Here is a 144,179-nt window from a genome sequence, read left to right on the forward strand (position 1 = left end):
TTTGAAATAAAGAGGCGTTTGTTAAGGCCTTCGCAGTCATCTGATGTCGCGTTAGCAAAAATCGTGTTTCTGTTACTGATAATGGCAGTAATAGCCTACATTTAGGCATCTTAGCTTGTACAATATTTAACCCCATATCATATTAATTTGTTGTAATAATACGTGCATATTCGAATTAATTTTTATTTCATTAATTATGGTTCATAAATCGTGAGGCTAAAATTTATTTAACACTTCTTTAATCAAATCTTTAAATTAATTATATGTTGCCTAACAGTGAAACATTTTTATTCTACATCAGCATACTCAAATGTCGCCAACACTTATAAAATAGGCTTCCAATTTGACTACAGGATTAGAAGTTTATTGCACTGTTTATTCAATTACAAAACTACGTGTTTATCAAGATAAACAATGATTTGACAGTAGGCCTGCTAATTAGTTAAAACTGTTTATTCAATTCCCATTCAAATAGATCAATATTATTTGTTATGTCTTTAAAAACATTAATTCGGTATCAGTACAATCAAACGTTTCAAGTATAGGCCTACTTGATATTTTCATGTCTCACTATGGATACGATTGCGTCATGAAATATGATATTGCTGTATAACTATTTTCAGTTAATGGTAAAACAACTAACGTTTTTTAGTAGCCTATTCATAGTTTTTGATAAACAAGTCAACAGTTTGCCAATAAGTTAAAACGCAAATTTTGTCATAATTATAAGATTACTTCGTCACAAAAACCTTTTGTTCTGGTAACATGGTATTTTGCCCGGCGATTTTTGTAGAAGGAAGCCTGGAAGTGGCGAGCAACAAGTCTGACTTATTTCGTGACTCTGCCTATAATTTTGAAACAATTAAGATACTTTTTGCCAAAGTATTATTAATACACTTAAAGCTGTTTGAATTCTTAATACCCTCTAAACATTAAATCCACCTAATATAGGGTGGACCAAAAAAATAGGGACAATTTTAAAATGTTATTACTCAGCTGTTATAAAGGCTGGAGAGTTCATTGGTGCGACAAAAGAAAGTTTATTTGATGCCATTTAGTGTATCGTTACTATGGATCATCAATGGTTACCGCAACATCGTGCCTTTGTCATAGAGACTTTTTGAAGAATAATTTGACTTTCATTTCTACTCAACCTCAATTTCGTTTTCACTTCAACATTGGCCGTAATGGTGCAACCCCAAAGCGAAAAACTATTTAAAGTTGGGTAAGTAATTTCCAGAACACGTCTTCTGCACTCAAAGTCAAACCTAGTAAGATACCTTGCACTATTCGAACGCCGGAAAACATTGAAATGGTTTGCGCGAGTGTCCTGCGTCGAGCGTCCAAAGCCAACCGTTTGCAAAACATTGCATTGAAATTTAAATTTGCATAGGTTTAATTTTGAGTATAAAAGCCATGTTTAGGACATTGTTTACCCATCTTTGAGTAGTTAATTCGGTTTGGGGCTGCACCATTACAGCCAAAGTTGAAGTGAACACGAAATTGACTTTGAGTAGAAATGAAAGTCAAATTATTCTTCAAAAAAGGTCTCTATGACAAAGGCACGATGTTGTGGTAACCATTGATGATCCATAGTAACTATACACTAAATGGCATCAAATAAACTTTCTTTTGCCGCATCAATGAACTCTCCAGCCTTTATAACAGCTGAGTAATAACATTTTAAAATTGTCCCTGTTTTTTTGGTCCACCCTTTATATTGTACAGTTACAGTACTGTGTTGGAGTAGAGTAATTCACCGAGTATAGGCCTATTGTTGAACGTGTTGAAGACGTTGTCTATAGCAATACTGAGCACATGTTGGCTGACAATACTAATTCGGAATTTTGTAAATTGAAAAACTTCTAATTCAACCATTACTTAGATATGTATTGTTAAATGACGTTTCCTATTAAACATTTAATTTTGATTCTCAATCAGCAAGTTTGTTTTTTGTACCTCAAGTTTACTAAATACTTTAAATACTCGTTTTATGAGGTAAAGGGAAATTGTCAGATAAATTGGTGGGGGGAGGGTAGGTTTAAATAGACGACAACATAAATTGGGGGGACTACTCCTTTGGCTTGGGGGGGGGATTGCGCCTCTGGGTTTAGGGGGGATGGGCACCTCTGATCTTTATAACATGTTTAGTCCCTTTAAGAGGTAATATGATGAGTTTGATGTGTTAATGTAATACGTCACAGACTGCTTAAGTAGTAGTTACCAGATTTAGAGATGCACTGTACCACACGTTAAAAATTCCAAAAACACACTTGCTATGAGTGTGCTGATTGGTTGGAGTTGGTCTTACAACTCGAGCAATCAAGATCTTATTGGGAGGGAACATGAGCCGAGTCAGCAGCTACAAGGGCAGAATTTAAATGGTTAAAGAATTAGTTCAACTGAGAAACCAAACTAGACAATTTGATTTGATTATATAGAATACGGTAACATTGGAATAAAAGTGGTGTAACATTGTTTACCGAAACTATTTTACTAAATAGCCCATTTGATACCTATATGCGCATAAGTACGACCACTTGTAAAGATCAATTATTGAGTTGTATTTGATATCTGTTGAATGTCCAGTTTAAATAGAAATAACTTTACAACTAACTTACTATACAACATGCAGTAAATTATCAATACCTCCGCCGCAGCAAACCTGCCGACTATGCGAATTTTCATTTGTCTGAATTGATTTTCGATTAAATTTAAACCAACTGTTTGGACCGCTCTTCGCTTGGGCAATGTTTTGTAAAATAAATTAGAGAAGCTGTAAAAACTTTGATTGATCTGTTGAATGGCGTACTTGATACAATCATTGAGATACCTTCCATAGATGAAATATTCGATTGCATATGAGGCATGAAACTTTTTCCATATGAAGAGGCGTCCAAATGTCACCAAAAAGGGGTAGGTATACTTTATTCATAAAGTAAAAATCCAAGATACATATTCCTAAAAGAAAGAAAATAGAAAATTACAAAATTTACATACATAAATAAGCTGTGTAGTGTCAAATAGTAGTAAAAACCATAGTAGCCAAGCACAAATCCCTTTAGAAGTTTATGGTTTTCCAAAACAGCTTAACCTAGAAAAATTTTAATCTTAAAAAAACCATTTTGAGACAGATGTTTTAAATAAAAATGTTCTGACAGATGGTATAGGTATGGTATTGATAAACCATAAATAATAACAAATAAATATCTCCTCCATTTTATGAATAACATGGGAACTTGGAAGACCCATGGTCAGAGCCCTGAGGTCTAAATCAAAATGCTGCCTCCTTCCCGACCTTCTACACAAAATGAGCTTCAAATAAAAAAAACTCATCAAAATCTGTCAAGCGGTTGTCTTGCAATCTGCGTGAACTAAATGACCAATATTTTTTTAATATATAGGATAACATTAGGTTTAACAAGTACCTAGGTTTGCTGCTACCAGGAAACTAATAAAGCGTGTTTTTGAGTAAAATATTAATAGCCCAATGTAAGATAAATAAATTTGCCAAGTTTTATAAAAATATATCCATAAACAAGCAAACTACAAAATTTGACAATATTCTTCATCAGAATAACATGGGAATTTTAAATTAAAAATTTTTAATTTTTCTCCGTTACTAATAACCGTACAAAAACACTTAGATAATACAACATTATTTGTTTTTTGATCTCTTTAAAAAGGTCTAGAGATAAATTGGAAAATTTTTTGGGTCAAAAATAAGAAAAAGAAATTTTGCACATTTATTCTCTAAATTTATATTAGACATTGGTAAGAGATTATGAACACATTTTTAAGTACAGCAGAATGACTGTTGTATAAATAATCGGGGTTGATGTTCACTGTATGTTGTATGTATAGTCATGCAGTTGTTTTGTCATGTAACACTCCAGGGTGCGCCTAAATAAATTATCCTGGTGTATCAGTTTTTATCAGATAGAGAAATGCCACTTAGTGAATTAAAAGTTCAGTAATCTGTGGGCCGTGACTTTGCCTAAGGTCTAGGGATAAGGAAAGACTGCGTCAGCTTACCCCAGTGAATAGTGTTTTATCTTTCTCAGTGTCTTCCGTAACTAAGAGAATGAAAACTATTCCATCTTTTAAGAACTCTCAACCGAGCTAACAGTTAACAATAAATTCTTTTAAAATGTCCCATCATTAATTATTACGTATTTAGAAATTAGAATTATTGTTTTTTTTATTTTATTTAAAAACCAAACTATGAAAGAAGTCTATTATAATTGGTTACACTGATGTACAGATTAGTATACTGTATTGTAGTAAAAATATGTTTTTCAATAACATTGCTAAAAACTAGTAGTTGCAGTGTATCTTCATACGTGTATCAGCGCAACTTGCATATCAGTCAAGTAACTTAAGTTTTCACCTTTAAGTTTTAAATAAACTTCCAACGAGAAAACAGACATTAAAGTCACACACAATCCTTGCCTACATAGGCCCTAGGTATTTTAAAAAAATATTTGTTTTGGATATATTGTATAGCAATATTCTTAGGGGTAATTTTTAGGGATGGACGAGATTGGATTTTTAATTCAAGACAAGACGAGAAGGGATTTTTAATTTCTCATAAAATTTTGAGACGAGATCAAGATATAATTTCCCTTCTCATACATAACGGGAAATGCACGTTCCACATTTTAAGCAGATTTTTTAAAATTTTAAAATACCTACTGATTTATGGCACACTGGTTGAATACAAAATTAATAATAAATGAAAAAATTATTTAAAATCTTTTATTAAAAAACATCAGTATTAAAAAAATATTAATAAGGCCTAACTTATTAAAAATAACACTTCGGCATAGGAAACATGGAGACATCAGTTATTATATAGTTCAACTTTGAAAAATATAAAATTTATAAGTCTTAAACAACAGTATTACTAGTTAAGTATCAAGCAACAATTTTTAAGCCTTTTGTTATTTTTAGAATGCTTTTGGAGTGACTTATTTTGGCTATGTTTACAGTAATAAAACATGCCTCAAAATGCTTACATTAACAAAACATCATTTGCTATGTCAAAAAGAAATATAAAATAATTGAAGCAATATTTCCATGTAAAGAATTAATAATTAAATAAAAAGCCTTCACAATGAAAACGCAACATCAACACGCTCGTGTATTGCGGGTATTGCATTGACTTTCTGCAACCATTTTTTTATTTAAATTTTTTTGTTTATTTATTTTTTTTTTTTTTATCTTGTCTAGAAACAATCTTGACCAAAATAGAATCTTGTTTCGTAGAACGAGATTTAAAATTTCCCCAAATTTCAAAATTTTACTCATAATGAAGTAGTTGCCAAAAATAGTTTTATGAAATAATATGTTGAGTTGAAGTACTAAGTTGTACGTTATCTTGTCTAACCAGCTACTTTGAGGTCACAAATTGCGGATATTAATAGGCATGATCTGTGATGCGATACTCCCTGGTGTGGATTAACGTCCGCACTAGTGAGGCTTACGACTATCCTGATAATTAGACCAATTTGTATATTAAAAAGCAAAAATGTGGTTCGGATTCCACTATAGGCCTAAACTGAAGGTCCCTTAGTTGCCATTGGCTGTATGGGCTATTAATTAACAGTCCTGTCTAAGCTAGTCGGCCTTAGTCCGTATCCACATACACAACTAACAAGAATACAAGATCGCACCTTTCATCCTATAGGCTACTCATCTCCAATCATACTTGGCTACCATTGTATGGTTGCCATTTCAATTAAAACATTAAAAGTATTACAAGTACACGTAAAACAATATTAAATGGCAAAATTACGTTTTGGGATCATTGTTAGGTGGTAATCAAAAAAATATATAAAAACATGAATATTTATTTCACTTCATTCAATTTCTTCAACAATATTTTTGATCCCGTTGTTTCTTGTTTTTGAAGGTATTTTTTCATCGGTTCTGTGATTTTCTTCTTGAGAACATTGTTGATTTCTTTGCATTTCAGCTCAAACATTCTGTAACAAGCACACAGAAGTATGATAAGTCATAAGATAGAATGAGGTGGTAAATACCCATTTTTACTTTCTCCCCCTATGCCCTAGTATATGGAGAAAGTATTGTTTATTTGTCAAAGTTTTCTAGTTTGAGTTGTCAATGGATATATCCCCCTGGATTTGAAAATTTATAATTTACTTGTTTCTATTGTTTAGGTGCAGTGGTAACATTATGGCTTCCTCCCCCACTGCAAACGCAGAGCTCAGGTATATAACTGCAATAAGCATTTATAATTAGATGCCAACCCCGTAAGAAGGACGGGTACTCTGTTAGTTTATATATATCTAAATGCAATCTGCCGCACTAAAAAATCAGAAAAATCCTGGCTTAAGCTGTTTAACTCTTGACAGCATTTTCGTAACCTACTAATCTCATAGAATACGGCAGCCAAAAGACATTGTATGCATGATGTATCATCAGATGACAAAACTATACAATACAGTAGTAAGGATAGCCAGGAAGCAGTGGCGGTTCCAGGAAAAATAAATTTAAACATACAATTTGTCTTTAAAACATGCAATGTTATAAAAATAAGCTAAATAAGCTATTGCAGGATTAGTAGTTAGTAGTCCTAATTAGTAGTAGGAAAAGTTCCACATGGATAAACTTTGTGGGGCAATAGCACAACGAATAAAACAATATTACACACTAGCCTATGGAAAGTTGTACGCATCATCCAATTTTTACAGCAGTCAGCTGTTTACACGCTAGGCCACTAGGGCAAAGGCGAGTGCCGAGCGCAACAGCTAGGACAGAGAAACAGCTTATTTCATGTTCCTAGTTGTCAAACTGTCTGCTAACTACTAACATACACAGGCATCAGCAATCAGCGGTAGCACCAGTTAAACTATTACTGAATTTGATACTGTACAGGTTTGCGACAGATCTATGCAATGGAGAAAAACGTAAGGTTAAAAAACAAGTCTACTTGCTTGCTTGACATTTAACAGGTGAAATGGGTGGTTTTTGGACTATTGGGCACAGTTCTATACTTAAAAATGGCTTTATTAAGTCACCAAACAGCTTTTAGGAGATATGGCAGCATAGTCTACAGTATGTTTTGAAATTCATGAATGCAAGTTCCTAATGGGGTTTAAATTTTTTTATGTCTACTTGCTCACGAATAACACATGAAATGGGAGGTTTTTGGACATTTTGACACAGTAGCCTACAGTATGTTTTGAGATTTATGAATGCAATCGTCATAGTTAGTTTTAAAAATTTCTACTTGTTCATGACAAATAAAAGTACCCAAACGGCTTTTAGGAGGATATGGCCGATTGGCCGTAGTCTACAGTACGTTTTGAAATTCATGAATGCAGTCGTCATGTTTAATTTTAATTTCAAAATGTCTACTTGCTCATGACAATTTCAATTGACATTCAACAGGTGAAACATGGGAGTTTTTTGACAAATGGGCATAGGTTTAGGCATTAAAAATAGCTTTAGAAAGTCACCAATTTTGGCTTTGAAAATTCAAAATGACCTTGACAAGGTCCTAGAACCGCCACTGCCAGGAAGCTATGACTCAGAGAGTATTTACAGCATTGGCATGAAATAGTGCCGCTCTAAAAGCAACTAAGATACTTGAAAGCCTAAAAATGAATTTGAGTAGGCTTTCAGTGGTGCTTTGGCACATTGAATTATCTGTTATGTAGGCTTAAGTTATCAAATGTATTGTTTTCACTTACAGAACCAAAAGAAAGCATCCTCGATTGAACTGCATCATGAAGTTTAGCTCTTTTCCGGTCAGCCTCGACACTAGAACTTTTGGAAACGTCCCTGAAAATTGTTTTTATGTATAAAAGAATTCTCAATGTTTATATATAAATACAACACTATTTACAACAGATACAAAATTGTAAATTTTTAACAAAGCACTGCCTTTGATAAAAACGGTGCAGATATGAAGTCCAGCACCAACTATGAGTGCCTGATTATAGTCCATCCGTTTGGCTATGATACCCAGCGGATTAGGAACCTTCTCGGAACTCAACTCACCCTCCTGACCCGCTCGCCGGGCTGGCTGTTAATAAACAGTTCCTCACCTACTGTCACAGTCCCATAGATCTGTAACTTTTTTATTTTAAGATAAAATAAATTGTTCTTTATATATTTGAGTGCTAAAATTCTAAAAATAATGAGTCCAAAGACGACGTGGATACTTAATATTTACGATCTGAAAATCAGATAAAGCTGATGTCGGTATACTGTAACTTACCTGTGTGGATATTAAGTATCCAAGTATCCACATTGTGGTTGTGCTCATTATTTTTGGAATTTCATGTAGAACTCAAATATATAAAGAACAATGTATTTTAACTTACATTTTCTTTAATTGCATATCTGTGAGAATGTGACAGTAAATTGAACTGTTTGACACCAGGGAGGGTGAGTTTCCAAGAAGGCTCCTAATCCCCTGGGTATCATAGCCAAACGGATGGACTAGAGTAGTTTGTTGCAGATCAATGATGCTTTAACCAGGAGCATTACCCTTTTAAAAAAGCGATGGTCATTGAAGCTTAGGTATAGTTTTGAACCATTTAAAAATAGTTACAGAAATTCCTCTGTATTGAACCAGGGGCCTTTGTGTGAGTTAGCGCACAGTAACAACTCAGCTACCAAACATTTCTATCTAATTATCAACACACACATATTCTTTAGTGTTTATTTTTCTGTAAAAAATAATTCTGATGAAAATAAACCTTGGAATGATTTACCTTGAGTTTTGTCAGCTTCCATCTGTTGTGAATGTTGCTGAATGAGCTTCTTGAACACTAAATGCAAGGCGCTGTCCTCTATAACATGGATCTTCCTGTCATTGACCTCTACAGAACTGTCAGGGTCCATTATGTAGTCAACCAGCCTCTCAAACACTTCTTTACTTGCATTATCACCTGATCATAACAGATAACAGCAATGTTCAGCAGTGTTGCTAGATTCTAAAACACTAATCTCATGTATTTCCTCATGCATTCCCAACACAGAATATAGACCTAACCCAGAACAGAACTCTCACTGAGCCAAAAAAAGTAGTGTATGAATTATGAAATGAATCTGCTGGTGTCACTATGATTTGATTAGCATACATTTAATTTGTATATAAGAGCTACTGATAGCAACGGTGTAGTGAAGTCAGTTCTCTCTATTACTGCCCACGTCTGACATAGCCCGCCATCCAGCTACAGCAGCGTTCTGATATTCTGGTGTAGACACAAGAGATTCAAACACAATATTTTAGTTTTGCTCATTGATAGTTCTGGGTTAGTGTTTATTCTGTGGATACCAACAAAGTTATCAGTAGAGAGTGCCAGTGAATGACCAACCTCCAGTGAATAACTGTTTTGTATTTTAAAAAATCCAAAAATAAAAAACAAAAAATTGCTTCTGTAAAAGGTCTTAAAAGGAACCAGAAAAATTCTACCTTGTCACTGGTTCAAAAAGAAAGTGTCAATCATCCTTATGCAGCACAAACACAAAATTAAGTTTCCAACCAGTTCATTATCAAGCTTCCCACTATAGTGTCTCACACAAACAAGGTTAGTTGTAATTTGTTGTGTTTTTGTTTTAAATATTGATAACTGCAATTTATTTTATTAGTGATATGTCAATACCAAAATGTATCGATTCTTGATACCCATACATGAAAAAATCAATTCTCAATACAAATACAACTTTTTTTAAGGTTTTACAATTTTTTTTTATGGATTGGTTATACTAAAGAACCCCTATCTAAATGTTGTTCCATAAAGTATTTTTTTTTTTTAAGTAAAGGGGTGTTTATAATGTTAAGATAAATTTAATGCAGCAATGAATTCGGACTATCCAATTTAAGTTTAAAGGTTTAAACCCTTCTAAACACATGAAATAACTATCATACTAAAGGTAAATGAGGATCTAATCAAACAGAAAATGTTATCATAACTGGAGGCGTGCCAGCCTGATATTTTCAGTCAAGCCAAACTCATGGTAATATCATGATCATCTCCCACGGTCATGGAGACGTTATCGTCGTCTTCCGAGACAGGGATCATTGTAAAATCCCCTAAATACCTCTTCCTAAGTCACAGAAACATCATCGCTGTCTTTCCCGATCGAGGCAAAATTCTAAAAATCAATATGTGATAATGGAAGTACCATCCTCGTCTACCACGATCGCGACTAAATTCCAATCATCTCCCGCACCCGTGTAGACATCATTATCCTCTTCACAATCGTGTATACATTATCATCGTTCGCAGTCACAGCAAATTCTGATTATTTCCCGCGGTCGTGTGGACATCATCGTCATGTCTCGTTTTAGGACAAAATCCTGACTACAGTGTGTCTCGTTTATTTCCATTTTAAAATTCAAGACTAATTCCAGACTTTTCAAAACTAAATCCAGATTTTCCAAGACTAGTTTTTTCAACAATTAGTGAATGTATCGATTCTCAATTCTTGATACGGTAACGGTACTAATTTTTATAGTTAGCCTATACCAAATGTTCTAAATAATTTTGTTATACTACACTGACCCCTGTCTTTATGTCATAAAGGATTATTAAGATAATAGCACGATTACTAGAAAAATACCGGTATGGATCATAAACATAAACAAATGACGTTGTTGGCCCGAATCCTATACTAATATCATTGAACATAAGTTTTGGCAGTTCCATTTAAGCAATGTTAATGTTTATTTTCGGGCCAAAAATGTTATTTGTTTATGTTTATGGTCCATACCGGTATTTTTCTAGTAATCGTGGATAATAGGGTGTTTTATTGAGTAAATAAAATGCAGCAATGAAAAATTCTAAGTAGTCAATTATGGATTTTTCACGATTTGACTGCCGCAGTCACAGAAATGTCATCGCTGTCGTCCGTGATCGTGGCAAAAAATTATCATCTTCCGCGGCCTTGTATACATCATCATTGACTGCCGCGGTCACAGAATTGTCATCGTCATACCCGTGGTCACGGAAATGTCATCTTCGTCTCCCGCAGTACCGGTAACGTCATCGTCGTCGTTGTGACCGCAGCAAAAAAATGATCATCTTCCGCATGTTATTCAAATAAATTGTATAAATTATTTATTTTATACAATCATACAATCTCTTTTTAAAATCTACATAAACAAGCAGAGACTTTATTCTGTTTTTCTCATTTTTATGTTTTGGTTTCCCATGAGGTAGGTAACAAAATTAGACCAAGGACACAATTTGTAACTTAATACTGCAAAAATAATGGAAACCAAACTTTCAAAATTCCCAGAATGGTTTTTTGGTTGAACAAACCAGTTTTGGATTTAGGGTGGATAAATCAACCTTTATTTTTCCCCAGCAGAGGCAGTAAATTTGAGCGGTGGGGCAGTAGTGAATACAGGTTAGTAGAGACAGAGTGTATTGGTTACCTTTAGCTGACTTGATGATTGCCAGAGTCACCATGGCTATGGAGCTCTCCCCCAGCCATGTAGCTGGGTCTGCAGCTATCTGGGACAACAGAGGACTACTGACAGCTTCCAGCATCTCCTGCTCTCTCACTTTGGGATCCTTCTTCCTAGAAACAACCAGTAGCAACTCAAACAAATATTTGTGTCCAATAAAGTTGTTCAATCGAAGCTGAGATTAGTTTTCTCTTTTCAATCCTTTATTAAGCTTATTTAATTTGAAAAATTTCGATAACAAGATAACAATATTTCATTTACTTGTCTGATACCCATTGTGTTTGTTTGAATTATACTAAGTTCCACTTCATTTCACTTTTTTTAGTATTTTCATTTTTCAACTATAAGCCATTCTTTCTCTCTTTAGATCATCAATTCTTGACAAATATAGGCCTAGTAGACAATTTCAAGGGTTCTTACTTTCTACAAAATATTTTATCCCTATTCCATAGAACTAGGGGTGCTTGAATACGGATTATACAATTTTCTTTTATAAAATTATTATTTTTAAATAAATCTAAATTTTATAAAATTATTATTTTTAAATAACCTAAATTATTATTTTTATCCTTTTTTATAGAACATAATGTATCATTGGCATTAGCTCCAGAGGTGCCCATCCCCCCTAAACCCAGAGGCGCAATCCCCCCCCCAAGCCTAATGAATAGTTCCCCTCCCCAATTTATGTTGTCGTTTATTTAAACCTACCCTCCCCCACCAATTTATCTGACAATTTTCCCTTTACCTCATAAAACGAGTATTTAAAGTATTTAGTAAACTCGAGGTACAGTACAAAAAACAAACTTGCTGATTGAGAATCAAAATTAAATGTTTAATAGGAAACGTAATTTAACAATACATATCTAACTAATCGTTGAATTAGAAGTTTTTCAATTTACAAAATTCCGAATTTGTATCGTCAGCCAACATGTGCTTAGTATTGCTATAGACAACGTCTTCAACACGTTCAACAATATACTCGGTGAATTACTCTACTCCAAACCAGTACTGTAACTCTACAATATATTAGGTGGCGTTAATTTTTAGAGGGCTTAAGAAATCAAACAGCTTTAAGTGTATTAATAATACTTTGGCATAAAGTATCTTAATTGTTTAAAAATTATAGGCAGAGTCACGAAATAAGTCAGACTTGTTGCTCGCCACATCCAGGCTGCCTTCTACAAAAATCGCCGGGCAAAATACCATGCCACCAGAACAAAAGGTTTTTGTGACGAAGTAATCTTATAATTCATTTTTATAGCCCCAGGATTGCCTTTAATGACTAAAATGGTAGGAACGCATCTTGTCAGATAATCCGTTTGTACACAAAACACGAAACGATTACAGATAGGCCTATCAATTCACGCGTGTATATTACCGTCAGCAGGACTAAACTGAAGTAAACTGAATCAGGTTATGACGGAAAGACGTGGTCTCTCTCTCTGGATTGTCGTCTGTGTTATCAAAAGCTGATATTGGACTAATTGTAGTGACGGAGGAAAGTATGTTGAAAGTATAATGGGATTCATAATTGAGTTTTCCATTCAAAACCATTGACAATAATAACCAATTTATATGCTGGATATAAATGATGGTCTAGAAATTCTACAGTACTGCACGAAAGGAAATTTATTAAATACTTTGAGGAGTTTGAAATATATGAATACACAAAATTGGGGAGAGCACAAGATTTTTGAGTGAAAACACTCAATTAATTATGAAACCCATTATATTTTCAATACTCTTCTCAGTCACTACAATAGTCAAAACACATGTGCAAAACATATGTAGCATGTGAAATTCGACACTGGCATGTTAAGGATTGTCTGACAAGGTGCTTTACCATTCTTAGAAGCAATCTTAATTACGAACGGCAAAATGTTGTTGGTGTTGATAGTGAGCTACTTTTAGTGAGAAACACTTTTTTCGGACTGCTTGTACAAAATTATACAGCCATTATGACAGCTAGCAAAAATTAAAAATCCCCCCCAAAATCTCTTAAAAAAAGTCCCCCCCAAAAATTCCTGTGGCGCAAACGCGCCACAGTACCCCCCCTCTGGGCACCCCTGATTAGCTCTGATTTCAGTAGGCCCAAAGCTGATCATCAAACTAGCTCCAAAATTCAGTAGGTCCAAAAGTATAAATAATTGCACCTCTTAGATTGAAGGTGTTTAAATGCACGCTAAGACTAGCCACATTCCTTCATATTTCCTTCTGTGATGTACGGTAACTATTATTTCTGATTAATCTCTTTGCATATATATACAGGGTGAATTTTAAATGAGTTCCCCCCCTACTTTTTTCTACATTTCTTAAGATATCATCTCCGGACCACGTCAGATCATTGTTGAGTAGTAAGTACTTCATTTTGACTGGGTAAACATTTTTGGCCGCCATCTTGGATCCGCCATATTAGATACAAAGTTTTTTTTTCAAATGTAAAAGTAGGGTTGTGACCCAATATTTCAAACTAAAATTTTACGCTGATTACAATGCCGTAATTAGTTTAAAAAAATCTTGATCCGTTCTAAAGTTATGAGGACTTTTTATAACTTTATTTTTAGCGCATTTTAACATTGTGCATTTACAAACTAAGACCATAATCTCAAAATAGTGCTAGATAAAGATAAGTATACACCACCATCCATTGCCGACATATTTTCACTTGGTTATGACGGATGTAGTTTTTTCAGCCGCCATCTTGGATCCGCAATTTTGAAATGTGATCAATTAATTTAAATATGAAGGTGGTGTTGTGACCCATCATTTTGAGCTACCTTTTTATGCTGAACTCAATGCCGCAATCCGTTTTTCATTTGCATCTTTGGTTTTTGAAATATTGAAATTTTAAATAAGACTATTTTAATATTTCATCAAGATAGCTTGATAACCAAAAACGGATTGCAGCATTGAGTCCAGTATAAAAAAGTAGTTCAAAATGATGGGTCACAACACCACCTTCATATTTAAATTAATTGATCACATTTCAAAATGGCGGATCCAAGATGGCGGCTGAAAAAACTACATCCGTCATAACCAAGTGAAAATATGTCGGCAATGAATGGTGGTGTATACTTATCTTTATCTAGCACTATTTTGAGATTATGGTCTTAGTTTGTAAATGCACAATGTTAAAATGCGCTAAAAATAAAGTTATAAAAAGTCCTCATAACTTTAGAACGGATCAATATTTTAAAAAAATAATTGCGGCATTGTAATCAGCGTAAAATTCTGGTTTGAAATAATGGGTCACAACCCTACCTTTACATTTGAAAAAAAAAACTTTGTATCCAATATAGCGGATCCAAGATGGCGGCCAAAATTGTATACCCAACCAAAATGAAGTACTTACTACTCAACAATGATCTAACGTGGTCCGGAGATGATATCTTAAGAAATGCAGAAAAAAGTAGGGGGGGAACTCATTTAAAATTCACCCTGTATATATATATATACTCGTATACAGGGTGATTGATATAAGTGTGCCAGCCGTTTTATTCGAAAACTATAAGAGATATCAAAAAAAGTTAAATGGTAAGTACCTTGGATTTTTTATTTTAAAAACAAAAAAAAATATTTTAGCCGCCATTTTTCCAATATGGCCGCCAACTTTGGTTTTTCTTACGAAACACCCTGCATTTTATGATGTATTCTGGTAGAAAAAGTAATTTTAAGACGATTTTATTCATGTGATTTTTTTCATAAACCTTACCGTTTTAAAGATAATAATGGTTAAAGTTTTGAAATTTCTGCATGAGAAAGAGTTTCGATAAAGGCCGAAGCAAGCATGCCAGCTGTTTTGCTCGAAAACCATTCAAAATTTCACAACTTAAACCATTATTATCTTTGAAACGGTTATGTTTATGAAAAAAATCACAAGGATAAAATCGTCTTAAAATTACTTTATCTACCAGAATACATCATAAAATACAGGGTGTTCCATAAGAAAAATCAAAGTTGGCGGCCATATTGGAAAAATGGTGGCTAAAATAATTTTTTTGACTCGACTATAATTTTTTTAATAAAAAATCCAAGGCACTTACCATTTAACTTTTTTTTATATCTCTTATAGTTTTCGAATAAAACGGCTGGCACACTTATATCAATCACCCTGTATATATATACAGGGTGTTTCAGTAAAGCGTAGCGGGCTATGCAGATTCAGATTCCTCATGCAAAAATAAGTCGAAAATGTAGAATAACTTTTTTTTTATTTCGGCTTAGTTTGGCCATAATCCGCCATTTTGTATTTTTTGGAAAATAAATTAATAACTCAAAAACCCTTGGAGATATTTTTATGAAACTTGGTACAAACTTTATTTCTACAGGTATAAAGATTCTCCGAAAATATCTTTGATCAGACTCAACAAATTTCAAAATGGCGGCCATTTAAAATTTTTTAAGTAAATACAATGAAAACTGGCCATTAAAACAAAAATTTTAAATGGTCGCCATTTTGAAATTTGATGAGCCTGATCAAAGATATTTTCGGAGAATGTTTATACCTGTAGAATTAAAGTTTGTACCAAGTTTCATAAAAGTATCTCCAAGGGTTTTTGAGTTATTAATTATTTTCAAAAAAATACAAAATGGCGGATTACGGCCAAACTAAGCCGAAATCGAAAAAAAGTTATTCTACATTTTCGACTTATTTTTGCATGTAGATTCTGAATCTGCATAGCCCGCTACGCTTTACTGAAACACCCTGTATAGGCTATATACACCAGCTGCCCTGCCCAAGCTTTGCAACAAGAGAACGCTATTTTGATCAAATCCTTTTCAAACATGTGGTTTACATCAATTTTGAATTGTTAATATTAAGTGTATTCATAAGAATAAAATAGAAACTTTACAAGCTGTCAAGGCAGAGCCCTAGGAGTTTATTAAAATAAAAAATGACTACCTATCTCCATTAAACCTGTGGTACATTGGTTATCATAGCCTTCTTTAATACAAGGCAGCGGCGAGACAAAAGTGGCAACACAGCTGTCTGTCAAACCGAAACAGCTGTTGCACTAATTTATAATCGACGGTATAGAAAATGTTTATTTTTACACTTTTGTTGTTTCTGTTGATACCATAGCAATATGCATGACGTTGCGACAATGCCACACACTAATGCCGCGGCCTTGTGTTAGAGGAAGCTATGGCTCCATTCATAGATAAATCAGATCAATTGGTCAAGTAGGTAGTTTTCACATTATTGACATTCTCCAAACTTTCACATCTATAATACAGCCTAGTTCCTTCCACCCAAGTCATTGAATTAATGTAATTCACTAAAAGTATTATCACGCTACTCCGATTCCCAAACAATATTTTTGGGGAAAACAAACATTCAAACACAATAAATTACCATAAATATTTTGAAAAAAAGACAGTCAATAAGTTGATGAATTATGCACTTGAAAAAAAAACACCACATTCACAAACTATCAAAAAATAATTATGAAACTAAAAACAAAAAATAACTATAAACAATCCTAATAAGACAGTGCTCATTGTGTATAACTTACAAGCTGATTACCCAACTTTAGGGGTGGGCGAGTACTCGACCTTCGAGTAATTACTCGAGTTTTTTCAAATACTCAACCTCGAGTCGAGTAGTAATTACTACTCGAAAATTTCAAGTCGAGTAGTTATAAATAGTGCAAATTCACGATTTTCTACATCCATATTTAATAAATTATATTTTGTTTTGTGTTGATGCCTTATTTAATCCCCATTCCTACAAAAAACAACTATCTAACCTCATATAGGTTAGACCAGCGTAAACCAAATGTTCAACAAACCCCCATCGTCATTCGGCAAAACTAGCAAGAGGACTACTACTACTAACAACAGACTTTCACTTTCCTACAACAGTCAACAGTCTCGATAACGATACAGTAAGTTGAAATAAAGCATTGAATGAATCTATGGAACTGCAATAGTAGTCGATAGTCAACAAGGGAGTCTCGTGACTAGTAGGCCTAACAATGGCAGACGGCAGACGATTCTTGAAGATATTATAAAGTACAGTATCAGATTTAGTTTGAACTGCCATAAAAATATTGTATACCAAAATATAGAAATAACACAATATTTTATACCAAAATATAGAAATACAACAAATAAAAATAACCTATTGTAGCATAATATTTTTTCAAATTAATCGGTATTGGTGTTTAGTTTTACAAACCGATAAGTTACTACAAGGAACATCGATGCATCTGAATGACGCAATCTCATTGGGTCTAGGCAAATGGCAGACAGAAAAGATCAGTTCCACTTTAAACTTAATGTTGCCAGATGGACGATAATTTTTGTACTTTTACAACTGTGTGGTATTGGCATAAACAAACTATAAGTATAATTTTCTAATGAGTTTAAACATAAATATGATTTAAATTAGTCAAACTATTAACTTTTTTTTACGAAATAAAAGCTATAACAATTTTATGATAATTTTGCCGACATTCACCATAATGGTGTAATGATAAATATGGCAACGTCAGCCCTGCAAAACAGCTGTTTGATGGGAAAACAAAGCAGAAGCAGACAGCAGGAGCAGACCGACTAGAGAGAGAGAGAGAGAGAGATAAAGATGGTGACCGGTGACGTATAGCAACAACAAGATTAACCCTTTGAGTGCCAACGTCCAGGGAACCGGACGTTTTTAAAACGAGCCAAAAGTGCCGACGTCCGGCCGACCGGACGTTTTTAGAACGAGCCAAAAGTGCCAACGTCCGGCTGACCGGACGTTTCGTAATGATCGAACAGTTGTCATAACAACCGAATGGATACTCGGATTCTTTTAACCCATATATTAACATTGAGTCGAAAGTTACTAGATGCGATACATCGATTTTCGTTGGTCGAAATATCGAAAATTCGATTTTTACAAAATTTTAACCTAAAAATCGCCAGATCGCGCTCGGCATTTTAAGCGCGACCTTCGGGAATAATCATCGGCATTTTTTGAGCGTTACTTTTATTTCTCGCCTGGCACTCTAAGGGTTAAGAACAAAACAAAACAATAGATTGGAGTGAAGTTATGTCAACGTCAGTTTTGAATGTTTTTACTTTGAAGTGAATTTGTAACTTAAAATAAAATTTATTTTGTTAGTGGAAGTTAAGTAGAAAGTAAAATAAACATATTCTGTTTGTGATTTTGATTGTGCAATTTTCAATCTGGTGGCAGAAACATGACAACTACAGTTTGAATTGTAACTTAACCTAGAAAATGTGAGTTTGAAAGGCCAAATAGGCTATACCAGGCTACAGTGAAATGTATTTTAATTTTAAATTAAGTGTTTAACGTGGGATTTTATTTCGATATAATAGGCCTACTATGTTTTATTTGATATTTTCAGTCTGTCAATGCCGAGTGACTTAATCATTTTTATAAATGTACTGAGTGAAGAGGATAGTACCCATAACCTTCAAACTTCAGACCTGATGAAGTGCTTATCCAAGTGATTACCTATTTTAAAATACCTCATTGATGTTTTTAACTTGTGATACAATATGTAGTTTTATATAAGTTTTCTGTTAAATAAATAAATTTATTTTTATAAATTCTGTTTCTTATTTGAATTGAAATTATTCTAAAAGTTAGGTACCTTATTAAGTTAGTTAGTTAGGTTGATTATCATGTTAGTGAGGAGGAATTAAAGGCAAGAAAAAATAAAACACACAATAACAAGTGATGTGTAGGCCTAAATAAATTAATGCTGCAGCCAAAAAGTAATCAAGGCCAAATTTTTTATTGGGCCTAAGGTAGGAGGTACTAATAATTAGTAACCATATAACTTAAAAAATTTGGTATAAGTACTTAAACTACCTATTTAGGCCTAGGCAGGGTTTAGGCTAGGATGAAATTTTTTTCAGCAAAATGCTGCAAACTCTCTGCAAAGACAAAAACTAAGTTAGGCCTAACTGTAGAAAAAATATTATTCAATAACTTAAGCATTTAAAACAAAAAAATTCCAGTAGGATAATAAGTTATTACATTTGTTTGAACATTACATCTTTCAATTTTATTTGTAGAAAATTTGCCATAGGCCTAGCCTGCAAAACAATGTAAACTTAGCATTTTTAAGTTGTGAATAGCAAGATGCTAAAAATACTACCGCAGCATAAACCCTGGGCCTAGGCCTACTTAACGCGCAACTACTCGACTCGACTCGACTCGATACTCGAGTTTTTACTCAAATACTCTACTCGACTCGACTCGATTGAAAAATCACTACTCGCCCACCCCTACCCAACTTTAAAAAAGTTAACAATTTGGTAATTTTAGCTGTTGTTTGCTGAGTTATATCTTGAAAACTGTTAGGCCTGTAATCCTGTAATAACCATTTTTGTCTTAATGATAGGTAATTTAATGTACTTTAAAAATGATTATGGTTGTTCTTTACATAAAAGTGATGCTTCAGGGTCAAAATCAGACAAACGTAAAATAGTGAGAAATTTCGCCGATTTTTAAGCTATTTGGAGGTGATCGGGAAGGTCGCCGAGGTCGAAAATTTGGATTTAGCATCTCGGTACTATTACAAACAACATAAAAAAAAGAAACCTACTACCCCATTTCATGCAAGGTAGACCCGGGTTTTCATAACAAGGTTACTGGGTTATATGGTTAACATGGGAATTTGAAGCAAAAGAAACACTTGATCCCAAAAGTGGAAATACAATTTTTGGAGCTGCTAAATTTAAATAAATATTTTTTGGGCCAACTGAAATTGGACCCTACAAAATGATCCCACCAAAAAATAGTACATTTTGCCCTTTGTCAATGGTTAACTTTTACCCTTTAGCTAAAACACATTCAATTTTAAGTTCAACAAAAGTTTTCGTACAACTCTTACCCTTTGCCGATGGCATCCCCTTTGGCTAAAACCTCTATCTGCTGGGGATGGAAGTAAGCAGGGTCCCTATGTGCCACAAGGTACAGTATAACCTTTCTTCCCCATTCATTCTTGGCCAATTCCACTGCTTCACTGACCACCTCAGGAAGCAAAGCCTGCAAAAAATGTGACAAACTAAAATAAAGACTTTTAATAATGTAAGGACAAAGTGTTCTCCATTGCAAGTTTTCATTTTTACAAAGAATGTAATGATGAATGCTTTTTAGTTTTAACAATCTTATACCTACTTGGGGCCGTGAAAATTATTTCAGAACAAATTTAGAAACAAATTCATCTTTGTGGGGTATTCCCAAGGATGTTGGTAGCATAACATCACTCCAAGCTAAAACTTAACTAGGTGTACAATGCAGTTGTCTGCTTGCAATATTGAGCGGAGCTAGCATATTAATCCAATATTTTTTTAAAGTCAATGCTACATCTGTTTCTTGTAAATGAGATATTGCGGTATCCAATGTCAATGGTATATTTGGTTCACATAAATGGAATGTCTATTTGCTGTATCTAATGTCCATGGGGTGTCTGGCTCATTTAAATGGAATGTCTACTTACAGGTTCTAAAGCCAGGTACGTCTTGTTCACATAAACAAATTGTTTACTTGCAGTATCCAAACTTAATGGTACATTTGGTTCACGTAAATGAATTGTGTACTTGCAGTATCCTAATTCAATGGTACACCGGCTTCACATAAATGAGAAATCTACTTGCAGTATCCAAAGTCAACGGCCCATTTGGTTCACATAATTAAGTTTACCTATTTGCAGTATTCAAAGTCAATGATACATCAGGTTCACATGATTGAATTGTTTACTTGCAGTATCCAAACTCAATGGCACATTTGGTCAGTGTAAATAAATTGTTTACTTGCAGTATCCAAACTCGATGGTACATTTGGTTCACGTAAGTTACCTTGATTGTATACTTGCAGTATTCTAAGTCAATGGTTCATTTGATTCACATAAATGGAGTGCCTATTTGCAGTATCCAAAGTCAATGGTATGTCTGGTTCATGTCAATCAATTGTTTACTTGCAGTATCCAAATTCAACACTTGGCCTATATTTAGTTCACATAAATGGAATCGCTTTTTTGAGTATTTAAAGTCAATGGCGCATCAGCCTAATTCCGGTGACCCTAATTATTGGTTATTCATTTTTTAGTAAATTATGCTTAATGCTATCAATCTGATTGTTCTTCCCCATTTTCTCTGTGCTATTTTAGATGATTCGTTGACTAACATGTTGCGACTCTTGTTTACCTTTTTTTATTGTTATCTTGCAAATAATGTCATGGCGACCAATTAACCCAAAAGACCCCTGTTAAATTTCTAAAAGTTTAAATTCGCCTAGAGAAAAGCCCTGTGGTCCGATTTGTACCATTTCAGATCTATACCTTTCCATGGTTGGTTACTATGACTGTGCTAAATTTTGTAAAGATTGCTTCAGCCGTTCATTTGTAGAACAAAAGCAGGTTTGTAGTATAAGAGCTTCGCTCAATGATAGCTAACTCATAAATTCCACTACAGATTAATTCTTTAGGCCTATTACATTATCAAGGATATGCCTACTTTCTTAACGAGGACTGTGTCGTCCACACAGTCAAACAGAGCAAGCAGAAGAATGTGGCCCACTTCAGAGCAGGCAGTCTCCTTGACTTTTCCCTTTAACGCCTTCACGATCACTTTTTTCACCTGAAAAAAGTGTAGGTAACTTTTAATGTTTTAGCATCATTAGGCCTACTTAAAAACAAAATATACTCATAAACAAATAGCAAAAGGTGTATAACTTACTGTACTAAACTATTAAGTAGAATAGTTTGATTTCTTATTTACACTAAGGTCCCGCTAATCTGAACATCTGGCTAATCCAAATCACCTTTTGGGGAAGGAGGGAAAAGGGTCACTGTATTTAAATTAGAATCTAAGATATGTCCTCTGAGATAAACTTGGGGTGTCCATCTGGGAAACTAAAGAAAACCAGGGACCTGGACAGTCATACATCAACATATTTAGTTGTTTGATGTAATTATAATGAATTTCTGAACAATCTTAATAATTTTATAAGCCAAACAGGGTCCGGTCGCAATTAGTTTGGATCAGCAGGACTCAGTTGTAGTTTCTTAGTCTATTTGATCATTACAGAGCAAGTTGTATAACCTTATTCGTGCCGTGCCAGACAACTTGTAGAGCCACTCTGGAGCCTTCCTTGGTGTTGAGGAACTCCAGCACATCACCTTGTATAAGCTCCAAGATTTCATTGCGGTCCTGTTCTGAGCAGCTGGCTAGGAAGTCTTGCAGTAACGTTTGTAGCAAAGTATATTTGAACAGCTGCTTTCTAAAATAAATTTTAAAATGAGTTTTAACAGTGCAGTAGGGTAAGGGTACCGTAGTTCTAAAGGTTTACTGAAACTATCCATACATAGGTTTATGTCATATTGAGATTGTAGAAATAGGAATGAACTAGTCCATTTAGCATTAGAACTGATCGATTTTTTTAAGATCTCTCTAGCAGTATATAATATATCTAATAGTTAAAAATGACATCATTTTACTTTGGTTTATTTATAATTTTTATATAAATTTTGGATTATTAAAAAACAGTTAGGTCCTTTACAACGTTGCAAATGCTTAACTGAGTAGAGAAAGCTAAGCAAACGAAGCTCTTATACTACACTCCTGCTTATGTTTTCCACATACTCCTCCTGAACAGCTGAAGCGATCCACAAGTAATTTAGCATAGTTATAGTAACCAACCATAGGAAGGTCTGGGTGTGCGAATTCGATTCAATGCATCGAATCGCGAATCGATTCAGTGGTGGTCAAAATATTATTCGATTCATGAGGGAGTCAGTATCCATGTACGAAAAACGCCTGCAGAAGTCAATGCAATACCCGCAATACAGGAGCGCCTTGATGTTGCATATTTCATTTACGTAGGTGTTCTTATTCAATTAATTCTTTGCACGTAAATATTGCTTTATCCTAATTGGTTTATAATTTTTTGTTTTGACATTGCAAATGATGAGAGGTTTTGTTTTTCGTCTTGATGTAAGCAGTGTGAGATATGTTTTACTACTGTAAACATAGCCAAAACAAGATAGGCTACTCCAAAATCATTCTAAAAATAACACAAGTCTGAAAAATTGTTACTTGATACTTAACAAGTAAGATTGATGTTTAAGGCCCGATTTCACCAAATTCGCGCTAACGATGGTTTAGTTAAACTTCAGTTAAAACTAACTGATGATTTAAACCACAGTTAAGGAAATCTGGTTTCACCAGCAAAAACGCGTCAAAACTAACGCTGGTTTTATAAACGAGAGTTTAGAGTAAAATCCAGGTGGCGGTGGCAGTAAAAACTGTCATAATACTGGGCTGGGGAGCAATAAGTAAACATAACCTAGAAAATAATTCGGTGTTTATATGAGGTAGTGAAAACAAAACTGGAGACAGCAAGATTACAAGTAGGCCTATAAATGGATTCTGAGCAACAAGGACAAAATAACAACAGAAAACAAGAATAAACAGCTATACAATTAACATGAGTAAATAAAGGCAAAGAAATGTTGATAAAACAAATTCGATTGAGGAACAGAGGATTGAGTTTTGCTTTTGAGTGTTGAGTCAAGACTCAATCTAACCTTTACAGTACGGTACATTTGAAATAGTGAAAACTTGAGGCAAAAAGAGTTACGAACAAGACATAATAAAGATACCATAAAATAATGATTTTCTATAAATACTAGCAGAATAATGACAATTTAGGTTTAGTTATTGTCATTAATTACGTCTGACCGAACTAAATTAATTCTTTGACCGTAGGGTTTGGGTTACTCAAAAGGAAAAGGGAGCCTATTTTTTCGAACAAAGAAAAAAGGAATTTGATAATGTAGGTAGAAAAACACTTTTTCAACCGGGATAAAAGAATCGGTGTGGAAAAGAGTGGCTGATCACATACCTAGAGATACGCCTTTACCAAAAACCTCTAGGGATAACCTAAAGAAAAAGGCAAAACATTTTAATAATTCATTTCTAGTAATAAAATTAATTTTGTCTTAGTTAAATCATTAACTTTTCTCTTATCCACCTAGTTCGGCGAACAACATAGGCTACTCTTCATCACTATCACTTTCAAAAGGTAACTCGTATCGTATGCTCTTCTAGTTTTTGGCCTTTCCATATAAACGTAAAGCCAGTTGATATTTACTTAACGAAAGATTAAAGAAGTTAACCGGTCAAAATTGGGCAGTTAATTATCTAACGACGGTTTAGTCTAAACTAGCGCTAACGGCGAGTGGTGAAATCCGATTTCGTCAGTTAAGAGCTAATTGCAGTTAGAGCAAGGCTTAACGGTGGTTTAAATGTTTGGTGAAATCGGGCCTAAGACTGGTATTTTGGTAGGTATTTTTAATTTGGTATTTTTGTAGGTCTGATCTGATTCTATCCTCTCATTTTATCAATCCAAACCAATTGAAAGTTTCAGTATAAATATTACAAATGTTTTTAGCGAATTTCCCTATAGGGAAGTAGCTATTACCGTATGTCTCATGGTAAGACCTAGGCCCGGGATTTACTTTTTCATTTTGATGTCCCCAGAGGCCAAAAACACCATTCGTTCAAATTTTTATATATGTATATAAATATCTATATATAGAGATATGTGTCCATCCGCACGATAACTTGAGTAATTTTAGTCCGATTTTGATAAAATTTGGTTTGAAGGTGTAAGGCGGGATAAACTTGAATGAGTTCGCGAACCAGCATGATCGGACCATGGGAACGGGGTTTAACGGGGTGGTTTTATGGGGTAAAAATGGGTTTTTCTCATTTTTTTACCCTTAAAACACAAAATTTTTCAATTTTTCTCCAGACCTTTTTGATGAGCTTAAAAAACAAATAATTTAGTATATGAAAGTGTTTTTGTACGGTGATTGGTTACGGAGAAAATTCAAAAAAATTGTAAATTTAAAATTCCCATGTTATTCTTATGGAGAATATTATAATATGTTGTAGTTGGCTTGTTTATGGATATATTTTGATCAAACTTGGCGGATTTATTTATTTCATACTAAGCTACTGTATTGATATTTTAATAAAAAAACACACTTTATTAGTTTCCCTGTAGCAGCTAACTTAGGTACTCGTTACATAAATGTTAATTTAACAGATTAATTGAAAATCAATCCAGGCAAATGGAAATTCGCTTAGTCGGCAGGTTTGCTGCAGCGGGGGTATTATTTGTTTACACCAAAACATATCTTTATTTGTAAAATCAATATTATAAAATAGGTAACATATGCTTAACAATATGATTCTGCAAGTAAAAATTATGAAATAGGCAAGTAAAACAGCTCACTGACATTTCCAGCAATACAGCTTTTCTAACATATGATTATATATTTTTTCACATAAAATTCATATTTTATGTATGAATAGGCCTAATACCACATCAACAAAAATTTGCATTACACAAATGTGGTACCTATATTTAAATTATTGTCAATCCACTACATTGACAAATGACAAGTATGAATAGAAAAATGCCGTATTGCTTCGAATTGAGTTGCATCATAGACAAAAAGAATTATAGACTGTCAGCCATGCTGCGGTTACCATGGTTACCATAGGTTCCGGCGCACACCGCTGTAGTTTACGTAGCGTGTACGCCGTAACTACATGGCGCTCCAAGCGGTGTGCGCCAGAAGCTATGGTAACCGCAGCACAGCTGACAGTCTATATTTAATTCTTTTTGTCTATGGTTGCATCGAGTGCAAGTACAGGGTATCCAGTGTCCCATCAAAATCAAATATAAGCACAATTTCAGGAACTTTCTTGTTTTCACCTACTAGTACATTAAATAACCTTCGGTGAATTCTGTGATTATTTCTTGCAATCCCAGCCACATCGGTGATCATATCATTCGATTGCAGGAAAATTATTGATGATTTCTCACAATCACGTCATCATCTATGATGAATACCCGGGATCACGGCAACATCCGTGATGATTCCCTTCAATGGCAACAAGATCCGTGATGATTTCTCGAAATGTCAGATGTCCGTGATCATATATTCAAAATCGCCGCAAAATCTGTGATGACTTCCCGCATTCGTAGTAATTTCCGTGATCATTACTTACAATCACAGTAACATCTGAGATCATTTCTCACAATCGTGGCAACATCTGTGATGGTTTCCTGCAATCACATCACAAACAACATCCAAGATCATTTCTCGTGATTTTGGATAACGGTGATCACATACTGAAATCGCCGCAAATCTGCAATGATTTTCCCCGATCACAGTGATTCCGTGATCATTACTTATGATCGCCACAAAATCAGCAATAATTTAACGATTTATAGATTTTTCCCCGGTCATCAAATTTTACGTACAATTCCTAGTTTTCCCGGTTTCCGGGTCGGCTGAATTAGACATCCCATATATGTTAGCCCGAGCCCATTTGAAACAATCAATTCGTTTCCCAAAATTGTAATTGGAATAATATGCTTGCTCCGCTAAATATTGTAAGCAGACAAGTGTTTTGTACAGCTAATTGTATTCATTCAAATTAAAACATTGAGTACTAAGATATACAAAATTTCACATTGTACTGTATGTGGCGTCAACCACTACATAATGCGTGAGAAGACTAAAATGTACAAAGTATGGCTGATACTTACTTTAACAACAGTTTAGTCAGATTACTTTTTGTGGCAGTCAATATTGAAGGTCTCATGTTTTTAGGAATGTTTTGTATTGAGGTAATCTCCGGAGCAACAAGAGCATGCATCTCTCCGTACATCTCTCTGTGAATCTGTCTACGTTGTGCAGCCGAGGCATACTCTGCATACATCAACTCTATCACTGGACTCGCACACTGTAACCAAGGTGCAGTATTATTTTGTATTTCATTACTCTTCTATACCTTTTAGACACAGCCATATAATGTTATAAGTTATTTCTATCAATATTGGACTTATTGCTATTGTCAGAACTGAACACTTATGCAGCTAATTCAATATTAATATTAATAAAATACATATAAAAATATAAAGGATCCTAAGGCCTTAACACTAAAAGCAAGTGGTGGCCAATACCATTCCAAAGATAGAAGAAAGGTTTTTCCGTCTTTATGGTACTAGATTTTAGATTTTTGTGTTCACCTTAGAAAATATTTACTCAAATACACACAAATGTATACTATAGAGAGTATAAAGTTGGCACTTGCTTGATAATTTAGTTGGTTCACAGCTGGCTTTGGCAATACCAGATTATTCAGTGTCCTCTAAAAATAATTGCTATTTTAAGAGTGGCGGAAATACTCCTAAAATTCAAATCAAGAGGGTTTTAAATTTTGTTCAGATTTTGGTAGTGGTTGAAAAAAAAAACTTCCATTCTAGGAAAAGTAACGAAAATACAAGATGACGGACAAAGGCTCATCATAACTACTAAAGTACGGGTCACACTAGGCTACTTACTAGCGGCTGGTGATCAGCAGCTGGCAGCAGCACTACGAAGCAGCAGCTATTAATTAGGTATTTAATTCTTAACAACTTTGTAATTTATACTTACTTTGTATCTCTTTTAGTTTTTGTGTAAATAACAAAAGACCTAATTTTCCTATATCAAATGCATGTTATTTGGGTTTAACCCTAAATTAAATGGGTCCTTTAGCGTTAAACCTGGTTAAACTCAAATATCATGCATTTGATATAGGAAAATTAGGTTTTTAGTTATTTACACAAAAACTAAAAAGAGATACGAAGTAAGTGTAAATTACAAAGCTGAAAAGAAATTAAAAACCTATAAAATGATGTGCCACTTTACATATGTTGCTATTTGAAAATTTTAACAATGGGCAATTACACATTTAAAAAAATTATTTTTTTTGAATTTTTATTATTTCAAAAAACCGTTACTTGTGGCATATCACAGTAAAGCTAATTTCATAACTAGTAAGAAAATTCAACCGTAGAAGGGCTAAGTGCATTGGTAGGAAACACAGTGTATTAAAAACATATTAATAAAAAAAAAAAAACCGCTGCCATTTTGCAACAGAAAAAGATCATTGATTTCTGTTTTTGCCAAAATGTTTGTCTATTAAATACTTTTAAAATAGGGGTGGACGGGTCCCGAAATTTTGGGGAATTTTCGGAAAAAAAATATTCCCGATTTTTGGGATGGGATTACATTTGATTAGGGAATTTTTCAGGACGGGATTTGGTCCGATCGTCTATGATTTTGCCGCTTCGCAAGTGACAATAACGCCGCTATCGCGAGAGATGTTTCGCAAACGCAGGGGGTGAAGTCATTTCTAAGATCGCGCCGTGACCGCGAGTCATACCGACGATGACGCCGTGACCACGAAGTCATTCCGACGATCACCCCGTGACCGCGGAGTCATACCAACGATTATGCCGTGACCGCGAGTCATACCGATGATCACCCCGTGACCACGGAGTCATAATGACGATCGTCCCGTGACCGCGGAGTCATGCCGAAGAGCATGCCGTGATTGTGAGTCATACCGACGATCTCCCCGTGACCGCAGAGTCATAACAATGATCGCGTCGTAACCGCGGAGTCATGCCGACGATCACGTCGTGACCGCGGAGTCATACCAACGGACACCCCTTGATCGCGGATTCATACCGACAACCACGCCGTTACTGTGAGTCGTACCGACGATAACCCCGTGACCGCGAGTCATTTTGACCGCGAGTCACATGTTTCTATAGGTACCTGTAAATTGTTGTAACCAAACCATTTTTTGGTTTTTCTAGATAGTGCCACAAACGGTAAAAATTGATTTAGTTTTTTTTTTTGTAACTGCAATACTCAAGACTTTTTTTTTATGCACAGGAAAAAATCCCGTCCCATCCCGTCCTAAAAATCGGGAAGGAAATAAAAATCCCGTCCTGTCCCTTCCCGAAGTAAAAATTCAATTCCATCCATCCCTATTTTAAAATTATGTATGTTTACATTTAAAAATTCCGAGATTCGGATTAGTGACCCTCAGTTTTTTGCACACTCTGTATCGGTAAAAAGTTAAAAACATTTTTACGTTATTCCTTGGGGTTGATTTAGCGGAAATAATTTTATTTCATCCTCATTTTGACCTCAGTCTCAAACGTCATTTACAGTAGGTACAGTCTCTCCGGAAATGTCGGATATTTAACGGATATTGTCGGATATCAAATTTGGGCACGGTTCAGTTACCTGAATATACCCGGATATTTGAACCGAACCAAAACCAACCTGAAATATCGGATATCCGCACACCTCTAGTTAGAAAAGATATTTTAGTTTTACCAAACAATGGTGTGTCCTGATTAAAATAATGACAATCAAAATGTTCCTGTAATGGTACTTACCAAATGACTAAAGAGTTTTAAGAAGTGCCCATTGCAAGATTGGATGAGCAAGCTGCGATCTGCCTTACTTGCATACTTGAGTGCTCGCTTAACGCAGAAGCTAGAGTACCGAGACTGAAGATAGGCAACAGTGTTGGAGCTGAGGTCTTCACATAGGGAGGACCTTATAGCAGGAGATCCTAGCTTCAGCATCCACTGGATCACCCTGGCCATGTCATGACTGAAGACAATCTGTCACATTAACACAAATAAGCAAACTAACACAAAAAAGCAACAGTGCTGGAGCTGAGGTCTTCACATAGGGAGGACCTTAAAGCAGGAGATCCTAGCTTCAGCATCCACTGGACCACCCTGGCCATGTCATGACTGAAGACAATCTGTCACATTAACACAAATAAGCAAACTAACACAAAAAGGAAACAGTGCTGGAGCTGAGGTCTTCACATAGGGAGGACCTTAAAGCAGGAGATCCAAGCTTCAGCATTCACTGGACCACCCTGGCCATGTCGTGGCTGAAGACAATCTGTCACATTAACACAAATAAGCACACTAACACAGAGCATACTTATCAGAGGTGTAGTGACTTAAATAAAGTGTAGTGAATTTGTGTAGATTAAAGTTAAGAGGCGGCCGGAGTCAGTCTGTATTCCATATTCTGCAGGTGTCAAGAGCAACAATACTGTTCTCCTAAGACAGACTTTTGTAATAGTACCACCCTTGCCACCAGTTTTGTGGGTGTCAAATGGCGGTAGCTGCTATTTTTTACAACCCTGTTTGGCCTAGAAACTAAAAAGCACCAACTTAGCTACCCTCAGCCAGTGTCCTACCCCTTTGTCTATTGTCCCACCACATGTTTCACTTTCACTGCTTGCTACCTTTGCCTACCCACCCTCTGCGTCTCAGCCGGTCTCAGTTCGTCAGCCTCGCATTCACAATTTGCATATTTTATACACACCATAAAATATGGTATGTAATAATGTGAATCAATATTTCAGCAAAACATTTTAAGCTACACAACTTTATAAATAAAACACACGATAATAAACTCAATGACATAACCACTATCCTGAATTGGTTTTAGTAGTTAACACATGACAAAATGTTTTATTACAGTCCTTTAAACATATTTTTAAGCATCTAAACATCTGAAATGTTTAAGCAAAAGTCTCTGTCTATTATTATTAAATAATACTATAATACAGTACTATTAAATAATACTAAATAATAATATTATTAAATAGTTAGCCTATATTTTAATAAAATAAATAAACAGTCCAAAAATATTTTAGTCTTAGATCCCTGTAAATTAAATATCGTCACTTGCTTGGCATTGGATATAACGACGTAACGTTATTTATTTCAGTGGATCTGTGGCCAGTTTAAATGAGTCGTATTTAGCACGGGTCGGACTGTGCTGCCATTGGCCGGGACATCATCAAACTAGTACAAAGTCGGCAAGCATGGCTTTTTGGCAAGCTTTTACAAAAAAATACAAAACTAAATGTTTACTATCGAAAAATAATTATTTTTGACATTCAATACACTAATGAATATAAGCTTTTTTTAATATTGCGTTCAAACAATAATTTTTTGTAGCGCCAGACATTTTATATTCTGGAAGAAAATATTGCAATTCCTTATAGGAAATATAAAAAATCAATTATTTTATATTTGGCTTATTTTTTAAGTGTTATTTTTATATTGTATAGTCTTAATCCTAGATACATTTACAACGTTATGAGAGCGTAAAATATTTTTTGGAATACAAATACAGTGCTTTTAAATGGTCTGTTTTAACAAGTTTTTGGGGACGTCGGTTTAACCCGAAAAACCGACGTCCCCAAAAACTCGTTAAAACGGACCATTTAAAAGCATACTGTATACAGTATTTATTTTAAATTTAGGAGAGCATTGTATTTAGACACATGATCACTAGTCTCAAATCTTTCCCACGAGAACAGTCGTTTCAGTACCACCCACTTCCTGTCGATGTTTTCGGTTAAACCGATGTGCTGATAAAAATTGTCCGGTTAAATAGATGTCATTTCCGGCGAGTGTAGTCCGGTTAAACCGATGTCCGGTTAAAAGGTGTCTGGATAAGAGGGAGTCTACTGTAGACCTAAAAACAAGGAATTATGATATGCACTCATGTTAAAGTGACCCCAAGGGCCGGCAGCTATGAATCTCTGTCCGACCGTCACTTAACTGAGGGTGAAATCCAAAAACTTTGATCTTTTTCTACAATTTTACAATTTAACTAATAGACCTAAGACTTTTTCTTTTTAATTTTCAATCAAATCAATAATAACCTCAATGTACCCTCAATTACCCTCTCAACTCTAAAACACAATTAACTTAGGGCTACTGCAAATAAAAAGCATACTCAAATTAATTACTTACATTGGGTGTTTGTCCCTTAAGCAACATAAAAAGCTCATTAACTAATGCTTCTTTTTTCTCATCTGTATGATTCTTTCCTCTCAGTTTTTCCCAAATTGCTTTCGCTTTTACAGAAATCTGGTATTGCTCCTCACCAGTACGATGAGCCTTTCTTGTTTCTTTAAGTTTTTTCTTTTCAGATTTCACTTTGTTCCACAAAGGTTTTCCATCCTTATCTGTAATTATTACAATGGACTAGATTATAAATTTGACAAAAACATGGCAATATAATACATTTCAAACAAACTAGGTAAAACTTACTAGTAAGTTGAGAAGAATCAATAAAAAAAATCTTATAATTTTCAACCAGTTACTCTAAAATCTGGTTTTGTAGCTAAGCATTTATTATCCCTAACAAAGAAGTGTTTAAAATTGTAAATTTCAGCAATTTGAAATTTGAATAGCAAGTTGCGACCAAGTTGACTTGGCTTTTTTGTTTTATAATTAAGTTGGTATTGTCTCACTTATTCGTCCTTTCTTGTGTGCAGCACATAAAATGTATCAACTACTTTATTTCTGTATTTTAAAGCTCTCACAAAAACGGGTCAAGCTTCCCTTAAAGAATGAGTCAGATTTCCACAGATTTAAACTTATAGCCTATAGTATAGGCTAAGCCTTCCAGAGGATTAGTCAGGCTCCTCACAACATAAGCCAAACCTCCCGCAGGTCAAGCTTCCCTTAAAGAATGAGTCAGATTTCCATAGATTTAAACTTATAGCCTATAGTATAGGCTAAGCCTTCCAGAGGATTAGTCAGGCTCCTCACAACATAAGCCAACCCTCCCGCAGGTTAAGCTTACAATGGTCTGGAGAGTTAGAAACAATTTTCCCTCAACACTTTATATCAATTTTAATAATGATTTGTGAGAATGTTTAAATTTTTTAAAGTAGGCCCTACATGCACTTTCATTCTCTGATAATTTTTTTGCAATCTACCAATCTATATATTATTAGGCAAGTATGTTTCTTTAAAACCTTTTTTCTCAGCTCGTGTGCATCGCAGGGAAAATTTACGCATACTGTTTAAAAGATATTTTCCTGTAGATAAGCAAAATCTCTTTAAAAATTAATAATTATAAATAATAGTTTTTTTTTAATGCCACGTTTTTAAACGCACTAAAGAGTATATCTTCACACATTGAACTATTATTATCTACTAGCTGTTAGCCCGTTCTACGTACGGGAATCTTGTAGTAAGATGAAACCTTATATTCAGAACAGGAGTTGGTTTGCATATTTAGTGTGCATTTTTCCAGATATGCTGGCAAAACTATTACTGTATATAGGAATAAATATAAACCTTCGCAAATACAATGTCTGACAGTTTCAAAGCCAAAACGAATGCTTCGCAAAGTGTTGTGTGTGTGTTTAATGTGTGTGTTGTGTGGATCGTGTTAGTCCATATTTTATATCTAATGATAATAGCTTTATAGATCTATGAGGCATAGCCCTAAGAAAGGCCTGTAATTGAAAGTTACTTTTCACACGGGTTAAAAAAAGTTAAAATACTACCTCAACCTCATTACTGCACACTTTATTTGTGTTGAAATTTTCATTAACAAATTTGCTCTTGTCTTTTCCACGAAACACTGAGGAATAAGGACATTAATGCGTTACCAACAGACATACACTTACAAATACAGAATTGAATTAGGGGATTTGCTACGCTTTAACCAAAGCAAATTACAAACAAAATAATTATTTACAAGTCTTGATAGTGTCATCAAATTTTATCATAATCGTTTTTAGGCCTAATAAAACTGTAAAATTGGTGTAAATCCGTTAGCAAATATAAAAATAAGTAAATCAATACGTTAACAACGCCAAGCTTTAAAAATTCATGAAGGTTTGCTAAAAAAATCTTTCACTAATGTTTTATCATTTTCATAGCATAAACTAACGTTTTGGAGTCCAGACAGAAAACGCAAAAAAATTATACAGTAAGACATCAATTAAATTTAATAAGAAATAAGGTGCAGCACAAATGATAACTATACTTGTAAATAGTCATGTGTTTGTACATAAAAATGGTTCTTAACTGCTACCACCGGTTCTAAGGAAAAGTAGCAGTACCAAAAACCAACATTTACATTTAAAACAAAAACTATAGTAGCCTACTTACGACCAATTCAAACTGTCCTTCTAATCAAACTGTATTATAGGTGTTAATCCGTTGGCAAATATAAAAATAAATAAATAAATACACAGGCCACAAAACATGTAACATGTAACGTTAACAACGTTTAAAGCTTTAAAAACTCACTATGGTTTGTTCACAAAAACTTTCACTTGGTGTGGTGCAGTTCCGAAGTTATCAATCTCTCTTGGTTTTAAATTGTTTTTAAGTTTTCAAAAATCAAAGATATTTTCAATTAATTAATAGTATTATTTGTTATCAACTTTTTATGTTATCATATTAATGACAGTTTGAAGAAACCACCTTTATCCAAACAAAGGTTTCTTATTTAAAAGATTACGTTATCTCTAAACGATAATCGGTACATATATTCGGAGGAATTGTGATAAAAAAACGCACAAATCTGAGGGGAACATAGTTTTACTTCCTAAGTAGGAAAAGTACCGATACCGTTGTTGAAATGTAAGTAACACATTGGAAAAGCGAGTTTAGCTACATCTGTAGGCCTAAGTTAAACCTCTGTTACGATCACAGCGAAATCAGAAAGATCTTCCAAGATCGCAGCAACATCCACGATCACCCACTGCAGTTGGGATTATTTACTTTGCACTTTACACAACTGTCCTTGAAGCGCCGTTAATGAGCGGAAACCTGTTTTGTAGCCTAAGCTATTGGTGACGAAGATAAAAAATGTAAGTTTCCCAGCACTAAAACAACACTGTTTCTCGGTATTTTTCCCGGTTATCAAAACTCAAGAACAATCGTTGCACTTGCGATTAATTAAACCGGTTAAGTAAGGCACAACGTTTTTAATCTTACTTGGTTTGGATGTGCTAACAAAACTTGATCGGAAATGGTTGCGGTATTTGTAAACAACTTTTAATGTAAACATATCAGTGACAGCTAGAAGTGAGAACTAATCCAAACAGCTGATCGTTATTTTATAAAATGTAATGTAATAGTAAACATTGGGAGAAAATTTTACAAAAATCCAACAAAATAGGGTTTTTAATGGTTCGTTATTTTGTTTTCAAAGAAGTGAGACCAGGTTTTTTATAGCCAAAGACACTCTCACCAATCTAGTAAATACAGAAAAATGATTAGAACCTTGATCGGTACTCTAGTTTTCTAGGGGTAGGCCGCGTAAAATGACATTTTGGCGTCACAGACGGAATCACAGAATGGACAGACCAACAGACAGAAATTGAGATAAGACTCGTTTCGGCTTTCTTAGGCTATCAAACGTAAAAATAACCAAAAACTGCATGATTCTAAGCAGTGTACAGACAAAACTGTAATTTTATTTATATAGATTGCAGGCATTATCATATATTAAGTTTTTCGTTTTAAATCTTACAAGTATTCATATTCTCTCTACATATTTATAAATTAATTTCTACTTTTTAGTGCGTTTAAAAATGTGTCATTTAAAAAAATGTATTTTTATTTCTAATTATTTTCTACTTTTCAGTCTTTAATATGTAAATTTGTTAAATCTATTTTATATTGCCTGTTAATACATAACCAAAATCGTATTATCTGTAGTAATCAGATGTGTTACATATGTTATTAAGATTCACAGATGTTCAGAATTAATTATTATTATTATTATGTTTGTTTAATTCAATGTTTTTGTTTAGTTCAATGATAACATTACGAAATGATTAAATTGAGTTGTATACAGTTCTTGAAGAAAAATATAGTCAGATAGACAAGGAAGCAACTGGCATTATTTGGGGCCTTAAAAAGTTCTTTACTTATTGTTACGGTCGCAAATTCACCTCGTAACCGACCACAAACCACTAGTCACAATCTTCAACCCAGAAAAAAATCTTCCATCCATGTCTGCAACTCGCTTGTTCAATTATTCTCATTATTTATCAGGCTTTGATTAGGCCTACAGCATTGAGTTCAGAAGATCAAATGAACATGGAAATGCTGATTTTCTCTCTAGATTTCCTACTGAGACACAAAATAGTACCTGCATTGACCAAATTGATGTTTTCCTAACAAGTCAGATCAATCAAATGAGTTTGGATCATAAGTTGGTAGCAAAAGAAACTTCCCATGACACGGAAATGAATAAGATAGTAGGCCTACACGCTTTACAAAATGGCCAGTCTGTTGAAAAACTTGGATTTCACGATGGTGAACTGAGTCTTCATGAAGGTTGTATCCTCAAGGGATGGAGGGTTATGATTCCGAAGTCTCTTACTAAAATCGTTTTGAATGAATTACACTTTGGACACATGGGTGTATTGAAACGAAAGCATTAGCCAGAAGTTTTTGTTATTGGAAAGGACAAGACAAAGATATCGAGGAGATGATTGCATCATGCAGAGCGTGTCGAGAAAAACAAAATGCACCACAAAAAGAAGTGAACCATCCTTGGATACCAGCTACTAGACCTTGGGAAAGGATTCACATTGATTTTGCTGGCCCTACAAATGGACTTTAATTCCTGTTAGTCATTGACACATTTACCAAATGGTTAGAAGTATTGCCTACGAAATGTACTACAGCTACTTGGACAGTAAAGGAGTTGCGAAAAATGTTTTCTACTTTTGGATTACCAGATCTTCTTGTGTTAGACAATGGACGATACAGTTTACTTCCTTAGAGTTTACGAGCTTCCTTGAACAGTGTGGCATTACACATAAAACAACTGCACCATATCACCCTTCATCTAATGGGCAGGCTGAACGTTTTTCAAACTGTAAAGAAATCACTTAAATGTATGGAAAATGAACCTGGGACCATCGATGAAAAAATACACAGATTTCTAATGCAGATCCACCAAGCTCCTAATTCAACGGGAACCTCTTCATATTTCCTCATGTTTAATAGAAAGATTCGCACTTATCTAAGTCTACTAAAGCCTCGGGGAAAACACGAACCTACCAGTCCAAAAGGTATAATGTGAAGATTCAATCCTGGGGACCGCGTACAAGTAAGAAATTATTCAGGAAGAGACAAGTGGGCCTTGGGAACAGTTGAAATTAAAGATGGTAATCTTCATTATTACGTTAGAATGGATGATGGTCAAACTTGGAGACGACACGTGGACCAGATGCTACGCACAAAACTTTAAGGGGGGGACCACTGTTACATATGTTATTAAGATTCACAGATGTTCAGAATTAATTATTATTATGTTTGTTTAATTCAATGTTTTTGTTTAGTTCAATGCTAACATTATGAAATGTTTGAATTGAGTTTTATACAGTTCTTGTTAATAATTGTATTTAATAAGATGTTTTATATTTACTTTGAAATGCTTTTTTTATATATTATTTTTTATATTTATTTTATATTTTTATCGCCCCAGTTTTCGACCACTGGACAACCTCTAGTTGTTAATAAAACTATGGAAATTAATATTATAAGAATAAGAATATAACTTAGTCAAACTTCTCATACCTTCCCAACTTTTAATGAAGTTAAAATAAATTTTTGTACTAAATGTTCATAAACTGGTCTGTAAAAAAAGCCACCCATGAAAGCCCTGTTGAATTAACCCTTCTTTAAAGTAATTTATCAATTTAATTCTAACTAGGTAATTGTATAATAACTATATTAAACCTTACCTGTAGGGAATTCTCCTTTAATCTTGGTTTTCTGTTTTCCAGTTGCTAAATCTTTGGTAAACTGAGCTTTTTTCAATAGATTGTCTTTAATTGAGTTTTTTATTTTCTGTTTTCCAGAGAGTCCATTCTTTGGTGAGACAGTAAGTTTTTTTTGTTTCAATGAAAGTGTTCCTGTAAGGTTTAATATCATAGATATCAATTCAGAATGTTAAAACAAACTATGTAAATTTATAAATTTATAATTACTACATGCTGTACCTGCGCTTTGCAACAGAGAGACGACACAAAAGAGAAGATAAATAAAAACGAACATATTGTTTTGTTTCAGAAACAAAATAAAATATGTTCACCACACCCAGTATTGCGTACAGCAGCGTATATCATGAAGTTCTAATTATGTCTGCTTGAGACACCTACAAGAAACAACCTGGCAGACGACTAGTTAGTTGGTACGCCTAATTGTGATGCTAGAGCCTACAAGACACGGCTCAGACAGTGACGATGCATAAAGGTGTTTGGTTATGTTTAGGTTTAAAGTATTGTTCAATTCAGTTGTTACTTTTATTGTTAGGCAACTTGATATTTAAAACTGTATTAGTTTAAGTTGTGCATTAAAAGAGGCCATCTAAAAAAAATAGTTATTCAATATTATATTATATAGTACTAGCTTTTGCCCGTCGGCTTCAGCAGACAACTTATGTTTTTTTACTGCTTACTGTAAGCCCACTAAAGTTGTGACTTAAATGACCTTTTGCATAAATGTTTTGTATAGTAGGCTAACAGTTATCAAGTACAGTAGAACCTCTTTAATCCGAACCCCCGTAATCCGAACGTCCACTAATCCGAACCCCTCATTGCTGTACTCTATACACAGTACAGCAGTTCTTTATTGTATACTGTATTTAATTTACAGTATGTTTTATTCACCATGTTTAACTACTGTAATAAATAAACACTGAATTTTACTTTATAAAACATTTTTTCACTTTCCCAAAAATAATGTTGATCAATTTTAGCCATGTTTTAGCTATTGCTATGTAAAAACAACAATATGTTCTGTAATCCGAACTATTCAATAGTCCGAACTACCCCTGGTCCCAATTAGTTCGGATTAAAGAGGTTCTACTGTATTAAATCCATTTGTATATAATGAGCGGAAAAAAGTTTCAGGACGGTTCAATATTGAAAAAAGTAATAAAGATAGAGCATCAAAACTAGGCAACGGTCAACTGACATAAGGTGAAGTGATTTTTAAGCCTATACAGAAAATAGTGATTGTTCTTAAGAAATATTATTGCGAAGACATTATACAAAAATTTGGCTTCGCCACTTTACTTTGCCTCGGACAATATTATGTATAGGCTACTTTAATTATAATTTTTTACCTTAAGCCACCCTATTACATTAGGTCTATTGCATATAGTTTTTTTCACGAAATTTATTTCAAACTCACCTTAAAACTATGAAAATTCATAGGACAAAGTCCAAATCGATTTTGAAACGTAAGTACGTTTGTACAGTAAGTCTATTTTAATCCTAATAACTGTGGACCTCGGGTAAAAAAGATTGGTGACCCCTCCTTTGGATCGAGAGAAGTTTCGTTAGTAACTAAAGATAAGATATCCTATCCAACTTGGTCTTTGTGATAATACTAACAACTGTTAAATTCTTACCTTGTTCGGCTTTTATCTTGATCTTTTTACCTTTCTCAATACTATTTTTTATTTTTGATGAAGTTTTTTTCTCAAATTTCTGTTTTGTTTCCTTTTGAGGTGAGAATGTTTTGATCTTCTTTCTATCATGTACATGGTCATCATTGATAGCAGGTCCCCGTTTCATTTTGCTGTTCCCTAAAAGCATTCAATCTGAAATAGAAAGGAATCTCCATTAATTATTGTGTAAAAGATAAGAACTGTTCAGAAATATTCATAGTTGAGTTGTTTTGTCTCTGGAGCACTGAACAACTGTTAAATTCTTACCTTGTTCGGCTTTTATCTTGATCTTTTTATCTTTCTCAATACTATTTTTTATTAAAGTAAAATACAGTAAGGTAGACTGGGACGGGTGGCGTCGTCCTGTAATCCAGCTACTAGGAGGTCACGAATTGTGGATAATTATAGGGATGCACTGTGGATGCGATGCTACCTGGTGTGGATTAAATCCGCACTAGTGAGTACTACGACTATCCACAGTACTATCCTAAATAATTAGACCAATTCGTTAATTACGAGGAAAAAATGTGGTTCGGATTCCACAATAAACTGTAGGTCCCTTAGTTGCCATTAGCTGTATGGGCTATTAATTAACAGCTGTGTCTAAGGAACATGTCGGCCTTAGTCACTAACAAGACTACAAGATCGCGCCACTCATCCTACACTCATCCTTCACTCATATTTGGGTTAAAATACGCACATAGTGGCGTCCCCATCTTAAATAATTGATAATTGATAATAATTGAACAAACTATAAAAGGTATAAAATTACCTGAGTACTGCCACAGTGAACCTGTGTAGTCCTTACTGATCACGCTTTTTGAGGACTTCAGTCCTCATCACCACATCTCGTACAAGAACATTTAACACTGTCACTTTGAAAAGGTCGTCAAGAGTTTAAATACGAAACACGGACACATATTATATACAGACGTAGACGTTTTACCAACAAAAACAAGTAGGCATACCAACAAAAACTTACAATGTCCGACTGTGTGCACACAGTTGCAGGTCAAGATAATGACTGCCAGTGTCCAGGTACCTTTTCGAAGCTGACAGTGTTAAATATTCTTCTACGAGATCTGATGATGAGGACTTAAGTCCTCGAAACACGTAATCCGTAAGGACTACACAGGTTCACTCTGGCAGTACTCAGGTAATTTTATACCTTTAATAGTTTGTTCAAAAATAGTTCATAGCCTACTAGGTGTAATATATTCACATTACCTGGCTCTTTTAAACAATTATCTGAATCATCTGTAAAATGTTTATGTTTACATTTTGTATTGTTCTACGATTATAAAATTCAGTTTTGTTCTATCATTTTAAAGAATCACTTTTATTAGTTTTAAAAGGTAATATGTTTTACTAGGTAATTTGGTATTATCCAGATCTAGGCCTATCCTGATAATTTTTTTTTAAACTAACTATTTTACTACGCATCCATAAGTTATATAAAATTTGCTAACCGTGGTTAAGTTTAATCAAAAAGGCACATTATTTTAAGCTTTTAATAAGTAGATCTTATAAACTCTAGCAGTAACTTCCGGGTAGGCCTAACTTACCTAAAACTTAATTAAGTTGGTCACATCCAACTTAAGTGTGTCACTAATTTTAATTTACAGTTTGTTAAGTTTATACAAGCGATGAGTTTTTAATGCATAATTCCAGTCCCAATAAACCTGTTAATTTCATGGTGAGGTAGCCTCTGGATCACTAAATTTAAGCTATGGTTTATGTTACCTGGCTTTGTCAAGTGATCCTGCTTCAGTAGTTTACTACTATAGTTTCAGACTTAAACGTCCATCTTCAGGTAGGAACAAAAACGTCAATAAAATCAAAAAATCAAAAAATCAAATCAATTTTATTTCCACAATATATAAAAATTTACAATTTTTCAAAAAAATAAAATACAAATATATATAGTCTTGAAGCATTATAGAGTAAATTGATTACGTAAATTAATTCTAGTAAAATTAGTCAATAAGTCATCCAACCAATGTGGTTAGATTCGTTGTTACACTTAGAACACATACACAAACACGAAAAGATATAAAAAACAAATATAATAGCCTACTGTACAAACTAGCCAGTGTAAATAATCAGGGGGTACACGTGTGGCGACGCCAGAAGATGAGTGATGACATATTGACTTATCGACGTTTTTGTTCCTACCTGAAGATGGACTTTTAAGTCTGAAACTATAGTAGTAAACTACTGAAGCAGGATCACTTGACAAAGCCAGGTAATATAAACCATTTAGTATAAACCTGTTAAGTTACACATTCAGGGTCCTTACTCAAACATAAAAATTAAATTCACAGTGTTTTCTCAGTATATTTGAAAAGTAGGCATATAAGTTAGGCCTATGTATTTTTGGTAAATGTTGTTAAGGGTCGGGGAAAGGCTGATTAGGTCTACAGGCAGAATCAAGGATATATATATACACAGATCGACCCAGGTTTTTTCTTGGCCGTTGACAGAGGTTTACACGTTTATACCTAACTTCATCAAAATCGGATCATTTTTGCTCAAGTTACCGTCATGCTAACGGACACATATATATAAATATATATATGTGAATTCGAACGGATGGCGTTTTTGGCCTCTAGGGACCTCAAAACGAAAAAGTAAATCGGTCCCGGGTCTTACCATGAGTAGGCCTACTACGATAATAGCTTATTCCCTATAGGCTATGGGAAATTCGCTAAAAGATGTGAAAATTAACAATGACAATGGTAACTTAACATCTGATGACAACAGTCACAATAAGTTAGGTAACTCGACTATACATAATTTTATGTACTGGTAGCCTACCTAATAAGTAAACGAAGAACTACTCCCAATCTAAGGTTAGGGCGGTTGAGAGGAAAAGTTGGGTGTTCGTTTCTAGATTGGCCAGTGACACTAAACCTGATGAAATTACCTCATACCTCCAAGACAGTAACATAGCTGGTGAGTGTGTGAAATTAAATACCAAGTACGACTCGTACAGTTCTTTTAAAATTAGGAATATCTCCAGCGGAGATTACCAGGGTTCTTGATTTGTCCTTTTGGCCAGTAGGTGCCTTAGTTAAGGAGTTTGAGGTTAGGCCAGACAAAACCGAGACTACGTGCCCTCTCGTACTTTTTTAGGGAAAAGGAAGTGATCTGTCAGCCCAGTGCTGCTTGTGAATATCTTTAACTTTTGTGCTGTAAATACCCAAAGCTTGAGAAACAAAATTCCTCTTTTGGAAATTCTGTGCATGGAACAAAAAATTGACATTCCATGTATTCAAGAGCATTGGATGGTAAACGATGAAATGGACTATTATAGTAAAATTTCAAATCTCAACCTTTATCCCACTTTTGTCGTTCACGCCCCTGGGGTGGTGTGGCATTGTTTGTGTGCAATAAACTAACCTGTATACCTTTGGACCTGAGTAACTTTTCTATTGAAGTGCAAGGTGAATTTGCAGCTGTAGCAATACATGAACTATCTCTTGTTGTTGTTACCATGTACAGGTCACCAAGTGGTAGTATTGTCACTTTCTTAAGACTTCTGAACCAGTGTCTTTATTATCTGACCACTCTTGGTCTCTCTGTGGTCATTGGAACTGACCATAACATAGATTTACTAAAGCCTACAAGTGAGGCTCGTGATTTTTTAAACCTACTACGTAGTTTCAATATATATAGTAGTATTATTGAGCCAACAAGAGGTAAAGCATCTCTGGACACATTCTTAACCAACTTTGACTGCTGGAACTATCGTGCTTGGGTTAGCAGAGACCAGATTGCTGACCATCAACATGTCATCCTAAGTTTGTCTACTGGACCTAAATTTTACTTGAAGGGGGAGGAACTGTTAGCTGGTAAACTTAGTTTTAAGGTTAGCTTTAGGTTACTCAGCCCATCAAATGTTGGCATTTCACAATGTGTTGAAGTCATATCAGAATTTATGGAATGAATCTCTGGCCTATCTTCCAGCTTGTTTATAAATTTTTAATAATTTATTTTTCTCTATTGTTTAGGTGATGTGGTAGAACATTATGGCTAGGCCCTATGGTAGATGTGTAATACTATAGAATACTGTAAATTTAAAAAAAAACAAATTTTATCAAACTGTGTCCTCCCTAATTGCAAACGCAAAGCTAGAGGATAACTGTAATAAGCATTTTATACTAACTTATAGGCCTATTCCAACCCCGTACGAAGGACGGGTACTTACTCTGCTAGTGGCCAAATAAATCATTGAATTGAATCATACTAAAGTTAGTTGTATGTCAACTAGTATGAGTAGCCTATTTACAAAAAAAAAACTGAACCAAATGTAGGTTAAGTCCAATGCCTATTGTGAGTTTTGACAGTTTTGATCCTAGGCCTATTTCTTTAAGTACGCCTAATTAGGCTTAGGACCAAGTTATGAAAATGGTAGGTGTGATCAAATGTTTGAAAAAATTTCCACAAATAGGGATAAGGGATAAAAAATCCCACTCCCCAATCTACTACTACCCAATCTATTACTAACTTGCAACAAGTGTTGTCTAAGACGGTTTATGGAGCTTTTTTTTAAGAATAACAATAGGAATAGGTGAACAGCTCAACATAGGCTAGGCATAGCTGGTACAGAATATACCATACAGAATACATAGAGGATACGCGTCCGGTAACCGGACGTGGATAAGGCGTACGGCAATGACGTCATGGGGTTGCGGGAGCCTGGAACGCCTTTACCACAACAATACAATGACCAGCCATCGGTGTTCGTGGTGTAGTGGATAAGGTGCTCGGCTGATATGCAAGAGGTCCAGGGTTCGAATCCCATTGATGACTTTAACTTTTTGTCGAAGAGTTTTGCATTGAATACCATTTATTCTTAACTGTACATCTTTTATTAGAATTTTTGGCATTAATAATTTTTTTTATAGAGAAAGAATTTCACCTTAATTCGATTTTTTCACTATCAGCAAGTTTGGTTGGTTAGGTTAGGTTATGACAGTAATTGCCGGACGTCTAATCCACGTCCGGTTACCGGACGCGTATCCTCTGCCTACAGAATATATGAACAGAATATATGGTAAAGAATAGGCCTAGGCCTAAATGATTTTTGTCCAATCATTTTATTATTATTATTATTATATTTTTATGCAAAACAGTGCAATCTGCCAATGTATATTATTTTAATAATGGTGTTTCCGTATGAAATAGGCCTAAATAAATAAAATATACTAGGTACATCTAGACTTCACCATTATTTTTAATATCTTTTTTTACAAATTATAGTACTTTTTAAGTATAAATTATCTACCATACCTGATCAGTTTTTTTTACAAAAGACAAATTCAGGTATAAAATCCCAATGCGGTATGTTGTTAGTTGTGTTGGTTTGATTGATATGAAGAAGGATGGCTCTGAGGAAACTTTAACTTGGAGATCCAACATTCAACAAAACCAGAACGACAGAAGTTAGGTTAGGTAGGAGGTTATTTTTAAGAAAAGCACATGGTATTTTTTTTCTAGTTCGTGGACAAGTGCATAGAGATAGAGTACACCCTTATTGCTTAGAGTAACAAAACGCTGTGGCTGTGGTTACGTCTATGCGTAATACAGATAGATAGTACGTCCGGATCCATGACGTCACTGATTGATATTCTTCTTTGTTCTTGTGGTAGTTTTCCTTTGTTCTTTGATATTTCTTCTTTGACCCAAAACCGGGTAAAATCCGTTTTTATAGTTTTATTCGTTCTGGCAAATCTGGATTTTTAAAAAATTAGTTAAGCTAAAAGTGAACTAAAGTTTAATATTGTATGTTATCTATGTTCACTTTGATAGAGATTATTATTTAGGGCTGATAAAATTAGAAGTTATTAAAATGTATTATTTATTATAATAATTATATCTTATGTATTGTTACATTTACAGTTGATGGAAAATATTGTAGTTTTTATCACTAGGGCCAAAAAGATCCTAGATATCCATTTACTAAATTTCAAGGCAGACTTGGCAGAAGAGCTCATCTCCTATGGTTTAAGTTTGATGAACACTAAGAAACGAGGAAGACCAAGAATTTCATCATCATCATTTAATCCGCCCCCAAGAAGAGGAATTCACTTCAGAAAGCACCTCTATCAAGGAAATTTGATGGGAAAGATCATTATCCTACAAAAGTTGAAGTGAAAATGCCCCAAGATGTCATGACAAGTAGTGCCGTAGTCGAACACGCTTCATCCATGGAAAATGTCAGGAACCTTTTTGTCCGGAGTGTACCGGTGTGGAAGATTTCAATTTTTATGAAGAGAATCATACATTGAATTTTGAAGAATTATAAGCAGGCAAAAGAAGAACAGACTCTATTTAGTACGGTACTAAAAGTGTATGTAAGAAAATATTGTTTTTTTTTAAGAAATATTTACAAATTAATGTAAGAGAAGAAAGATTTTTAGTACGATTGTTTTGTTAGTTTAAGATTTTGTATGGTTGAAAATTTGTTGAAATCAATGTTTTTGTAATTTTTTTACCTTGTTACATTTTTAATTACTCATTTAACTTATGTGGCAACATATGTGGACAGTATGCATTAGTGGAAGTATTGTTGGTACATACAAGTGGCAACATATGTGGCCTTCATGCAGATAAGGTAAGACCATATACCAAGTGTATTACATCCACTTTTACATTTTATGAAACACATTTGTGGCCAGCTATTTATTTATATAAAAAATATCATGTATCATAATAAAAAAGTGTACACCCACTAAATTGAACCTCCTGAATACGAAAATGGTATCAAAAAATTTGTTTAAGTGTTATTTCATATAGCATGTATGAAGAGGTTAAAGGTATTTTATTGTTTATTAGAATCGTGGGAATGGTTTAGGAAGGTTTAAAAGAAAGGTTCATATTAACTCATTAAAAAATTGACCTATATGCTCATTTTAGCACAGTTGGTTATGCCTTAGGACTATTTTCTGGAGGATCAGGGTACCATTTTTTGAACTGACAAAATGGCCGAATTAATGCTGGTCATAAAAGTTAGCTAAGCGATGGATTATATATACTTACTGTCATGGCCACCTTTTACTCCAGGCTGCAGCCTAATAGAATTAATTGGCAACGTTGTTTAGCGTCAGACCCCAGACGTCCCATAAGATAACATGGTAGACAGGTGACATCAGCTCATCAATTAGCACTTTATTTATTAAAATTTATTAACATAAATTTATCAAAATATTTCAAATAAAACATACAGAATTGAAAATTAATATCTCTACATTTAAAGCGGAGTCAATATTTTCATTGTCCAGTAACCAAGCTTTAATTCGTAAATACACAAATACCATTAGCTGCTTCCAAATAAAACAGCTGTTGCTGTTACAACCTTACTTGGGACGTTGCCCCTTCGAAGGCCGCGGCCGTGATACGGTTGTTCCCAGTGACACCGCATAATAAGTTATGTTGTGCTGTAAAACATTGCCCCAGAGCTACTTGATGAGCGTTGTAAAGTGGCAGCGCTTCTGCTAGACCTTTCGAAGGGTTGATCGGGTTGACCCCGGGTTTATTGGCTAAACTGATTGGTTATAAAGTTCCAGGTTGGTAAGTGAGTCTGGTGGAGTCTTATCTAAAATATCGCAAACAATGCACCACAGTTTCTTTTGATGATGGCACGACGGTGAGAGAACATGTCTGAAACACGGGTGGTAACATCAGGGGTCCCACAAGGCTTAATTTTAAGACCTTTTTTGTATATATTCTATGTAAATAGTTTTATTGTTATGGATAATGTTTTTGCATGTATGTATGCAGATGACACATCTGGGCTGTGCTGGGCAAACAATATGGCAAATCTCAAAGCTATATTAACAAATTTTGCAGAAGCTGCCAATGCTTATTTTTTAGAAATAGATTTATAGGTAAACGTAAGTAAGACTGATCTTGTTAATTTCTCAATAGGTCACAATGTTCCAGCTCTTAGCATTGCATGTGAAGATATGACTATGGATGGTAATGATTTTTGTAAAATTTCTCGGTATATTTTTTGACGAGCATTTTAGATGGGACAAACACATTGATCATGTTGCTGCTAAGGTTTTGAGTGGAATTTCTCTGTTAAGAAGGCTGTCAGACTACTTGGACAGTGAAACTTTAAGGTCTGTTTATTTTGGATTGGTATATCCATATTTAGCTTATAAGGACTTGTCTTGTGGGGAGGTTCTTTCCATTCATATACCAAAAGGATTTTTGTGTTACAAAGCTCTACGTTTAGTTGCAAAAGTTAGCCCGAGGACTCCAAGTAAAGTCATTTTTGGCACATAGTATTATGACTTTGAACGCTATATGTATGTATCTGGTATATGTTTGGTTAAATTTAGCAGTTGTTCTGGTAATTTGGTTTTTAATGTAGGAAAAATACATGACCATGACACTAGACAGGGTAATGCTTTTTTTCAGAGTGAGGAGAAATTTCCAGAGAACAGAAAATAGTCCTTATGTCAAGGGAGCAATATGTTTTAATAAATTACCAAAGTCAACAAAAGTACTGAAAGGTAAAAAATTCAAAAGTGTTTTTAAAATTTTGCTAATTAATAAATGTCCAGCTAGACTTGAGGATTTCGATTAAAAAAAGGTATGCCTATTGTGTGAGTAGAGTAGAACACATGGTTTTGAACCGAAATCTGTATTTTTGCATGGTTTGCGTTTGTATGATAAGTGACTTTAACATTGACGATTGCAAATACATGTTTTTCATGTTAAAAGCAAATAAAGTCATTTCATTTAATTTCATTTCAGAGCAATTACTGGGCATATTCGCCATTCGGCCAATTCAAGTTGGGTGCAGGTGATCCGAAGTCGCCCCGAGTGTTCCGGGCATAAACAAATAAAACATTCTCAACCATGTGTCCTTGAGGAGAATGATTTATCTACGGCATAAAGTAGGACTGTGGGCTTCGGAGTGCATGATGGCCAACCATGAAATGTCAACATAACAGTACAGTAGCCAAACTATCTGGTACTGTACTGGAACACATGTGTCGATATTTTCTACTTTCTTTGATAAGTTAGCTTTAAATAAACTTCATACAAGTCTATATATTTTTTTAATCCTAACTAATTTAAAGTTATTTATCTTTTGGTGTCTGAGGCACATTTTTCAATTAATTTTCATTCGCTTAAAAAATGAAATGAAATGTCATTCTTTATTGCTTGTAACATCATATAACACGCATTGCAATCGTCAAAATACTTAGATTATAAAATAAGTAGCATATCATCAGTGCAAACCATGCAAAAACACTCAAACTTAAGTTAGAAAGAACAAAACCATGCTTTCTACTTTAATAAAACAATCCTGTTGAGGCAAACAAACCAATCTACTTACACAATAGTTGAACCTTCAACTTAAAAAATCATTTCTAGACTGTCTGGTCATTTATTTATAAGCCATTTTTTTCATTCCATTTTGAAATTTTTACCTTCTAGTTTCTTTATGCAGTTTGGTAATTTATTGAAAAAATTGTTCCCTTGACAACCTGGTACAATGGTACCTGGTTGACAATGTGGTAAAGGCTATTTATTCTCTGTCCTTTTGAAATGTCTTCTCACTCTGAAAAAATCATTACACTGTCCAGTGTTATGGTCATGCATTTGTCCTACATTAGAAATTATAATTCTTCATTATAACTTCTTAATGTTGAAAAAGAACGCCGATTTTTGTAGTTGGTTAAATCTTTGACTAAAATAATTAATTGACAGAATAAGCAGCATAGACTATAGCCACCTTTAATACACACCGAAGAGAAGGCTATGCTAGTATGCAATAGCATAGATAAAACATACTCCGTTAGGCGTTGACATGTCATGGTTAGATTGTTACGGTAGACAAGTCTTAAGGGAGTATGTTTTATCCATGGCAATAGTCAATGATTTCATCTATGCCAGAAGTATTCAAAAGTCACAACGATGTAATGTATAAATCAGAAATATCATTTCCTTTGTTATGTAGCCTAACTGAGAAACTTCAAGCCTACCACTTTTTAAGAAAAATACGAAAAATGTTTTTTTTATGTGTGGTCGGTGCGGTGGTGGTGGTACTACTGACTGACGGAGATGGTGGTGCTGGTGCTTGTTGGTTTGGTTTGAAGTTTGAATTTTGAAACATAGAACTAGAAGGTTGATTCCGTTTGGTTTGTTTTATTTCTCGATGCTTTCACTTTGGTTGATTTTGGAACAATAATTGGCATTTAGTTTGGCATCAGGCACTATACTCTGGCCCTGGCACTACTTACTCTTGAGTGCTGAAAAAGTATTGAGTTTGTTGCCTCCACCTGTTGCACGTAAGTAGGACGTAGGCCTAATGTCAAAATAGGTATTCCCTAGTTAAGCTCTGAAATAAGCTACATTATTTTATTTTGAAATTATTTATTTTCCCCGTTCCTAGGCCTATAGACTAAACTTATACATGCAACATGCAATTGCAGAAATGGACTTCGAAAACACACTTAACTTTGGCCTAACTTAACTTAGGCCTAAGGCTAGCCTAAGTTTAGTTCTAGCAAATTCTATTTATCTAGGCTGTCAAATTTTCATCCTTACCCTTATACCTTAAACCATACATCCATCGCTGACCAGTAATGACTGGATAGATTTGGTAAAAATAAAGTTTTAATAGGCCTAGTCCTACGGTACTTTAGAATTGGTTAACATGGCAGTAGGTAATGAGATCCATTCATCACTTTCCTCAACAAAATATTCATTAAAATGGAATAGAGAGGCCGTGCCTTTAGTAGTTCCTCGACTTTCTTTTTAAAATTCCAGAGAGGGAGTGACTTTATGTTCTTGTCCAGATGGTTGTAGAGCCTAATGCCAAGGACAAGAAAGCAGTCTTTTTGCTTGCTCAGCCTGCAGAAAGGAGTGTTTAAAATTTCTCCTCCTCGTGTTGTAATTATGAAGTTGGTTTCTGCAGCTGAGGTTGCCTATGTTTTCCTTAACGCATGTACCAGACAGTTGAATCAGAATCAGAAATATTTATTTGTCATTGGACATTACAAAAATGCATTGACAATTGTCATGTGTATATAGCATGGCTACAGTCAGGCTAGACATTACAACTAACCTGTCCAATATGTTAATTTTTTTTGTGTCAGCTCTGTGGATTACCAACAGTATGGAATGTGATTTAACAATAAATACATTTTGTAAATAGGCTAAATTTATATGTAAATAAATTGACTACTCCTATGTAACGGTGGATACCGTAATGACTATAAGGATGGAAAATAACATTGGCTTGACTACTTAATAAACTTAGCCTCTTGATACGGCAAAGAATAAATTAAATTCCATGTTGATGGCCCCTGGATTATGAATGACCAGGCCTATAACTTAATATTGTGGTATAATTACCTCGTCAAGTAATCCAAAGGTTTTTGATGATAGGTTAAAAACCTAGCCTACTTGCTTCTCCGATAAGACAGCATCGTCAGAGTACAAACACATAGGTAGAAGACATTACTGTCACACGCACACAATAAATAAATAGGCTAATACAAAGAATAAACTGGCCCCAGTCTTATAGGTTTGCTAGATTGTAGGTTATAGGCTAATAAGTTACCGGTACCTATCACTTTTTTACAAATTCGACATCCTAATAGTAAGTTAAGTTAGTCCCATTTTAAGATTTGTTAAAATTACTTTTACCTACCGGTACTTACTTAAAGGCTAACTTAAATTATGATAAGTGAAAAATTGAGGTGGGGAATGGATGATATTCTTACTGGTAGGCCTACGTAATGAGCTTTTCCGATGAAGGTCAGGTGATTCTTAAGCCAGGACCATTAAGTTAATTGACAGATAGGCCTACGGTAGTCTTAGCTGAGACCAGAAGCAGCCCTGTTAAAAGGCCATAAACTTAGCCTAGATGATCATCAGAACCGATCATAAGTTACCTTGGGATTTTCAATCTCACGATAAACCAAAACCACTAAAACACACAGCTTCATTTTAATGTTTTTCATTGTGACTCAATGCCAATAACTTAACTTATAGCCTATGAACAACTTATGAATAAGTTAACTTAACTTATGAACAATGACATACCGGTATTTTTAACTTAAAGTAGCCTATCTTAATTTTTTAAGTTAGACTAAGTAAATGAGAAAACTTCAAATTTTACTTTTATCTGGCTTTTATAGGCCTACCAGTACTGAAAAAATAGGCCTATTTGTTAACTTAAAACTAAACACTAGGGAATTTCCCTTAAAAGTTAAGTTAGGGCTATTAACTTAGGCCTAACTTAGGCTACTGTTAGTGTGTTAAGTTAAGTAGTAGGCTTAGTCTATTAACTTACTGTAGATGGCACAGTAAGACCTAGGCCCGGGACCGATTTACTTTTTCATTTTATAATGTCCCCTGAGGCTAAAAACACTCATTCTTTAAAATTTTTATATAGGCTATATAACTCATGTAGGCCTACCTATTAGGCTATAGCCTATAAGTTAACTTATGTGTGTCCTATGAAAACGATAACTTAAGTTAATTTTTGTCCGATTTTGGTGAAATTTGGTTTAATGGTGTAAGGTGGGATAAACTTGAATGAGTTTATATTTGAATTTATATTTATTGTTATATTTCCTAGGTTAGTCTCACTTGTCTCTGTTAAGTACAGACATGTTTCTTAGACTCAAACTTTTTTACTATTTATTCATTTACCGTATGTCTTGTATTATTTATGTCTTGTTACTCCTAGGTCCTAAGTAGTTTTTTTTCTGTCTTAGAGTTTGCATGTATCCCTATTGTATTGTTCATCAGTTTCGCATTGTTACTTAGTTTTAATATTTAGTCATTGATGAGTATCTCACTGTTATTGTAATTCTTATTGTAAATTGGTGAAATCCGTTGGCAATAAATAAATAAATGAGTTTGCGAACCAGCATGATGGGACCAAGGGAACGGGGTTTCACGGGGGGTTTTATGGGGTAAAAATTGGTTTTTCTATAATTTTTAACCCTTAAAACATAAAATTTCGAAATTGGTCTTTTAGACCTTTTAAAAAAGAACTAAAAAAAACAATATTTTAGTAGGCCTGTATCAAAGTGTTTTTGTACAGTTATTGGTACCTAATGGAGAAAATTCAAAAATTTGTAAATTTAAAACTCCTATATTATTTGTATAGAGAATATTGTAAAATGCTTAAGTTTGCTTGTTTATGGATGTATTTTGATCAATCTTTGCATTAATTATCAAATCTTTTTTTAAATTTTATTAATTACCTATTCAATCTTGCTATTAATATTTTACTAAAATATAACTTAGGCCTACCCCGGCCGCAAAAAATCTGCCGACTAAGCGAATTTCTATTTGTCTAAATTGATTTCCAATTACTTAATCTATTTAAATAGCATTAAATTTAACGAATAAAACTGCCCAAATACCGTGACCTTAACCCTGACAAGCGAAATGGTGACATAAAACGGGAGAAAATTATAGGAAAAATAAAAATTAATTTTCCTTAATTGTGTTTTGTTATACAAGTATACATAAAATAAACACAATGGAACACTTCATAACTTACTGTCAAAATAATTTTTTACTCGTTTACCTATGCGGATATATCCGCTACCCGTCCGCGGATGAGTAGAAAAGCAGGGGATATATCCGCCAACCGTCTTTGAAGATGACCGGTGAGACCAGTGACAATGTTAGGCAATAAAGGACAATATCTAGGCCTAAACAATAAATAAAGACAACGTAGTGTTGAGCGCGAAACGTTGAGGGGGAGCAAAGGAGAGGTGGGTGGTGCACAGGAGAGGGGAAGGCGTGGGAGAGGGGTAGGTTCGGGAGAGAAAATAAGGCTTGTGCCTTATATAAATATACTAACACAAAATAAGGTAATTAAAAGAAGAGATTAAATCATGAAACACTTTTGTATTAAGAAAGAACTACAATAAAAAATGAAATATAGCCTAACGTTTACAAACAGTCAGCTGATCGTATGATGATTTGTACATTCAAAGTACAGTTGAGACAGTAAATAGCAGATTCATAATTAATGGCAAAACTATATAGCCACATACAGAGAGGGGGGAGTGCGGGAGAGAGCGCAGCCATGGAGAGAGCAGGAAAGTGGGGCCTTGGTACCGTGAAACATCTGGTTACTGCTCAAGCATCTGCCAGTCTGTCTGAAAAGAAGGCGGATATATCCGCATCCCGTCCAGAACATCATAAACCATAAGCGGAAATATGCGCCACCCGTCCTTTATCGCCAAAGACTTAGGCGGATATATCCGTCACCCATCCGTGAAGGGTTAAGAAAGGTTCTCTTGAAATTGCCTTATAACAAATAAAACTAAGTTACTAGGTACGACTTTTGGAACAATTATTTCTTACCAATATAATTGTGTACAGTTTTCTCAACAAAATTATGGCTTCAGGTTATATTATGACCAAAAAATGAATTGTTAAGTCCTTTTTATCAACAATCAATTTTCCTACTATCTCCTAATTCCGTAATTTTTTATCCAAAGTCCGCGATACAGCAATTTTGGAGCTATAACTTAAGTCCTTAAAATGACCACGCCAAAGACTTAGTAAAGACTTTATATCCGTCAACCGTCTGTGAAGGGTTAAGAAAGGTTCTCTTGAAAATGCCTTATATGAGTGAGCGTAGCGAACGAGCTCCAACCCTAAAGGTAAGTGAGCGTAGCGAACGAGCTCCAACCTAAAGGTGAGTGAGCGTAGCGAACAAACTTCAACCAGGACGTGATTGAGCCATGAGAACGAGATAATTTTGAAAATTAAGAAGTTAAACGGGGCAAAGCCCGCGGTTTACAGCTAGTAACAAATAAAACTAAGTTACTAGGTACGACTTTTGGAACAAATATTTCTTACCAATATAATTGTGTACAATTTTCTCAACAAAATTATGGCTTCAGGTTATATTATGACCAAAAAATGAATTGTTAAGTCCTTTTTATCAACAATCAATTTTCCTACTATCTCCTAATTCCGTAATTTTTTATCCAAAGTCCGCGATACAGCAATTTTGGAGCTATAACTTAAGTCCTTAAAATGACCAGAAACTGCAAAATTTCATATAAAAATAGAAAATATAACCTCGAACACTTAATTGTACCAGCAGATGACGATGACAGATGAAATTAATGTTTGTAAAGAGTAAGAAGATCATGCATCACGACCATAGAGGCTACTCTCCAATAAACAATATAAATTTTGTTGTTGCTTTAATAATTTACTTTATCAAGATTAGAAAAGAAGGAATGTTAGCCTAACTTAATAATATATCAATACACAAGAAGCAAGTGTAAAAAAGGATTTATTGGGAAGTCCACAATAACTTGGTCACTAAACAATTTAACTAAACAACTCACAGACAAGACCAAACTATATTGGATGAATAATTTAAAAATATTTAACAAGAAAATTCATGTAATATATATATATATATAAATCTTTTTATATAGGCTATATATATACCAGTATATATATATTTGAACGAATGGTGTTTTTGGCCTTGCCTTGGGTGACATCAAAATGTAAAAGTAAATCGGTGCCCGGGCCTAGGTCTTACCGTGCCACCTAAAGTAATAGCTACTTCACTAAGGGTGAATTTGCTAAATCAAATTTTGTTTTGTTTTCCAGCACAAAATAAAAACTTTTGTTAAATAAGAATTGGTGATCATTTTTCTTTTCCCATAAAGTTATAAAATACTAGGGTTGCTGTCAGAGAGGTGAAAGCCAGTTGAGCGGAACAAACGTGATTTGATATTTGTATAAGTAACTAAATGTAAAAAAGTCAATAGATGTACTAATGCTGGTTTTATTGATTAAAATTATAATAATTCAAATTTGTTTTTACTACATCTTGTTATTCAGATACCTCTTCCAGAAGTGCATTATGGTAGTTTTGACCAGGAAATTATTATAGTAGTTGGAATCTGATATTAACATCCAAAAAGCAAGTATAATTCAAATTTGTTTTTACTACATCTTGTTATTCAGATACCTCTTCCAGAAGTGCATTATGGTAGTTTTGACCAGGAAAATATTACAGTTGTTGGAATCTGATATTAACATCCAAAAAGGAAGTATAATTCAAATTTGTTTTTACTACATCTTGTTATTCAGATACCTCTTCCAGAAGTGCATTATGGTAGTTTTGACCAGGAAAATATTACAGTAAGTTAGTTGGAATCTGATATTAACATCCAAAAAGGGCATTAAAGTATAAAAAAAGTTAAAGGAAATTTAACATTCAAATTCAACTGTAGCCTACAACAAAAACATTGGGCTTCATTTTTCACCCTTACAATCGGTTAAAGTATTTAATTTAAGTATAAAATAAAATAGTAACTATTAAAAAAACGAGTATTAAAGTATAACAACAGGAGGGGAAATTTCACATTTAAATTCAACTGCGCAACATAAACATTGGTTTTCATTTCAACCCTTGCAATCGGTTAAACTCAGCTTTCTTTGCTGGAAATAATTTATGATTGTAATATATTACGGTTGTAACTGGACGTATGTATAGTCCGTGGCTTGACAATCAAATAACAGTATTTATATAGGAAAGGCTACTGTTATCAACGTTTGAAATTACTGAATTGTTACCAAATTACTGTTTCACAAAATGCAGATTCCATTTTCAGCCGAGCCATTAAAATGAGGATTTGCCGAAAAATTATTAATATTACAGAATAGTATTTAATTATATACTACTTTTCACATTTCATAAATTATATGTTAGTTTTGCTATGGTTAAAGGTCCAAATCCAAATGTTCTTTTCGTTTGGTTTTTATGTAGGTAGTATTTTGCTAGAATCATTGACTTTATATAAAGTCAATGCTAGAATACTTTAGATGGCTTGTTAAGACCATATGCAAGCATTTTTAAAATCGTTTCCCCGTTTAACCAACTATTCTAAAAGATAAAAATTATATGGTGCAACACAAATAAACAACCCGATCACCTATCTATAACCTACACTTTACCTTCCTAATCTAACCTTACTTCAAAACACTTAATGTAGTCACGAGTCACGAATACTCATAAACCTCGATCTACCTTTCCCACATGCCTAAATTAGATCAGTGTTCAATCTGCGTTTTATTAATAAGTGTAATAACTTACTGCACCGTCGATGTAATTCAACATAATATAACCTGTGAGGTATTATCGGATTAAATATCGATTTCGATGCGGTTCGATATATCGCTTATTAAATCCTGATTTCTATCATTGGCTGTTTCTAATCAGCTGGCAACGCAAATAGGTTCCCAAGAAAGTAGTCACCGGTCCGTATCCCTCCGCTCCTTGTTTATGCTCCGCGCATTGAGAAAGTAGTTCCGTATATTTTCTCAATTTTCAGTGAATTTCGCGCCTAAAAAAATATTTTAAAGGCATTTTCTTGTTTATTAAAATCATAGGAATGGTTTAAAAACGTTTAAAAGAAAAGTCTAGAAAGTTCAGAAATACCTTATGATTCTCTTGTTTACATTTTTATTGTAAACAAAAAACTGTCATTGCTACTTTAATGCCATAAGCCTAATGTTAAATATTGGAAATTTTAAGTTCGTTTTAAATTGCATTAGCATTATCTAATTGAAATTTCTTTGTTTAAAAACCATCTCACTATTAGTCTAAGTAATTTTGTTAAGTTTGGCTGAAATGCGTTCAGCCGTTATTGAGTGATGTTTCTCTATTTGTTGCGTTGAAGTTGATCCCAAAGAGCTTCGCTCGCTCCGCTCAAAAATATTTTAAAACATCCACAGTTATAGCCTATGCACTCAAAGTTGGGGGGCTAACTGAATGTGAATAGTGAACGGGGGCTATTATGAACAGTGGCATGGGCTATTATGAACAATTAAATACAGTAGGCCACATTTGGTTAAGATAGGTTAAAAACGTTGACCTATAGCGGAAGAAAGCAGCACCAGAGAAAATAGGCCTCTTATAGGCGACCTAGGTGCAAAAGGCTACAATTTGTTAAAGAATACAAAACAATTGATTTCCGCAAGTATGTCTTTGACAACATTTTTGAAGTTTTTGAGGCGTAAGTTCCTCAATAAATTTCTTTGTATATAGTTAAGCCCACTGTGATTAAAACAATTTTAATTTTACAAAGACAACAGTTTTAGTGTTGTAGCCTATATATAGGTCCAAATTTTAAAATTTGATAGGCCTAAGTCTTATTAAAAGTGAAAAAAACATGTCATTTGCCTAAACGTACAATTTACATTGTCTTAAATTATTGTTTTTTAGGCTAAGTGCTTTAAACAATTTGTATGAGAATGGAAATGTTATGAAATATTCAGGTATGTTGACAAATATGTTTTTATCTAATTATTAGCCGTGTATAGTATTTATAGGGAAATTGTTTTATTTTTAAAGGGTTACTGTAGGGCGGTCCGCGGCTATCCCAAATATACACATTCATATCTCTAAAACTGTTTAAGATAAACTATTGAGACTTATTGCAACTAGTAGTCCTAGATTAAACCCTAGGCTTGTTCACATTAGCCCCCACAGACAAATAGTGTTGCAAATACTGTAACAGAGTTATTAGGAGTGTTTACATTAGCTCCTTTTAGCGGGGGCTAATGTGCTCAGTGCCTTTAATCTTTTTATGATTGGTTACATTTAGGCCTATGCTTTGTTGTTAGTGAATCAATAGATTCAGCTAAAAAAATGCTAAACAACACATGCTAAAGCAACAAAAAAAAGTAAACCTTTGACACAAAATCAAAAATGGTAAATGACGTGTCTGTTTTGTCCGTCGCTGAGAAATAGGTGCGGGTGATGGAAGCTTAGTGACTGTTAAGCATTATTTTTAATGGGCTCGTTGTCCAAGAAGCACGAGGAGGGGCACTACTCCGGGGGAAGACGGGATCGCTGATGGCAAGCGACTGTTGCAGTACCAATTGTGTCGGTGCTTTGAAGCTTCTATGAAAGAATATTGTTAAGTTTTTTTTTTCTGACCAAAGATGTAAAATTGATAGAAGCAGTGTTTGCAAATCCAGCTTTAATCTATATGACTTACCCATCTACAAAAACCAAAGATTTAAGGATAACATTTGGGTGGTACTGTCAAAGAAACAATTTAAATGTCCACTATGAGGAGTAGTGGTAGTGTGTGTCTGGGCGGGGTAGCGGATTTTTATCCCCCTGGAATTTTACCCCCTGGGCAAACGTGACATCACAAACCAGGGGGTAAAATTCCGGCCGCGAACTTTTGAGTTTCGCGACATAAGCTTGATGGATTAAATGCGGAATTAAACATATATTTTCACGGTTGTGAATTTAATCAGAACACATCAAATTATAAAAACCTAGAATGTACGGCCCGGATTTTTACCCCCGGAATTTTACCCCCTGGATTTTCACCCCCAGATTTTTACCCCCCGAATTTTACCCCCTGGCCAGATATATAAATTAGTGAGAATGATTAATTATCTTCATTCAGTTTTAATTTAATAGCAAACATTTTATTATTAAGTAGCCTATTTTAATTTATTTGTAACATTAACTAATCAAACAGGTTTTTAATTTTAATTTTGAGATTCAAGTATAAGGATTCGATCTTTGAAGCCAACTGTTGGTTAATATGATCAAAATAAAACAGCGAATTCTGTTTACTTAGTTGAGATTACAAAAAAAATAAATAAATATAGGCTACTAAATAATGAAACGTTTACAATTAATTCAAAACAGAAATAAGAAAATCAATCATTCAATTTCTAAAATCTGCAAGGGTAAAAATCCGGGGGTAAAAATCCGGCCCATACATCTTCAGTTGTCTAAACGCTAGTTATATGGACAGGGGGTAAAATTCCGGTTTTTATCGCTAATCTAATTAATCACGCTCTGACTATTTTCATTAGACTTCCAAATCCGCGGGGGTAAAATTCCGGCCGCGAACAAACTTTTGGCCACTCAGGTTACTACGTCATAGTGACGTCAGCTTTGCCCAGGGGGATAAAATTCCGGCGACCCGTCTGGGCACGACGCCTGTCAGTGTGTGAGTGCATCTGCAGTTGTGAGTATGTGCCGTCTTCATGAGGTCAGGAGCGATTGTATCAGTAGCTCCACAAATAATAAAAAAAAAACTGATTTTGAAATTAAAACATTCCTCATGTTAAATATAGGCCTAAAATACAAAATACAGGTTGTCCACAAAGTCTTGGCCTGATAAGTAAACCGCATAGTATGAAAACGAGTGATAGTAGGATCTATTTACAAAGATATAACAGGCAACTTCTTAAGATTTTATAGCTATGTACAAACTTAACAAACCTCTACGTGTGCACCACCAGTGGCCAGCGGATCTACTAGACGTCTTTTTAGTTCGTCCCAGGTTTTAGTCAGCATATCCTGGGTTACAGACGCCACAGCATTTCTGATTATATCCTTCAGTGTTTGTAAATTAGGAACTGGGGAAGAATAGACAGCGTCCTTGAGAAATCTCCACAAAAGAATATCCATGGGGGTTACATCGGGGGAACGATGTGGCCATTTCGTCGGGCCATCACGCCTGATCCAGCGTCCGTGGAACTGGAGTTAAAAAATCCCTGACACATTTAGCCCAATGAGGTGGGGTTCTTTTTAAATCATGATCCTAGGGTTTGACACCCCCCCCCCCCCCCAAATTCTACAATTGTGACTGTTGGCCTTCCCAATTAAACTCGCTCCTCGAACTGATATAGGGGATTGGGTTTCGTGAAACCACAAAAAACACTGTGATTTCTCTTGTAAACTCACCATTTCTGATTTGTTATTGTATTGAATCACAACTTTATTGTTGTCAATCAACTGTGTTTAGGTGTTACTAACATCATTAGATAAAACTGTATTAAATTCTCTTCAAAACAAGGCACACAAGTTAAGTGTGGCTCAAAAGTGTTGCTAGCCTAGTGGTTAGCGTCTCGGACTTTGGTGCGGGAGGGACAGGTTCAATCCCCGGCACATCCACAAAACTTTAATGGGTTTGTACCGCTTTCCCAAAAAGTGTTTGACATCATAACAAAAATGCCACTGGCGTAAGAAAAAAAAAAAAAATGGTTTTCGTACAGCAAAGCTATTAAATCAGGCCAAGACTTTGTGGACACCCAGTGTATTTTTTATAGGCCTAGTCCTTTTAGCTCTAAACAAAATGGTACAACCCCCATTGCTGTAAACATTATGGTTTGGGGGAAAGTAAGTATGTCAGATTGCTGATACCATTTATTTCCTTATGTATTTTCTCATCCAGCCCTAAAGAGATTGTGATTGCTTGTTAGCCTATAATATAACATGTATCCGGTATTCTTTGATTTTTAGTAGCTTTTACATGCTGTAAAAATTATACGTACCGTAAGAAAACCTCCAGATCCTGTTTTTGTTACTACAACAAAGCCAACTTGTTGTTAGAAAGTAGTGTCATTAATTAATACTTAACCCAATGGGTAGAGGGTAGAGAACTAATTGATTAACCTAAGTTTATTATATTTGTTTCAGAATGGATCACAATTATAATGACACTCCTCTACTTACAAATAGTGATTATGAATCAATAATGGAGGATTTGTAAGTATAGTTGATATTAGAATATACCACATTTGTGTAATGCAAATTTTTGTTGATGTGGTATTAGGCCTAACGTATCCATACATGACATAATATATTCATTTTAGGTGAAAAAATATTTATTTTCAATCATAATATTAGAAGAACTTATATTGCTGGAAATGTCAGTGAGCTGCTTCACTTGCCTGTTTCATGATTTTTACTTGCAGAATAATATTGTTAAGCATGTTACCTATTTTATAATTGATTTTACAAATAAAGATATGTTTTGGTTTAAACAAATAAAAACATTTGTAAGATGATTTTAAGGTTTACATTAATAAAATGAGAGGATAGAATCAGACGTCTACAAACTACAAGGTATACATTAAGTGTGTAGTTAGTTAAAAATGCCAAATTTATCAGTCTAAAACATCAATAGTTAAGTATCAAGTAACAAATTTTCAGACTTTTGTTATTTTTTAATGATTTTTGAGTCACTTGTTTTGGCTATGTTTAGAGTAGTAAAACTCTTGTCAGTCAACGTCAAACGTCACTAACACCGATTCGTGTCGTCTGGTCGGCAGCTCAAAATCATTTGTCAATGAATCTATGAAACTTTATTTTCCACTGTTATCTTGATCAATAGTTGTTGTTACTACTAAGAGTATATAATACCTACCAACAAACGCATTTAAGGATTTGTCTTCTCCGCTTGCATCTGTATTGGCACGGACTTATCTGTTTCAAATTGGTCATATCATTTTCATCCAAATGCTGAATTTGTGTCAAAAACGCTGAATATTTACAGCTGGTACGTTAAGCAAATGGTATTATATCAAAAGCTAGAGTAGAATGTTAGCGTCGGCTGCTAGACTTTAATCAATTTTAAACTTTAATTTCTAAAAAACTGAAACCCTAAACTAAAATTATGGCTTTGACATTCCCTAGTACTCAAAATTATCTTTCTTTCAACACAAAAATTATGAAAATCCGTTAAGTGGTTGATTCAGAATCGTGAAATAAAAAAAAACCCTGTCACGTTTTAATATATAAGATTTCTCTCTAAGAACAACATGAGAACTTTTAAGGCCACTGGGACAGGGCCCTGATGGAATTTCAAAGTTTTTTTTTGTTTGATGACAAAACTACATGATAAGACCTTTGTAACAAAACTTTGGACATGGTGATCGGTAGCACCACTGCTCCAAAACAATTATGACAAAAATATGCCTAGTGTATTAAAAATACAGATAATCCAACTAGGCAAATAGGAATTCGCTTAGTCTGCAGGATTGCTGCGGCAGGGTTTTGATACTATTGTAATGAACCAGGTAGGCAACCAAACTTTGTCCTCAGTGCCAGGAGCAGAAAAGGTACTGACAATAAAATAATAATGAGTCATAAAATGTTTCACACGTTCAATGCGGTACCGAAATTGGCTATAGGCCTAACACTCGTATGGCTAAAATATGAAAACTCAAATTAACCTATCAAATGTTGTCTTGGATGATGATCTAGTGTTATTTTGTCAAAATTTTCAATTTTTGACTAAATGTATGACGTCATTATTTGTGACGGGAATACTCGTCATGAGCCGCAGTGTCCAGCTGCCATGTAGAACCAACCCACGTGACAAAAGTATTCTTTAGTTTGCGGTTGTTATCCGTATCTCCTAGTTTATCTTCAGTGAGAAAGTCATCAATTAGTGATGAATTAGCCATATTCTATATTCATTCACTATTGCACAACACTTACGTCATGTAACACACAAAAACATACACACAAATACAGGGTTGCCACCATCGACATATAAAACTAACTGGATCGGCTGCTAGGCTCCGCGACCCGAGCCAACGACCGGGGTTGCGTTTTAGATTTTGCAGGCGTCATGTGGGATTGAGCGTCTCGCTGCGCCACATCTTAGCATTGTCGTGGCCAGGACGATGCACTTTATCCATGCCCTTTACTCTCTACTAAAACGTTGTAAGGCATTTTAATAATCAATTTTCATGAACTTTTGTACAAGTAATAAAAGTGTAAAAATAACGCTGTGAGTAACCGAGTTTGGGTACCACAATTAATAAATATTAACTGACGGCGGATATTTCACACTGAGGTTTCTGATCAAAAATAATTTTAATTCCGATTTTATTTTTTTAAATGATGGAATAAAAGTAATAAAATAGTACAATTAAGAAACCTTTATGACTTGGTTCTTTCTTCACTTACTACTCTAACGAAACCAATTATGTTTCAATGTTACAATACAAAATAGTCAATGTAAAAAAAATGGGTTTTATCAGTTTCTCGTAAAATACAAAATATTCTGGGGTAAGGTATTAGTAAGAACAAGGTTAGATTGTATAAGAAACATTTTATTTAGGAAACTTTGTAAAACAAAGAAACATATTTAGCCTAAACATTGCTAAAAAGAATAAGCTTATTTAACTTCTGCCGCATACCAAGCTTTGACAGAGAAGCTTCTGCTGTTTTACGCTTAGAAATGCTGTGGCATATAATTTTGTTAAACATAATACCAATTAGTTTGATTGAGCGAAGCTCACTTTCCCTCACTTTGTAACTTCTTTGTAAGGGCATCAGAATGTAATGGCTTGACCAATTGATATGAAATTTGGCCAACAGCTAAAGAATACTGAGCACAATGTTTTGGTAAAAAATATTTGCAAATTTCCTTCTGGATTATATTTTACGGGTCACGCAATTTCGCTTGTTATTTTAATGTAAGTTGAAAGAAAAATTATATTGGGTTTATGACATATGGGTTTATCTCGTTTCATTTAAATAAGATGAACATATGATAATTGTTTGTAACTGTTTTGTTTACATTTCAATGTTTACTTTCATCATAGGTTAAAGTTGGAATGTAACAGTTTATCAATGGAAGTAACAGTTTTGCTATATTTGTTTTGAGCATGCCTCAAAGGCCACGTTGTAATATTGGTCGTCGCACCGATAATGCAAATATTGTAAGAGAGTGGCGTCGTGAACAAGAAGAACCAGATGAAGCAGTGGCGGAAGAAGCTGATAATGATAGGCAGTTAGCTAATCAATTCCAACATGAATTAGATGCACAAAAATATTACACTTGCACTAACTGTCATCGCCAACAACTTACAGCTTCAAACCAATCACCGATTTGTTCGCGTTGTCGTTCAAATGCAACTAAATTCACGGTGTTAAATAATATGGATGTGTCAAGTGTCCCGAACGAATTAACTGACCTGACGATTGTAGAACAAATGTTGATTGCACGAGTACATCCTGCTATGCCCATTTACAAAGTACAAGCAAATGGTCAGGATGGCCAGTTTCACTACAAAGGTGCAGTATAAACTATCAGATAAATTTGTCATTCTTTAGAATTGAAATAATATCGGGCAAACAAACGGCGAATCTGTTGAAATGGAACATATTGTAGGTTGTTAGCTGCTTTAGCCATTGACAATCTTTAAATAATGCTTCGCTCATTTATGCGTCTAAAGTGTAACGGCAGACCACCCTAGTTAATTTCATGTCATGGCTTTCCTCGCCAAATTCATTATTACCTTTATGATTGAGAAAAACGTTACCAGCAAAGGTTCTACATGCTAATAAAATAGTTTTTGAAGCATCAAATTTTTTGCCAATCCTTGGAATATGCAACAATTTGATTGTACATGAACTTAACAATTTTCAGTACATCTGGCGAAGCCCTGATTAATTTTCCTTTTGATAGAAAATCAGTAAAATGAGTGCAAGGGCTTGGATTTGAATCGCCAGTTACCAAAATATTACTGCATTCTTCACATTTTAGTTTAGGATCCAACTTTCGAATAACATAACCACAAATATAATATAGTACATTGTCTTTATAGTAAGACGACTCTTCTATGCCTTCTAACATGTATGACAACATTCTATATCATCAGCATCATCGGCTTCATCACTATGTCCAACTACTTGGGATAATTCGTTGAAGCTCATTACAGAACTTTGTCGATTGAAGTCAAATGATAAGCAATTGCCTTTATCAGATGGCTGGACACTATTGATATATAGATATATTTCTATCGTTATATTTTGTTAGTTTAAAAGAATTTTTGAAAGTAAAAGCTAGTATTGTCTTATTTTGAATTCAGCCTATTTGATGATTAAAGAAATGATTGTAAGTTAGTAGGCTAGATGGGGTAAACCTACATTGCGAAACATAAGTTTTCTCAAAGCCCACTGGAACTGTTTCACATTTGGATTATTGTTATTTCCTCCTCGAGATCTTATACAGGAAAATAACAATTCCAGGTGGTCTTGAGAAAACTTGTACGTTAATATGTAATATGTAGGGAGGTTATTGTAACACACACGTGCGCCCAAGGTCAGGTGTCGACAACACGGTTTCGCGCGCTATATCCCACATGCTGCCTTCAATTTGCCCATGCGGCAACCCCGATACACACCTGTATTGGCTCGGAAAGCTCTACACGAGCCTTACGGCCTGCGCGCAATCCAGTTAGTTTTATATGTCGATGGTTGCCACCAGCCATGAAAACCTTGAAAAGCGTGAATTATGCGTGAATTTAGGTGACCATGAAAAAGTGCGTGAATTATGCGTGAATTTCGTCATTGGACCATGAATTCTCAAAATCATTATTAACAATTCAGCCAAAACCCCTAAATGTGCTGAATCAAATACTCCGTATTAAAACCATTCTCGAAATGAACACCGAGATAAAACGTCAAAGTGGGAGTGTCGAGATAAAAAGTTTTGTTGCCATGGCACGAACAGAAACGATTGCGTAGTTCAAGGTCAAATCCGATCGCAACCGACGTCAGCCGAGTAGTCTAAAGATGGGAAATATCGTTGTTTTCCGGCAACGGTTATAACGATATAACGCAGCTGCCCAATAACGTATTGCGGCAACCTGTTATTTCAATAACGATTGCCAACTCGTTGCCGCTATAAACCGTTGTCCGCCGGTCGGTGTTGCTGTTGCGGCGTTCAGTTATCATTGTCGGTTGATCAGTTCAGTTTTCAGTTGTAGTCGGGACTCGGGAGTCGGGCGTTGCCGCGTTGTCCAGACAGGATGCGTTATTCTAGTTCGTTTCAGAAGTTATCGTTGCTCTTGCTCTGGTAGCGTTGCGGCAACGGCACTAATGGCAATGCATGTTTTCGTTTTCGTTGTCGCGCGGCTTTCCTGCAACATTGTGTAGATAGATACGTTATTATAATAACAGGGAGTTCTCTGCAACGTGTTGCCGCGATAACGTTGCCGTGGCCGCAACACTGTTATTCATCCTGTTATTCCTGTTATGTTATAACGCCCATCTCTATCACCGAGTTATTGTCTGTGCGAGTACCGATCTACCGATAAAATCGATGCTTTCGGAGCTAAAACATCGATCACATCGATGTTTGTTCCGAGTTTCTCGTCTGTTGTCTGTTCTCTGCACTGTAACAGCCAATTAACCTAAAACCAATACAATTCAGTTACGGAAAACATCAATATTTCATATTTCATTACTTTTGTTGGCCTAAAAGACCGATGTAACAAACCAAATCATCGGTTCGGTAATCTACCATCGATGTAAACAAATAACTTCGACCATCGATAGAAAAGACATCGATGTTTCGAAAACATCGACAATCGGAATTGATGCTCGCTCTCGTTGCTCATTCTCTACTCTCTACTCTACTCTAGTGTTTGTGTGGAAGGAAATACAGAGTAACCATAACCTAAAAGTTTTAAACTGATCTGAAACTTAGAAACGAGTCAAACGTTTGAAGTTTGAAGTAGTGGTGGACCGGTGGTGGACACTGGACAGTAAGATCACTTGTTGCACTCGTGATTCAGTTTTGTGCTTCTTATAATTGATTACCCAACACTCAGTGGAACAAGTGTTCACATTAAATATTTTTTATTACTGATATATTATACTTCCGATACTTTACAACGTTAAAATAAGAAGTACCTTGCCTTGCCATAAAGGTCAAAATGGCTTGCGCCGGCTGGAACTTAATCGTCTTCTGTGTTTGTTTTGGTCAAATATGTCGTCATTTCAAACTACTGTCAGTGTTGAGTAAATGTGTTACAACGTGAGATTAAGTTTATTTATTTAGGCCTAAGTTGCAAGAAGTCAATGTTGTGCTGAAAAATGGTGATTTCGTTCTGAGGAAGGTAAATGTAAATGTTTTGTTGAAGCATATAACTAGGTGTTTTCAGTCAATACGAATCTAACTAAGTTTTTAATGAGATGTGAATTTAATTAAATAATTGTTTTAACTGTGATTTAAACCTGTGTAGGCAAATAATAATATATAAACTGATCCAATCTGAAGAAACATCCTCCTAACTAAGTTTATTTTAACCTTTTCTGTAATGTAATTAATTATTTTTTTATTACTTAATGTAAGTTAGCCTATGTCTAAACTTACATACATTCCATTACTTTTGTTTCGTTCTTAGCTTTAACTAAATATTTATTTACATAATCTTACCTTTTTAGAGTGTTTTTATCAGTCAGTCGGTAACCTTTAATCTTCTCAATAAATAAAAGTTGGTTCAGGCCTAACTTAGCCAAGATTCAGTTTTGGATTACAATGTAGGCTAGCCTACTGTGTTACAGTATAAAGTAATAAATTGCATGTGCGTTTTAGTAGGCCTAGATATGGCCCATTCATTACCAAGTTAACCGTTTCTTGATCATGTTCTTAACATTTGTTTTTATAGTAGCCTATTATCTTAATTTGATGTTTAGACAGTGAAGTTCTAGGCCATTGCTGGATTAACTAAGTTAAACCTTTTATGTTTGGATGCAATGTTTTTTAGGTTAGGCCTAGACCTAACTACCAATCCGACTTATTTTTTTATTTATTATTTCTTCTAACGTTTGAATTTATCATTAGGCCTATGATGTTGTTAAATCAGATGTTTCAATTTTTTTTTTAATAATTACATTTTATTATCACACACAAGATTTTTATTAATCCTTTTTCTTCTGTGATTTTACTTTTTTAGACTGGATAAATTATATTAAACTCTTATTTTTAACTCTAAAATAAACACATGAAATGTGTTTTATTTGATAGTAGCACACATCAAATAAAAGTTGTCTGATTGATTGAACATGTCAATTGCCAACATGCCAATTGGTACCTAGTTTTGAAAAATTACATATATATTGTCGATAAATTAATGTACAATTCTGAACTAGGCAACACTCTTTTATGGTGAAATTGTGCGAGCATATACCCCATGAATTTTTCAAAACTACCAATGAAAACCTTGAATTATGCATGAATTTTTTTATCTCACTTTGGTGGCAACCCTGAAATAACAAAAACTGAGCGCAACGGGAACGACGTCGCCCGAGGAAACACAAAAAACTACTATGTACAGCAGTACAGCGCAACAAAAAACAACATCCTCCGACAATGGCTCAGCTCATATCGAGGCAATAATTTTGTAGTGGTGCTTTGACGAGTATACTCGTCAACACGCTTGGCAGCACCAGCAGTGATGAGATTACTCGTCACCCGCATTGAACCTGTTAAATTGTCCATTTGTTAATATAATCATTAATGGAAGCCCTTCCTTTAATCTAATTTAATTTTATGTTTTAGCATAATATTAAATGTTTAAAACATAACTCCCAAATCAGTGTGTTATTCTGTTTTAGGAAACCAGATAGTTTTGGAGGTTTTGGATCACCGTTTCGTATTGATCATCAAGTAAGTTGGCTAAACGTAACTATTCAAACTGAGTAAAGGTATAACAGGACAAAATAAAAATAATTTGGTATTTTTCAGCCTTTAAATTATTTTTGAAATGTTTTTAATCTGTCCAACCTCAAGAAGTTACTATTCACAACTGACAAAACAACTTGAGAACTGGTGACACAATATTTGAAACATTCCTGGTAGTAGAATATGAAGAGGAAAGTTAAACATGTTTTATGGATTACAGATTGTTTAATGACTACTGTACTACCTACTGTATTTATTTATTATTATTGTTATTTATGCATAAGTTTTTATTATATTCTAATTTTTTGTTGCATCTTTGTCATTTTAATATCAATATTTTAATAGTATATTTCATAACAAGAGTAGAAAGTTAGTCATTACATATTTGAGAGAGACCATGTTTGGAGTGAGAGATTTATCAAGCACTTTAAACAATCGAGAATACATAGACCCACTTTCACATGTGTTTTGAACTTTACTTTTCACTACACTACAAAAACTAATTATTTTCTTAATTAGAACAGACATTGGATATTTCTTCATTACAAATAGGAACATCACATGACAAGTTTAAAGTTAATATTTACTTCCGTTGTACAGTTTTGGTTGTTGAAAATTGAAACAGTTATCAAAACAATAATAAATCATTGTTTGTTTACTTCGGCAAAATCTAAAAAAGATAGTTAACATTACTTTCGCATAGAAAACATTCTTTTGCCGTAGTAAACAATGTAATGATGCATTTTCGCAGGTGATAAAATGTAACGAAAGCAGGTTTTTTACACAAACCTATCAAACCTATGATTGAATGTATTGTTTTGTGTGACACCCATTGGGTTTGGCGTTTGCCACATGAATGAAATAAATAAATTATAATATTTAATAATTTAATATAATATGTTTAACCCATTGGGAAAGGAATTATTGCGCTGCCAGCAGCACCCTCTGACGGCAATTAACTTTACCGAATTTGTAAACTTTTACTCTAATTGCTATAGAAAGAAACAAAAATTATATAAATAAAATTTTAAAAAACAATTTTTTGAAAGTAAACTTGATTTACAAATTCCAAGATTAATCCAGACACCAAATAACACTACTATTAAAAAGTTCAATTAATTCTTTACGTATGTTATCGATCACTACTTACCATCTTTTTTATGTAGTTACCGTCTTGTAAGTATACAGTATAAGTGTAAATATAATATTACAAGTGTTATTTGACATATTTGTTGTACTTTCAGTTAAATTATTGAGTTTTACGTGCATGAAAACATTAAGAAGGCTTTAGTTTCTTACCTCGGTGAACCCGTCATTGGCTGCTGTCGACATGTCACATCATGAAAGCATGTGTCGAACTTAGGGAGTGTCCGACTATCGAGCGTCAAACTATAGGTTCTACTGTTCATAGAAAATCAAGTTTCCTTATCTAATGATTATGTTAATTTGTATGACAACTTTTTTATTGATTCTGATTCTAAACTAGTTAATATTCTGTTTAGAATGCAACTTATGAAAACCCAATGATCAACACAGCTATGAGACCCGTGGCACAAAATTCTCATCTAATACCTCAACCACCTCCATTAGAACATGTAAGAAACCCATCTTCAGTTGTTTCTCAACCACTTAGATTTATAAAGCTATTGGATCATGAAAGGTTTGCAAAGTTTTTTTTTTTCAATTTCTGAGTAAAACATGACAAAAAAAAAGAGAATAACATGCCTTTGCTTAAAAACCATGGAAATGTTGGGTCGCCTGAATTTTATCCCCCTGGAATTTTACCCCCTGTGCAAAGCTAACGTCACTATGACGTAACCTTAGTGCTCAAAAGTTGTTCGTGAGCAGAATTTTACCCCCGCGGGTTTGAAAGTCTAATGATAATAGACAGAGCGTGATTAATTAGTTTAGCAATAAAAACTGGAATTTTATCCCCTGTCCATATATAACTAGCGTTTAGACCACTGGATTTTTACCCCCGGAATTTTACCCCTGGCCGGATATAGAAATTATTAAGAATGATTGATTTTCTTATTTCAATTTGTTTTTCATTGTAAACATTTTATTATTAAGTAGCCTATCTTTATTTATTTATCTTGTAATCTCAACTAAGTAAACAGAATTCGCTGTTTAATTTTGATCATATTAACCAACAGTTGATCGAATCATGATACTCGAATCTCAAAATTAAAATTAAAAACCTGTTCCATTAGAGTTGATGTTACAAATAAATTATGATAGGCTATTTAACAATAAAATGTTTACTATAAAATAAAAACTGAATGAAGAGAATTAACAATCCCCACTAATTTATAGATCTGGCCAGGGAATAAAATTCCGGGGTTAAAAATCCGGGGGTAAAAATTTGCACGATTTAAAATTTTACAATGTACGATAAAACTAATTGATGATTGTAATTAGGCTAAATTCAAAATGTTATCCCATATTAAAAAAAAAAAAATACTCAAGTTGATCTCGTCGAGGTGCTGCAGTGTTGGCGACCATGGGTTGACCACGTAAGCCAATGGTGTCAATAATGCTGTCAAGTAGCACCTGAGTATGCTTCCGTTTCAAAAATTAAATCATAGTGTCATAGTTTTTTGTGTTTTATTTTTAAAATGCTATTGATATAGGGTGTTGTCTTCAACCATGTTTGTTGACAGGTTCGGTGGAATGCACTGCCCTTTGGTATGAAGTTTTCCTTTTTGTAATTTAGTATTGTATTATGTTGTTTTTAGCCACTATTGTTGATAATGTAGATTAAAACCAAAGGCTTTAAACTAAACATAGTTTAGACATAGTTGTTGCTAATGTTTATACAGTAATTATTTAACTTAATTTTAACTTAATATTGACTTAACTGGTCCAATGCTGGCCATAAAATAATAATACCGGTAATAATAATTATTATTATTTCACTTATTAGGTGTTGCATAGCAGTAAAAGACTAGTTTGGTTTTGGTCATGGAATTTCATTGCCTAAATGCACAAAAGTTATTTGAAGAGATCTTTCGGTTTAAAACACAAATGTTATTTGAATCCACACGATGATCAAAGTTGTATTAACAATGAACAGTCAATATTCAGTCTTTAAACAATACGAATAATTAGTTAAATAATTAGTGATGGTCAAAACCATAAATTTCGGTACTTTGGTATTATCCGGAGGCCACTTATTTTAGAGCGATTTCTTTTACAGGAGACCAAAAATAACTACATACTGGTAATTTAAAAGAAAATACTTTAATTGACTTACTGTCCAAATTTGACATGATTACGATTAGCGTCCTTTTGAGTTCTGCCTCCCAGAAGGCAGCGACTACATTTACATTTTTGCGCACTACATTTACAAGCACATCAACAGGAGAAACCTTCAAAATTAAAGGACACAATACATGCTCCATGAAAATGTTTTATATCAACTTCAATGCAACCATTGCCCATCTCAAAATATTGGACTTACCACCACCAGTTTTAGAACAAGAATTAACAATCATAGGACAGACATAAAAAACAACCATCCAGATAAACCAGTGCCTATTCATGCTGCCAGCCACAATATGCAAGATTTAAACAGTTGTTTCAATTAAAAAATAATAAGATCTTTCCCTCCCACCTGTAACCCATCACAACTAAGGAGATGGGAACTTTCTTATCAATTGTTCACAAAATCCAGGGAGCCCCCAAACCTCAATCTCAGATAGGTAGTCCTAACATTTTGCTTTTCCCCTTCCACACCTAACAAGCAGGCTTAGACTAAGTGTAAATAACAATCAATGGCTCATTTAACCTGTAAATATTAATTTGTAAATTCATAGTGTGTTGGCAACACTGCTTCCTTACCAGTGAAAGACTCCAAATATATAATGTGACTCTCCATTTTGAGAAAGGGGCCAGTGGCCTCGAAATATCCAGTGTTTATTTTGTTTGTGTTTCCTTCTGTGTTCTGTAGTGAATGAAGTGGGATGCCTACATTTCTTAAGGTAAGCCTGCTTATCCTATCCTTTCTCACACCTATATATATAATATTTTTTTTACACTACTCCCTTATTTGTTGACCAATTTCATTGTTTGAAGTGACAAAAAATTCTTCCCAATTTGTAGTTTTGCAATAAGGTTTTAGAGTTTATAAATTCGGTTGCATTGCACGACGTCCAAGTGCCACAACGTCCAATAATATTATTCAGTGTCACGATGTCCAATATAAAATATTTGACTGTTGGACGATGTGCACGTGCCATGACGTCCAAACGTACAGTAACTACAAAAAGTATAGTCTTTATAAAAGCATTGAACGTCATGGGATTGGTCGTCGTGTAACAGCACACTTTATATTCTTTGAAAAAAGTAGCAGTTGCACGACGTCCAAAGCCCTTGCTATGCCTGTTGCACGACGTCCAAAGCGCATGCACACTTTGAGTACTGTTTTACCGTCTTTATTGGATACTAACCTAACCTAACCTAACTTAACCTAATCTAATCATGCTCCGTATGTAGGAGCTTTGGACGTCATGCAACAGCGTTGAGTTATTGGACGTCGTGCAACTGGCTTAGCAGAGCTTTGCACGTGGTGCTAATGCTAAGTTTTTCAAAAGTATAAAGTGCGTTATTGCATGACGTCCAAATCTTGTAGAAAGACTATATGTTTTGAAGTTACTGTACTTTTGGATGTCGTGGCACTTGGACATCGTGCAACAGTCAAATATTTTTTATTGGATGTCGTGAAACAACTCAAAAATTATGTTTTGGACGTCGTGGCACTGAACAATATCATTGGATGTCGTGGCACTTGGACGTCATGCAACATTCCCATAAATTCTTACCCTTATGGTGCAAGGTGCTCTCAAAAGTCAATTTTACCCATAACAATTACATAGACATTTTTTTTTTTTAGTCAGCTATTTGTAAAATGTAAAGCAGAAAACCCACTAGTCCGACGCTCTCCGACACGACACCTTCCGTCAAGTCTCCGACACCTTCCGACGCCTTCCGCAATTTTAAGGCATTAACCCATTGGTCCGACGGGCTCCGACAGTAGGCCTCCGACGAGAAATACACCACCACTCCAACAGTGCCAGTTGCGATGGAACATGTGATCATATACTGTTCACAAGCAGTAGTTAGGAATACAAGAGCAAATAATAAAAAAAGTCCATAACATTTATGACGATCTCTGTTAGTATGAGAGATTACAATGGTCAAGGACCTTCCTAGACCCACCTTGATACTAGGTACGTTTTTTAAGTAAGGGCCGTTTTTAAATTTCTTCGTTCCAGCACTGCGATTGGCATTTTCGACATTTGCGCCGTGTATGTGCATCTATTGGTACGACATAGCCGGAAATTCGAGAAAAATCGGCCGTGTTTACATCCGGTTTCAAGCATTCAAAATGGTGCCGCCAATTGAGACTGCCGCCGACTGTGAAGTGCGCGCTGTAATTAGATTTTTAAGAGCTTAAGGTGTGAAAGCCATTAAAAATCATCGACAGATTAGTGAAGTGTATGGCGGTAACATCATGAGTGTCATAATTGTATGCAAGTGGATATGGGAATTGAAATACGGTACCACGAACGTTCATGATGAGTAACGCACTGGGCGGCGTCATTACTGTCCCCGTACCCATGATGACAACCAGTGCGTTGCTCATCATGAACGTTGGTGGGGCCGTCTTAAAATGTCCTTACCTACTTGCGTACCATTCCGTCACTCATAATGTTCTCGCCATACACTTCACTAATCTGTCGATGATATTCAATAGCTTTCACACCTTTAGCTCTTAAAAATCTAATTACAGCGCTCACTTCACAGTCGGCGGCAGTCTCAATTGGCGGCACCATTTTGAATGCTCGAAACCGGGGCCGATTTTTCTCGAATTTCCGGCTAGGGCTTGCCACTTGATGCACAAATACAGCGCAAATGTCCAAAATGCCAATCGCAGTGCTGGAACGAAGAAATTTAAAAACGGCCCTTACTTAAAAAACGTACCTAGTAATTCCGCTTACAATTATTTTACTACAGGGAAATTAGCAAAAAGTACAATACAAAACATAAACAATAATACTCCCGCCGCAGCAAACCTGCCGACTAAGCGAATTTCTATTTACCTGAATTGATTTTCAATTAAATGTATTTAATTAACATTAGGTTTTATGAGTACCTAGGCTTGCTGTTACAGGGAGGGTAAAAAGTGTGGTTTTTAGTAAAATATTAACAACTTAGTATAAAATAAATAAATTTACCAAGTTTTATCAAAATATATCCATCAGAAATGAAAACTACAACATTTTAATATAAAATGGTTTAAGTTACCTTTTGCGTCAAACGACCCTTGATAATATTTTACAATATCCTCCATAAGAATAACATGGGAATTTTAAAATAACAATTTTTTGAATTTTCTCCGTAGCTAATAATTGTACAAAAACATCACACACTTGTGATCACATGTTCCATCTGTTCCACATATTGTGATCCCACACAAAGCTAGACAGTGATTAAATCTAGGCCTGGTGCACGCAGAGTTGAGAAATGTCGGATCCGACATCCGACAAGAATGCCCCAGAGAGCAATGTTGTCATGACGTGTCGGATCGGAAGGTGTCGTGTCTGACTATTGGGTTACAGTCCATTTAAAGTCATGCAAAGTAATTTTGCCGGAAGGTGTCGGAGACTTGACGGAAGGTGTCGTGTCGGACACAGTGGGTTTCCTGCTTAACTCAGCAGCTTTTTTGGGAGTAAATATTGATGTTTCTAATATTCAGGAGGTTATTGACCAATGTAAACAGTTTTCTTGGAAGAACAGAAAGCCTCTTAAGAGTTTTTTTTTGTGTTTGAGAAGTGTAGAAGAAGAGAGGCCTTTCTAACAGTAAGGAATACAGATACACACTTGCTTTGAGAGATGAATACCTAATATTTGCCAGTTCTGCTATGCAACTTGCTTTGGAAGTGAAAAAATACAAGAAGAATATAGATATTGTGTTGTCACGGTGGTAAAGTAAACTTGCCTGATGTCAGATCAAATTAATACATGCAAGAAATGTTAACTGGTAACACTGGAGAGTTTTCAAAACCTTTAGTAGAAACTATAATAATGCCTTGGCTAAGGTCAAGTAGTAGGATTAAACAAAACCTTGGCGGACCTTATGTTTTTATTGTTAACGGCCAAGTTCATTATAGGCTGGAAATAAATCAAAATCTAGATGACTGTATAGCCAATATTCCCAAGTTTATATTTATGACACTGAAAAAGCAGACAGAATGAGACACGAAGCTACACAAAAATGGGTTGTGGCTTAACCATAATGAGAGAGCTTACAAATTTACTAAGTAAATCCAGAAGTAAATCCGAATGCACAAGCTTTCAAAACTATAGGAGACGTTCTAAAAAACACCACATGAACAACAACAAAACGTCCATATTGTCATTCATTCATACAGAAGTAAGGACCAAAGGTAGCATAACTTATCTAATTATCTTACTACAATTACTTAAATACAAGCACAAGTTTTCCTCGACTTACTGTTCCACCTACCATAATAGCTACTTCCATATGGAAAAATTTGCTTAGTCTGCAGAATTTTACAGATAATTCCGTGTCCATAAAAAAAGTTGTTACTCAATCGGGTTTACTGTAAAAGGATTATAGAAAGCTAAAAAAATTTATACTAGTAAAAAAAGGTTAATATTTATCTAAGCAATTTTCAGTAAAAATTATTACTACTGAAAATGTCATAGTCTTTTGCTCTATCTGGTTCAGAGGTGTTTTTTTTTCAAGGGTTATTTACCCTAAACTTTAATCTTAGTTTTTGTTGGAGACTTTAATTGAACAAAAACAATCAACTGTCGTAAAAATGTGTTTTTATATATAACATATTTAACTTTTGCTCAGTATTAGTGTGGATGGATTGTGTTTCAGTACGGTGATGTGCACTTGCCGGTGATGCAGATACAAGATGGTACCAATACTCCTGTCACCGCTGTCCCACAAATGTCCCCGTCTCTGTCCCCCACAGGCACCATCCCCTCCAGAGAACATTACCCGGGCCAGTTTGAGTTTGAGGTTCGGCTGGACTCGACTTCAGCGAGTAAAAAGTCCTGGCTGGTAAGACTGTTTTCTGTGGCTGTTTAAAACTGTGTCCAAAATTACAAATTCAAGAAATATTTGAATTTGAATGGCTGCCATTTTTTTTTTACTCAGTTGCCCATTTGAGTTCGGGTTTGCAGCATTGTATTTTACTAACAAAGACCTTTAATTTGGGATTTACACATATCAACCTATGCTTTCCTTAAAGATTTTCTTCTGACTCCTAACGGGCCTACCTAGGGAGATACCTTGAGAAGGTATCGTCATAGATAAAACATACTCCTTTAGTAGATTTTTCATCCTTATGGAACAGCTGAAGCCAATTTTATTGTTAGTTCTGTACGTCCAACTGTAGAGGTCAGTTTTGTTTACAATTTGTTTCTTGTTATTTCAGTCATTTAAAACCAAATAATCATTTAACTCATTTAACCAAATAAAACAATCTTACTAATATTATAAATCTGAAAGTTTGTGAGCTTGTGTGCGTGTTTGTGTGTGCGTTGCTCAATCACGCATAAACTACTGGACGGATTGGGCTGAAATTTGGCATGATGATAGCTCACATTCCTGATTAACATTAAAGCATATTCTTATGTCAAAAATCCTTTCGGGCTCCGCCCCAGTGGCTCTGTAGTTCCCCATGTTAACCTTATGATTTTTCATATTTAAAAGGAATTTATGAATCTTAATAGCTGTTTCAATTAAACAAGTTGGTTCTGTTCTATGATGTCCATTCAATAGCATCAAGTTACAAGGATTACCAACAGGGTGCAGCACTATTATTTTTTTTTATTTATGACAACAGCTAATTTCCAACCAAAAGGTGAGTGAGCGTAGCGAACGAACTTCAACCAGGACGTGATTGAGCCATGTGAATACTTATGAAGTTAAACGGGGCAAAGCCCCCAGGTAGCTAGTATAATCATAAACAATAACTGGTCTCCTAGTTATATAACCAAATAGTAAAGCCCAAATCATGAAAATAACTCTAAAATAAAAGAAACCAAATTTTGTCTACCCCAGCGATCAGTGTGGACGTACACGAACTAGACACAAAAAACAGGCTTCAAAATTTACAATGGGATGAGGAGTTTAATGTCCTTAGTCTAAGGTATCGTATAATTTGTATCACTAAAAAATGAATTCACATTATTTTTGTATCCCGTGACTTTGTTTCAAGTTTTGTAGCTGTAGTATCTTTATTATTTTTTTTTTAAATATTTAGCTACCTTCAGGACTTTTATAGTGTTAAAGATGGGCGGAAAATTTCAATTTTTAAGCTTCTGTAACTCTGTAGGCACTCACTTTAACAAGATAATGAAGAGGACCTTCGTTTAGAATCTTGTCTAGATTATTTTTATTTATGACATATTTTGTACTAAAATGCATAGTTCACATGAGTTATCCAATAAAAACCAAAAATGTGCAATTTTTTCAACTTCTACACCATCCCCCCTCCCCATCAAGCCCAACACCCATTTTAGCCCCTGAGCTGTATAATAACTAAAATAGGCTTTACCTTCATCACTGCAGCTCAAATTCTTGTGGTGTAACTACGTTACGGCTGTTTCGGCATTACAATGCCATCGTCAGGCTACAAAAACAAAAACTCGGCTGAATTAGCGTCGTTGAAGTTTAAACACGTAACACATACGAACAATAAGATACATTTAAAATATTTACCAAAAACCGAACAGGCCTGTCGTACTAACGGGTGACATGTTCCCGTTCCGAGCAAAAACCGACTGGAAGATTTCTATGTCGAGCCCGGTGTGGTGGCGTTATCAGTTGAACTTTGTACTCCTGGCTTCTTGTTCCTTTTCTGATTTAAAATGCTATTGATTATGAAGTGTGACTTGTACTGTAGTTTGTCGTTTAAAATTATATCGTCCAAATTATTTTCGGTGTAAGCTTTGTAAATTTCGTACTCTTCTAGGGTGTCCAGTCTATTGCCTTTCTTACTTGTGTGGAGTATTTCTAAGCCAGTGTTCAGATCGTTCATGTCGTGATTTTTGTCAACCAAGTGTTGTGCAAACGATGACTTTTGTTTGTCGGCTCTAGGAAATGGATGGTGCTCTTTGTATCTGGTTTTGAATGAACGTCCAGTCTTTCCTATGTAGTAGCTCGGGCAACTTGCACAATTAATCTTATAAACACCTGACTTTTCACCTTTATCAAATCAACTACGCCACTTGAAACATTCATTTGTTAATTGTTTTGTTGTTAGTCCTAAAAGTCAATTGAATGCTGTGTTTCTTCAGCTCTTTTGTGAGCGTGTGTTGAATGGAATGGCAGTATTCCACACATACATACTTTTTCTTTCCCTTTTGTGGATTATTATCTCCAGGCCTTTTGTTTTTCTTTTTAGCTATCAATCTATCAATCATGACTTTGATTTCTAGAATAATTTCAGTTTAAGCAATACTTACGATTTTATTGGTAAAACAAAAGATTTAAATGTAAGGATGCATGATTTGTTGGTGTCATTTGACATTGTCAATTTATATACCAATGTACCGGTTGAAAAAACTTTAGAATGAGTTAATAATCACCTGACTACCAGCTCAAACATGTTACCAGAAGCAATCAATGAATTTTTAGCACTTTTAAAAGAAGTACTCACAAACAGAATTATTTTAAATTTGACAATACATATTACTCACAGTCCGATGGCCTAGCAATGGGTTCCCCCCTACCCTGTATACTTGCTGATATTTATTTAAACTACATAGAAAATGAATTCATACCCTCAGACCAAAACAAACAAAGACAAAAAATATTACAGTATCACCGCTACGTTGATGGCACCTTTCTTGTTTTTATAGGAAATGTCAGACAACTTGATCTCTTAAATACCTCAACAGCATCACGTCAAACTTAAAATTCACAATGGAAACGGAGGAAGCAAACAAAATAAATTTTTTGGATTTGACTATAGAAAAATTAGACAATAGTTTAGACTTCAGTATATATTGCAAACCAACCACTTCCGATCAAACCATCCACAACACGTCTTATCATCCGCCATCACAAAAGTTTGCCGCTTACAACAGTATGGTGTATAGGTTGTTAAATGTACCGTTGTCAGACAACAATTATAATAAGGAACTTAATATAATTAAACATATAGCTATAGCTAATGGTTATAAAAGTAACATGATTATAAAAAAACATGATTGATAGCTAAAAAGAAAAACAAAAGGCCTGGAGATAATAATCCACAAAAGGGAAAGAAAAAGTATGTATGTGTGGAACACACTCATTCCATTCAACACACGCTCACGAAAGAGCTAAAGAATCACGACATTCAATTGACTTTTAGGACTAACAACAAAACAATTAACAAATTGAATGTTTCAAGTGGCGTAGTTGATAAAGGTGAAAAGTCAGGTGTTAATAAGATTAATTGTGCAAGTTGCCCGAGCTACTACATAGGAAAGACTGGACGTTCATTCAAAACCAGATACAAAGAGCACCATCCATTTCCTAGAGCCGACAAACAAAAGTCATCGTTTGCACAACACTTGGTTGACAAAAATCACGACAGAACGATCTGAACACTGGCTTAGAAATACTCCACACAAGTAAGAAAGGCAATAGACTGGACACCCTAGAAGAGTACGAAATTTACAAAGCTTACACCGAAAATAATTTGGACGATATAATTTTAAACGACAAACTACAGTACAAGTCACACTTCATATTCAATAGCATTTTAAATCAGAAAAGGAACAAGAAAGCCAGGAGTACAAAGTTCAACTGATAACGCCACCACACCGGGCTCGACATAGAAATCTTCCAGTCGGTTTTTTGCTCGGAACGGGAACATGTCACCCGTTAGTACGACAGGCCTGTTCAGTTTTTGTAAATATTTTAAATGTATCTTATTGTTTGTATGTGTTACGTGTTTAAACTTCAACCACGCTACTTCAGCCGAGTTTTTGTTTTTGTAGCCTGACATTTAAATTGTTTTAATTGTTCATTTGTTTAATTGTTTAATTGTTTGTTTAATTGTTTCATTTTAATTGTTTTTGACATTGTTTTAAAATATGGCATTGTAATGCCGAAACGGCCGTAACGTAGTTACACCACAAGAATTTGAGCTGCAATGACAAAGGTAAAGCCTATTTTAGTTTTTTGTAACTTTTTACCGAACATTAGGTGGACGGTGGGTGTGCTGTAATCAGCAACTTGGAGTCAAAAGTGTGCATTCATTATGGATGTCTGGGTTAAGCCCTTTTTTGGCTAATTTCATAGTACTATTAAAATGTTGAAATGCCTTTGCAGAAACATACATACAAACAACAAACAAATATATTCAACTTCAACATCATCAAAGCTAAATATACTCCTTCAACTGCACTCGCATGTTACATTAAGTGATTTCGACAGTACGTGATAGCATATTTTATTTTTACTAATTCCCTCTTAGTAAATGTGTAATGACATTGGGCATCCCTATATATAATAGGTGAAGGCTTTTTCTACGAAACACTACTCCTCCGTTAATAATGGACGGATTTTACAAACGATGTGTCAAAATAAAGTATTTTTTGTGTAGATGCCCCCTTTCACCAATTCCTGTAATAAAAGTCCTCGGGCTTTACCCCACAATGTATTTCTTATGATGAAAAGATTTTGTTTACTTAACCCATTGGGGAAGGAATTAATGCGCTACCTGCAGCACCCTCTGGCGGCAATTAATTTTACCGAATTTGTAAACTTTTACTTTAACTGCTATAGAAAGAAAACCTTAGGTAATAAATTAATAATTCTTTCACCATTTTGTTCACAGTAAAATTGTCTACAGAAAAGTGGTAATTAGATAGTCAAAGTTCTAAACTAAAAAAAATATATATATATATAAAGATTATAAAAATAAAAATTTTAAAAACAATATTTTGAGAGTAAACTTGATATACAAATTCCAAGATTAATCCAGACACCAAATAACACTACTATTATAAAGTTCAATCGATTCCCTACGTAGAAAAATTAAAAGTTGTGAACTTTTATAAGTAATAACATTTTTTTTAAATTGTTTGTTTACCGTACCGCAGCTGATTTTTGGTGATTGTGGTTTCCATGGCAACACAAAATTGTTTGTTATTCGCTAAAATAAATGAGTAAATAAACAAATCAAGAAGCAATATATTTATAAACATTAGCCTATAATAGTAAGGAGAAACAAAAAGGGTGAAAATAATAATAACTAAATAAAAAATGGCGCTGCCTAGCGGTGACACGAGCGGCTCTTGTAAGTCGGCCGCCGGGCCTGCAGCGGCCGTACGAGTAACGCTCGTAAGTCGGCGCCAATGGGTTAAACAGACGAATAAGTTGTAATAATTACATCTGTTCATAGTAAACACATGATGCAGTACACACAAGAGCGTTCGTTTTCAGTTTCGATAACTGGAGTGGAGTGATTGATTACTATCTTTACATTATAAGTCATCGGAAATTATGACTGTTATTAGTTTTGAAATAACACCTGTAATACTTTGCAATTGCTCGAATTCGAGCAACAGGTGCACTAGTTGCTATATAATGTCTTTAGCATATGAAGTGGTGATCTGTTTACAGTAGGCTCCCTTTTATCTGGACACCTTGTAACCGGACACCGGTTTAACCGGACTACACTCAGCGGAAATTACATCTCTTTAACCGGACAATTTTTATCAGCACATTGGTTTAACCGGACTAGATCGGCAGGAAGTGGGCGGTACTGAAAGGACTGTTCTCGTGGGAAAGATTTGAGACCAGTGATCACGTGTCTAAATACAATGCCATCCTAAATGTAAGTCGAATACCACATCAAATGCTCCGTTTTAACGAAATTTTGGAAATGTCGGTTTAACCGAAAAAACCCTTATCCGTACTGGCCTCGGTCCCAAGGAGTCCGGATAAGAGAGAGTCTACTGTATGTCAGTTTGGATATCAAACCATTCATGACACACCTTGATCAATGTCGAAACAATTGAGCTGTTGAGAGTTAAAAAAATGTAAACTTCTAAAATTAACTATTATTTGTTTTGTGCAGTACTCGATGCTGTTAAGCAAAGTGTTCATTGATATGAACAAGTCTTTGCTAATTCAGTTCCATGTCAACGACTTCAGGAATGGCTTGTATGTGAGGGCGCTGCCTGTGTATGAGCAGGATGACTTTGTTAGTGTCCCTGTAGAACGTTGTAGGCTACACTCCATCAACGACGACCCTCACGGAAGAGGTAAGATTTTCTCTCTATCCTTGAATTGTTATCCTAAATTATTCTAAACTATTTTAAGGTTAAAGTGTTAGTATTATATCAAGGTGTCCATACTTGGGAATAACGAATAGAAATTCTATCGAATAACACTATTAATTAGTTTTTTTGGCTAACTTCTATTTTATTCGTTCGTTTTTAAATTAACTAACTTATAACTTCTATCAGTTACTTTTTACGGGACTAACTAATAACTTCTAACTAGTTAGAATTATCAACTAACTTTCCCAATTATGCGGAAGCATCTCAAATACGGGTTATTTATTTCACGTGATCAGTGAGGGTTGCGTGCGGCCGTGAGAGGTCAGTGCCCTTGTAGACAAACAACGCGGGGGGTCAATCAATCAATCAAGAAATTTATTTACACAATAATTGCCAATACATAGGATACAAAAGTGCAAAAACCACAAATGGTTTGTCTGCACTAAAAATATTGTTTCTTATTTACCATACAGTTTTGTCAGTTTGAATCAGTAGCATGCAGTTTTATGAGTTCTTAATTGTCTCTTGAGTAATTAATAACAAAAAAAAAAAGACAACAAAGACACAAATATCTGTAAAAATTCAACAGTAACAATAACAAATAAACTATTGGAATAAATAACAATAATATATTACTTTAACTTCAACTAAAAATGTAAATAAATTAAATGCATAATTGTAATAAATTAAAATTGTAACAAATCATTCCAAACAAGTTCCTTTAAATAATGTTTAAACATGCTATAACTATTTGCAAAAACCCTATGATTTGTGAGGTTATTAAAACATTTGGGAACAAAAACTTCAAGTGTTCTACTTCCATACTTATTCCTGTGCTTTGGTACAAAATAATAATTCCTTCTAACATCATATGGGTGATTATTGACTATTTTCAAGCTGTCATCAAATAAATGATCAGTGGATATCAAAAAAATATATAACTTACTAACAGGTAGCAGTCTAACAAAATGAAAAATCTTTATAATTGGTAACTGCTTAATGTGCACTGGAACAATACATTTGAGCGCTTGCTCCTGCAGATGCTCAATTTTCCTCAGAGAAGTCTTTGAAACATTGCCCCATGCTCTCACACCATATCTTAATATTGATTCACACAATGACTGGTAAATCACCAATAGCACATTAAATGGCAGGACACTTTTTAAATAAAAAATTTTGCAAACACATGATCTGATTTTTTTACAAACATAATTAACATGTATATCCCATTTAAAATTGTGGTCAACATGAACCTCTAAATATTTAAAATCATGCACATTCTCTAAACTCTTACATTGACAACTTTTTGGGATAAGTGAGTAAGTATGATTATGTAAACAATCAAAATTATGGTAAGTAATGCTTACATTAGAACATTTAAATGCAGGTGAATGCACATGCATGACCTTGGACTTTTTGTCATTTATTACCAATCCATAATCATGACACCATTCTAAAAGGTTGTTAACAGCATTCTGCATATTTTTTTCTGCCTCTATTATATTTTTGTTTGATACGACAATTGCAGTGTCATCAGCGTACATAAAAACCGTGGCTTCTTTTATATATTTTGGGAGTGTATTTGCATATATTATATATAAGATTGGGCCCAAAATACTTCCTTGAGGTACCCCAGAAAAAAGTTCTGCCTCTTCACTAAATGTACTATGCACTTTTACAATAATTTTTCTGTTTTTCAGATAGTCTCTAAACCATTCTAAAAACCTGCCAGAAATTCCTATGTCCTTGAGTGCTGTCAATATTTTATCAAACTGCAGTGTATCAAAAGCTTTAGTAAAGTCTATAAAAGTTACTATTACTTGATTGCCCTGCCCTAATTCTTTGTTAATATTGTTAGAAAAATCTTTTAGCAATAACTCTGTACTTTTGTTTTTCTGGAAACCATACTGACTTTTATTTATAACATCATTTTCTGCTAAGTATTTATTTAAATGGTGTGCAATGTACCTTTCCATTATTTTATCTATTGAAGAAAGAATAGATATTGGGCGATAGTTCTGGTATGAATTGTGGCAACCTGATTTATAAACAGGTCTTATAATAGCAGTTTTTAGCAGAGTCGGCATTCTGCCTTCATCAAGTGATGCATTTATTATATTAACCAGCACTTCAGCGGCTTCTAAATTACACTTTTTTAAATCACATACTCTTATTCCATCTATACCGGGGCTATTTTTCTTTAATTTTACAATAATATCTTCAATATCTTTTCTATTGGCTTTGGGGATGTACAAACTCTTAATATCTCCTAATTTAACCTCATCACTGTCCAATCCCATTAGTTTCATATCACATTTATGAACTATGCTATTTATTTCTAATGTAAAAGTATCAGCAAACTGATCACATATTTGTTTTAATGTTCCGACTTTACCAACCATATATTTATTTATTAATTCATCTACATTTTGTTTTTTATTCCTACCCATCACTTAATTTATTTCCTCCCATGTCCTCTTTATATTGTTTTTATTTTCCTCAAAAATATCCCTATAGTATTTTATTTTGGCTTTCAAAATATCTTTATTAATATTATTCCTCAACTGTCTATACTCGGTTGCTAAATAAATATTCTGTGGATTTTTTTTCATTTGTTTAAATAACCTATCCCTTCTTTTTATTTTATTTAGTATGTCCCAACTCAACCAAGCTTTTCTAGGATGTTTGTGCCTTACATTCTGCACTATTTTAGCTTTATTATATATGAAGTTGAAAGTATTACATAAGGCCTGGTAAACTGCATCAGACAAAAAAGGTTGTACATTTTTAATTGGTATCCAGTCTATATTTTTAATGCCTTGGTCAACTAATTTAGCATTCAATCTCAAGTTTTGCAATAAATCAATATTATGACTACCCATTCTCTCTCTCGGTTGTACATTCACCAAACAAGGATAATGATCAGATATTTTCAGTTTAGTGACAACAGACTTTGGCCTCAAGTTGTTTCCTCTAAGATAAATATGGTCGATAAGGGATCTATAGTCTGGCAGAAGCTCGAAGGACTCCAGCGGATTAGGCGACCCTTCGCCCACGCACGCGCACTCACCAGCGGCTGCTCAATACCTGCCCCATCCCTCGGCCGCCCGGCAGGTGACTCACCACTGGCTTGCGGCCATAACAAATATGAAAATGAAAATTTTTAAATTTTTTTGTTTTAATTGTAATTATTTGAATTGACAATAAAGTTGTGAGTTTAACAAGCTAAAATTCGACTTGATCCCACGACTTTAAGCTTTGAAAACACTATTTTGATTTCTTGGGTATAGGTTATTGCATAATATTTTATTAATGTGAGTTAGCTTTGATAAGTACTATCAAAGATTACATATGCTACGCAAAATATGCTTTTTGCGTAGCATATGTAATCTTTGGTACTATGTATAGCTATGTATAGTTAATGTTGTAGGTCTAATATTTCCTAATTGGCAACCAACTTACACTTTAAAAAACTTATAATAAAAAGGTTCATTAAAATAAACGGTAGGTTTGTGTCCAAATTTACAAAGGGATTCTTTTACGTGACGGGGTCTAAGGTAGCATTATAGACCAATTTTCCATGAATTAAAAGGTGGTCAATGATTGTTGTGTCTGTTTTTAAAGTACTATTACAGAATAAAAACCATATTAGACTGTGGTATTAAAACTTAAGATAGTTAAAACCTTTTTACTTGCGGCGCATTGGACCGCACGGGCTTACTACTTAATATATTTTTTTTAACGTAATGTTTAAATAGAGATTTGATTAAGTTATCCCTTTTTAGAGTTAGGGTTTGCTCTCTAACCCCTAACGGTGGAGGTTGTAGCTTTGCGTAGATTGTACAGTTCTCGCGATTACGTGCCGGAAGCGACCGTGCCAGAAGCGACCCAGCAAAAATCGTGCCAGAAGCGACCCTGGTAGTAGCGTGAGTGCCACTAGCGACCCATTGTTTGATAAAGGATTTTACAATGTTTTGTTCAAATCGGTGTTAATGGCTTATAAACAAATCCTATTCTTGTTATAGTAATATGCACCACCTGGAAGAGCCCAATATTCGCCTAAAGAGCTGTTTTAGCATCTATAGCTCCCAGCTGCTAGCATTGACTCAAGTTATGGGTGGTAACGAACTTTTACCATTTTTTAAGAGCCAATATAATCAATTAACTTATCTTTTCTTTATTTTTAAATTTATTATCTAAATATGTAAATATAAGATGGTGGATGTGTGTTTGTATACTACTTAATCGCACGGGAACCACTCAAAAGATCCAAATAAAACTTCACATGAAGCTAGTTTATCAAATATAATCAAAATAATTACCTATTTCAGTAAGTAAAATACTATGTTACAATACTTGTCAGTACAAATTTTATAATTATGCCATAGTTTTTATTTATTTTTTTATTTTTTTTATTTACATGCTTCAATACAGTTTACACCATTTACATTGAAGCAGTTCATGCACACAGTGGGTTTCTTCTTGTCTATCACTTAACTTTTGCTTACACTTTCATGCCATGCATTTTATTACAGTTATGTAATAATATACTGACATAGTCATTAAATATGAAATCCCTCTCACATAGGCTACTGCCCGTGCGTGAGAAATTTCCACTATCAGTAAATAAATATTCTAAATTGAAAAAAAAAATAGATATTTATAAAACATGACATGACAGTTAATTGGTAATAATTTGGTTGAAAGAAAAAAATAATAACTACAGTAAAAAAAGGTATACAAAATCCGGGAAGACAGTTTTATTATTTGGATAGTTAGTGCAAAATCCAGACAAAATTCAAAAAGCAGAAACCATTCGAATCGTCAAACTTTGGATCTTTGCAACTAGCCTGTTTGGAGATAGTGACTTCTTAAAATTTAATGAAGTTGACGTGTTAACAATTGTTAACATATTATGTTTGGATTAGGGTTTGAAATATATTCTTGGACTCTTTCTTCAACGTCCTGTCCGTTGCAAAGCATAGGCCTAATTACAACAGCTTGTTTTCATTTAATTAATATTTTTCTTATTTCATTACGTTTAAAATGGCCCTCCAATGTTTACAAAGTGTGACAATAACAGTTGGAATACAAAATAAACAAGATTTGTATTCAAAGATAAATTAAGAGCAATAAACTGTTTGATGATATGACAGATAATTAATAACAATGCAATGGATTTATTGACCTACACATTTTATCTCGAGAGAGCAAAAACACCATTCGTAAAAAATATATGTAATTGCTAATTTAAGTAATTTGGTTATAACTCATTTCCATTCTAGCTCCTGAGCTGTTATATTCAATGTGATAAATAGGTTTACATACCTTATAATCCGACAAACAGCTCAAATAGTAGGTTGTTTACATGTTACGGCTTGTATCCACCATTGTCAAAACATTGCAGTTGGAAAAAAATACTTAGGCCTATCATTGTTTACTAATGTCCATAAACTTTTACACACACATACACGAACGAATAAAAAAAATAGGCCTATTACAATAAATGGACCTGGAGTATACAAACTGTAATAGTTTGCTTATTTTATTTATGGATATGTGTTGTAAATGTATACTCGTATGAATTATACTATACAATTTACATAAAAAACGATTTTTTCTTTCCCAAATGGGAATAAATTTAGTCTGCAGGACTGCTGAAGCGGGAGTATTTTGTTATGTATTTAATGTGACAGCAAATCGTTTTAATGGTTTTATAGTGAAATTCTGTTTAGTTTTTGTTAACAATATAAGTTGAATCGGCGTTAATTCATTACTCGCCTCCCGTACCAAATTCTTGGGTCGCTAGCGGCACTATATTTAATTGGTGGGTCGCTAGTGGCACGGGTCGCTTCTGGCACGGTCGCTTCTGGCACGACACCGTTCTCGCAGCTAGTCTGGGCGCGCGGCCGCGCTAGGGCAGGGGGTGTAGAGGGGAGTGTTTATTGCTCGTTTCCAAAAACATTCGGCCCACACGGCACACTGGGGTTGTTCAGCGCCTCACTGCTGTCTTCATGGCTTTGGCGTGGGGGACGGTTAGTACACAAGGGTCCGCGCGCCCAGACTAGCTGCGAGTACTGTAGATTTGCGATTGATATTTTCTACCGTTTTATTTGTATGTCATATTTTGAGGCTAATAGTACGTTTTTATCATATCTTAAAGTTTTTAATTAAAACCAATTTTTTACATTTTTACCCGCTAAGCCAGAAGCCAGACTAAGAATTTAAGTATAGCCTTTAAAAATATCTATCAAACTGGTTCTTACGTTGTACTGAGTATTATAACTTATTACGTATGTATATATTGTACATTTGTATTTTTCTAAGTCCTCTACGTTATTGTGTATCATAGTATTAGAGATTAATAAAAGATTTTTTTAAAGGAACCTGGGTTTATTTTAAAGACCTTTGATTAGTGCGTATCAAAAGCTTACTCATCACAACTAAATATTATGCAACACACTTTTCATACAACCTAGAAATAAAAATAGTGTTTTTGAAAGCTTGAAGTCGTGGGATCAAGTCGAATTTTAGCTTGATAAACTCACAATTTTATTGCGAAAACAAATAATTGCAAATGAAACGAAAAATATTAAAAAATTACATTGTCATCTTATTTACTGGTGCAATCCAGTGGTGAGTCACCGGCCGCCGGGGGAAGGAGGGGCAGGTACTGGGCCGCCGCTGGTGAGAGTGTGTGTGTGTGTGAGTGAGGGTGGCCTAATCCGCTGGAGTCCTTCGAGCTTCTGCCAGACTATAGACAGCCTACCTTGTCTTATCTCTTCCCTAGTGTATTGGTCTATACATGAAATCAAGCCATTGGTAGCCATCAGGTCTTTATATGCATTCACAGTGCAGCAAAACTTGTTCATCAAATTAATGTTAACATCTCCAAGTGTAATAAAATATTTAGATTTAGTGCTCATAATTACTTCACTTAACTCTGTAATAAAAACTTTCTCATTGGTTCTCGGAGGTTTATAAATAGCTAATATACAAAAGACTAGATTAGTTTGTTTACATTCTATCTCTAATAACATATGTTCAAAACTTTCTTTAGCCAAAATAATAGAATTTTTTACAGAAAATTTCTTTTTAAGAAAAACACAAATACCTCCACCTTTACTGTTCACTCTTAAATTAAAATAAAAATTATAACCATTTAAGTTAAACATATCTACTAAACTCTCCTTTATATTTACTTCTGTCAAAACAATTACATCCAGGTATTTTAAACTAGTGTCAAACAACAAAATGAACTCATTCCAATGTTTTTTAAGAGATGCAATATTTAAATGAAAAAAGGTTAAACCATTATCAAAGTTGTGTTTCTTTGCGCAAATTATTAATTCTGCTATGTCTTGGCAGCTAACAGATTTTATCTCATCATCATCATTTATAGCTTCAGCCATCTAGAAGTACTGTATGCCATAATGTAATTACTAAACTATAATACAACTTACTTAATTTTAACTAAATCTTCCTCTGTATCAATTACTATGACCTTGGAATTATCTTCCTTCCTCACCCGAACCGCTCCATATTTATACCAAATGTACTTATAGTTGAGACTCTTTGCCTTATCTTTAGCCGTCTTCAATAGGTTTCTGTAGTAAAAGGAAAGATTTTCGCTGATGAAGATTCTTCCACCATGATGTCCTGTAACCTCTGCATTTGTTACAACTTTCTTCCTAGCCTCCAATAACCTATTACGTACTTTTCTGTTGGCAAACTGTACAACTAGGTGGCGTTTGCAGAGGCTTCCACAAAATTGAGCGGAGTCATCAAGAGTTTATATTATATTGTTTTGGTCATACTACAGTTATACCAGTCGTTTTTAAAGCATGCGTTGCGGGTCTGAAGTAGCATTTTTACTCTTTAGGAAGTAAAAATAGTTTGTATCCTCTATGGAGTAAAAATCAGCTGTTGTCAACTCAGTTGTAAATTTCTATATTGTAAACGATTGCATGTATCGAAATATGTATCGATTCGTGCTTCGTAATTATTTTAACATACAGTCTACAGTCTCTTCCCAAAGCCTTTTAGCATTGCAAATACATTAATCCATTCCCACACTCAACACGCTCACCTTTACTACTTCCTTCACCACCCCCAACGTCGTGGACCTGTTTCCCTCTCTTCCCATAGCATTTTAGGATTGCAGATACATTAATGTAATTGCCAAAGATAGTTCCCACACTCTGCACTGCAAGCCTTACTACTTCCTTCACCATTTCCTACGTAAGAGAGTTGTTTCCTTCCCTTCTCATAGCATTTTTGGATTAAAGATACATCAATCTAACTATCACAGACGGTTTTCACACTATACTCATACTTTACTACTTTCTAAGCCATTTCCTACGTCGTGGACCTGTTTTCACCACTTTCCATAGCAATTTAGTATTTTAGATACGTTAATCTAATTGCCACAAACATTCCCCACACTCCGCACTGCTAGCCTTTACTACTTCTTTCACCATTTTCTACGTCGTAGGGATGCTTCCATCCCTCCTCATAGCATTTCAGCATTGCAGATACGTTAATCTAACTGCTACAAACGGTTTCCAGTTCCCACACTCCACACTGCTCACCTTACTACTTCCTTCACCTCTTCTTACGTCGCGGACCTGTTTCCCTCTCTTCCCATAGAATTTTAAGATTGTAGATACCTTAATCTAATCGTCATAAACAGATCCCACACTCCGGACAGCTCACCTTGACAACTGCCTTCACCACTTCATACGTCTCGGACCTTTTCTCTCCCTTCCCATAGCATTTTAGGATTGCAGATCCCTTAATCTAATCGTCATAAACAGTTCCCACACTCCGGACTGCTCGCATTTACTACTTCCTTCACCACTTCCTACGTCACGGACCTGTTTACCTCCCTTCCCATAGCATTTTAGGATTGCAAATACCTTGATCCAATGGTCATAAACAGTTCCCACACTCCGGACAGCTTGCCTTGACTACTTCCTTCACCAATTTCTACATCGTGGACCTGTTTTCCTCCCTTCCCATGGCATTTTATGATTGCAGGTACCTCAATCTAATCGTCATAACCAGTTACCACACTCCGGACTGCTCGCCTTTACTAAATCCTTCACCACTTCCGACGTCGCGGACCTGTTTCCCTCCCTACCCATAGCACCATAGGATTGTAAATACCTTACTCTAATGGTCATAAACAGTTCCCACTCTCCAGACTACTCGTATTTACTACTTCCTTCACCACTTCCTACGTCACGGACCTGTTTACCTCCCTTTCCATAGCATTTTTGGATTGCAGATACCTTGATCTACTCGTTATAAACAGTTCCCACACTCCGGACAGCTTGCTTTGACTACTTCCTTCACCACTTTCTACATCGTGGACCTGTTTTCCTCCCTTCCCATAGCACTTAATTATTGCAGATACCTTAATCTAATCGTCATAAACAGTTCCCACACTCCGGACTGTTCGCCTTTACTACTTCTTTCACCACTTCCTACGTAGCGGACCTGTTTCCCTCCCTTCACATAGCATCATAGGATTGCAAATGCCTTAATCTAATGGTCATAAACAGTTCCCACACTCTGGACTGCTCGCATTTACTACTTTCTTCACCACTTCCTACGTCACGGACCTGTTTACCTTCCTTCCCATAGCATTTTATGATTGCAGATAACTTAATCTAATGGTCATAAACAGTTCCCACACTCCAGACTGCTCGTATTTACTACTTCCTTCACCACTTCCTATGTAGTGGACCTGTTTCCCTCCCTTGCCATAGCATCACAGGATTGCAAATGCCTTAATATAATGGACATAAACAGTTCCCACACTCCCGACTGCTCGCCTTTACTACTTCCTTCGTCACTTTTAACGCCACGGACCTGTTTCCCTCACTTTCCATAGCATCATAGGATTGATAATTTATTTTTGTAAAAAAATACAACCGACTTCAAACTCTCTAAAAAGAATGAAATAATTTCAATAAAGTAAACTTTTGTATTAGGCAAGCTCACGTATTTTAAGTCGGCGCGACTCTATGATGATGTTTGATACAAAATTGAAAGAGGGTGTCCATATTGCAGGTGACTCTATAACTAAAGGTGTTAATCTGCATGTCTTTTTCATAGTTGTGCGTTAAGTGTTATTTTATTACCGTAATCAGAGATCGGCATTATAGTGGTATTAACGAGTATCTTTAAAAAGATTATAACGCATTTAAATGTTTCTAACTTGGAAAAGTAACGTTTTAATACTAAACTAGCTTCTTTTCCCTATAATAATATCAAACTAAATTATTTTCTTATTCATATAGAACATTTGTGTGTGTTATTTTCATAATGCATTTATTCTGAAGTAAACATAAAATACAAGAAAATATTTTTCCTTTAATATATAAACAAAACAGTTAAGTATGTTTTTTTATATATTTATGTTATCCAGCTACAATTTATTGATTTTCAAAATACACACACAACATTTAATTTCAATCATATTTGCAGTTTGAGCCGCGCCGACTTGAAATACGTGAGCTTGCCTAATACAAAAGTTTACTTTATTGAAATTATTTCATTCTTTTTAGAGAGTTTGAAGTCGGTTGTATTTTTTTACAAAAATAAATTATTTTATGATTTTTAGTGACTGTATAATTTTTTATATATTAATTACTTCAGGATTTTTGATCAGCAAAACTGTTTGACACAATCAAAAGTTCCACAGAACAATCATTATTTTAAGAGTCACCTGTTCAGGTTACATAATCAATGTTCTTATTCTTAAAATCAATGTAATATTCTTATTCTTAAAATCAATGTAATATTCTTATTCTTATTCTTAATGGGTATGAAAATAAACATTTTTAGATATTCCTTAAGAAAGAAAGAGTTGTCCATTACATTAGGCCTAATGAAAAACTAATTGTCTTTTCTAGATACATTAAAATGTCAGACATCATCGTTTCCTGCAATCGGTGTACTTCTACATTATAAAAAGAAATACAGTAAAGTCTCAAGCCTTTTGGAACAATATGAAAGTTATTCCTCAGCTACCAGCACTAAAAAATCTCTCAAAAGTGGAAAATTGGTCGTTAACACGTATAGTACCTTTGGAAAATATTATATGAAAGATTGGTTCAGCTAAAAGTGGTGTAAGTCATGTAGGGGGTTTTGTTTGCTCAAGATATAGCCTAGTCAAAATTGCAAATCATCTTCCTCTAGGACTTTCCGAAGCAGGCATAATAGTATTGATATGTTATAGTAACTGGGTAGAGAATATTAATAAACATTCCACATCTGCAAATTGAATATGTATATGAAAGATTGGTTTAGCTAAAAGTGGTGCAAGCCATGTAGGTGGTTTTGTTTGATCAAAATATAGCCTAGTCAAAACTGCAAATCATCTTCCTCTAGGACTTTCCGAAGCAGGCATAATAGTATTGATATGATATAGTAACTGGGTAGAGAATATCAATAAACATTCCACATCTGCAAATGCATGTTTGATAATTAAAATATTTAACACTTTTAAGACAATTGACGATTATGCACTGTCACACTTCTTAGGTCGTGTATGGAATAAATGCATTTAATTTATATTTAGACCTGTTTTACGATTGCTTTGGTTTTCACAATACACCTTTATTTGTCAATATCATACAGCTATTCATTGAAACATATATGTTTTTGTAAGTCAGAATATTCAATACTAAAAACAGAATTACTGTATACACAAATTAGGCCAAACTTTAAAATACATTTTTTATAGTAACCAAAACAAAATGCATTTTTCTCAATGTAATTCATTTAGGCTCCATGGCAAGAAATAGTTTATTGATCAATATGAAGCAACTGTTTCATGAAGAATTGTCTGTAGCTTCATTTAAATGGTTTCAACTAACAGCTGTATGAATGTTATTATTATTTATTGCCTTCTCTGCACAAATGTAAACAATCTGCACAAATGTAAACAAAATAAATGTTGAATATTTAAGGTTTTCAGAATTTTTCACCGAAACAAATATTATACTTAAACCTAATATATAAGGTACCAAATAGAAACTCTCCTGGTTATTTTGGTGGTGGAACCACACTGATCGGTAAAAGAATCACAGAGAAATTGGTGAACATACATAGAAAAAAAAAAACATCGCCACAAACAAATTGAGAACCTCCTCCTTTTGTTGGTAGTGGGGAAGTCGGTTAAAAATACCCTAATATAATGGTCATAACCAGTTCCCACACTCCGGACAGCTTGCCTTGACTACTTCCTTCATCACTTCCTACGTCACGGATCCGTTTTCCTCCCTTCCCTTATAATTTTTAGAATGCAGATGCCTAAATCTAATCGTCATAAACAGTTCCCACACTCCGGACTGCTCGCCTTTACTACTTCCTTCACCACTTCCTACGTAGTAGACCTGTTTCGCTCCCTTCCCATAGCATCATAGGATTGCAATGCCTTAATCTAATGGTCATAAACAGTTCCCACACTCCGGACTGCTCGCATTTACTACTTCCTTCACGACTTCCTACGTCACGGACCTGTTTACCTTCCTTCCCATAGCATTTTATGATTGCAGATACCTTAATCTAATGGTCATAAACAGTTCCCACACTCCAGACTGCTCGTATTTACTACTTCCTTCACCACTTCCTACCTAGTGGACCTGTTTCCCTCCCTTGCCATAGCATCACAGGATTGAAAATACCCTAATATAATGGTCATAACCAGTTCCCACACTCCGGACAGCTTGCCTTGACTACTTCCTTCATCACTTCCTACGTCACGGACCCGTTTTCCTCCCTTCCCTTATAATTTTTAGAATGCAGATGCCTAAATCTAATCGTCATAAACAGTTCCCACACTCCGGACTGCTCGCCTTTACTAAATCCTTCACCACTTCCCAAGTCGCGGACCTGTTTCCCTCCCTACCCATAGCACCATAGGATTGTAAATACCTTACTCTAATGGTCATAAACAGTTCCCACTCTCCAGACTACTCGTATTTACTACTTCCTTCACCACTTCCTACGTCACGGACCTGTTTACCTCCCTTTCCATAGCATTTTTGGATTGCAGATACCTTGATCTACTCGTTATAAACAGTTCCCACACTCCGGACAGCTTGCCTTGACTACTTCCTTCATCACTTCCTACGTCACGGACCCGTTTTCCTCCCTTCCCTTATAATTTTTAGAATGCAGATGCCTAAATCTAATCGTCATAAACAGTTCCCACACTCCGGACTGCTCGCCTTTACTACTTCCTTCACCACTTCCTACGTAGTAGACCTGTTTCCCTCCCTTCCCATAGCATCATAGGATTGCAATGCCTTAATCTAATGGTCATAAACAGTTCCCACACTCCGGACTGCTCGCATTTACTACTTCCTTCACGACTTCCTACGTCACGGACCTGTTTACCTTCCTTCCCATAGCATTTTATGATTGCAGATAACTTAATCTAATGGTCATAAACAGTTCCCACACTCCAGACTGCTCGTATTTACTACTTCCTTCACCACTTCCTACGTAGTGGACCTGTTTCCCTCCCTTGCCATAGCATCACAGGATTGCAAATGCCTTAATATAATGGACATAAACAGTTCCCACACTCCGGACAGCTCGCCTTGACTACTTCCTTCATCACTTCCTACGTAGCGGACCCCCCTTCCCATAGCATTTTATGAATGCAGATACCTTAATCTAATCGTCATAAACAGTTCCCACACTCCGGACTGCTCGCCTTTACTACTTCCTTCACCACTTCCTACGTCGCGGACCTGTTTCCCTCCCTTCCCATAGCATCATAGGATTGAAAATACCTTAATATAATGGTCATAAGCAGTTCCTACACTCCGGACAGCTCGCCTTGACTACTTCCTTTATCACTTCCTACGTCGCGGACCCGTTTTCCTCCCTTCCCTTATAATCTTTAGAATGCAGATACCTAAATCTAATCGTCATAAACATTTTCCACACTCCAGACTGCTCACCTTTAGTACTTCCTTCACGACTTCCTACGTCGCGGACCTGTTTTCCTCCCTTCCCATAGAATTTTAGGAATGCAGATACCTAAATCTAATCGTCATAAACAGTTTCCACACTCCAGACTGCTCACCTTTAGTACTTCCTTTAGCACTTCCTACGTCACGGACCTCAAGCTAGTGTCGTCATTTGATTATATTTATGATTCATAGCGTTTCTGTTCTAATATCTGTGGAATAATGCTATCAGCTATTTCTTCATCTGCTGCATTCAAAAGTCAACAGCTGATCATATGTCTTTGTTTATGTGTCAAATACTGCTTCCATAAGGATTACATTGAAACTTTGAGACCCAGTGGGGCGGATTCCTGAGAGTTATTTTTAACGCCATATAGATGTTGGCACTCAGCGATATGGTATTTATCACCATCCAAAATTTGAAAACGATTGATTCAGCCGTCTAGGAGGAGTTTGCGTATTACGAAATGCATAAAAGTCGACGTATAAGAGCTTCGCTCGCTTCGCTCGCTCCGCTCAATTATATTAGCAGGCCGTTGTTCAGTTTTCAGTTCAGGGTTTTCAGTTTCAGGGTGGGGAAAGAGAAAGTCAAAGTCCAGTTGCTTTGGAATGCAGTGGGCCTGTGGAAGGGTAGTGACGGCCATTATCAACACCCCAAGCACTGACGGGTGGGAAGGGGAAATGTTTGTTTGGTGATTGATATAATCTCAAGTGTCAAACATTGTCTTTAGTTGATGTTCATTATCTGACAAGTTTTATGTCATTTGTTTATGTTGTAGTAATGTAAAATGTGACAATGTTTGATTAAAACACAAGTACCAGGGGACCGATCTTGCTCGAGGTGTTTGATTTGTTCAAGAGGTAAAAAATAGAGCTTATAAGCCTACAAATATTTTCAGTCTTACTACGATCAATTAAGTAGTAAAGTCAATTCGTGTTCCTCAATTTAGTCTACAAAACTTTTTAATCTGGACGATCAATCTATAAAATGTCCACAATAAGCTTCAACCATTATAAAACTCATGATACATAACATCTGTTATCTGACGACCGTTATTGCATTAAGTCACTGGGATCGTGGAACGTTGCAACTATAATTACGGGATGGTGTAATAAACGCATCAATTCGTGTGGTACATCGTCGAAAAATACAAATCTCCTTGGCCTTTCCTTTAGATGTTTAGTTCAATGTCAGTGTATATTGTTTTGCAGTAAAACACTTAATGTTTTTGAACAGTTGTAATTATCCCTTTGGTTAGTAAGATCATACAATGCAAATGTATTATACAAGCAATTTTCAATAGCATTGAAATTGGAGGAAATCGTAGGAGCCATTTTTTAAATCATATCGTGCGCAATCTTTACTCATATTATAGTATATATTAGTAACCAAGATGTGATATTAAAAAATACTTTAAAACAACTGCCCAACGAACAACTAATTTCTACTAAAACTAACTTTATTTTCTATCAGTTAGTTTTTCAACTAACTAATAACTTCTATCAGTTACTTTTTAAACTAACTAACTTATAACTTCTATCAGTTACTTTTCACGGGACTAACTTATAACTTCTAACTAGTTAGAATTTTTGACTAACTTTCCCAACTATGAAGGTGTCCATCCAATCAGTAAAACGAGAATGGTATGTCAATTTTGATTACCGTAATTTATCTTTTTTTCATATTATTTCAACCTGTTGACCAACTTTGATTACAAAGTAGCTAGCTATTATCATAGATAAAACATACTCCCTCAGTAGATTTCTCATCCTTATGGAACAGCTGAAGACAATTTTGTTGTTAGTTCTGTACGGTTTAAGTAGAGGTCGTGTTTTGTTTACAATTTGTTTCCCGTTATTACAGCCATTTAAAACATCGTTTAACCAAATAATACGATCTAATCATAAACAATAACTTGTCCCCTAGTTATATAACCAAACAGTAAAGCACAAATCAAGAAATTAACCCTAAAATAATAGAAACAAAGTTTCGTTGACACTAGCGCCTTTGTGTCACGTACATGAACTAGACACGAAAAACGTGCTTCAAAATTTACAATGGGATGAGAAGTCTACTTGTGTTGGTTAGTCTATGCTATTATTTTAACTGTATATATTGACTGTATGGACATTTTGCCAAGTAGCAAACATCATATTAGGCCTATTACTGCTATTTTGAATAGATACTTTGAAGAATTCAGTACATTAGCTATAGGGTTTTTAAAAACTTAAATTGCTATTTGATTAACAATTTGTGAAACTGTTTACAGCCCATCCACAGTCAGAACCTGGTGTGTGCTACTGTCACAAGAACTGTATGGTACGTCATGTTGTACTATGTACACACCCCCAGGCCAGGTATGATTACAACAGTGAGAGTGACCGTCACAGTGTTGTGGTACCCCTGCAGCCACCACAGCCAGGCAGTGAGACTACCACCATTGAGTACTTGTTTGCATGCAAAACAAGCTGCCCACGTGGTATGAACCGCAAACCCATCATTGTTATTTACACTTTGGAGAACGAACAGTAAGTCCTCCAGATGTTGCAAATATGTATTCATTCTTAACATTATTCATGCTGTTGGAATTCAATGATGATCAATGAAGATATTTAATTTTTTAAATAGGCTACTGCTCTACCATGTTTTGAAGACTGTAGTTCTTTTGATTTGATGTTTATTAAGGTAGCCTTAACCCCTGAAGGTGGTATTAGGATCCAGCTTTGGTCACTGACATCAAAGAATTGGAAGTGTCCTTTATGGACAACAGTTTTAGGTATTATTTAGGGATGGACGGGTCCCGAAATTTCGGGAATTTTTCGGGAAAAAAATATTCCTGATTATCGGGACGGGATTACATTTAATTCGGGAATTTTTCGGGACGGGATTTGGTCCGATCGCCGGCGATTTTGCCGCTTCGCGAGTGCCGATGACGCCGCTATTGCGAACGATAGGTCCGCGAACGCAGGAGACGAAGTCGTTTTGACGATTGCGCCGTGACCGCGGAGTCATAACGACGATCGCACCGTGACCGCAATTATTGGACCGACGATCGTGCCGTGACCGCGGAGTCATAACGACGATTGCGCCGTGACCGTGAGTCATACCGACGATCATGCCGTGACCGCGAGTCATACCGACGACCACAACGTGACCGCGGAGTCATACCGACGATCACGCCATGACCGTGAGTCATACCGACAATCGCGCCGTGATCGCGAGTCATACCGACGATCATGCCGTGACCGCGAGTCATACCGACAATCACGCCGTGACCGCGAGTCATACCGACAATCACGCCGCAACCGCGAGTCATACCGACAATCACGCCGCAACCGCGGAGTCATACTGACGATCGCGCCGTGACCGCGAGTCATACCGACGATCGCGCCGTGACCGCGAGTAATACCGACGATCACGACGTGACCGCGGAGTCATACCGACGATCGCGCCGTGACCGTGAGTCATACCGACGATCGCGCCATGACTGTGAGTCATACCGACTGCGAGTCACAAGTTTCTACAGGTACCTGTAAATTGTTACCCATTTTTTGGTTTTTATAGATCAGTGCCACAAACGGTAAAGATACGGTAAAGATTGATTTTGTATGCCTTTTTTGGTAACTGCAATACTCAAGACTTTCTTTTTATGCACAGAAAAAAATCCCGTCCCGAAAATCGGGAAGGAAATAAAAATCTCGTCCCGTCCCGTCCCGAACTAAAAATTCAATCCCGTCCATCCCTAGTATTATTGCTATTGTATTAGGCAGAGTAGACTAGCTGTTATAATTGAATAGTTTCTAGATGCAGCACGTAAGTAAATCCATCCTTGGCAATAAAGCAAACTTGAGCTTAGCGGAGAAACAAAAACTAATTTTTATAAGCTACAATAATTTTTGTCTAAAGCTAAGAGTGATTAATTTTGGTGTGTGGGTGCGTGTGTGCGACGGGACTTGACCTGGCCTCCATCGACATTCCGAATTTGCTAATACTATGGGCTTCTTTGTATTCTCTTCTCCCAATCTTATTAATATTTTACAGGCTTTAAAGATTACTGTAAAGGTTATTTTATGTCCTAGTGGCTTTGTTGTATATTTTTTCATTATGTTAAGAGTACTTCAGTTCCTGGTACATATTAGTTATTTATTTATTACAGTTGTGAGGTCTTGGGGAGATTAATTCTACCAGTGAAGATATGCAGCTGTCCTAAAAGGGACAAGGAGAAAGAAGAGAAAGAAAAAGAGGAGATGGAAAAGCAAGGGAATGAACGTAGAGGCAAACGCAGAATTTCCCAAGAGAAACCAGATAAGAGGGTAAAGTTTGAGATTGCTGACAAAAACGTAAGTTTAACTGTAAACATTTAGGACTACGTGTCTTGAATAATCAAATCTATATTAATATTTTAACGGAATTACTAAGTAATGGATTTCTGAAGAAAAGAAAATATTTCTTCCTATTGATATGAAAGCTAAGCCAACATATCCGGCAGACCTAAAATGATGGGCCCAACTGGTTACGAGAATTATTTAAAGTAGGCCTAATGATATTTTGTATAAAAATAATTACAAGTTATTATGCATCTTACTTATAACAAAACAAAATTTCTTCTTTCATGTTCTAATTGGTTTTACATTGCTTGTCATCAGTTTCAATTGTAACATTGAAGTTCTAACTGTTTCGGCCATTTTCAAACACTTTATATTATTCTATTCCTGTAGTTCATGAAATACATTAAACCAACTTTAAGAGCATGATTGATTGTATTGATGAGGAGCGGACTCAGGATCCCATCACATCAACCGAAGCTTATTGTGCATACCCCACTAGGCAACTAGGCAAGTTTCCCTTGTCCATGACCAGTTCCGGGAGCTTTGCCAAATGTTAGCGTCTGGTTCATCACCTAGCTACTTTTGATCGTTCAGGGCTGTTCTAGCACCGAGTCTGTAGCAATCCAGAATGATTTGCGCGGATTAAGTACTTAATGTTTCTCTCGTAGTCTCCTCACTATCACGTTGCATAGAATGAGTCAGCACGGCCCACAGTCTAAACCCTGCTGGCAAGGTGCGGCGTATGATTCCTAGGAAAACACTCTGACGTATCACATTGTATTGTGTGCTCTGCGGACTCCGCAGGATCATCACCGCAACCTGCTGCTGTGTATACCCCGCAGCTAGGAAAACACGCCTTAAGTGAGGCTGAAGGCTGAGCCCATGCAGAGTCCCGCACACCCGAGAAAGGCTAGTTACTCCAGGAGGCTGCCTGGTATCCTGGAGCCCCTGTGCGAACTACACCTAAGGAGCCCAATGGCATTTCACCTCTTCAGCGCAGATCGCTTGAGTTAACACCACTGACGTTCGGCTGAAATAGAACGGAATGGAAGGGAATAGGGAAGAAAAGTTCTTTATTAGCAAGAAGAAGAAAGAAGATCCAGCAAAAAAAAGAATGCTGGTCATAGAGATAAAACCCAGAACCAAGAATAGGAGGGATCTAAGGGTTGGCTAGCGTAGGCCTACCTCGGAGTCGCCAGCCTACAAGAGGCCTCCCATGTAGTTGACAGACAACTTACCCTGAGGAAAGCTTCATTGATGGTCAAAATACACAACATATACATTTAACACACAACATTTAAATAAATACTTATAGTTTGTGTCTGTTTCTGCTCGTATAGGCTACCATGAACGTTGTGTATCCGTAAAAGGCCTAACATATTTATCTAGGCTGTATGTTGTGGGTTAAATTTATGTGTTGTGTATTTAAACCATCGTCGAAGCTATTCAAGCGGACTTAATGTATTTCCTGGACTGAGTGTTTGAAAATGGCAGGCCGAAACATGCAGCACTTCAATGTTACAATTGAAACTGATGACAAGCAATGTATAACCAATTAGAGGTTAGGAGTTTAAAACTTTGGAGAGTTTGGAACTTATGACAGGTAATGTAAAAAAAAAACTATTGTTGAAAATTGCTGTTCCAGGGTTACTTCAATGAATTTCTTGTTCTTTTCTGTTTACACTTTTCACTATCCAGTTTAGGATCCAGTCCGGGACTAAAGGACATACAATACAATACAAATTTCTTATCTTACTTATCTCTTAGTATACACATTACAATCTCACTAGTTCCTATGTAATTTATGTTGTAGGGCATTCTCCAAGAAAATAACGAGGATGGTATTAAGAGATCTGATATGGAAAAGATCAATCAAAGATTGGAAAACAAAATCACAGAGTTGGAAAATAAAATTGATAAAAAATTCTCAGAAATGGAAAACAAAATCACAGAGTTGGAAAATAAAATTGATAAACAATTCTCAGAAATGGAAAACAAGGTGTTGAGTGCCATCAATTCAATGGTAAAGCCATGTTATATGTAAAGTTTTGGATTACTTGAAAACTTCAGGATGTGGAAATTGAATAAGTGGGCTTCCTACCTAAATGACTAAGCATATGCAATAACTTAATAAGTTGTTCAGAGTTATTCAATATTCATACTCCCTTTTTTCTATGTAAGTAAACATGGAATCTGTCATGTTTAAAACTTTATTTCTACATGATAGGATTTGCATTTGCTTTTTCCTCAGCAAACATATTTATTTGCTCAACTAAAAAACATTAATCTACTTTAGAGCCTTTTTGAACAAAATATTTACTAAGTTAGGCAACTTGTGATAGCACATGATTTAACACAGTTGAGATTAGCTATGCAGCCAACATTAAGGAATTATTTCATGTAAACTGTTGACGTTTATTATTTGTTCATTCAGTTTTCTGATCTCTAGCTAGGTTGAATTACTATGTTTAGTGTCCTGTAATAAGCTTTTAAAAATCTGTGGACACGGATGAAACTTGATAGGTAAACAAGACTGTTTGTTACTGCCATTGTTAACTAGTAATTTAGCCGGTCTTAAACTATTATTCTTTTACTATATTATTAGTATTATTATTTATGCATTTATTTATATAGTAATTTCAAAGTGTTGTTATTCTAATATTCCTTGCAGTAAGCTAATGGTCAAAACCAGAAATTTTGAATCTTAAAACTTAAAAACCTTATCACACACCTTTGAATATTGTCTTTTTCACCCTTGATATAGTATTTATTTCATGCGCAAAAGTTTTTAATTTGGAATAACTGGTTAGGATTGATTGAATCGGTATCAAGAAGGCCTATCGATATCAGTATCTAGAATCTAAAAAAAATTGTATTGACACATCTATATTTTAAACCTATAATAAACTCCTTTTGAATTTCATAACTCGTCGATCTAATCTTAAAATAAAACCAAAACTTTGAAGAGATTAGTTGTTTTGGGATTTGAGATTCAGTTTTGGTTTTGACACATCACTAATTCCTTATAGGCTACCTACTTAATATTATGAACCAGTTATTGTTAGTGTTTCATACCAACATTTGTGTTAAATGTAGTAGCATATTATGTATAGTAGTTTTTTTTTTTTTTTTATTTGTCGCTCAAATGTGTTCTGTAGATAGGCTATCTTTATTTACACAAAGGTGCTACCACTGTACTTTTATCTTACAACATTTGACAATCTTTGGAACAAGTCATTTTCCTTCAGGCCATGTAATTGTGAAAAGACAAGATCTTTCACTCGACATATTTATATACATTTGTGAAAATCCCTATTTATTTAATATTTATAAACATAAACTGTGTTAGGTCTAGTCCTCTCGAGAAAAGACCCGAATAAAAATAGTGTCATGATAAAAAAATACAGTTGAATTCAGCTATAAATAATTATTAATTTATACATTTTGTTTATATTGTGTTTTGTTTTGCAATAGTATTGTTGCATCTATAACCTAAAACTATTAAGTTAGTTTCTTTGTCTTTCTATTTGTGCAACTTAATAATAAATACAAATTGTTATGATTGTTAATTTAATTTGTATAATGTAGTTTAAGTCTTTCTGTGTATATGTTTTTGGTTCTTGTATTGGAGAGCAAAATATTTGTTATATGTCTTGATTATTATTAAGTGTTAATTTGTTTGGTACTTATTGGTCTACAGAGCATCTATATAATAAGTAACAGTACTACAGTAACATATACAGCTAATTCACATAAATTACATTGTTACTTCAATAGTTTTCTTTTCTATGGTCAGCTAAACTACCAGCACTTAGCAAAATATTCTACAACTTCAAGGTTGATAGCTGAGTGAGCATGAATTATTCAATGATCTTTCAATATTTGAAGAATTTCATGAGTAGGCTAGGAGTTAGCCTTAACTTATGTCATTTAGGAGAGATTGATGTAGCTGGATAAAATATTGCCTTTTGTAGTTCAATAATGATCTGCCTTTTGTAGTTCAATAATGATCACGTGTTTTTAAAATGCTTGTCAATACTATGAGTAACATTTTATTCCTGTTATTTGTAATTGGCGATTCTAAAGAAATATTCCAAGCATCTTGTCTTTCCCAATTTCAGATTATTAATTTTGCACAATTGAAACTAACAATAATTCTATGCTCAATTAGTATAGGCCTAGCCAATAAGTAGATTATTTTAGTCCAGCCTAAAAATTTTCTCCTGCCTGGATGACAAAATTAGATTAACAGAAGTGTTTTGTTGTATTTTGTATATGCTGCCTGGATTTGTAATACTAGACGTTTCTTGAAGCAACAAAGCAAAATTTAATACCTCCTTATTTAGCTTCAGTTGTAGATAATAAAAGCTAAAATCTTACATAACAACCAATAACTGAATGTTCATTGTACAGTATTATTCTTGTTCGTACACTAACACTTGCATTCACATATTCTTTAATAACAAACTGATAAGTATCAACTATGTGATTATTGTTGTTTTTTCCCTTGTATCCAAGGCCATCCCAAATAAACTTCAAAGGAACCAATACCTACTTATAGTATTATTAGATATTAGCCTTCAGATTTAATTTCCTAAATATTGGCCTGCAATGTAGTTTTTTGTTAACAAATTCCTCTTCCAGAAATGCAACACTAGAACTAACTACACTAGGTATTTTTATACCTCTAGTTTATGTATAAAATACAGTAGCTAGTTAGTTCAATCCTAAATTTCATAAATTAAAAAAAATTTTGTTTTAAGACTTTTAGTCTGCAAATTCAGGTTATTATAGTGATCTTAATCTTAAGTTGTTTTTTATTCCATGACTCAAACCAATATGTATAACTGCCATGTTTTGTACTTTTGAAATAAATAATACAATATTCTCATTAATGTTTTGCTTTTACCTGAATAAATAATAGACTATTTAATATTGTGACATCAAATTACCGTGTGTCCATCTACTATAGGCTACTATTCACTGGGGTTTGATTACATACTAGTGGTCGTCCAGTGGTCGAAAACTCGACCAAAAACATGTAATGTTCTTGTATTGACTATTGGATACTTAAGTAGACATCCCATCTATATGGACCAGCTGTCGCAATTTTTTTTAAAGACAGTTGTGTAAGGCAGTGACCGAATGTGTGTCTTAAATTCTACTTTCTACCTTATTTTTTGTTGATGACAAAGTTGATGGGTCATAACAGTTGATATAGCTCATAATAAGTTTGACTTGGTAAAACACATTGTGTATTCAACCGAAATTAGTCATTTAGATCAGCGCAATCTGTTGGTGGCTCACATCAACTACGACGAATTTAATTTAAAAAACTGGTGACAACTTTAAAATGGGGATGGAATGTAAAGGTACAGGCTTCTCTATTTTCACCCCACGCTGTAAATAAAACATGTGATTGTAATTTCTTCCATTTGTTTTGGTTTTCTGTTTATATTTTGTTGTTATTTCGTCGCCAACATGGCAACCCATAAAGCTCATGTTAATATTTTTAAAAGGGATTCTGCACTTCTACAGGAACATATCTTTCTAAAGGTATGCGTAGATTTTCCCTGCGATGCACACGAGCTGAGAAAAAAAGTTTTAAAGAAATATGCTTGCCTATTAATATATAGATAGATATCACAAATCATAAAACACAATGGATTTTATACCATTAAAAAGATGAGATTCTGAGGATTCATTTTCATGTATAAAACATTATTGAGCGAGTATTATGTAGCGAGAAAGATAGTTTGAAAAACTAGAGAGTTCAAAATAGATTTTGGCGATGGAAAGTTTTGGTCACCTGACAAAAACAGGTTTTTTTGTCGACAATTAAATTGTATATACTGTAGAGCAAACTCGGCACTCAGAAAATTAGTGATTTTTAAAATCTGAGTTCAACATTGACTCAAGCCAGCTCAAGGCAAATCATCCGCAACTTGTACCAAGGATTTGTTCTACTATATCTGATGACTTAATACTGTCTTGTAATATAAATATAAATAAAGAAGGTAGGTAAAAGGCTTAAAAATTTTATTGTTTTTATTTTTAACCCTAGTTTCTGATAACCCGTCATTTCACAAACTCGGCACCCTTCCAGTCCACATTACGCCGGGTTTGCGGGACTCTACTGTACTGTAATATTAATATTATTACATATTCTGAAACTACAATAAATTCCCTACAATTCCCTCTGAATCTATGAGGTTGATTGTAAAAATTGGTTTTGAAAATGTCATAAAAATTATGTTTTAGTAAAAAATCTTCAAAATTGATATTTCTACGTAGGTAATCATATTTCACACAACCTTTACATTTAGATAAAATGTGTACAAAAATATTTTGTGGTTTTCTTGTGGGTTGCTTTTGAAATTTCTAATTGCATAATCCGAAAATTTGCAAACCTTTTGCTACTACGCATAAACGCATTGCTGGGAAAAAATTATATTGATATCATTATATTCTACATTTATCACTGAAACAGAATATATATATATATATATGTGTGTGTGTGTACTTATATTCACAGACAAATGTTCTGAAATATATGGCACCACTACAAAGGGCCAAAATATACCCGCCACTGGTGAATAAAATTACCGCCAGATCTAGGGTTAAAGAGAATTTCTCAAAGTTTTACAATCGTATGTCAATAGTTTGTTGAAATAATAAATAAACCTTAAATAAACCTTTTCTAAATTCGTAGGCTTTGTTTGAGTAAAAACCAACATTACAGAATAACACAAATAAATAAGTTAAATTTGCATAGTAACCAGGACAGCTGATCAAAGTGTAATATCAATGAAAATATAAATCACTAGCTGTGACCCGTGGGCTTTGCCCCGTTTAACTTCTTAATTTTCAAGATGATCTCGTTTGCATGGCTCAATCACGTCCTGGTTGAAGTTCGTTCGCTACGCTCACTCACCTTTAGGTTGGAGCTCGTTCGCTACCCTCACTCACCTTTAGGTTGGAGCTCGTTCGCTGTGCTCACTTGCCTTCAGGTTAGCTTGTTCGCTACGCTCACTTGCCTTCAGGTTAGCTCGTTCACTACGCTAACTCGCCTCCAGGTTGAAGTTCGTTCGCTATGCTCACTCACCTTTTGGTTGCAAATTAGCTGTTGTCATAAATGTAAAAGAAATAATAGTGCTGCACCCTGTTGGTAATCCTTGTAACTTTAATGCTATTGAACATCATAGAATAGAACCAACTTGTTTAATTGAAACAGCTGTTAAGATTCATTAATTCCATTTCTCATAAGGTTAACATGGGAAACTCGGGGGAGCGAGCTGGCGTAGTGGTTAGAGCGCGGGACTTCAGTCCCTGAGGTCCCGGGTTCGATCCCCGCCAAGTCACCAATGGATTTTATCTAAGTGATAATGCCGCAACCCCTAGGTCTAGCCTGAAGTAATGTGAAAAACAATCCCAGGCTCGTGCCTAGCGTCCTAGGAAAAAAAAAAAAAAAAAACATGGGAAACTCCAGAGCCACTGGGGAGGAGCCGATTGGACGGATCACGAAATTGATGGTGTATAAACCTATTCCATGAAATTCTACACGTATGTACCAAGTTTCGTGGCAATCGGTTCAGCGGTGTCGGAGTTTATCACTGCCAAATATATATATATATATACAAACATCCTCTTTTATACTTATAGATTACATATTCTCCCCTGGTTAAAGTTGTGTGCATAATCTTGTTGGTATTTTGGAAGTCTTTTCTCCCTGATTGGTCTTTGATCAGTTGATGGTAGATTTGGCACACTTTCACTTGTTTCCAAATCATCGGCTTCTTGAGAATTTTATGTCTGGGCCATAGCAGAGTCAGTTTCACCTCTGAGAAGTCTGACATCCTCTCGAGGAACCAAATGCTTTAGAGACACGTTTGATTCTTGTCCATTTTGATTTTGAACACGAGCATACTGAGGGTTAGCCTCGATAATCTCTACTTCATCAACTTTCTCGTTGTACTTGCTTGACTGTGCTACACACCATAAAGCTTTCTATAGGCTATTCATTAACTTAGGCCCACAAAATTCCTTCGGCTATTAAGTTAGCCCACATTGAACTCCAAGTCATTTCTTTCTTAATAAAGATAATTCCTAATTTGTGTTTTGTTTCTGTCTAATAAGGTAAGTCTTTGTCTTAATCTTATAATTATGAATTATTTTAAGAATAAATAGATTTGGTAAGTTACAATATATAATTTATTAATGAAATACAAATATAAGTTATTGGTTGAATTAGCTACAGGGTAAGTTAACAATGGTAAATTTTCAAAATGGTGGGGTTCCAAAGTGGATGAAAAGATTCTCTAGGCTTATATTGGGCTGGTTTCTTCTAAAGTACTAATTAATATTTAAATAGGCTATGAGCTCTTAATCCAGGGAGGGGTGGTCGTGCCGGTTCGAATGATATATTAGGCCTCTTTAAAATGCAAATAATTTAATTTAGTTATTGTTCTGAAATAAGTTAAGCTAGGTTCATGATGCTATTAATATAGGCTAATAATGTTAATGTCCAAAGAAAGATTCCAAATGGTTTCACTGAATTTATTGAAATAAAATAGAATTTGAAGATTAAATTTTGAATAAAAGTTCAATTTGAAATATGTATATATCTTGATGAGTTAGGTTAATTGGGCCTAGTAGGCTATGCTGATTAAATGTCCAATGAAGATTAAATTTGTCCTTAGTTAAATAAGATGGATGATGGTTACCAAATTTGGAGTGTCTGTCTTCTTATAAATTGGTACTCTTCAATGCACTTGTCCAATACTTTTGGATGATGAGAAATTTAAATTTTAGGTTTTACTTTGGGATTATGAATTTTAGTTTAAATTAAACACAATTTCCAATAGAATGATGTTCACACTGTGAAGAGTTGGCAGGATCTGGGGAGAGGCAATGGTAGAAGCTCAGGAAGTCCATGTCCATTGTTGCAATGATGCACAGCTGGTTAAATTTACATGAATGACACTTGCCACAGTAATTTTGATTTTCTTTGGATAATTTTGAAAAATAATACTATATTTAAGATGTTATTATTATATTGCAATTTTCTTACAATTATATATTATTCTAAATAAATGATTATTGTTGGTTTTTGATGAGTACTTAATAGGTATGGAGAGAATTTGCATAAATATTATATTGTAACATGAAATAGGATGATGTTTCTGTGGGGTGATGGGATATTATATGACATTTAACAAAGTTGGATAAAATAACACATTAACAAGGAGAAACATATTAAATACCTGATAATACATTATCAGGGGCATTAACAGACATTATGAAAGAAAATATATACAATAATAGAGAAATTAATGTTAATGATGAATGAATGACATGTAATATTACAAATTATCCCCACAGAAATCTGTATGCTATGAAATGAAATACAGATTTCGACAAAATATGAAATGGAATCATGAATCATTAATATGAATGATACTTACAGATAGGTATGAATAACATTAAATGATTGATTTTCTGGATGATAGAACATTGGGTGATAATACAATAAAATTATAATATAAATTAACAAATGTGTAGGACAATAACATTAAAAGGGGGAAAATAGAATAGAGTGTTCATGGCCTGGCATGGGAAGAAAGGGATATTATGGCTGTTGTTCCATACTGTTCAATACCAAATAACTTTATTGTTTCTTTGTTATTAAGGAGATCACAGTTTATTAGTAAGTGAGTATTGTTTATAAACTTTATCACCTGGGTATCAGTTTATGGAAAACACAATTTATGGGGTCACGCACTCGCGATTAAGGTCCATGGCACAATTTGGTTAGAGATGATGATGCACAAAAGTCTGTTGATGGATGAAACACATTATGAAATTTATTGATATAGAACGTCTTCGAGGGTAGGGTCATCATTATCTATCTCGTCGATCACAGCTTCTATTGCTCGGGTTGGTTCCAAATATTTCTTAAGGGCTGATATATGGTAGGGGCCGTATAAAACATCTTCATCTTCTTTGGTCACGTGGAATGTGGATTTTCCTAAGATTTTCTTTATAATAAAAGGTCCTTCGTATATTTCGAATAATTTCGCTGTCTCGCCATATATAGCTCTTGAGAGGTGGTGAGATCGGATTAATACTTTATCATTAATCTTGAGGGTTTGAGGTTTTCGATTTTCATTTAGTTTGGACGATCGTTTCAGGCGTTTTTCTTCAAGTCTTCGTTTTGCTAGGAGTAACTTTTGTTCAATGGGAGTATCACTATTGAATGTGTTTTCAGCTAAATAGTTGTCCCAAAACCGTTGGTCTTTGATTCCTAACTGAAGTTCATTAGGTGTATATCCGGTGGATTCGTGATAGAGCTCGTTTAAGCAAGCATTTATATCTGGAATGAATTTTGCCCATTTTGTATGTTGGCGAGAACAATAGGTTCGCAAACACCTTTTGATTTCCCTTATTGGTCTTTCAGCGAGATTGTAGCATGGGTGATAGACAGGGCTGAAAATTAGCTCAATATTATGTTCTTCCATTCTTCTGATCCATTCTTCACTTTTGAACTGAGTTCCATTGTCTGATTGTATCCTTTTTGGGTATCCATATGTAGGAAAATGCAAAGTGAAAAGTTTATTTAAAATTATCTTTGTTGTTGCTCGTTGAATGGGGTACAGCTTTATAAATTTTGTGAAAATATCTATGACAATTAGGATATATTTTACATTTGATATACTGGTTGGTAGAGGTCCAATAATGTCTACGGCAACTTGATCATTTTTGCCAGTACAACGCACACCTTTTGCTGTGGCCATCAGCGGACGGTTGCTAATCTTACACCTTTGACATGTATCGCATGTAGAAATAAGTTTCCTAATTATTCTGTTCATGTTTCGGAAAATAAAGGTTTCTTGAAGTAGTTGAAAACATTTCTTGGCTCCACAATGTAAGTAGAATAGGTGACATCCCCACACAAGTTTTTCAATCATACAACTTGGTAATGCGATGAGCCATTTATTCTTCAGTCGTTGGTAGAGGGTATCTTGATGTAATCGAAAATTGGCTGATAGTTTTATTCCAATTTCGGATTCTGGTTGAAGTTCTAAAGTGTTAATAATGTGTTGGAGTTTAGGATCTCTTCTTTGGAGTAAGGGAAGGTCTCGTAAAGCGTCTTTTAGATTTTGATCTGGTATTTTGTCTATATAATGAATGGTTAACTCAATGGGGTTGTTGTATGAGATTGCTGGTTTATCGATAGAAATTCGACTAAGAGTATCAGCAGTTATGTTGTCAGTGCCTTTGCAATGTATGATTTTGAAGTTATATTCTTGGAGAATTAATATCCAGCGAGCTAATCGATTATTTAGTAAGCGACAACTCTTAAGGAAAGTTAAGGCATGGTTATCGGTGATTATTGTTAGATTTGTTCCTAGGACGATATATCTAGCTTTTTGGAGACAGTAGATTATAGCAAGCAATTCTTTCTCAGTGGTGGTGTATCTTTGTTCTGCCGGTTGTAGTGTTCGTGACATGAACATAATTGCAGCCTTATCGCCATTTTCTCTTAACTGATATAGGTGACCACCAATTGCGTAGTCAGATGCATCTGTTTGGAGGTAGAATTCTTTATTGGGGTCTGGATGAATTAGAGTGTTGGTTTGTAGGAAAAGTTGTTTGATTTTTGAAAATGTTTTATCATCTTCTTCTGTCCAAATGAATTTATTTTTCTTAGAGGTTAATCTCATTAAAGGTTGTGTTGTAGCAGAAAATTTATCAATGAATTTGTTGTAATAGTTGATGCTACCGAGGAAAGCTTTTAGTTGTGATCGATTCTTAGGGGTTGGAAAGTTTAGTATAGGATCCACTTTACTCTGATCCATTTGTAGCCCTTCATTGGTTAGAGTATATCCTAAAAATGGTACTGAGTTCTGGCAGAATTTAGATTTGCTGAATTTAACTGTCATGTTAGCTTCTTCAAGTTTTTGGAAAATATATTCAAGGTGTTTCATATGGGTTGGGAAATCTGGTGAAATAATACAGATGTCATCGATGTAGATAGCGGTGAAATCTTCAACTTCTGAGTCAAACACTTTATCCAATGCACGGACTAATGCAGCTTGTGACGTAGAAATACCAAAAGGTGTCACGGTGTACTGATAAACTCGACCTCTAAATTGAAATGCTGTGTACTGCCGGGATTCTTCGGTTAAGGGAATCTGCCAGTATGAAGCTGTTAAGTCAATGCTACTTATAAATTTAGCGCTTTTACACTTGCCCAAAATTTCGTTTACGCTTCGATTGCATTCAAAATCGGGAGTTATTATTTCATTTGCCCTGCGTGCATCGAGGCACAATCTAATCTCGCCAGTCTTTTTGATAACAGGTATTATTGGATTAATAAAGGTACTTTTGCTTCTCTCTATCACATTTAATGCTTCCATCCGATCAATTTCCTTTTGAACTTGGTCTTGATATTGCTGCGGGACAGGGTACGAAGTAGTTTTAAAAATCTTAGGGTTTTCTACACGTAACTCATGTGTATACTTGTTGCATACTCCTGGCTGATCAGAAAAGATATGCTGATATTTATTTAATAAACTGCTTAATGTTTCACGTTCTTCTGCGGTTATGTACGTATTTGTTGCTAGGGAATTATCTATTTCTTCTTGGGTTAATGTTTCATCTTCGATTGGATCTGTTTTTCTATTTTTGAAGTTATTTATTGTGCTGTTTAATTTATTATATATTGGATCATCGTGATATACATCAAACGTTTCATCATTAAAATATTCATTATTTGGCCTATGGCTATCATTAATTATTAAGTGACATATTTGTCCCTCTTGGTTGCACATACAAAACTTCAAAGTAACATTGTGATTATTTATCTGCATATCTATTTCATTTGTGTTGAAATTCAGATCCATTTTAAGATTAGACAAAACATCTACTCCTAGTATTATAGGTTTTATTAGATTTGGTACAATAAGATATTCCAATGGCAAGGTGTGTTCTGCAATTGTAGTGGGAACGTAAATAATTCGAGAGACTCTTTTAGATCGCTCATTTGTAGCAGTTTTGATTACTGTGTTATTAACTGGAAATTCTTCAAATGGTGAAATTTTGGATTTGTTTTCACTGAACCAGGATTCTGATATACAAGTTATTGATGAACCAGTGTCGACTAATGCGTTTACTCTAATATTATTAAGTTTTATGCTAATTTCTGGGCAACTTATTTGAGTGAAATTTAGAGATTGATTATTTTCTGAATCATTTTCTAATAAGAAGTTCTTATCGCACATTATACTTTGGGATTGAAGATGATTTATTTCATTACCGAGACTTTCATAAATAGGCGCTGTAATTTTAGAGTTAACTAATGATAATTGACCCTCTCGGTTGTCGCTTACAGCGCCGAACCGTTTTCCTGTATATTTGGTGCAGGATGAGTTGGTGGCTCGTAACTGTGTGATGATTGGTTATTTGGAGGAGCACTTGGCACGTAGTTATTTTGTCTCATTACTGCGCAGAGCTGAGCTTGTTCTTGGGTTGGGTGGTTTCTCCGTTGGTTGTAGTCACCGTTATGTGGAGGATATCTGTCTCGTTGATATGGTTTATTTTCATGGTTTCGGTTGTAAGTAGGATGATTTTGGTTAGGACGGTAATTTTGATGGTTTGGATAATTTCTGTGTTGGTGATTGTTGTTGTACGAATTGTTGTGATATGAAGGTATCTTGGGTTGGTACGCTCTCTGATTCTCGTAACGGCCGTTTTGATGATAGGTGTGTGGTTGTTGATTTGGAGTTGTCGGTCGGTTATTGGATGAGCTGTTGTGATTCTGGTTGTTGGTGCGTGTCTTCTTTGGTCCGTCTTTGAGGTCTTCACGTTGTAGAAGTCTTTCTAATGCACGTACGGTGGTGATGTTTTGTACATTGATGCAGTCTTGTATGATGGAGTCAAATCTCTCTGCCATCAGTGTCACAATTTCTTCTTCGGTCAGGCAAGGGCTCATAGATTGGAGTGAAATTACACGTTCTGTAAGGTATTCACTGCGGCTGAGGGTACCATTTGACCGATATTTTTCTGATTCAATTTTGGCTCTTAAGCTGCGTTGTACTTCTCTTGACCAGTATTTAGCTTCGAATTCGTTGGAAAATTGTTCCCAGGAACTTAAGTCGGTCTTAACGAGTTGTAGCCATCTTGAGGCGGGACCTTCGAATGAAGTTTCTAGCAGATCTTTGAGATATTCAATCGGGTCATAATTGCTGTTTCGCTCAAGTCCTCTGTCGTAATATCTTTTCAATTTATTAAGATATTCTTTTGGGTTGCCACTTCGGCCGTTGAATTTTGGTATTTGTCGGTCTTTCTCTTCATTTCCATTGCATATAATTTTGATTGGGCCTTGGAAGTTTTCAAATGTTTTGTTCTGTTTGAGGGTTTCCACTTCTTGTTCACATTTAGTTAGATTTTGATTTAAATTTTGGATTTCAGCTTGCTGAGATTCTAAAGTTTTGTTTTGGATGGTGAGTTTTGGGAGAATTTCGTTTTGTATGATGGCCAAATTAGCTTTAGAATTCTGTTCGGATTCTTGCCTGGTTCGTTGAGAAAGTTCTTCAATTTTTTGGTCAAAATTCTGTTCATGCATTACCAATTGTGTTTTGACAGCAGATAGGATGTCATTTTGTCTCTGTTGATTTTTATTATCAGATATTGATTGTTGTTGTGTAAGATTATCTATCACGAATTGACGCATTTGATCTTGTGATTCATCAATTTTTTGTGTGAGTTTCTGGTTGAGTTTAATCATTTCTTCAGCTTGTGTTGTCTGAGTGATCTTAATTGAGTTGATTTCGATCTGGAATTTATTTTGACTTTCACGATTTTCTAAAATATGAGTTTCTAGTGCATTTCGGCAAGCTTGAATTTCTAGGCTATTAGCATCAATTTTATCATTGAAGCTTTGAGTGAGTTCAACTTTTAATTCATTAAGTTTACTGTTAATTTTGCTATTAATTTCTGCTTTAATATCGGTATTTGATTCTTCAATTTTAGCATTTGATTCATCAATTTTATTGCTCAATTTAGTGTCTAGTTTAATCATGAGGGCAATTAAAGTATTAATATCTGATGGTGCAATTGGTGCTGACGTGACAGTAGTATTTGTTGTCGCTGTTTCACCGACAGTAGGATTGTCAAGTCGTTGCCGTGTTGGTAGGTCTAGGTGACGTTCGTCGTCGTCGGCTATATTCGGTAACGATCGGCTGTGTTCGGGTGCGGGTGTCTGAGTTATTGATCCGCTAATGTGACCTTGGCTATCACCTGGCATTTTGGAAACATTCAGACTTTGTTTACTAGACAGTTCAGGTTCAGTGGCAACATTTGCAAACAGACTTGTAGGAATGGGAATACTATTGTCTGATTGGTCCATGGACTCGTTGTTTTCTTCCTCTGTGTGTTCTGATGTCAGTTGTGGATGTGTTTTTTGTTCTGTGTCCGTGCATGTGATGTCATCAAGATGGCGACGTTCTTCTTCAATCTCGCTCTCGCTGTCAGTTTGAGTGTTGTATTCGTAATTCGGATTTAGGTTAGAATTTTTCCGGTTGGGTCTTAAATTATATCCTTTCTCGGCCATGATTAATTATTGTACTAATTATGCAAATTGTGCGTGATTAATTAATGTTTTGTATAACGGCTTTGTGTTGTTATTGGGGTTAGGGAATGTTAATTACGGGACGTACAGTACAATAGGCTATGGGTTCTTACGATCTAGTACAACTTAAGGTTAACTTAGCTTAAATCGAAAATTGCAATATTTTATGACTACCGTAATATATCATTCGAAAGCCGACACGTTGGGCGCCAAATTTGCTACACACCATAAAGCTTTCTATAGGCTATTCATTAACTTAGGCCCACAAAATTCCTTCGGCCATTAAGTTAGCCCACATTGAACTCCAAGTCATTTCTTTCTTAATAAAGATAATTCCTAATTTGTGTTTTGTTTCTGTCTAATAAGGTAAGTCTTTGTCTTAATCTTATAATTATGAATTATTTTAAGAATAAATAGATTTGGTAAGTTACAATATATAATTTATTAATGAAATACAAATATAAGTTATTGGTTGAATTAGCTACAGGGTAAGTTAACAATGGTAAATTTTCAAAATGGTGGGGTTCCAAAGTGGATGAAAAGATTCTCTAGGCTTATATTGGGCTGGTTTCTTCTAAAGTACTAATTAATATTTAAATAGGCTATGAGCTCTTAATCCAGGGAGGGGTGGTCGTGCCGGTTCGAATGATATATTAGGCCTCTTTAAAATGCAAATAATTTAATTTAGTTATTGTTCTGAAATAAGTTAAGCTAGGTTCATGATGCTATTAATATAGGCTAATAATGTTAATGTCCAAAGAAAGATTCCAAATGGTTTCACTGAATTTATTGAAATAAAATAGAATTTGAAGATTAAATTTTGAATAAAAGTTCAATTTGAAATATGTATATATCTTGATGAGTTAGGTTAATTGGGCCTAGTAGGCTATGCTGATTAAATGTCCAATGAAGATTAAATTTGTCCTTAGTTAAATAAGATGGATGATGGTTACCAAATTTGGAGTGTCTGTCTTCTTATAAATTGGTACTCTTCAATGCACTTGTCCAATACTTTTGGATGATGAGAAATTTAAATTTTAGGTTTTACTTTGGGATTATGAATTTTAGTTTAAATTAAACACAATTTCCAATAGAATGATGTTCACACTGTGAAGAGTTGGCAGGATCTGGGGAGAGGCAATGGTAGAAGCTCAGGAAGTCCATGTCCATTGTTGCAATGATGCACAGCTGGTTAAATTTACATGAATGACACTTGCCACAGTAATTTTGATTTTCTTTGGATAATTTTGAAAAATAATACTATATTTAAGATGTTATTATTATATTGCAATTTTCTTACAATTATATATTATTCTAAATAAATGATTATTGTTGGTTTTTGATGAGTACTTAATAGGTATGGAGAGAATTTGCATAAATATTATATTGTAACATGAAATAGGATGATGTTTCTGTGGGGTGATGGGATATTATATGACATTTAACAAAGTTGGATAAAATAACACATTAACAAGGAGAAACATATTAAATACCTGATAATACATTATCAGGGGCATTAACAGACATTATGAAAGAAAATATATACAATAATAGAGAAATTAATGTTAATGATGAATGAATGACATGTAATATTACAACTGATTATGGCGTTTTAGTAGAACTGGTCCAGGAAAACGTAGCCATGTGGGAAAAAAAATCCATTGCTTGATCTCCTAGAGTGCACAAAAAAGCGTTCGTGGGGAGTTGCATTGGTACACAGTTAAGATCTAATAGCATGTAAAGCATCACTGAGAACACGCTCAGACTGCATAATTGGTAAATTCGTAGTCTTCTTGAGTTATTGTTCTCCAAAGTGTTCCGTTGAAGCGTTCAACTTGTCCGTTTCCTTCTGGACGGTGATATTAAATAGCATTAAAAAGTTATAAGGTTTTCCAACAGGGTGCAGTACTATTAACTTTTTGCATTTTGCGTCCTCTTCCCGTTGCAAAGCACGGGTACAACAGCTTAGTATTCAATATTACTGTTGGTGTTAAGTATTGATACAAGTTGAGATCTTTGAGACAGATAACTTTTAAACCACCGAAGTGTGTTACCCCTTACGCCAACTGCTTCTAATTTGGAAAAAAGCTTAGATTGATCAACTGAATCAAATGCCTTTTAAAGATCTAAAAATATTAATATTGGGTGTTCATTATCTGAAATTGCCAAATTTAAGTCCCTATTAATGGCAAAAAGTGCATCTGAAATGTTTTTGTGCAAGCAAACCCCATACTGACAAACGCTCAAAATGTTGTTTGCTTGAAGAAATGTAACTAATTGATCTTTTACTATTCTCTCAATTCTCTCTCAACAACAAGTCCCCAAGGCACTCTGGCAGGTTATAAATAATGAGAGAAAATCAAGTACCAGTATAGCAAATGGGTGGGAACTCCTAGTAGATGGGGAGACATTACAGGACCCAATCAAAATAGCAAAACCATCTCAACAGTTTTTTTGCTACAGCTGCAGAAAGGACAATTCAGGCCAACAACACCAACATACAAACACCGAAATTCCTCCTTTAACAGCTAACAAACTAAAATTTCAGCTTGCAACACGTAACAAAGTACTAAAAAGAAAAAGCAATAGACTCACTTAAACCAAAAACTTCATCTGGCACTGATGAAATATCAGCCAAACTGGTCAAAACATGCAAAAATGAACTGATTAACCCACTAACAGCATTCATAAATAAGTCTCTCAAACAAGGGGTCTTCCCAACACAGCTGGAAACTGCCAAGGTATACCCTAAATATAAAAGTGGACCAAACACGGATGCTAAAAGTTACAGACCAATTTCTCTTATACCAACCTTCTCTAAAATCTTTGAAAAAATCGTCCTTAACAGACTAATATCCCATCTAGACCAAAATCTGCTGCTCACCAGACAGCAACATGGCTTCCTTAAAGGAAGATCCACTTCCACTGCCTTAATACAGCTTACCGACCACATAATAAAACAATTAGAAGGCAGCTCCTCAGTCACAAGTCTGTTTCTGGACTTTAGCAAGGGCTTTGACTGCCTTAACCACAAGACACTTCTTAGAAAATTGGGAGCTCTGGGTATTGAGGGAAAGTCTAAACAATGGTTCCACAGCTATCTTAATGGTAGACAGCAACTAGTTGAGATTCAGCATGTAGAAAAAAACACTCGCCATTAAATACATTCCAAAACTGTCCCTATATGGAGAGGAGTACCACAGGGATCAGTTCTCAGACCAGTCCTGTTCCTCCTCCTCACAAATGACCTACCAGACCAGCTACAAGAATACTGCCAAACCACAATGTATGCAGATGACACTGTCATCACACTAACTGACAAATCAACAGAAACTTAAAACCGAAACATCAATAACATAGAAAATACACTCATAAGAGATATTGGTCTGTAATTATTCATATCGGCAAACTCATTATATTTATAAAGAGGAAAAACTTTGGCAAGTTTCAAACATTCAGGAAATCTACCGGATGAAATGCTTAAATTTACTATATGTAAGAGTGGTTTGTTAAACAAATGGAAATTGGCTTTCAGGACTTCGGCTGAGATACCATCGTAGCCAGGTGCTGACCCACAGCGTAGACTGTAAATGTATCGTTTCAGTTCGGGTTCAGTGATTGTGTGAAGTGTATGTACAATCATGGGCAAAGTCATTGTCATTCACAACTGGGTCCCCACTTGTGTCGATAGAGGTTGCTAAATTAGAGCCTACAGAGGAGAAAAAATCGTTGAAATCATTGGCAACTCTTAGACATTGGGCTGGAGATATCTGGTCCGCTGGAACAAACTTAACAATAGGAAAGAAATCATTTTTACATTTTCTGCCAGATATTTCATTAATTATGCCCCAGAACATTTTAGGGTTGTTGCCGGTCAAGTGTAGTTTATTTCTATAATAGTTTCTTTTTGTCAGCTTCAAAGAAAAACTTCAACTAGTTTTGATTTCTCGGTCTCTTACTCTTATTTGATATTAAGTTTGACGTTACAGTAGAACCCCTCATATCCGGCCTTGGTTTTACCGGTCCTCTGTTTATCCGGCCCCTTCCAGGAAGCCAATATCAAAATTTTTTCCTCACAGCTTACAGACGTTTAGATGCAGCCACTAGTCTTTGTGATTGCTCAAGTCATCAAATAAATTGTTCTCATTATTTATCTGTTTGTTTATACATTTATTTGCTGAGTCACTATACTCAGTTGAGCTAGTAGGCCTAACCTCTGATCAGTTGGTTGATTATTTCCAAAGTGGGGTTAGTACAGTACAGTACGAGTACATTAATTTTTGTATTTCACAAAATGGTTAGGAATGTTGAGTAGAAATGCATGTACCATTTAAGTCCTAATGATCTTTAAGTACAATTTATTGTCATTTTTACCTCCATTTAATAGGTTTTGCTACCTGGAATCATAATATTTGTACATTCATTAGGCCTACTTAATGACTTTAACCTACAAATTTTTTTCTTTTTACAAACATGTTTATTTTTCTAAAAATGATCCCAGAACAGAATTAAATTATACTTTTGATTGCATATATTGATTACCTATTATTATTAGGTATGAATTATCATTTTCATAGAAGGTTGGTTTATCCGGCCAAATCGTTATCCGGTCAGGGGCTTGGTCCCGTGGTGGCCGGATATGAGGGGTTCTACTGTATCCACGGTTTTAACTTTTTTAAACGAGATTTCTTGTTACCGGTATAAGCCAACTTACTTGCCACACCAACAGAACTAGAGGTGATTCTGGTAAAATGTTCGGAAGAGAGATCAACATTGTCATGACAAGAGGTTATGGGATCCCAGTTGGTCTTAAACGTAACTTTAAAGTATTATCATTATCTAAAAGATAAATTTCATATGAAAGTGTAGCCAAGTTTGTGAGCACATAAAATAATGCAGGGTACCGGTATCATCTACTTTTTTACACGTACAAAAATCATACAAAATGCAGATATATTTAAAAACAACTTTAATTTTTACAATTTTATAAACTAGAGACAAGTTTTCCTCCTTTTGTAATTTCTTTTTGTGTCTTTGCTGTTTTTCTTCTTCTGACTATTATCACAATGGTTATCTTCAGATATAATACTATCATCTGGAAAAAAAATATTAAGTTAATATTTGAAAAATAAATGCTTCCCACTTAGTTATCGCTGTAAAAGCTCACATTATGCATCTGTACAACCTGGGAATAATAACCAGCAAACGTAAAATATATTATATATATAGTACATATATTTAATATATATTATAATAACTAGATTTAAAACTAAAATCTCTGAAAACCTATGGTAGTATTTTTATTTAGAAAAAATCTATCATGTTATCAGAGAGTTATCGGGTGCTCTATTATTTATAAGAATTAATATAATTTATTATTTAAAATTTTTTGTTAAAAATAAACATACCTATACCGGTACATTTTTAAAATTAAAGATCTGGTAGCATTGGCTATGCCCATCAAGTGAAAAATCATGAACTAAAATAAATTTAAATTTAAGAACAGATTTCAGCCACACTTCCAATTTTTCCTTGCAAACCACCTGTTATCTGCTACAATAATATAACATTTGTGTCAACAGTGTGGAGACACAACAAGCCTCCTTAATGGATAACGCTTGGAAACCCCTCCATTTAGCAAATAGATTAAAGGGCCACCAAAGAAGTTTCCTGTGAGATACAATGTTTATTTTTTTGTAACTTGAATAGGCCAATAAAGTTGATAGCATTTTTAGGCCTATTCATATTATGTTGGGTAAAATAGCTCAAATTATGCTAACTCTCATAGGTATCACAGCAAAGTTTTTCCTCCAGGCGACCGGGCAGATTTATTTTTGTAGAAAAATAATGCATTCGTGCTTGCCAGCAGTTTTAAGAGTAACTGTACCTCGTAGACTTCTTTCTAAGAACCGTATTAACATCATTTCGGTTTCCCCCCTCCCCTGTACTACCCCCATTATTCAGTTGAAGTCTGCAGAGTTAAAGTAGTACGGAGCCTGAATTGTGTCACCGCTCGCATTACTAGGTGTCTTAAGTGTAGTTCCGTGAGTGACTTAGTCACCTGGTGTTAACTTATTATTGTTGATGAAATTCTTTCAGTTTTTGAATTTGTGTTTTTTTTTATCTCAGTGACTTGGAATTGGTTGCTCATATAGGATGTGAGCCACTTCAGCGCAAGTCCTGAGATTCCAATTGATGCAAATTTTTCCAATAGAATCGCAGGTTCGACACAATCGAAGGCTTCAGAGGGATCAGCAAAACAACCAACTACTGTTCCGCATCTATACTGCTGTTGATGAAATCAATGAGTGCCAATTTTGTTGATTTGTTGCATCTGAAACCATATTGTCTGTCACACATGTTAATTTTTTCCAAGAAGTTGCTCCGAAACAACTTTCTCAATCAATTTTGAAACGACTGGTAGGAGAGAGATTGGACGATAATTCCCCGGGTCAGTTCTGTCTGACTTTTAAAAAATTGGTTTTATATTTGCAGTTTTTCAATTCTGAGGGGAAATTCCAGATGTCAGTGAAAAATTGACTATGTGCGTAAGAGGAGCTGCCACTTCCTCCGGTATGCCATGATATACCGGTATTTCATTCGAATGAGTGTAGGATAGATACTAAGGTGCAGCCAATTTTCTCTGTAAACTTTAGGCATACAACAGAGCTTCCATATACTAAATTATACCCTATTTCTTTTCTTAAGCTTTATACGATGGTTTAGAAAGAAATTGCAAAATGTTATGTTTTTACGGTCAAAATGGGAAAAACACATTTTTAACCCATAAAATCCCGTTCCCATGGTCCAATCATGCTGATTCACAAACTCGTTCAAATAAATGTAGGTTTACACGCTTAAAAACTTATACCAAATTTCAACAAAATCGGATCATTTTTGCTCGAGTTATCGCACTGACGGGGACACATAAGTTAAGTTATAAGTTATATAAATATACACAGAGGATACGTGTCCAGTAACCGGACGTGGATTAGGCGTCCGGCAGTTACGTCACCGGGTTGTGGGGGCCCAGAACGCCATTACCACAACAATACGATGTACAACCATCGGTGTTCGTGGTGAAGTGGATAGAGTGCTCCGCTGAAATGCAAGAGTCCATGGTTCGAATCCCATTGGTAACTTTAACTTTTTGTCAAAGATTTTGATTTGAATGCCATTTCTTCTTAACTGTAGGTACATCTTTTGTTAGAATTTTTGGCATTTAACTTATAATTTTATTTTATAAACAAAATTTTACAAATAACAAAATATTAAAAATATAACAATTTTAAACAAAATTTTTGGCCTAATAGCACAGAATGTCTTCAGATTCTAGGAGTCTACATGCCCTCGAGTAACAGTGTGGAGAAAACCTCTGAAGCATTTAAAACCTTAGCTGAGGGGCTTACATCATTGTCAAAGAAAAGTAACCCGATGATTTTGGTAGGTGATATTAACATCAATGACCTCAAGCCTTATAAGCAAAAAACTGAGTTTAAAGAGCTATTAATTGGATATGGCATGACTAGAATCTCGCTTTCCCCCACGAGAATCTCTCCGACTTCATCTACTTCCATAGACACTGTGTGCACAACTAATGGACTTCTCGCTGACGTGGCTGTTCAAGTAATCAAGACTGGTATCTCCGACCATACAGGCCAGTTGTGTGAGATTAATCTGAATGCAAAATGTAAGAAGCCAACGGCATCTTTTTGCCGTAACGTAAACTCAGATAACTTGGCAAATCTTAAATTTCAGTTACAGGAAGAGACTTGGGAAATGGTCTACAGATCTTCTGAGGTAGAAGGTGCCTACAACAACTTCATTAGCATAGTCACTAATATGCTGAACATGACTTGCCCTCTGAGAAAATCTCGTATCAGGAATAGAAGAAGACGCTTTCACTGTTATGATGACGAAGTGAACCGTATGAGAGCACAATTTCTAGCCGCTCAAGAATCATTCATTCTCAGTGGAAAAGAAGAAGACAAACGCCGTACTGCTGACCTAAAAAAGATTTACGACACCCACCTGAAAAAGTTAAGTAGAAAGGTGAATTCTGAGTTCATCCAAAACTCCGATAACAAAAGCCAAGCCATCTGGAGGACAATAAACTCAGAAAGAACTCAGAAAAAAGTGAGCAACGGCAACCAAAAACTGAGGATTGACGGAAAACTAGTCACTGACTCCAAAGTCCTGTCCTGTGTCTTGTCCTGTCTGTCTCTTCTCTCTTGTGTAGTTGTAACTTAGTTGAGGTTGTGAAAGAGTGTAAGTCTAGGCCTTTGACGGTTTCACGGTTACAAGGCTTCTTTCAACAGGCTAACTTTGAAATTTCGATATATGAAATGAAACTAATCGGATAAAGTGCCTTCAAACAACATAAAGATTAGTCTTTAACATCCAACATATGAAATAGTACCGAAACTTTGGTGAGAAATAAGCAAAATGTTCACACTCGCAAGAACCAAGATGGCGGCGCCCAAACCTTTGCATTAAATTGGGCTTATTAACTACAAGGACAACTAACTGGAAGGAAGCAAACTCCCAACACCAATATTGCAGCCTACCCACACCACACCATTTTCGTGAGCATTGCCATAAATTAGAAGACATCTCAAGGTAGGACCTTCTGTTTTTCAATAATATAGTCAAATACACTCTTTAGTTTTAAATCTGTTTAAAAAAAAAAAAACATGTTTTTGCATTAATTGTTAGGCTAGACAAAGTTTTTTAGCTAGGGGAAAAACACTCAAAAATTCCATGCAACAAATATTAGCCTAGGCTAGACAAACCAAACTCCATCTGCCACAAGTGCTGCCAAAACCACTGCCATCAAGTGCTCCGACTCTCATGAAATTCATTACAGAATTATGCCGGGAGGTAAAATAGCTGATTTAAGCAGATTCCTGTGCCACCAAAATAAACTCCCAAATAAAGTTATCGTTAATATGGGATCAAACAATGTCCAGCAAGCCCCAACGCCAAATCATGTAATGAGACCCCTCTGGTACACTATCGAATCCCTTCAAAAAATCCATACTGAAACTAAATGGTATGTACACAGTATTTTATACAGGAAGGATGTTCGGGACTGCTATATCGATCAGATAAATGACGCCCTTAGATTCATGTGCGAACAACTGCACATAAATTTTGTAGACATTACCAGCTCTTTTGGGGAAGACCTCTACTCACGAGACGGAATACATCCCAATGCAATCGGAGACAAAGCTCTGAGTGAATCTTTGGAGCACACACTCCAAACTACGAATCAAACCCTAGCAACTGCAAAAAGCAAGGCAACCACAGTAAAGAGTCTAAGAAAAAGTAGGGACATAACATCTACCGATACCAAAAATCATAAGGGAACCGAAAGCTACCTAACAACTAAAGATAAACAATCAATTGAAAATCAACCAGCGACAAGGGACCAACTAGCAATTGAGGACAAAACGAGCCTAGTGACTGAGGAGCTACTTGCGACTCTGGATCTGACAGCGACTGAGGATGAACGGACAACTGTGGACCTGGCAAAAAATACGGATCAAACCACGATTTCAACAAATAAAGAACTTGTAACAGATATAACCTGTCACACAACCAAAATCCTAAACAATAGTCTAGAGCCAAAAAACCCCCAAGCCTAATTGCCACAAGTGCTGAAGCCCATCTCCCGTATTCTAACAACAAACCTGCTAAAAATCCTGAAAATAAAAACCCCAGCCTTAAAATTTATCATTTAAATATTCAAAGAGGACTCCACAAGAAAATTGAAAAATTACTATTTGAAGTCCATGAAATAAATCCAGATATACTAATAATTTCAGAACATGGCCTAACAAATGAAGAACTTAAATCAGTAAATATACCTAATTATATTCTATCCTCTGATTTCTCCAGACATATTTATAAATGGGGTGGGGTAGCAATTTATATTAAGGAAGCGATGAAATACAAGCAAATTCATTAAATAAACATCCAGGATTTCAACGAAGAACTGACAATTGAATTAGCAGCAATCGAATTGATAAAAGAACAAACTATAATCATAGGAGGATACAGATCACCTAGTGGCAATTTAAATACATTTTTCAATAAATTTTCCGAATTTTTATCAAACTTCACGCATAAGAAAAAAAACATTATATTTATGGGAGATGTAAACATTGACTACATCAAAAAAACAACCCCTGATACAATTGAATTTTTAAATATACTAACAGAACATAACCTGAAACCGATTGAGGTGGAACCTACCAGAATAACTTCTACATCTGAGACATGTATTGATTGGTGCTGTACTAATATTAGCCTATCAAAACTACAAGTGTCATCTATTTGGAACTCAATCTCTGACCATCAGGCTTTGAAATGTATAGTAGAAGCAATAAAAATGAAAACTAACCCCCCCATCAAAAGGCTAACCAGAAAAATAACAACAGCTAAATTGGATGAACTAAAAGAATCACTTAGTAATCAAGACTGGTCATACATATTTACAACTCCTGATGTTAACAAAAAATATAACTACCTAGTGAAAACCATCCAAGGAAAAATTGAAGAAATCATGCCCAAAACCTACAGAGCGTATAATAACAAAAATAATAAAAAAATATTCTGGAATGAAAAGCTGGTAAAATTAAGATCTACATTACGTCAGGCAGAACAAAAATATTTATTGACAAATAAAGATGAAGATAAGGAACTACACAAACGGCTAAAAAGATGTTATGACTTAGAAATTAAATTACAAAAAAGAAACACAATCATTGAAAAAATAAAAAATGCCCCCAATAAAAATAAAGAACTATGGTCAACCATAAATAGAGAAAGAAATCCCAATAAAAAACACAACGAAGAGATTAAACTAATAGCCAAAGACCAACTTATCAGCGACCCTACCAAGATATGCAAATTATTTAATACCCACTTCATCACTCTAGGCAAAGGAGAACCTACTGAGACACTGGACACCAATTTCGACAACCTAACACCGGACATGACACTACCCGAACCAGACTCTCTATCGGAATTCAAGACTATAACCCAAAAAGAACTTGAGCAAATAATGACTAAGCTACCCCCAAAAAATTCCTCGGGGATTGATGAGATAAATAACAAAATGATTAAGCATTGTAAAAATCAAATAATTGAGCCCCTGTTAAACGTAATAAATGCCTCAATTAAACAAGCAACCGTACCAGACCTAGCAAAAATAGCACTAGTCTATCCAAAGTATAAGAAAGGAGAGAAGACAAATATTTCAAACTATAGACCGATATCTATCCTACCAACATTGTCGAAATACATAGAAAAAAACATACATAACCAACTGATGAACTATTTAGAAAATAATAATAAAATTTCCCAATCCCAACATGGTTTTCGAAGTGGCAAATCTACCAATACAGCATTAGCAACCCTTTGTGATAAAATAACTAATATATGGGAAACTAAATCCCAAGCAACCGGCATCTTCTTAGACATCGAAAAAGCATTTGACAGCTTAGATAGAAAAATTCTTATAAAAAAGCTTAAGCAACTTAACATAACTCACAAAGCATTAGATTGGATCCAGAACTATCTAACGAACAGGAAGCAGCTAGTCGAAATAGAATATACGAAGAACTATTATGAAATCAAATGCAGGTCTAAACTACAGACAACTTACAAAGGAATTCCGCAGGGCTCCATACTAGGGCCCCTGCTTTTCTTAACATATATAAATTCATTCCCCACCAATTTTACAGAAGACAGCGCCTCTATAATGTTTGCAGACGACACAACAATCATCACACCAACAGATGGCAAAACTCCAGAACTTCAAAAATTAAAAACTAATGAAACTCTACAAATCTCTACAGCTGCTTGCAACGAAATAAACTTGACAATAAATAAACAGAAAACAATAGTAATAAACTTCAAACCTACAAACCATAACAATGAAATTTCAACTACAGATGAAAACTCACAAACCAATACTAAGTTCCTTGGAATAATTTTGGACAAAAACCTAACATGGCATGATCACCTTTTAAAGCTAGGTGGAAAATTGTCACAAGTTGTGTATTAGGCGCCTTAAAATAAGAAAAAAATAGCAAAACCTAGAAATAATTAGAACACAGATGAAACCATTGTTATTCAATAGTGAAAGGTATTGTGAATAACATATCAAAAGTCTCCAAAAATATCTTTGGTGGAACACCACCTTTTTTCCAAAATGGCGGCCAAATCCAGTAGTTTTTTGCTTTTTATTGAAATTCTGACTTTCCAGTCAATATTGGTGAAAAGTCGTAAATACATTTTATTTTCCTCCTGAAATTACCTTTAAAATAATACCAAATACATGTACCTACAACCAAAAATAAACCCCGTAGAAATAATAAAATAATTCAAATAATAATATTTTTTATAAATTATCGTAATAGTCCTAGTCAGAGAAATATAGGATATGACCTTAAAAAAATTGCAAGAAAACGTTTTATGGTTTTATTTTGTAGTGTTGGGTTTGCAGAACAACATACTAAAAGTTGCCAAAAATCGGTGCACGAGAAAACCACTAAAATCACAATTTAAAACGGCGGATTTTCCCAACATTGGAAAAATTTTGAAAAAAAAGATACTACATGCATTTTGTATGAACATTTTTTGAGAAACTGACTTGGGACCACCGCCGATATTTATTAGGTCATTAGTACTTCGTTTTGATAGGGAACGCGGTTTGGCCGCCATCTTGGATCCGCCATATTGGACATTGATATATATATTTTTAATCTAATGATAGTATTGTGACATATCATTTCAAACTACATTTTTACACTGATTTCAATGCCGAAATCCGCTTTTAAATATCTTTTTTTAGTTTAGGAGATATGTTCAAACGAAAACTCTCCCCCATACATTTCTTATGGACGTTTCGTAGTTTGATAATTTTTTTCAGATTATTTTTCTTATATATCGAGTTCTTTTTAACGGTTGCAGTTCGTTCTGGCCTTAAAATATTCAGTATTGTAAGGGCTTCCATTTGAGCTCTTGAGCATTAAAATCAGACGAGTTAAAGACCAGCTACAAACCTCAGAACAATATCAATTTTAACTTTTTAGAAATATATTTTTATTAAAAGAGTTATAACTCGGGTTGTTAATAAGTCGCCAAGTTCTTTCTGGTCTTAAATTATTCTGTAAATGCTTTTCTTTAATTTTATCAATCACTAAATAAAATCCGAAAAATTTAAAATGAGTCATGAATCTTCATTTGACAGTAAATTATTTCTTTTTAGAAATTTGTCTTTGGTTAAGGACAGATATCCCGAACCCTAATAACTCCCAATAAGTAATCCTTAGCTAAAATAAAAGTAAATGATGTTACGAATTATTTAAGACTATAAAGAGTTTTGGGAGTGATTTAGAATTGGGGATATACGTTCAAAAATACAAATTTTAAAATAAATACATTTTAATGTTAATTAAAATCCATGACTCATTTTAAAATTGTCAGATTTTGTTTAATAATTAATAAAATCAAAGCCAAACATTTACTGAGTAATTTGAGACTAGAAAGAACTTGGTGACGTATTAACAACCCGAGTTATAAATCTTTTAATAAAAATTTATTTCTAAAAAGTTAAAATTGATATTGTTCTGAGGTTTGTAGCTGGTCTTTAACTCGTCTGATTTTAATGCTCAAGAGCTCAAATGGAAGCCCTTACAATACTGAATATTTTAAGGCCAGAACAAACTGCAACCGTTAATAAGAACTCGATATGTAAGAAAAATAATCTGAAAAAAATTATCAAACTACAAAACGTCCATAAGAAATGTATGGGGGAGAGTTTTCGTTTAAACATATCTTCTAAACGAAAAAATATATTTAAAAACGGATTTCAGCATTGAAATCAGTATAAGAATGTAGTTTGAAATGATGTGTCACAACACTATCATTGCATTAAAAAAATATATGTCCAATATGGCGGATCCAAGATGGCGGTCAAAAAAGCGTCCCCTATCAAAATGAAGTACAGTACTAACGACCCAATAAATATTGGCGGTGGTCCCAAGTCAATATCTCGAAAAATGTGCAAAAAAGTATTCGGTATCTCTTTTTGCAAAATTTGTCCAATATTGAGAAAAGCCACCATTTTATATAATTAATTTAGGGGTTTCCCGTTGACTGATTTTTTGCAACTTTTGATATGTCACTCTGCACACCACAAAAATAAAAATTAAACCATAAAACGTTTACTTGCAAATTTTTATACGATCCCTGTGTCTGTTTTATTAGTTTGCTTGGACTATTACATTAATTTATTGGAAAACTTTTATTTGAAATATTTTATTATTTCTGCGGGGTTTATTTTTGGTTGTACGTACATGTATTTGGTATAATTTTAAAGGTAATTTCAGGAGGAAAATAAAATGTATTTACGACTTTTCACTAATATTGACTGGAAAGTCATAATTTCATTAAAAAGCAGAAAACTACTGGATTTGGCCGCCATTTTGGAAAAATGGTGGTGTACCACCAAAGATATTTTTGGAGACTTTTGATATGTTATTCACAATACTTTTCACTATCAAACTACAATGGTTTCATTTGTGTTCTAATTATTTCTAGGTCAAACCATATATTCAGGGGCCTATATGCTTTACGAAGAATTAGAAGTCTAACAAACAAAGAAATTACTATAACTGCATATCATGCAATCTTTTCATCGCATATCAGATATGGCATCATAGCCTGGGGCTCTGCAAATGAAATTCACATTGAGAAAATAATAACCCTACAGAAGAAAGCAATTCGAATAATAGAACAAATTGAACAAGAAAACCCACAAGCCCACTGTAAACCTTTCTTTATCGAAAACCAAATCCTAACTGTAATCTCCCTTTACCTTTTTGAAACAATTACCTCAATCAAATCAAATCCCCCCAACTCAGAACCCATTGTCACAACTATAACATCAGAAACAAATCAAACCTTGACATAGGCTATCACAGGCTAAACAAAACCAGTAAAACACCAAACAACATGGGGATCAAAATGTTTAATCTTTTGCCAAAAGAACTCAAAGAAATAAGTGAAAATAAAACTTTTAAAAAACAACTCAAACAATACTTGATTAAACGACCATATTATAAATTAATTGACTTTATAAATGAACACAAATATAACCTAAACAATAAATAGGAGAGCAATGCTCAAACTCACACACACGCATACACATATTAACAAGAATTTGACGATTCCCCTGTCTACAAGGACGGCGGAGAAGACATCGATGGTAAATGGTAAATGGTAAATGGTAAATAAAGTTCTTGCTGATCATTTCAACGAGTACTTTTCCTCTGTTGCAGAAAAAACCCTTTGAGGAACTCAGAGAGTACGGTTACAGCAAAAAGGAGGGGTTGCTCCCCCTAACATTTCCTCTCCCATAAACACCTTACATCCAACTGACAGCCATGACATGAGATAATCCGTAAGCTAAAACCCAAACCATCTGCTGGCCTGGATGAGATATCTTCGAAAATCTTAAAGTACTGTTCAGAGGAACTAACACCTCCCTTGGTTTATATTAGAAATCTATCCTTTGAGCAAGGTCAATTTCCAAGCAAACTAAAGATGTCAAAAGTAGTACCACTACACAAGAAGGGGTCAAAAGAAGACGTTGGAAATTTCAGACCCATTTCGCTCAAATCAACATTTTCAAAGGTTATTGAGAATATAGTGATAAAAAGAGTGTTTCATCACCTTGCCCTTGGAACAACTTGCTAACTAATCAACAGCACGGGTTTTTGAGCAAACGGTCCACCTTGACAGCGTTGGTGGAAGTGGTTGAATACATCATTGACCGAATCGAGGAGGGTGATACAACTACTGGCATCTTTCTAGACATGACCAAGGCTTTTGACTGCCTTGGTCATGACCTGATACTGGAAAAGCTCAGCCTGCTGGGTTTCGAAGATTCAGCATTGATGTGGTTCCAGAACTATCTTCAAGGAAGGCATCAATTGGTTGAGCTAGAAGTCCAAAATGGAATAAAATCTAAGACCAGATCTGTACTTTTGTCAACATCAAGGGGAGTACCACAGGGATCGGTCCTTGGACCAATCTTGTTCATATTATTTACCAATGACCTGCCAGATTTCCTTCACCAACATTGCCATACCGTTTGTATGCAGATGACTCTGTTCTGCTGACATCGGGTGAATCTGTTGAAAATCTGGAAATGAGAACATTCGTGGCTCTTGGATGTGCGGAGGACTACTTTAGTAGCAATGACTTGGTTTTCAACGAATCAAAGACCATTCAATCAATTCAATCTAGACCACCTATGTCGACAGCTTAGTAGCGCTCTATATGCTCTGAGGAGAATTAAAAGCGTCTGCACGCACGCAAGAGGCTGTGCTTGTGGCGTATCACGTCCTATTTGAAAGCCATCTACGGTATGGAATAGCAGTTTGGGGGTCTGCTGCTCATACTCACTTGGAACGAGTATTGATACTGCAGAAAAAAGCTCTGAAAATCATGTATGATGTCGACTGGCTGGAAAGTTCTAGAGGTTTCTTTAAAGACAATGAACTACTTACTGTAATCAGTCTCTACATAATAGAAACCATTATTTTGGCCTCAACCAGGAATCTCAAGCGACATGAAGAAGTACACAGCTAAGAAACGAGAAATAAAACCAACTACAACCTCCCTGCTCATTGCCTTGGACTCTTCGAACGTAAGCCTACCTATGCTGAAACAAAATTCTTCAACATGCTGCCAGGAGAGCTGAAAGATGTCAACCCTAAAACCTTAAAAGCTCAACTCACCGGTTGGTTCTGCAAGATGCCATTCTACAGCATAAGAGAATTTATGGACTGGCAGAATTTTGATTGTATTTGACAATTTATCTCATTTTTGTATTAATATTGTATTGACGCCTTTCAAATCTCTAAGATTTTGATTAAAGATTTTCTGTCTGTCTGTCTGTCTTACATTCATTCGATATTTTCTTTAGCCTATCAGCAAGTTTGGTTCGTTATGACAGTGTAACTGCCGGACGCCTAGGGCCTAATCCACATCCGGTTACCGGACACATATCTTCTGCAATAAATATATATATACAGGCCTATAGGTAGGCATATCTATAAATTTACATTTATGAATTTGAACGAATGGTGTTTTTGGCCTCTGCGGACCTCCAAAGGAAAAAGTAAATCGGTCCTGGGTCCAGGTCTTACCATGAGACCTTACGGTAACTTAACTTAATAGCTTATTCCCTAACTTATAGGAAATTCACTAAAATAATGGTTAAATTGTAAGTTAGGCCTACTTAGGTAAGTTATATTAGGTACATTACCAACAAGCTGACTGTTTTGCCCACGAAATTTTAAAAGGCTGCACTTAACTTTACGTCCTACACTCATTCGAATGAAAATATCGATCGATATATCGATTGTTCGATATATCATTTTGTTAGTTAGGTAAGGTTAACCTAACCTTAAGTAAACAAACGATATATCGAATGAAACGCTCGATATACCGATATTTTCATTCGGTTGTTTTATTCGAATGAGTGTAGGACGTAAAGTAAAGTGCAGCCTTTTAAAATATCTGTTATCTCAGTGCTAAAAAATATTTTAAAACCCTTTAGATTTTCGACGCTCTACTGTTTTATCAAAAATAAAGCAAGTTTAGTTAAGTTATAGATTGATCTGATTTAAACTAAGCCTAAAATACTAAACGTTCCCGGTGTGACGTTACGATGGAGCAAGGCAACATCAAATAAACTTTAATTAGGCCTCGTTTATTCCTATTGCCTAGGTTATTAGTTGTATTGCCTTGGACGGAGTCCTAACTTAGGCTATCAACGTTTATACTAACTTAGGTACCTAGGCAACACTCAATAAAAACCTTAAATTGACTACCTAACACACATTAGGCCTACCTTCTTCATCATCTTCACCACCATCACCTTCCATTTCCATTTCCTGATTTGCTTTTCCAATTTTACCATCACAATTGTTTACCAAATCAGTAAGCAGTTGGTTTATATTTGCTTGCATATCCTTAAGCCCATCAATAATATTTCTTAAATTATTTTGTTTAATTTCTTTAGATCTGTGTAAAATTTGAGTGTCATTCCTGTATAAAGTTACACAAAGCACACTCGACATGGTTAATGATATTTTACTACAACTAACTTAGGCTTAGAAAAAATATGCAATTTAATTCTAGGGCCTACTTATTGATTGCAAAGCAGTGATTAAACTTTAAACAGATTGGTAATAAGTTAAGTTACCAAGGAAGTTTTTTTTAGATAAACCTTTTTAACAATTTAATCAACTCTGAGATAAAGGTACATAGCCTACTAACTGTAATTGCAACAAACGAACGATAACCGATAACCTAAAAATAAGTGTTTCTGACGTTTCTGTACATGTTTCCTGTTGTTTTAGTGACTGTTTGTTTAATTGTTTATTATTATTAAAATGTATTATAATGAATGGCTGGAGCATGAGCATGAAACATTTTTGTCCTAGTAGTAGGCTGCCTTGTATTTCTGCTATGAGGCTACGAAGTCCATCTTGATCTTGCTAGAAGAGGAACTGCTAGACTAAACCATAAAGACTGACGGCCGCCTTTAACTCAAAAATCCAGGCCGGAGGCCGCGGCTTTCGAAGTGGAAACGTCGCAAGTAGGGTTGTAACAGCTGTTTTGTTTTGGAAGAAGCAAGCTAATTATTTGTGTATTTACGAAAGCTTGGTTATTGGACTATGACAATATTGACTCCGCTCAAATTTACAGATATAGATTTTTAATTCATATTGTTTCGGTTTTCAATTCTGTATGTTTTATTTTCAATGGTTTAGTAAATTTATGTTCATAAATATAAATTTAAATCAATAAAGTGCGAAAATGAGCTGATGTCACGTGTCTGCCACGTTATCTTATGGGATGTCTGTCACTATACAAAACCACTTGCGACGTTGTCAATTCTACCAGGCCGCGGCTTACTTCATACCAGCATCTGCAATTTGTTAATTAAATCATTAATCATTCAAATTACATGGGAACTTTAAAATTGATATAACTGACAGACCCAAGGGGGGACATGCCCTCATTCGAAAGCCGGAGTAAAAACGTATCTCAGAAGTACAATTCATTTGTCTGATTGTAATATTGAGCGGAGCTAGCATACCAAACGTTTACAAAGTCAATGCTAAATCTTTGTTTAATGTATACTTGCAGTATCATAAGTCAATGCTAAATGTATGTTTTATCTATGGCTAAATCTAGTCCACGTAAATGAGATGTATCCGCACAGAATCGCAAGTCAATTAGTACATCTGGTTCACATAAATTATGGATTGATAAAATTTGGCAAATTTATTTATTTCATCCTTTACTATTAACGTATAGTCAAAAAACACTTTTTACCTTCCCCGTAGCAGCAAACCTAAGCACTCGTTAAATCTAATGTTATTTAAATAGGGAATAAATATGTTTTATTTATGGTCCAAATATTTTAGTAAAAATGTAATCAAACAAGTTGAAATTCGCTTAGTCTGAAGGTTTGCTACGGTGGGGGTATTTATTGTTATCTTGCGGATAAATAGTATCATAACGACCAATAAACCCATAAGGCCCATGTTAAATTTCTAAAAATTTTAAATTACGTGGAGCAAACCCCTTTGTCCGAAGGGGGGCATGTTCCCTTCGAAAGCCGGAGTAAAGATGTATCTCAAAAGTACAATGTAGTTGTCTGCTTGCAATATTGAGCGGAGCTAGTATCTTGATCCAATACTTTTCCAAAGTCAATGCTACATCTGGTTACCGCAAATGGGATGTATACTTGCAGTATCATAAGTCAATGATATTGCTAAATCTCCACTCTTTTGTTTACCTGTTTTATTGTTATCTTGCAGATAAATAATATCATAACAACCCCATAAAGGTCCATGTTAAATTTCTAAAAATTAAAATTCACGTAGAGAAAAGCCCTGTAGTCCGATTTGTACAATTTTTTTCAGATTTACCTTTCCATAGTTGATTACTATGACTGTTTATAAATTTCATGCGGAACGCTTCAGCCGTTCACGACAAGTACCGGTAAATGGTAATCAAGAGCAGGAGAGCAGGAGTTTGATATAAGAGATTCGCTCAATCCGCTCAAAAATGTGAGTACGGTCATTGAGTATAAACCTAACTCAGTAACCTAACTCAAACCTAACTCAATGGTACGGTTTACTGTACTAGTTTTTCATTATTACCAACAGGACAGGGGCTGATTAGCATTAGCAGCCACGTTTTGACGATGACGACAAACGAAACGCGAGCGCTTTGCTTTGGCTTTGCGGACGAATTGCGCGCGTGGCGTTTTGTTACTTTAATTTTTCTTAGTACTTAATTAGCGAAGTGTCTAAGCCAAAACTAGAAACCAACAACACTTAACACAAAACTTATGTTAATTTGCTATTAACTTTATATTACAATTAATTAAATACTCAAAGTCTGCATTGCACTCCATCAATCAATATAAATTGTTACTGAAATATGAGTGGTATGAGGCAGTGTTGGATTTACGACCAGGCTGTGGTCTAGGGCCGCAGTGGTGTTGTACAAAAACGCCACGATCGCTGGTGACGATGATGATGTTCCCTAGATTGCGGGAGGTGTTCACGATTTCCCTGCAATCGCGGATGACGACGACGATGTTCCCTTGATCGCGGGAGATGTTCACGATATCCCCGCTATCATGGGTGACAATGATGATGTCCTCTTGAAGGTGAGTGATATTGACGATTTTATCTGCAATCTTGGGGAATAATATACCCTTAATTGCTGGAGATATCCACGATTTTGCCGCAATCGCGGGAAAGTTCCACCTAAAGGACGGGGATCACTTTATTAATTTGGCCTTGGTCTGCAAGTACCTTAAATACAGCACTTGTGTGAAGGGAGAAGGGTTAAGAAGCCTAACTTACAACCCAAAAGTTCCGGCAATGCCCCCTTCAATAATCCGTGCTGGAGCTCGGCCACCTTTAACCCCAGGCCGCGGCCTGGTAGAATCATCGAAGTATATAACACAACAGTAGAATTGGCAACGTTGCAATTAAGTAGGGTTGTTTAGTGTCAGACGTCCCGATAACATGGCAGACAGGGTACATCAACTAATTAATTCGCACTTTATTGATTAAAATTAAAATTTATGAACATAAATTTATCAAAATATTGAAAATAAAACATACAGAATTGAAAACCAAAACAATATGAATTGAAAATCTATATCTGTAAATTTTAGCGGAGTCAATATTATCATAGTCCAATAACCAAGCTTTCGTAAATACACAAATAATTAGCTTGCTTCTTCCAAAACAAAACAGCTACCCCTACTTGCGACGTTTCCACTTCGAAGGCCGTGGTCTGGAGTTAAAGGCGGCCATGACTGGAGCCGCCCCTGGACAGAACATTCCCATTTAAATTTGTAACAAGTTTTAGATTGAAAAGTTGAGCGACAGTTTGTTGATGTCAAACACTGGTTTCTGTAAATTCTGCTGACTTCCAGGATTAAAGAAAAGATGTCGATAAACGGTGACAGCTTTTATGCTACATACAACTATTATACTGTATATAGAGAAGATAGAATTAAGGAAATAGCCTAATCTGTCAGGAGCTCATTCAACTATGATCCATCTTAAATAAAAGATTGGCTACCATATTATGCAAAATTCAACAATACAACCTAATGTCTTAAATTGATCAGCAAAAACACAAATTTACATTAAGAAATATAATGTTATTATTCCGGTGTTTATTTGAATCCAGCCGACGTCTTTCCAGTCAAATCAAATCAAATCAAAATATCTTTATTCGTACAAGACAAGTACATGTTAGTACATCTGAATAGTGTCAACTTAGCTATTTAAATTAACATTTGCTTAATAACTATTCATATACTCTTCTATGGAATATAAAACTTTGCAAACCAAGTAAGTTTTTAGTTTTAGTTTAAATTTGGAACTGTTTATTTGACACTTGGCAATTTTCTAAAATAACTTGCTCCTTTGTAAGACGGCTTCTTTGTGTAAAATTCAAGTCTATGGTGAGTGGGTATGATTTAATTCTTTTTTCGCGTGTTTTAATGGTGTATTTCTTGTTCTAAAATTGTATCCTTCTTATTGTGTAAAAATATCATAATAGTGTATAAAATAAACTGACCATAAACTGTTAATATGTTTAGCATTTTAAAATGTTCCCTGCATGATGTACCTGGATGTAGGTTTTTTATTATTCTAATTGCAGTCCGCTTGGAGGCCCTCAGGGGGAGACTTCCTTCGTCCTGTTTGCAGCAGTCACCTGAGCAGACAAAGGATACCATTACAGTACATTTATTGTGTTTAGCGAGCGAGTCCAATCATCTCAAGCACTATAACATTATGTTATGTGTATCCTATTTCATAGTCGTGAACGATCTTATGATTTTCATTTTTCAAATAATCCTTGAGATACTGTAAGGCCTAAAGTGGTAGCAATGAATACTGACCCCTCTTCCTTGGTGGTAGCCTCATCTTTGTCAGAGTAGTTTTTCCCAATGGTCACGTTATCTACTTTGAACTGAAGTAGGTGGTAATCTATCTAGTCCGTTCCTCCTGTATCACATAGTTAAGTACCTAACTCGAATGTATAGTCTCCTAGCTGGAACCAATATCCTCTGTCAGCGTCAGCGTTCAGATAGTTAGGTGGTTTCAAAAACTTGTTGTATTAAGGCTAATGTGGTACATGTTAAATTGTAATGCAGTAGTTGCTTAGATGACAGTTGCTTAGCTGGTACCATAGATTGAAGACAATTTTATCCATCCGCGTTAGGATCGTTAAAGAATTTCTAAAAAACCTGTTGTGATAAATTAATGATTAAAAAAGAATAGTGGTCCTCCAGGGAGTCAAGATTTTCCCTCCACTCAATAAGTTAATGATGATTAATTAAGCCTTTAATTAAAAAATTGATTAAGAAAAAACAAAAAGAAATGTTTGAAATATAATTTCCTTATTTCCTAGTACTCTATGTTGTGATCGTGATTTATCATTAAGAAAGTAAGCAATACAGTATTACATTTGGATTACTCATTTGCCAGTCAATTCTGCAATGTAATGTAATGTATACTATATAAAACCAACTATATCATAAAGGGATAACGTTACTCATAATAATCAAGACTTTTTAGTTATGTCAAAGTTGAAATAAATTGTTTTCAAGATTAAAGAAACGATATTCAAGATTAAATGAAGATCTTCTTTGTTTTGATTTAAAAACATATGTTCAAGATTTATTCCACACTTTTTTGTAAATTTACTAACATTTATATTTTGAGATTTATTGTAGTGTTTAATCAATATTTTGTATGAAGTGGAATAACCCCAACGGTTACTCTTAGAAAACAATTGGGAATAAAGATGAAGTAGGGTCGTACAGGTATTTGTTCATTAAGTATACTTTGTTAATTGCTCCAAGAAAAAAGGTTTAAATAATATAGCCTAGCATGCACGGTAGAAAAGAAAGCACCTATATATAACAGTAGAACATAGAGGTAATTTCCGTTTCTTAAAACCAACAAAAAGTATTTATGTCGTGATTAGTTTCGACCGGGTAATGGAACCTTAACCAGTCGCAAAATAGTTAGTAATTAAACGTTGATTAGGCCCTTATTTTGTAGAATATGTAAATCAATCGCACCTTAAGGAGGATTCCCACCACATATGCTTACACTAGGCTAATAATAGTGGTTTTTTTAATGTTCATCAAAAACAAATATAGGGTTAAGTTCTGTCAATGGGATGCCTTTACTTAAGACTAATTTTGTTAAACCTTTACAAAATGAGCATAGACCTTACACCATTTTTTGCCTTTTCTTATTTGACAAAGACAATTTCCAAAACTGTATTTCAATCGGGGAAGCCTTTTTATCAGCATAACCAAAAAAACAAAGCTACCATAATAAACCAATATTTATTCATAAACATGTTTGCTGCCTTTAGCAGTTAAACCTCTGGAATCATTCAAATTCTTTATTGAAAATAACATCAACAAAAGCAAACAAAGAAACAAAGACAAACATCAAACTATTTGTTTTTGTTTTTTTTAACCAAAAGATATGTTGTACAGGGATATCTATCCTGACACATAGATAATTTGATTCTGAGTTTGTTTAAATATTACAATATAATTTCTTTTCCATTTGAGCTTTTTAGGGACTTAAGTCCCTACAAGCCACTAGTAATATTTTATTTCCCCAATGAAAAATATAATTCGTGGTATTTACATAATAAATTATACAATCCTTAACTTACAAATGTGTATTATATATAAATCGCACAAAGAAAAAAAAATACCTTATCAAATTTTATTTAAAAGGTCTACATAGGCAGGGGCCTGTGCGTAGACATGAGTTGCGGGTAATCTGTTTGATTGGAAATATGTTATTGGAAATAATTGTTATCACGTCTGGCTGGATATAAATTTTTTTTTGCTTGGAACTAGACTACGACATTGTTCTGCCTGTAAGGAAAATCTGAAGTGCTTCTCAAAAATCAAGTGATAGGTTGAGTGGTTTATTAGTTTGTCATTGAAGGTGGTGTATCAGCGATTGTGTGTTGTAGTGTAGGGTCAACGGTCAGGTCAGCCCAACGCGATAACAGTCTCGGTATCCTCTGAACTCAGTCCTACAAGCCACACTACTACATGCTTCTTAAACAAAGAAAGAGATCGAGAATTTAAAATATCGGCATTCTGGTATTTGCCACACAATTTACGATAGATAAGCAGTTTGTGTGTGAAAACGATTTTACGGTCTGTGGAACAAATATACGAACGTTTTGAGAGCAGCGCGTATTGGGCGAACAAGATCAGGGCTGCAGGATACGATCTGTAGGGCTGAAGAATTGAAAGTCCAGTTCCAGTGTTCACCTAGTAAAACCCAGAGAGGCTTATACGTAAACTGTCGGTGACGTATTTGAGTGAACGGGTTTTTCCGTGTTATAATGTTTACAATGAAGTGTCAACCAAACAATCGTTACAGAAGTTGCATTAATGACGTATTAAATGTGCTGTGTGTTTATTTTGTAAAAAATATTGTTTTATTCCAGGATATTATATTCTTGTTTGGACTACTACACATAGTCTTTGTGGGGTTTATTTTGTGCTTTGGCAGGACTGTGGACAAATCTTTATGTTTTAGGTTATATTTTTCTTAACTGAAGAAAGGTCAGATTCCAAATCCTGATGAAACGTCGCGAAAACTATGTTTTTTACTAATCGTAATGTACAATGTCCGCAAAGCTCCCTTGAACATGTTGCATTAGTTGTTTACGAGTTTGATGAGACAATGTATTGGTAGGCCTTCTAGTAGGTAGATGTTCACGTGAAATGTTTTTATGACAATCAGTGACAGTAGAAGATGACGGGGTGACGAAGAGGTGATAGTTCAGACTCAGTGATGACCTCATAATCAGTGTCCGTTCTATGGCACAGGTGTAGAGGGTGGACAGCTGACAGCTCGATAGATTTAGGTAAGGCGGAGAACCAGACAGAGATGGGGATATACAAAATCCCATTTGTTTGTTCCGTTTTAATATTTATTGGCCGGTGAGAGAGGCGGCCGCGAGTGCCCAGTTCTGCGTGTTGTGCTGCGGCGCAGTCTCGTCCGTCGTCTGTTAGGCCTACTGCGGTTTGTGATCATCATTTACACTTCTATGCCAGTCTAATCGATTATATTTGAAGGAAACTACTTTCTGTGTTAAATTAGGTTTGGCTTATCGTGTAGTCTAGGCTTTGCGCGAGACGCGTGGAGTGCGAGTGGAGTGTAAAATGAGTGGCGCTACACGAGTTCTGTACGGCTACTGACTAGTGCTATCTTGAATATGTGAGCTACCATAGATAATCCACGTAACAATTTATCTTAGTTCCTCCCATAATCAAATTTGTTTTTTGTAGAATTTTAGGTCTTGGCTAAGTTTGTCAATAAGATGCCTCTCTTCTTCATCAATTAAAATTTGTTTGAGTAAAGTATAAACATATAAAATAAAACTGATGTAAAGTAATCAATGGACATATTATTTCATATTAACATGGTCAGGAGCAAATGAATATGCCTTTTGAGGTTTAACAGAATTTTCTGATGTTTTACTGAATATAGCAAAACACTTATTTTGACTATATTTACGGTAATTTTAGTAGGGTCAGAAAATATGTTGTATCTTTGACTATTAATACAATGGTTGTATGTATGAAACAACCTGACGAATATTATTAATTAGCTCATAACCTAACTTTACTTGATCTATTTAATCCTGCAAAAGCATTATCAGTGGTATTTTTATTGATTTATTTCATTTGAGATGTATTAAATGAGCGTAAATTGAAGTTTAATGTCTTAGAATGTAAACAAATAGCCACCGTTTAAATAAGTATTATGTAAAAGACATACATCAAAATCAAAAGTACCAGTATTCCCATTCCGCTATCAAAATGATTGTATCAATCACAATACAGGAACCGTGGGTTTTGTAGAGGTTTTAAATTTGTATTGTGTGTTTAAACTCTAGGTCTTGGTCTAATATGTTTGGGAAATTACGACACAGTGTATGCTTGGATGTTTTTAGAATTGTGAATAAGTAGGGTTTAAGAATAAGTGAAATAACCATCAATAACTTGAGTCACAATAATATACAAGTTGACACAAAGCTGTCAATAATATATGAAACTTAAGATTTATAATCTTTCATCACAACAAACCTTATGTGGTATGCGTAAATAATTAATTCAAACCAATTTGAGCACATTGCGGAAAAGCATTCAATCCTTACAAGGACTAATTACTAACACAATTTAAATTCAGTTAAAAACCAAATCAATAACCTACATTAAAAACTGTTTTGGATCTATGCATGCAAACATGTATATTTTTTTACTACATTGAACTACAATAACAAAAATAAAGCAGTTGTCTGTACGAATTTGGT

The 144,179-nt window shown here is 34.9% G+C and overlaps 4 protein-coding genes across 6 annotated transcripts; 1 reads left to right on the forward strand and 3 right to left on the reverse strand.

Annotated features, from left to right (window-relative positions):
• Positions 1–5,836: 5,836 nt before the first annotated feature.
• Positions 5,837–45,037, reverse strand: LOC128985358 (pumilio homolog 3). 2 transcript variants are annotated; one of them, XM_054404788.1, is made up of 13 exons: positions 44,905–45,037; positions 39,571–39,762; positions 37,898–38,068; positions 32,136–32,350; positions 29,736–29,966; positions 27,042–27,238; positions 22,517–22,694; positions 21,929–22,051; positions 20,305–20,459; positions 11,420–11,565; positions 8,748–8,924; positions 7,719–7,809; positions 5,837–5,987 (listed from the first exon to the last, which is right to left on the reverse strand). In XM_054404788.1, exons 2-13 carry the CDS (start codon positions 39,755–39,757, stop codon positions 5,852–5,854), a joined length of 2,007 nt encoding a protein of 668 aa, XP_054260763.1. In that variant the 5' UTR covers positions 39,758–39,762; positions 44,905–45,037; the 3' UTR covers positions 5,837–5,851. The 2 variants fall into 2 exon arrangements, with proteins under 2 accessions (XP_054260763.1, XP_054260772.1); XM_054404797.1 differs by having other exon boundaries at positions 39,571–39,747; positions 44,905–45,036.
• Positions 45,038–49,737: 4,700 nt separating this feature from the next.
• Positions 49,738–106,388, forward strand: LOC128985371 (cellular tumor antigen p53-like). 2 transcript variants are annotated; one of them, XM_054404810.1, is made up of 9 exons: positions 49,738–49,922; positions 61,100–61,168; positions 68,825–68,876; positions 70,394–70,486; positions 76,807–76,992; positions 83,015–83,201; positions 99,484–99,742; positions 101,371–101,554; positions 103,356–106,388. In XM_054404810.1, exons 2-9 carry the CDS (start codon positions 61,101–61,103, stop codon positions 103,584–103,586), a joined length of 1,260 nt encoding a protein of 419 aa, XP_054260785.1. In that variant the 5' UTR covers positions 49,738–49,922; position 61,100; the 3' UTR covers positions 103,587–106,388. The 2 variants fall into 2 exon arrangements, with proteins under 2 accessions (XP_054260785.1, XP_054260794.1); XM_054404819.1 differs by lacking the exon at positions 70,394–70,486 and having other exon boundaries at positions 49,739–49,922.
• An 8,541-nt stretch (positions 106,389–114,929) lies between these two features.
• On the reverse strand, positions 114,930–117,155 carry LOC129000805 (TPR-containing protein DDB_G0280363-like). The gene has a single exon (XM_054427822.1). It carries the CDS (start codon positions 117,153–117,155, stop codon positions 114,930–114,932), a length of 2,226 nt encoding a protein of 741 aa, XP_054283797.1.
• A 4,970-nt stretch (positions 117,156–122,125) lies between these two features.
• LOC128982874 (uncharacterized) lies at positions 122,126–135,617 on the reverse strand. Its single transcript, XM_054401926.1, has 2 exons — positions 135,109–135,617; positions 122,126–122,268 (listed from the first exon to the last, which is right to left on the reverse strand). The coding sequence occupies exons 1-2, from the start codon at positions 135,335–135,337 to the stop codon at positions 122,165–122,167; spliced, it is 333 nt and encodes a 110-aa protein (XP_054257901.1). The 5' UTR covers positions 135,338–135,617; the 3' UTR covers positions 122,126–122,164.
• Between the last annotated feature and the right edge of the window lie 8,562 nt (positions 135,618–144,179).

This window comes from Macrosteles quadrilineatus, unplaced genomic scaffold (genome assembly GCF_028750875.1).
Source record: "Macrosteles quadrilineatus isolate MER2022 unplaced genomic scaffold, UCM_ALF_1.0 Scaffold_1__1_contigs__length_201487025, whole genome shotgun sequence".
In the NCBI taxonomy this organism is placed as follows: Eukaryota; Metazoa; Arthropoda; class Insecta; order Hemiptera; family Cicadellidae; genus Macrosteles; species Macrosteles quadrilineatus.

Bases quoted from the DNA above. Each gene is read 5' to 3' on its own strand.
- LOC128985358 (XM_054404788.1), bottom strand. From the start codon at position 39,757: ATGCTTTTAGGGAACAGCAAAATGAAACGGGGACCTGCTATCAATGAT. The intron at 32,351-37,897 runs GTAAGGTTTAAT...TAATAATTACAG, and splicing joins TAAAGGAGAATTCCCTACAG to ATAAGGATGGAAAACCTTTG. The intron at 22,695-27,041 runs GTAAGTATCAGC...AATTTATTTTAG, and splicing joins CTGACTAAACTGTTGTTAAA to AAAGCAGCTGTTCAAATATA.
- LOC128982874 (XM_054401926.1), bottom strand. From the start codon at position 135,337: ATGTCGAGTGTGCTTTGTGTAACTTTATACAGGAATGACACTCAAATT. The intron at 122,269-135,108 runs GTAGGCCTAATG...TTTTTTTTCCAG, and splicing joins TGGTGAAGATGATGAAGAAG to ATGATAGTATTATATCTGAA.
- LOC129000805 (XM_054427822.1), bottom strand. From the start codon at position 117,155: ATGGCCGAGAAAGGATATAATTTAAGACCCAACCGGAAAAATTCTAAC.
- LOC128985371 (XM_054404810.1), top strand. From the start codon at position 61,101: ATGGATCACAATTATAATGACACTCCTCTACTTACAAATAGTGATTAT. The intron at 61,169-68,824 runs GTAAGTATAGTT...ATTCTGTTTTAG, and splicing joins GAATCAATAATGGAGGATTT to GAAACCAGATAGTTTTGGAG. The intron at 83,202-99,483 runs GTAAGATTTTCT...AACTGTTTACAG, and splicing joins CGACGACCCTCACGGAAGAG to CCCATCCACAGTCAGAACCT.